This window comes from Lissotriton helveticus, chromosome 8, assembly GCF_964261635.1.
Source record: "Lissotriton helveticus chromosome 8, aLisHel1.1, whole genome shotgun sequence".
In the NCBI taxonomy this organism is placed as follows: Eukaryota; Metazoa; Chordata; class Amphibia; order Caudata; family Salamandridae; genus Lissotriton; species Lissotriton helveticus.
Window position 1 is genome coordinate 60694730 of NC_136069.1, and position 144179 is coordinate 60838908.

At 46.6% G+C, this 144179-nt stretch overlaps 1 protein-coding gene and 2 pseudogenes across 1 annotated transcript; 1 reads left to right on the forward strand and 2 right to left on the reverse strand.

Moving 5' to 3' along the window:
* Positions 1–26971: 26971 nt before the first annotated feature.
* Positions 26972–102755, reverse strand: LOC144771457 (uncharacterized). The gene is made up of 7 exons (XM_078655889.1): positions 102635–102755; positions 69831–69953; positions 48189–48455; positions 42254–42394; positions 31213–31332; positions 29394–29498; positions 26972–27376 (listed from the first exon to the last, which is right to left on the reverse strand). Exons 1-7 carry the CDS (start codon positions 102690–102692, stop codon positions 27294–27296), a joined length of 897 nt encoding a protein of 298 aa, XP_078512015.1. The 5' UTR covers positions 102693–102755; the 3' UTR covers positions 26972–27293.
* Positions 58582–58816, forward strand: LOC144774218 (18S ribosomal RNA; annotated as a pseudogene).
* Positions 58816–61801, reverse strand: LOC144774341 (28S ribosomal RNA; annotated as a pseudogene).
* Positions 102756–144179: the final 41424 nt, after the last annotated feature.

Sequence of the window (144179 nt, forward strand, 5' to 3'; positions counted from 1 at the left end):
AGAGGGAGGTGGCGTGTATGCTGACTGGGTATCTGTGTACAGGAGAGGGAGGTGGAGTGGATGGTGACTGGGTATCTGTGCACAGGAGAGGGAGGTGGATTGGATGCTGATTGGATCACTGTGTACAGGTGAGGGAGGTGAAGCGGGTGCTGACTGGGTATCTGCTCGTCTGTGGGGAGGTGGAGCTGATGCTGACTGGGTATCTGTGTACAGGAGAGGGAGGTGGAGCGGATGCTGACTGGGTATCTGCTCGTCTGTGGGGGAGGCGGAGCGGGTGCTGACTGGGTATCTGTGTACAGGAGAGGGAGGTGGAGTGGATGCTGACTAGGTCTCTGTGTACAGGTGAGGGAGGTGGAGCGGGTGCTGACTGGGTATCGGTTCGTCGTTGGGGAGGTGGAGCTGATACTGTCTGGGCATCTGCGTACAGGAGAGGGAGGTGGAGCGGATGCTGACGAGTATCTGTGTACAGGTGGGGGAGGTGGAGCGGATGCTGACTTGGCATCTGCGTACAGGAGAGATAGGTGGAGCGGATGTAGACTGGGTATCTGTGTACAGGAGAGGGAGGTGGAGTGGATGCTGACTGGGTCTCTGTGTACAGGTGAAGGAGGTGGAGCGGGTGCTGACTGGGTATCTGTGTACAGGAGAGGGAGGTGGAGCGGATGCTGACTGGGTATCTGTGTACAGGAGAAGGAGGTGGAGCGGATGCTGACTGGGTATCTGTGTACAGGAGAGGGAGGTGGAGTGGATGATGACTGGGTATCTGTGTACAGGAGAGGGAGGTGGAGTGGATGCTGACTGGGTCTCTGTGTACAGGTGAGGGAGGTGGAGCGGGTGCTGACTGGGTATCTGCACGTCTGTTGGGAGGTGGAGCGGATGCAGACTGGGTATCTGTGTACAGGAGAGGGAGATGGAGCGGATGCTGACTGGGTATCTGCTCGTCTGTGGGGGAGGCGGAGCGGGTGCTGACTAGGTATCTGTGTACAGGAGAGGGAGGTGGAGTGGATGCTGACTGGGTCTCTGTGTACAGGTGGAGGAGGTGGAGTGGATGCTGACTGGGTCTCTGTGTACAGGTGAGGGTGGTGGAGCGGGTGCTGACTGGGTATCTGTTCGTCTGTGGGGAGGTGGAGCTGATGCTGTTTGGGCATCTGCGTACAAGAGAGGGAGGCGGAGCGGATGCTGACGGGTAATTGTGTACAGGTGGGGGAGGTGGAGTGGATGCTGACTGGGTATCTGTGTACAGGTGAGGGAGGTGGAGTGGATGCTGACTGGGTATCTGTGTACAGGAGAGGGAGGTGGAGTGGATGCTGACTGGGTATCTGTGTACAGATGAGGGAGGTGGAGTGGATGCTGACTGGGTATCTGTGTACAGGAGAGGGAGGTGGAGCGGATGCTGACTGGGTATCTGTGTACAGGAGAGGGAGGTGGAACGGATGCTGACCTGGTATCTGTGTCCAGGAGAGGGAAGTGGAGTGGATGCTGACAGGGTATCTGTGTACAGGTGAGGGAGGTGGAGCTGATGCTGACTGGGTCTCTGTGTACAGGTGAGGGAGGTGGAGCGGGTGCTGACTGGGTATCTGTGTACAGGTGAGGGAGGTGGAGTGGATGCTGACTGGGTCTCTGTGTACAGGTGAGGGAGGTGGAGCTGGTGCTGACTGGGTATCTGCTTGTCTGTGGGGAGGTGGAGTGGATGCAGACTGGGTATCTGTTTACAGGAGAGGGAGGTGGAGCGGATGCTGACTGGGTATCTGCTTGTCTGTGGGGGTGGCGGAGCGGGTGCTGACTGGGTATCTGTGTACAGGAGAGGGAGGTGGAGCGGATGCTGACTGGGTATCTGTGTACAGGAGAGGGAGGTGGAGCGGGTGCTGACTGGGTATCTGTGTACAGGAGAGGGAGGTGGAGCGGGTGCTGACTGGGTATCTGTGTACAGGACAGGGAGGTGGAGGGGATGCTGACTGGGTATCTGTTCGTCTGTGGGGAGGTGGAGCGGGTGCTGCTGTGAAACTTCTGAAAGTCATACAGGCCTGTGACCTTTATTCTTTGGGTTTCTTTCGAGAATAGTAATGACTTTACCATAGTTAGCAAGTGCTTGCATTAGTGTTTAGAAGAAGGTGCCCTTGCATTTTTTATTAAGAATAAAAATGGAGCATTTTATTTTGCACAAAGAGCTTATGGGAGGAACAGCTGTGACTTACACCCCAAACGTCAGCACGCGGGCACAAACTGAACTCTGGGCTTTAGTTAAACTAAGGCGGCACGTGTAGTCAGATGACATTCAAAATGTAGCTACTCAAAACGTAGCTGCAAGAGAGGAACGGAAGAGGGACTGTCTGAAGAGGATGTGGGCGGGAGTGAGGTTGGGGAGGGGGCGTTCAAGGCACGTACAAAACAGCACAACACAATCAAGCTGCAGCCCAACAGCTACGTGGGTTAATGTGCCTGCTGCAGTGAGAAGTGTGTGTGTGAGCGTGCGTGTGGGTGTGTGTGTGTGTTTGTAACTCAGGTGAAGAGTCTAATCCTTGTAATACTGCTCGGTAAACTATGGCACCAGGCAGCAAAAGACGTCCCAGTTCTCCCCACGTTAGGTTTGTTTTTTGTTTTTTGGTAGTTGTGCTTTTTTAATTCCTTTTATACGTGAACTGCAAATGAAAAAGCAGAACCTAATGAGCAATTCACAGTTGCAATGAGACAAAGTGAGAGTCCTTGTGGGACAGTTTAGCCGGTTAAGGCAAAACTTGCAGCGACCTGTGAGTGCCATGCCTGGTCCAATACCTGTAGGATAGCTTAGCGTGTGAAGGCCCCACCTGCAGAGATCGTACACACCCTGCAGGACAGATGTGTCAATGTCAGTAGGATACCTATGGGGTTGATTTAGAGTTAGGCAGACAAAATACTCTGCCACAAATGTGACAAAGTGCCCTGCCCGCCAAACTGACAGTCCGCCGGCCACATTGAGTGACCATCCGCTTGCTGTTGATGGAGCCCCCTGTGGAAAGCTTCCATTGATGGTCAAATTAAGTTGGGGCCTTTAGAGGAAGCAGTTCAGTTCATATAATCTTTATTCGGCAAATTAATCACCATAAAAGAAATACATATACATATACATTTACCAATTCTCCATAAAATTATTAAAACGAATAAAAGAAGATACACAGCAGTCACTAGTTTGCTACCAACGAAAGCAGCATTAGACCATTGAGACCCCCGGACGCAGTTTCAATAATCTGGAGCGCGTCAACCACGCACTACCCAAGAATTTTGCCACCCCGCAAATCATGATGGAAGATGAAGTGTCCGTAGAGAGTACACGAAGTGCCTGGTTATGACACCTCAACCCCAGTTCCCTGCAGACTGGTTTCAACCAAAGATTCCGTGCTCCTTTGTAAGCTGGGCAGGCAAAAAACAAATGGGCCACAGACTCCTTTGGTGCCACACAGCCAGGGCATGAACGCAGGGGGGCACCAGAGTTTGACCACCTCACCGTGAAATCATGCACCGGAAGCGTCCCATATCGCAATTTTAGGTATAACGCTCGATCTAGAGGTTTAGTTATCAGGTCGAGGAAGGGCTCCAATTTCCTCACACACTTAAATAACAAAAATTGATCCGTGAGTGAGCCCCCATCCGCAGCCCTCAGCGCATTATTCTGAACCCAGTCCCAATATAGCTTTTTGATCACTTCCTTGGGTGGTGGCGATTGTGACTCCCATGCATCCCTTAGCCCCAGGTTAAGAGCCAGGTCTTTCAATCTATTCAGCCATACTATTTTTTTACCCGTGTCCAGTAGCAGAAGATCATCAAGCCCTTCAGCATATTTTGCAAGCTCGGCAGTTCTTCTCAAACGAGTCCAAAAGAGCAACGGGCAAAGCCTTACCAAGTCCTTTAGTGCTCTTCTACCCAGATCTAGTCTCAGGGGGATCAATGGGGTGGAAGTAGGAAGAGCCACCACCTTCCTTAGAAAGTTATTTTCCGCTGTCGATAGTTCAGACACATTTTCAAACCCCCAGAGTTCAGAGCCATATAATGCCGCAGGGAGAATCTGGCCCTCATAAATGGCCATGGCAGGGGAGACAGGTTTACTGCGTGATTCGCGGAGCTCCCTCAGAGTCACCCTGGATACTCTTTGGTGACTGAGTAGCATTTTGGCCAAATGATTCTTCCAAGACATGCGACTGTTTATCCGGACACCAAGATAATCAAAAGACTCAACCAACTCCAAAGGAACGCCATTGAGCAGGAAATTATTTTTGAATCTTTTGGAGGGGGAGAGTGCCATCAATTTAGTTTTTGAGGTGTTAATGGTTAAGCCTCGGGTGGTACAGAAGGAGCTAAACCGGTTCAAGAGTTTTTGCAGACCCACTGGGGATTTGGAGATTAATAAGGTATCATCGGCGAAGAGTAAAGTGGGGATTCTTTCCCCCGCCAGGGATGGGGCATCCGCCTCCTCCCCCTTCAGATGGTCCACCACTCCATTCACGAATAGGGAGAAAAGGGTCGGAGCCATAACGCAGCCCTGGCGTACTCCTCTCCTCACAGGGACCCTATCTGTTAACTGTCCCTGGGATCCCCATCTAACCCTCGCATAATTCCCCTCGTGGAGCTTTACGATTAGATTAAGGAGACCACTGGGAAATCCCATCTCCCCTAGGATTTTCCATAATTTTGCGCGAGGGACCAGGTCGAAAGCTGTTTTGAGATCTATGAAGGCCATATATAAACTGCCTTTCTTGATGGTCACTGCCTTCCAATAGATAACAAAAAAGCGAAAGACCTGGTCCATCGTGCCTACCTTTCTTCTAAAACCCGCTTGTAAGTGGGAAAGAATACTGGCCTCCTCCATCCAATCTCCTACTCTAGAGATGATGACCCTGCCAACCACTTTCTGAATTATGTCTATCAAACTGATAGGTCTGTAGTTTGCAGGGTCCTCTCTAGCCCCCTTCTTGAACACGGTTACTACCTCTGCTCCTTTCCAAGAATCTGGCACCTGGTGGCCCTAGTAATCAGATTCATTATTATGGCTATTAATTTGGCCCAGGCCTGTGGCTCCACTATCAACAGATCTCCAGGAATCCCGTCCTGTCCGGCTGCTTTCTTGGGGGTTAGATGTCTAATCGCCGCCACTACCTCTGTGGTCGTAAATGGAAGGTCGTCCACCCCTAAGGGATCCCCCTCACCCAGACTATCTGCCCCAGGGCTGGTTGTTTCCTCAATGCCTCCATACAGGGATGAGAAATGATCAAACCATTGCTGACTAGTTATGTGTGCAGCCAATGGTTGCGATTTCCTCTGTCTAGATCTATTAATCAAATCCCAAAAAAGGTTCGGGTTCCTGCTGCTCACGGCATTGGATAGGTCCTGCCAATGCTGTTCCTCCCACTCGCGTTTGGCCAGTGATAATGCTTTCAGGTAATCCTTCCTGGCCGCTCTAACCAGCAAGGGGTCCCCTGAAATCAGGGCTTTTGTCAGTTTTTTTCTTTTACCCTTGCACTGGTCAGTATACCAAGGTTTAGTAAGAGTGGGGGGTACAATAGTGGCCCTATTGCTTTTCCCTTTCGAGGTAAAGAATTGACCAACGTGGTCTAGTGTGGCTTTATAAGCAGAATCAAGGGAGGGATAAGGAAGCCTGCTAGGCGGGTCTTCACCAATCCAGACCTCCAGATCTGAAGTCAAGCGCTCCACCAAGGATTTAATGGCCCCTAGATCGTCCTCCTTGAGTTTAGCCTTATCCCATTTCAGTCTGCGATTGTTATTATATGGGATAACCTCCTTAGATGTTTTTGAGGTGACTTTCGCCCTCCTGTCTTTTAGGGTAACCCAGTTAAACTTGCAACACAGGGGATTATGGTCGCTATCCTGACTTGGGTAGACCTCCATATCAATAAGGTCTGCCCAAAAACTAACATCCATTAGGATGTAGTCAATTCGGGACGGCCCAGTAAGTCTATTGAAGGTCAGTGCCCCTACCTGATCAGATATAGTCCTACCGTTAAGGGCTCTTAGCTTGTGGTCCCTGGTCAGTGCATTGATTTGAATTGCCCTAGCTGACCATTTCCTAATCGGGGGCAGGGATAATGTTGGAATGGACCATTTTGAATCCTCCTCTTCGATGCCCAAGGGATCATCTCCGAGGAGGGGTTCAAACGTACAATTAAAATCACCCCCCACGATGATCTTTGCTGATGACGGACAATTGGCTAAGGCGGAGTCCAGAGCTGTTAAAGTTAGAGAGGCAGAGTCCCCAGGGGCCCCTCTAGCGTAAACATTAAAAAGATCAAGCCTACTACCCTCCACCTTTCCTCTACAGGAAAGGTGGAGAATATCGTTACACTCCAGGGTGTGGCGTGTAACCACCCAATCCAGTTCTATTTTGATCCAGACCGTAAGGCCCCCCGCTGGTCTACCCTTTCCCTTACTTACTGCTGGAAGAAAGTGGGTGGTATACCCCGCCTTGTGTAGCGGAGATAGGCTCCAAGTTTCCTGAAACAGGCAAACATCGAACCTCTCAATGAACATGTGCCACTCTGGTATTTCTAACTTCCTTTTTAACCCCGCAATGTTCCAGGAAAGGAGGCTTATTACCCGCCTTCCTTTTGGCACTAAGGTGTATCCCTCTCTGGTCCCGCCCTCATTGTCCACCATGGTCATACAGCACCCCCCTCCTGTGCCAGGGGGATAGTGGTCACAGGACAGCCATCCATGCTAGTCAAAGGACTAGCTGACATAGAAGCCTCAGTAATGTTGTTAGTAATAACAGTTTGGACTGAGGGTGGCCCAACTTCCTCCATATCTACACTGCCACAGGGACGTCGTGAGGTCTCCCCCTCACGGAGTTCACTTGACTCCCCCCCGGGCGCTGAACTTCAATCGCAATCTTCCAGCCCCGAGAGCTGAGAAAACAGATTGTATGTGTCCAGCGGGGTAAAAGGTCTCAAACGACTCATCCTGGTGTCGTGGTTACTCATATGTCTATAAGGGACCCTAGACCACGGAAGGTGCTGATCAGGCACCAAGGCAAAATGTTGTCCATGCTGGGGATAGTTGTTATTAAGAGGCAAGGTAAAAAAAGGCCTATAAGATTGAAATTTATTTGGATGTTTAAAAGGGGTAGCCTCTGTCCTGGGGTAGAAATATGTTAAGGCTCGAGGGGTGATGCAGGTTTCCCCGTTTCCTGGTGGCCAGTTTTAAAATATAATCAACAGCCCGAGGATCTCTAAAATTAACCACCACTATGTCCCCCTCTATATTTTTAGTTCTACTCCCCAGCCAATTAATCCGTCTAACATGGACTATGTCCCCATCTATATTGGGCGCTATCGGCCTGTACGTTCTCAGCCAATGAATAATTTTATTCTTGAGGTCAACGTATCCCTCCTTCTTATTTTCCGCTAACTGAGGGACCCCTGTCAAGACCACCACAAAGGGCGCTGCTTCTGGGGGAATTTCCACTTGTGGGACCTTTTTATGTGGTATCTTGTTATACCGACCTACCCCTTGGATGTTCTGATTGCTGCTTGTCGTGGCCTTTAAAATTGATTTATTAGGGGCATCACCTAAATCGGTTCCTGGTGGCTTTGGTTGATTTGGGGGCGGTGCGTTTTGGGAGGAGAGATCAACTCTACCCTGGGGCTGTGGAGTTTCCTTGGCCGGATGAGCTGGGGCGGGAGGGTTTTTTTGAACTAAATTAGAAGGGGGCAATGTCGAGGGTGTAAGATGCGCCACCCCGCTCCCCTTGGTTTTAGTCAGAGTGGCCATGCTAGTTATGGTGGCTTCCAGTATGGTCAGTCTGATTTCCACCTTTTTAATGGACTCATTGATAGGTAAAAGGAGAGATCTCAACAAGAACTCCAAGTTTCCTATCAATGGGGGGGGAGATGAAGTAACAGCTACTGCAGCTCTAGTATTATCATCAGGAACCACTGTCTGTATAACTACTTCAGACGGGCTGTGACCCAATGGTAGTACTACTGCTGGTATAAAATCCTGTTCTACTACTGGGGTGATATCAGATAAAATGGGGGGTTTTAACCCTTTGCCAAACTCAGTATGCGGGGTTTTGACTTTACCAGGTGCCACCCTAAGTTTCTTTCTTTTTTTACTAGGTGGTGGGCGGTGGATCTGGGCCGCAATTAAAAGCTTTGGTTTTTGTTTCCTGGGATTAGATGTGGCAAAGGCACAATTAGGACTAGGGGTGGGAGAAACAGTTATAATGTTATCCAGAGGAAAATCGGGTGTCGATACAAAGTCACGGAACAATAAGGGGACGCCTTCTTGGCTAGCGTTATCCACACTCAAATCTACAGAACCTCCCTCCCGGGTCAAATCCAACAAGGAACTGTCAATGAGGGGTCTATGTTTCAAGCTCTCAACTGAGCGACGCCGCTCTGCCCTACGCTCCGCTAGAATAGAATCCTTTTCTCCCTCGCTCTTCTTGGGGAAGTAATTCTCCAATGAACCGTTGCGTAATCTACCTTTTTTCCCTTGGGTTTCCTCTTCTGTCGCCATATCCAGCGTATGGCCAGGCACGGGTCACTAAACTGCAGATGTTAAGGGGCTGGCCCAGCCCGGCCTCCGTCGGCCCCGGACGGCCACAGACGGTCCCGCCCTTGTCCCGGGCTTAACCCGGGCGCTCCCGCGTGCTCCCGCGCAGCGTATGAGTCTCGTACTTATAGAAGTATTGTAAGGCCGGTGGGGCTGGGCGGGGCGGTCAGGGAGAGCGGGCCAGCTGGAACGGCCTGAGCAACCCGGGACTCCTGGGAAACTGAGTCTGGGTTGCAGCTCGCAGCCCTGTCGCACACTCACCGCCCAGCAAGGTACAAGCTCCGTTCACCCCCTCCTGCGACGCGGGACCCGCGGAGCGGGTTCCGCTAGCTGTGGGTTTTACGGTCCAAAGTCCGAGGTCAGCAGCTGTAGTGCAGGCGTCCGTGAGAGTCCCAGGGAGGAATACAATCAGGGCAGATTATGAGGCCGGTGGGGCTGGGCGGGGCGGTCAGGGAGAGCGGGCCAGCTGGAACGGCCTGAGCAACCCGGGACTCCTGGGAAACTGAGTCCGGGTTGCAGCTCGCAGCCCTGTCGCACACTCACCGCCCAGCAAGGTACAAGCTCCGTTCACCCCCTCCTGCGACGCGGGACCCGCGGAGCGGGTTCCGCTAGCTGTGGGTTTTACGGTCCAAAGTCCGAGGTCAGCAGCTGAAGTGCAGGCGTCCGTGAGAGTCCCAGGGAGGAATACAATCAGGGCAGATTATGAGGCCGGTGGGGCTGGGCGGGGCGGTCAGGGAGAGCGGGCCAGCTGGAACGGCCTGAGCAACCCGGGACTCCTGGGAAACTGAGTCCGGGTTGCAGCTCGCAGCCCTGTCGCACACTCACCGCCCAGCAAGGTACAAGCTCCGTTCACCCCCTCCTGCGACGCGGGACCCGCGGATCGGGTTCCGCTAGCTGTGGGTTTTACGGTCCAAAGTCCGAGGTCAGCAGCTGTAGTGCAGGCGTCCGTGAGAGTCCCCTCTCAGTTCGAATGGTAGATCTCTGACCATGCAGCCTGGATGCACTGAGACTGTCAAGTGCTGCCCCGGTCCCCTCTGGAGGAAGCACATTACACCTCCCGCTCTATCTAGGGTGGACAATAGGAGATCTTTTATTCCTGTTGCTAACCACCAGGTAAAGCATTGCATTGCATTGCAGTAAGGAACAGAAGAAACCAAATGACCTCCACACCCAGAGAAGAAATCCTTGGGTGTGGAGGTACATAATAGTTCGTTTTTCAATAACAAATACCTATTTTGGGAGATTGCTTTTCACGAACAAAAATTTGGTAAAAATTTGGAGTAATGCTGTTTAACCGATGGTGGCTGTCCACCAAATATTTTGTACTTTGACAGGAACTGCTATCATGGTGTTTCTTGTCATGGTCCAGAACTCACCCGGAGCCACGGTGATCTCCAAATTTGGCTGACGGTAGTCTGTCATTGAAGTGGACATAATGTACGCCTCCACCCAGATGTCTGGAGCACCGTCTATGGCGTTCTCACCAGCTCTGGAGCACACAATGGCCATGCCACACACGGAGCTCTGTAACACACATCTTTATTCTTGGGCATGCAATTTCTAACTGAACACACTATGTCATAAACTTTATTGACCACACCCAGACACACCCTGATACCTCCCAACTGATTGCGTAGCTTTGTAAAGAGTCTGCCGAGAACTACAAGGGTCTTACTGCGCATGATCACAACACTACATCTCTCCCTTTGTTAAATTAAAAGTACGGACAACATATGGTCCACTGAGGTGCTTGTACCAATCACCCAGATCGAGTTGTACGAGGTGAAGGAGTTGCACTGTCATCTGGCATTATAGATCTAGACTCAATTGCCTGACTTGGGCACTCAGGTGGAGCAGTCTCACTCATGATGTCTGGACCCGACGAACATCGAGGCAGATGATTGAAATGTGATGAGTTTCTCATAATGGTCTCTACAGGACTTTTGCGCCATTTATCATATGTCCTTAACTTGTCACAACTCTCAAGGATTCAGTATCAAACAGAGTGTCCATCTTGTGTTTCTGTTGTTGTTTGACTAGGACCTGGTCTCCTTCTTTGAAAACCATTTCCGGAGCGCATCTGTGCTCATCTGCATAGGCCTTCCTCTTGCTTTTGCGAGAAGTGTCTGTGACACAATTCTCATCAGTGTCTATTGCTCAGGCGTGGTCCATTGTGGTAAGTTTATCCCAAACAGCAAGGTTGCAGTGCTTTCACCTGTTGTAGAATGGGAAGTTGACAGATAGTCACCAGCGGGCTGGACATAAGACTGACCTGATCTTGATTCCTTGGAGGGCAGTCCTTAAACTCTTTGTTTTTGAAGGGTGGACCGATGTCAGATTTGAGAATGGAGGGAACACCGGACGCTGTGAAAATATCACCCAGCCTCTGTCATAGCTGGTTGATGATAAATATTCCATTAATGGAAAACGGATGTATGTCACTACAACACATACTTTTACAACGCCTACCTTTACAACGCATTTTTTACAACGCAACATCCATTACAACGCATTCCATTACAACGCATGCCATTACAACGCATCTTTAAAAACTACTTTTACAACGCATTCCACTACAACGCATACTACCTTTACAACGCATACCATTACAACGCATACCATTACATTGCATGTATGGTAAGTATTGGATAGTGTAGGGTTAACATTTACTATTCTAACTCCAGGGGGGTGCAACAGTAGGGTAAGTGTTGGATAGTGTAGGGGTAAAAATTACTATTCTAACTCCAGGGGGTGCAACAGTAGGGTAAGTGTTGGATAGTGTAGGGGTAAAAATTACTATTCTAACTCCAAGGGGTGCAACAGTAGGGTAAGTGTTGGATAGTGTAAGGGTACTATGTATATGCGTTGTAATGGTATGCGTTGTAATGACTGCGTTGTAATGACATTTGTTGTAGTGGTATGCGTTGTAGTGACATGCGTTGTAATGGTTGCGTTGTAATGGCATGCGCTGTAATAGATGTTGCGTTGTAAAAGTTTTGTTGTAAAGGTAGTGCGTTGTAAAAGTCACGTTGTAAGTGTTGTTCCCCATGGAAAACATGAGATAGTGTTCATTGTTTATGGGTCCAAAGAAATCAAGTGCAATTTTCTCCCAAGTTTGTTCAGGAAGGTCAGACATATTTAGAGGATGTTGTGTTGTCTTGGGAGTTAAGCAGTTACAAAGATGACAAGCTTTCAGCTCCTTCTTCTCTCGTTCATCATGGCGTGGAAACCACACTCGGTCTCTGTTGGTGGCTACAATGCCACAATGTCCTTTGTGTGCCCGTTCAATGACTTGTTGCCTTAACCTCTCAAGTATGACAGTTCTTGAACCTCGTAGTATGACACCTTCCTGAGTAACAGAAAGTTCTTCCTGCACATTTCTGAATTTATGATAATCAATGTAATCTGTGAGAGGTCGAGTATGCTTTCGCCATGATTGCGTTGCAATGATATCCTTCAGTGTGAGCATGTCTCTGTCTGTGTTGGTAGCAGCAATGATCTTCTCAATGGACAGAGCTGCAGGGGTGCTGGACTTTACTCTGAGATTTATATATTGACTACAGCAATATGGTCTACCTGGGTGCTCCAGAGGCCACCCTGACTAGACTACAGCGGACACAGAACGCTGCGGCCCGTCTGCTCACGAACCTTCCTTCGAGAGTGTCAGCAAAACCAGCCCTCAAGGCCTTGCACTGGCTCCCTGTTCGCCAAAGGGTGGAATTCAAAGCCATGTGTACAACACACAAACTTATCAACGGATCTGGCCCTACTATCCTCAGCAGCCTGGTCACCCCCTACAAAGCATCCAGATCCCTCCGTTCAGACAGTGAGCACCTGGCCAACGTCCCCAAATTCAAAAGGACCCGCACCGGAGGCCGACGATTCTCGGTGCAAGCGGCCGTGAGATGGAATTCCCTCCCACGCACCCTCAGACTGGAAGCCAGCTACCTGACCTTTCGCAAAAAACTGAAAACGCACCTATTCCCGAAATAATTGTTCCTCCTCCCTCCCTCTCCTTACAGGATAAACAATCTCCTTACAGCGCGGGGATGCCCTTGGGTCACCAGGCGCTATACAAATCGCTAAAATAAATAAAAATAAATAAATATACTCTCCAGCTGCTTTTGACGTTGCACTGTGACGCTGTAAAGGCACTCGTGAAAAGTAATCTGCGTGGTTCCGATCCTTCCCCGTCTTACGCACAATAGTGTAATCATACTCTTGCAATCGCAACCACCACCTCTCGAGGGGGCATCTTGGCTTTTGGATTTTCGATGATGGTGAGGAACGCTGGTGGTCAGTGATAAGGGTGAAATGGTTTCCGTACAGAAACACATGAAAATGTTCACAAGCCCGCACTACAGCCAGACTCTCTTTTTCTGGCTGAGAATAGGCATGTTCAGCCTGACACAAATTGAGGCTAGCATAGGCCACAATGTGTCTCTGAGCCTTCGAGTGTCTATTGTGTTGAGCAAGGATCGCGTCCAAACCCACCGGGCTTGCATCTACTACGATCTCAGTATGTAACATAAGATCAAAATAAGCCACTTCAGTTGCATTTACAATGGGGTGGTGGACAACTCTAGCTGTAGTTCATAGAGGCCTCTGGGGTTGGCGGGGGCAATGCCCTCGTCTGTCACAATGGGGTACCCTCTGTCCACCATACTTAAATCTGCCCCTTAATCATTGCCACTTACCAAAAATAATGACACTTACGTTGCTTTGGAAAGGACACTTGACAAATAAAGCCATTGCAAATCCAGCTGCGCGTTTATTGGCTGATGATTGCGCAATGGATTTCACCTCGAAAGCATTACCGGAATGAGAGTCGCGCAGGACGAGACTTGTGCAGAGCTTACCGGATCCTGTGGCCTCCCACGCACCAGCCACGGGGCCCAGGCCTTCCTTCTTTGCACTCCCACGTCCTGTATCATCAAGCACACACGCGGACAGGCGTTCTGAGCACTGCATGGACTTCCGGCCACCCGTCCGCCCTGAGCTGCAGGCTGCCCACACACTTTGTTTTATGCATTTCTGTCCTTTTCTCGCTGTGGGTGCGAGAAAGAGCAATCTTTTTCTGACAGGCCCACATGGGGGTTATGCACTCTTTCTTGAATTCTTGAGAAGGCTGGTCACATAAACTTATTGGTTAAACGTTAGGGTTGAAGACACAGCCTTTCCTTGGCCAGAAGCCCAGAACAGTCTCTTTCATGGGTTGGAACCAAATACTCTATTCTTACAAAATTCAAACTCTCCTGTCCTGGCGTCCATAGTATAATAAGACATTAATGTCATTAGAATCATTTTTCACTTTGACTGGCGTCTGATTGTGTTTTTGTGAACTGGGTTTACACAATTCCATGCACTTCTACTAATTTCTGTGTTTTCAATTCTCACTCCTATAGGCGGTGGTGATTTTCCTGCAGTGCAAGTTCAATTAGTGGGGACATTCATGTTCTGTACAGCAGCTGTATTTAGAGCAGAGAATGGGGCGTCATCTAACCCAAAATCAGAGGGGAACTGAAGGGACATCACTTGCACTTTGATCCCCAAACAAATCACAGGAAGTGACATCACAAGCCCTGTGATCCCCTTTGGCAGAGCACTGGCGTCATCTCACCAAAATCAGAGGGGAACTGAAGGTAAATCACTTGCACTTTGATCCCCAAACAAATCACAGGAAGTGACATCACACGGTCTGTGATCCCTATTGGCAGAGCACTGGCATCTTGAAGGGACATCACAACACTTTGATCCCCAAACAAATCACAGGAAGTGACATCACAAGACCTGTGATTCCTATTGGCTTATTTTGTGTCCATGGGCTAGTGTGAGGATGGGAATGGTCAGACAGTGTTGTTCAAGGCTCCATGTGTCCTGTAGTCCCTGGACACAGTAGTAGGCAATTGACCACACCTGGGGCCCGATTCACAGAACTAACTTAAGACAAAATCCTAAACTTACTACCGTTTTGGTATTCACAGAAGGCACTTACTCATTTTGGTATTCACAGAAGGCACTTACTCATTTCGGTATTCACAGAAGTTAGGAGTCCTAACTTTAGGACTCCTAAATGCCTTCTGTGAATACCGAAAGTCTTAAAATTAGGATTTTTCTCAATTTAGTAGTAGTAAAGTTAGGACTCCGAACATTAGGACTCCTAAATGCCTTTTGTGAATATCGAAGGTCATAAAATTGGAATTTATCTCAGTTTAGTAGTAGTAAACTTGAGAAAAATCCTAATTTTAAGACTTTCGGTATTCACAGAAGGCATTTAGGAGTCCTAAAGTTAGGACTCCTAATTTCTGTGAATACCGAAATGAGTAAGTGTCTTCTGTGAATACCAAAACGGTAGTAAGTTTAGGATTTTGTCTTAAGTTAGTTCTGTGAATCGGGCCCCTGGTGCCCAACTGCCCGAGAATCTTCACACCGTAGCAGTTTGTGGGCCTGTTTTATGACCAGTTGGACATGTTTTCACTTTTGATTTCCCTGATATTACCACAAACATTGCATGTCTACCAATAAACATATCATTACACGTTCAAAGTTTGCCTCTCTTGCAAATGTGGCTCCCTTTTTTAACTATCAGGTTCGCTAATGGAGCCACTTATATTTTGCTGCCCAGGCCGGGCACTGCTGCTGCTTTTGTTACAGTGGGCCTATATTGCAGCACTTCTAGAAAACCAGCCCCCAGAAACAAAAGCGGCACCGCCATTCGAAAACCGTCCCCCACCCTTCCCGCCCACCGGGAAAATGCCCGGTGCCTGCTATGGCCAATCCGGCCCTGAGTCCGACCCAGCACTCCACAAACATCCCACTCCAGCCTCCTCCCCACTCACATTTAAAGCACAATTCACCCAGAAAAACAGGTCAAGCATGTTACTGAGGGTGGATCGGAATACCAGTTTAGAGGTGTTTCACACACAATGGTTTGCCAGAGCAAACCAGGGAATGTTACCCTGTCCCTGTTGCCAGCCAGATTCCATGTGCTTCTGAGTCCCAAGTCTCCATTCAGACAGTGTTTGTCTTGTCAAGCTGTGAAGTGTATTCACCTTAGATTGGAAGCCCACATCCAAGGCTGGATAAGTAATTAAGCAAAATAAACAGGTGCTTAGGGCATCAAGGGAAGGGGGCACCACAGAAATGTTCTATTGCTGGATTTACCATGGACCATATAGTGCAAAACTGCATATGGTGCAGCTGAACCTATAAATAAAGTGGAACTATACAAATATATACATTATTTTCCATCTTACTCTAAGTTTTGTTTTATTTAGAAAAATACAATTTTATTTTATGGTTTATTGTTTATATTTTGAGATATATATATATATATATATATATATATATATATATATATATATATATTGGGGCACCAAAATCTTTTGAGTGCTTACGGTCTCTAAAGGTCTTAATCTGGCCCTGCTCACGCCTGTTGCTCAAAGACCTGGCAACAACACAGACAAAAGTGAAATGTTGAGTTTCATCCAGGCGGAGGAATCCCACATGGAGTCAGATAGAATGGGCGGGGTCTGTCAGCACCCAACAAGTGTCCGGCTACAGTCGGGTGGACAGCGACAGTGTAGGTACCACAATGTCCAATGGGCATCACTAGCTTATCACAAGAAGGACCCAAATCTTATCCGGACACAAATTCTCTAGTCCAGCTGTGAGCCATGCATCCCTCATGAGGCTAAAAAATTGCACTAATGTGACAGTTATGGGGTTGGGTTGCATCTCTTACCAGGGTTGCTGGTAGGTGGTCTCCACACAGAGGTGCGAGTAAACATGGCCTGCGCCTCTGGGTGAGACCCTCGCTGCACCAGCGCCAGTCAACGCATAGACAAGACTAAGGGGGCATCAGCCATTCTCACTGGAAAAGGGATTCCTTGAAATGCAAGCCTCACTTCACAGTACTGCAAAGATGCAAACAAACCAAAGACACAGATAAACTCCCAGGGGCTTCCATCACTGCCCAGTTCACTGGAGAAAAATCACAGGCTGCCTAGAAAAATCTGCAATCCCCAAACTTCTCAAACCAATGCAGAGGGCGTTCATCTGCCCCTCTGCTCCAGACTCAATGGGCATCCCAGCTTGCTGAAAAGCAGACTCCCTCACTCTTTGTCTCTTACTGTGTGCTCAAGACTGAGGGGCAGATTTACAAGCCCCTTGCGACACTTTTAAGCTGCAGTTGCGACACTTTTGCGCCGCAGTTGCGACACTTTTATGCCGCAGTTGCATCACCTTTGTGACGCAGGGGGGGCGTAAACCACGCGCCACGTTGCAATTTATTTACAACGTGACGCATCTAGGCAGATGCGTCCCGTTATAAAGCCCTGCGCCACATGAAACCTGCGACAGGTTTCATGTGGGTGTTCTGTCGCAGGGTGGGTGTTCCCTCGCAGGAAAGCCCCGTAAAACTGACGCAGTGAAATCTACAAGATTTCACTGACTCAGTTTTACGCTGCTGCTGCTTCAAAACCTTCGCCTGCTTTAAGCAGGCGAAAGGAGTGACTCACCACATTGAGTATGGGCGGCCCCTGTGCATTGCAAGAGTTGCATTGTGCTTGTGACGCGACTCCAGCAATGCGCCGCCCGTACACCACGAGATGCGTCACGCATCTGCCCCTCCTTGCACCATGGTGCGCCGCATTGTAAATGTGATGCATCCGTAGTGGCGCAAGGGGGGATTACGTGGTTTGAGTTTTGGGGTAAAGGGGTATTTTAGGGTTCAGGGATAGGTTTGGGTTTTGGGGTACAGGGGTATTTTTAGGGTTCAGGGCTAGGTTTGGGTTTTGGGGTACAGGGGTATTTTTAGGGTTCAGGGGTAGGTTTGGGTTTTGAGGTACAGGGGTATTTATAGGGTTCAGGGCTAGGTTTGGGTTTTGGGGTACAGGGGTATTTTTAGGGTTTAGGGATAGGTTTGGGTTTTGGGGTACAGGGTATATTTATAGGGTTAAGATGGGTTAGTGTTTAAGGGTGTTGGGGTATTTTAAGGAGTAAGGGTGGGTTATGATTATGGCGTGTAGGGGTATTTAAAGGGAGCACGGTGGAAACCCGGAGCTGGAATGTACAGAACCTGGGAAGAAAAAACAATGAAATATTGGGCACAAATCTCTCTTTTTTTTTTCTTAATCCCGCGCCCCGCACACGCCCCAGCACACGCCCACAGCACACGATATGAGACATGGCATGAAGGGCGGAACATACCACACGCCCCCAGTGCTTGTCACGCCCCCAGCACATGCCCACAGCACAACACAGACACGCCCACAAGGGACTACTTTGCTGGCACGCTTCTTTTACCTTTTAACTGCCCTTTCCAACGCTGTATTGGGTGTTGTGATTGGTGCTGTGGTTCCTGAGATTACCCGCCTCAAAGGTTTGGGCTCTCTCTTTATTATATTAGTATAGATATACCCTGGGAACCTTTTTTAGGTTTCGGGATAATTATGAAGGTCTGTGATTAGCTTCCTCTCTATGCAACAAGATTAAATAGCTTTTAGATCTTGGCTTTTATTAATATGTTGTTATTAGCATGCTTTTAAATTGGTTTTACCGATTTTATGGTTTTACCGAATTTTTGCGTGCTGAGGATGTTATTGCTATGATTGGAAGGGGTTGTTAAAATCAGAAATTAATTGAAATAGATTTTATAAAAAAGTTTAAAACTATTCTGCAATAGGAACCTTTGAGAAACTTTGTTGAAGTATTTAAATTATCTGTACTGAATTGCTTGCTAGGGTCTGTTATCTTATATCACAGTTTGCACCTTATCCGATAAACTTTACTGCTGCTACTATTTTAAAACTGATGATATAGCCGTGTTTATATCATATTGCACTTTATTGCACTTGGCACTTTGCACATTATGACACATATGCTGCTAATACCGGTTATTTTCTTGGCATTTTTGCTCATTATATACTTTTTATGAGTATGCACAACTAATTAATTTTTTGCACTCTTTAGATGTTGTATGGTTTTTAAGATATTGTGTGTGACATCTTTAAATCACCTCTTTTTAATCCTCTTTGATTACATATTATACCTTATTTTCTTCTTAGGGCACTTGCCCTCAACTGTTGGAACTGCTAGGAAAAGTTCAGCTCTTTGATGTTCTTTTGGGGCTGTATACAAAAAATGATTATTCCAGGATGTATATAAATGCGGATTTTTTCTCTGGATTAGCAGCAAGGGTCACTGTCAGAGTTACAATTTCATTAATAATATGATGAGACTATTGCATGGTCTGGCATACAGATAAGAAGAATTATTGTTGTTAACAAATAAGTATGTTTTTCATTTCTATGAGGGGTAGGAGGTGGAGTCACGAAAGGTGTGCACGGTATTTAAACCACATATGTCTCTGGGTATGTTATGCTGCTACCCATCTTGGAATAAAGCGCACTTTTTGCATCATTCATCGCTGTGGTCTGTACCTGTTTGTGCTGGTGTTCGGTTTGGATCCATGTGCTTCAGGACTGTGGAGTTATATATATATATATATATATATATATATATATATATATATTTTTTTTTTTTTTTTTTTTTTTTTGCTGACACTGACGAAGCCTAAAAGGTGAAACGCGTTTGTCAAGGGGGCAGGGGGGTCTGCCAAATAAATCATCTCTGGTAGAAAACGCTGACTTGGAGTGCCGTATATTTTGTACATCCGAGCATTTTGGAAGTGTGTGGCGTAATATATATATACCGGTAGACTGTGACTTCACGGGGGAGACGGCTCACTGCAGCTTTTTCCACGGCCCGGTTTGTTTTGTATTTGTAGCTATGGACGTTGGGGACTCAAGGGAATGCCTAACACTATAATTAATGGACTGCACCTGCCACCACATGGTCCTTCCTGTACCAGGCATTAACGGCGCTCACTTAGAGTTTTATTTATTCCTGCACATGGACTTACCAACATATTGCATACTGGGGGCTGTAGTTTGACATCGGATTACAGCTGCCAGGAGTTAAGCAGGAACAGCTGATCTCCCACGACTGGGAGTGCCGCATAAAGAGCGCAGGAAGGCGAAGGTGCAGACTAGTGGCTAAGGGGCATCTGAGGAAGGCTGAAGCAGCCGAAATGCATTATGCCAAACCACATTTCGTGAATAAAGGGTTCCCATCTGAAATCCCCGCTGTGTCCTTGGATTGCTTTTAGCAGAGTGGTCTTTCTCGTTATATATATATATATATATATATATATATATATATATATATATATATATATATATATATATATATATATATATATATATATATATATATAGAGAGAGAGAGAGAGAGAGAGAGAGAGAGAGAGTGAGAACATTTAATTTATAAACAGACCTTGAGATGGGCCCCAGCAGACCCTGTTTAACTAATACTGAATATTCAGTCTAAAAGCATTTCAATCATAAGAATGACAGAAAAGGACCTTCAGTTCAAAGGCTTTACTAAGGAAATATTCAAAGTACAAAAATGCTGGGAATACAATAAACCAATTAGTATTGTCAATCAATGCACTGAGTCCAATACAGCAAAGAGGGAGAGTTCTGTCTATACCTACATAATATAAATCTGGCAGAGATTCGCCTTCTAAGAATTGGAGACGGGTCTCCTCTTCACATCATAAAATCACACTCTTTTATAGGAGTCTAAACAAAACTTGCATAGATTCACTACATTAGTACATAGTTCACAGGATCATAACCAATAGAAAACAAGCAAAAGGAAGCAACTGCAACTTTATACATTCAATGATTTTCTCAGTATTCTAGTACATAGGTTTCTCATGGTCACAAGATCCGTGCACGATACATAGTATACTGTTCATTCTGAATCAGCCAATCTTGGCCTTGAAAAACTACATTTTTTCCAGAACCATTGGCAGAAGTCTCCATCACAAGTCATGAACCCTGGAGGTACTTTATTATAGTAAGCCTCCCCTCCGAAGACCTTTGTGACAACCTCGCCACCTTCTTTCACTGCAAGATCATAGATATCTACGACAGCTTTACAAACCTAGACCCACCCACCCCACCTGCAACCACCGCACCCAAATGCCTCAGATCCGAGCCGACCCAGCTCAACTGGACCACCCTCACCACGGACAACACCCTAAGGATCATGAAAACCATCCACTCTGGAGCTCCCACAGACTCCTGTCCCCACCACATTGTCAACCGAGACAGTACCACCATCGTCCTTGAACTCTGCCACACCATTTACCGCAAGTTGTGCCCGTTTGACAGATATCGGACAAGTGGCCATTTCAGTTCATGGACCGGCATGGACTAGGATGCATCAACCACTGCCTGAACTTCCACCAACCCTCCAGAACCCTGGGTTCCGCCTCCTCCTCCCTTGCATCTGCCGGAGCAGCAGTTTAGGGCGCTCCTATTCCTACCTCTTGGCAGCTTGCTCTCAGTGTCTGGATACCTTTGCAGGTGATTAGCCATGCTCTATAAATCTGATTTGATTTGGTTTCATTCCTGTATGGTGGCAGAAAGAATGGTCAGAGAGGAAACAGGAACTTCTGTATCTACTGTCTGTCTTGAAAGATGATCTGTGTTGCTATGTCTGGTATCAGATTGAGAGGCGATTGAGTAGTTGACCCATGAGAAGATTAATGTCCCTCCAGTATGTCTCGCATTGGCACATTTCATGGAGGTGAGGTACATCAGGACTGTCCATACAGTGATTCTGTAATGTGGACCCTCCAAATGATGTCTTCAATGGGCAAATGCCTCTTCAATAACCAGTAGTTTTCTATCACATATTTTACAATCCTTCCTGTTTCCAGAAGATTCCTAAAAAAATTGACTACAGAATGTAAGACTTGGTTTTTAACATCTTATTGAGAAAATACTGCTCAAATGCCAAAAGAGGATGTATTTGACTCCACTATAAATGGCCACATTATGTTAGTGTGCCTCAATATTGGTGCTGTGGTACATTTAGTCTTTCAGTTTTGGAAAGCCTCTTCCTGTTATTCTACGGAGGGCTGACATACCTCCTTTTTGGTCAGTTTTTGATGGGTTGGATAATTGTTGAGGATTCCCGTATAGAAAATATCTGTAGAAGATGGCAATTCCCACACACCTTTGCACCTCATTTACTGAGCGCGGAAGGTCCTTTCAAGACTGTTGTTAGATTAGAAGCATCCATACCAATGGCTTCTTTGGAGATCTCAAACCCTAAAAAGGATACGTGAGGTACTTTGAACATACATTTTAATGCCTTTGCATACAAAGTATGTTTACAAAGATGACAGAGCACCTCTCGAAAATTATTTTGATGTTGCTCCAAGGTACCACAGCAAATGAGTGTATCTTCCAGGTACACTTTCATGTGGACAACTAGTACATCACAGAAATAAAATGTCTGTACACGGTATTGCAAAAAGAACAATTGATGGACGGAATGCTGAACAATGTCAAACATTCCCCCCCCCCCAGAGATCTGGGTCTAAATCCATCTTTTTTTGCTCAAGATGCCATTCCAGTGTTAGATTCAGCCATATGCAAATCAGTCTTGACCCTGCCCCCATGGGAAAAGTCCAGCCCAAACTGCCAGACCAGTTCCTTCCTGGACCGGAAACAAGCATCCTGGGACTGGTTTCGGGGTATGACCACTCATCAGGCAGGCTAGCTTGCCATGGTGGCATGATCAAGTATCAGTACGTTTTCTATCTTATTCACTTTAGCTATTTCCAGACATTGATCTTGGAAGCAAGTAAGTAGTGAAAGCTTGCTTGATACATTGTAACTGCCCATCATAGATTATTCCAAAGGTTTGACAGTATCTGAATACTTATGGAATGGACAGTGGACAAAAAACACATGTACAGTATCCGTACCGTTGATCACCCCAAAAATGTTCTTTATCGGAAAACATCCTTGTGTGCACTTCTCCGAATGACACCCCCTGTCCAAGGGTGCTTCCATTCACATGGGAATATAGAACAACAAAGCAGAGTCAGAGCTGCACCACAGACATGCAAACATATATATAAAATAGGAAATGAGCATCAAGATATCACAATCAAATATGGTACTTCTATATGAGAATAACAGTATCAACGTAGTCCATATGTTAATGTCGTCTTTTATTGAGGTATATTCCATTCATAAAAACTATCAGCCAACGTGTTTCGTCCATTAAACCTTGGACTTCTCCATGGTAGCATGATTATAATGCGTCTGTGCCAATTACGAGAGTGCACCTAGGTTAAGGTCACTTTACAATACATATACCAAGTGATGGCATCTATATGGAGCTGGAAAAACAGTCCAAGCAAGCAGCAAATCAGAACCGAATATCTGGTAGATGATAGCTTATTATTTATCGAACAAATTGTATTGTACCCAGATAAAAGAGATAGATATGCGAGTCCAATTATGACTGGCACTCCATGGTGGAGATTATCCACCAGGTTGTATGAAATGAAGTAGAAGTGCGTCCCAACGAGAATGAATTACTTGAAAATAGGGGGTTTGACATTTGCTATTTAACACACCACAGAAGCGTTGTACATGATCACCCCTTTCAAGATCAGCAGACAAATCAGAAAAACACCAGTGGCCAAATGGTACACTGATGATTTGAGAGACAGTAAAGATCAGTGTAAACTTTTGGAACATCTTTGGTACCACACTAAATGATAAGTGGTTAACAACTCCTTGAAGGATCGAGTAGGACCAATAATACGCCGTGGGGATATGCCACCTCTATTGGGGTGGGAAGGGAAAAGAAACCCTTTTATTTATATAACCCTCACCCACTCTAGTAGTGTCATGCTTCATCATCGGGTCCACCTTGACTCCTAAAGGTCAGGGTGGGCTCAACCTTGTTTCAGGGAGCTCTTATGAAGACGTTTTGTAAGGGGGCATAACTCTGAAGATAAAACTCCTCACCCACACCAAAGGAATCCTTTATTAGTGGGGTGGGTGGTAAGGTAAAATTAAAAGACTATGAGGGTGTAAGGATGTGATGGTCCTATGACCATAAGAAACCAACATGTTTCAGCCCTGTTCTACTAGCCTATATGAGGTCATTGGCTTTCGTCAGGGTGGGTGAGGAAAGAGGTAACTCCCCCATTGACGTGCCTAACATGTGGTTTTTAGTGGTAGTAGTGGGCATGCAATTAGCATGCACAAGTTTTTCAAATAATAATACTTGCTGCTGTTGAGGATTACCTGTAATGGAAGACCTGGTATATCAAGCGTGCATACATTTAGAACATATGGGAAGTGCTCCCAATACGGCATCTCTATCAAATGGTCCCATGTATGCATGCAAACTTGCCTGCCACAGCGGGTACACTTATTCACAAAATATACATAAATATATCCATGTATCCAATCATACATACATATTCATATCTCCACTATCTTTTGATCACATTCTTTGATGTAGAATCTGCAAAAAAATACACCGGGTTGTATTGGTTACGATGCGTTGACCAACTGGAATATATTTGCACTCCGCTTGGCTCAAATTTACATGCCACACACGTTATGATGTGCGGACACCCATCAACATGCATAACAGTCTACCAAGCTACCTTGGCAGGATACAAAGGTGGTCGAAACAGGCGGACAAGCATGCCCCTGTAGGCATGTTTCGCATTCACATTAAAATAAATGACAGGTTGTCACTCACCCACAGCGGGTGGTACACATGTTCCCATGGGGACTTGAGTGGGCGGCCCTTTAGTCGTTCTCTGAAAGACAGAGCAGGGAAAAAAATTGGTTGTTAGGGATGGACGCAGGGCTGGGACTTGGAACCGAAACTGCTCAGCAGCCCTCCCTTGTGGGGCGGGGGTGCGGCTGAGCTGTTTGCTAGGGCTGGTTTCGACCAATTTCGTTACAGGGGGCCGATATTGCCGACCCGGATAACAAAAACAGCCACCAGGGGCCAAAAACTGGCCCCCAGCTTGGCTGCCCACCGGGGAAGCGTGTGGTGTCCACTACGGCCAGTCCTGCCCTGGATGGACAGGACCCCCGTAGTCAAGGTCTAGAGAACAGGAGGTCAGGTCCGGGTAGCAGGGTACCGTGTTAAAGTATAAGAGACTTACTTCGTCAAGGGTCCTGACCCATCTAAACACCTGTCATCAGCTCAGCTCCCCTGCTTTTGGTGAGATCTGGACGCCGGGTGCTGCGCTAAATATCCAGTCAGGGGTCAGCAGAGTCTGGCATTAGGCATGTTTACTTTGTGTTGTTGTCTGTACACATTGTTAGCATCACTCTGCCTATACATACTGGTACCTTATTGTATATGTTGTCAATGAACATTTAACACACATCTCATGGAAAAATATGTTTATTTCAGAATGTCTAAAATCTTAATCATTTAAGCTATTACATTTCATGTCTGGCTTTCATTAGATTTACCATAATATGATAAACCTCACATCAACAAACAGCATCTGGGTGCTCTAAATAGCTACAAGGTGGTCATAGAAACACATCTCAGGGTTTCCCCCACCTAGAACATCACCAACTTTAAGAAATTATATGTTGAATCTATGGAAAGGCCTGGCCGTTGGGGAGAGGGATGACCAGCTCCAGTCGTTCCGCGCCAAACTATCAGCAGGTTCTCAGGAAGGCCTTTGGCATGCAATGATTTAGTCATCATTTACAAAGTGGTGGTTGTCCTGAAAATCTGGCACGGCGGACGTCCGCAGGGAATGGACTTGGACATCTAAGAGCCATATTAGTACAAATATAGAGTAGAGTGCTTTTGATATGTCTGCCTCCAAATTCAAATACCTGCTATTGCTGCTGTTCTGTCCCATTGCAAAGGTACTGTGAAAGTACACCTACATGCACTGAAGACCAGTGGGGAAGAGCCAGACAACCATAAGACTTGTAAAGGTTGTAAGACCTTAATGGGTTTTCACGGTGCTTACTTGTTGCTAAATGTATGTTTCAAATGTTTTCCTAAGCAGCTTCAAGCACTCCAGAATAGTTTACAAAAACATTGCAACAGTACAGAATTGTAGCTATTGCACCCTGTGTGCAGCCAGGGATAGCTAAACAGAAGGATGACTGCACTACCTCTAAGGGAACTTGCAGCCTTATTTTGAGTTTGGCGGTCTTGGAACGGCCTGCCACACCAGAGCCACGCTGCCACACCACCAAAGCCATAAAGAGACCGTCTGCTGTATTCTGATTGGAAACCAGGTCGGGCAGTCCTGCAGCAGAGGGCCCACTGTGGTACAGTGCTAAGGCTCATACGCGAGCCTTACCAAGGCACCGCAATTGGAACGCCATTCCACGTTCCTGCAGGTCATGGACTACTAAGTCCATGCCCTGTAGGAACTGGGGTGCATGCAGACAGGAGGGGCACACTATGTACCCCCTTGCACACATCCCCTGGTGCACAGGCAACAGAAGGCCCAGCAGGGCCTCCTTTGTTTCCTCACCTCCACACTTTTAATGGCGGCCGCACCACGATGAAAACTGTGGTGGTGCGGAAAGTAGTAATATGCTTGGTGGTGACACAACAGCACCACCAGCATATGACCAGCCTCACACCGCTGCAAGACCACCAGGGATCGCAGATCCTGACAGTAGCAGTGGTTTTCGGGCGGTCCGACCGCCATAGTTAAAATATGGCGGCTAGAACAACAGTCTTGCTGTCCAAGGACCGCCACCACAAACCCTTAGTATAATCCATGGGATCTTCGTACATTTTGAGATCTGTCTTAAACGCTCTTATAAAATATGAATGTTTTTCTAGAAATACAAAAATATTATGCACCACTTCTGCATGTAACCATCTCTGCTAATGTTACTACAATTTAAATTTTACATTTTTATTTCTTTACTGCCCCGTTACTGCCAAGGTTTGCCTGGCGGCGATGGGCAGTAAAAGACGGCTATATGTCCGCCCCTTTAAATTGGATGGGTGGACATATAGCCACTTCTCTGACAGCCCTTACTCCATCGGAGAAGGTAGCTATAAATATATTTATTGCAGGCCTCCTGGTTTTATTTTTTGCATTCTAACTCCAAGGGATCTTAGCATCCAAAATGAAAAATAAACTTTACAGGTGTAAAGCAAGTTGGGTTACTGGAATAATCTATAAAAAGGGCAAGTGATCAAAGTAGGGCATAAATGTAGAATGTGTCAGAGATAAAGAGTTGAGCTGGCTGTTATTGGAAGTCAGATCAGGGTGAGTGTTTGATGTCTATCTGAGATTTTCATGGGGGGGGGGGTGTATTGTTAGTTGAAATCCATAAGGGGAGTTTTGTTGCTGCTATTGGGCACCTTTGTCCACAGTACTTCATCGCCACACTCTTTGGATGCTATGGTGGTCATTTGTCCCCTTAAGAGGTTATCCATTTCAGGATTATGTGGGTTTCTCACTATTAGTATCATGACATTAATGCAACATCATGATTCTTAAAAAAATAAAAAATATTCATTTATTTCCTTTTTATTTTCATTCACTTTGCATGCATCTCCTTTCTATTTTCCCTTATTAAAGCTATTAAAATTAATTATTGTCTACTTGGGGATTCATTATTGCTCCTAATATGAACTCTATCAGATCATTTTTAGCGGGTGTTAAAAAAGAGACCTTTTGCAGGTGAAGATCTCAAGAGGGAGGAAAGAAACAAGGCAGAGAAAGAGACTTCAGAAAATAAGGAGAGAGGCAACCAATGAGGGGGTATCCTGCACCATCCAGGTGCATGGGGGGAGGGTACGCGTGCCCTGAACCAGCTTGTCACACTGACAAGTGAGGGAGGGAGGTTTCAGTTCTCCAGACAACCAGTGCTCTCCTCCTCTGTCATCTTCTCAACTGGGTCTTCATCTTTGCTACCATCTGAACCAGAACCTGGGGAGAGAAACATAAGGAGGAACAATTAGCACAGTCGGTTCTAGTCCTCTTCTGACCTTGTTTGGACTCTTTCACGGTCACACCCCTTCTGCCGTGGTGCAATAGTTTCTTCCAAGTTTTAGTTAGGGACAGTGTTCTTAAATGCTGTACAGAGTCAGTGTAGAATAGAGGATCATCAACCATCCTGGTGTTATTAGGATACTTCTTCCTGTCCAGCCCTTTGCATGCTGGGAGGCATATGATCCTCATGAGCGACTTGTGTCCGGGAAACGAAGTGGGTGGGCAGATGCTCAGGGGGGTAGATGTGGGCAACGGAGAAGATTTAAAAAAAGGAAAAAGAAACAAGAACTTACCTGCCGCCCTCCATTGTCGTGTCTTCTGGGCCCATTGAAGGCCGGCGCAGGCCCCCAGGCTGCCCTGCGGCCAATCCTGAAGCTGCTCTCATGCATGAGAGCAGCTTCAGGATTGGCTTGAGTGCTGTGAATTTGCGCTCCCAGACAGTTCGGGTTGGAGAGAGCTTCTGTGCGCATGACAGTTTGGTTGCCTTAGATGGGTAGCCAAACCTCCATTTCCACCACTCCCCCTCCACTACTGTGACCCTGCTGGCCCTGCCCACAAGACTCAGCACACAGAAGAAAAATAAAACTATAATAAAATGAGTTTTAAAGCCATTTTATTTTTTGTGTGTTTGAAGCTGCTGTCAGTGGGCGGGGGGAGGGGGCACGATCGTCCGCTGTAGCGGAGGAGTGACCGCTACTGATCCTACTGACAATGCAAATGCTGTGAAACTAGAAGACCCAGCAAGCAAAGTGCATTTGCCTAAAAAAAATATTGCATCATAGGGTTTCACCTACAAATTGCATTGAGCTCTGACTTTTAGGGTTTTTACAACATCATAACACATTAAAAGTAATAGTTATATAAACTTGTGTAAACATAGGTTTTCCTATCTAAGAGCCTGATTTATATATTGGCATTAGGCATACTCCATCACTAAGGCAATGGAGTATTCTTACCGCCAATATAATGCCCCACCCACCAAATTTAGAAGTGGGCGGACCATAGTTTGGCCACAGCGGAAACTACTCCACCTCTACAGTAGCCAAACGTCTCCCGCAGAGTAAGGGCCATCAGAGCAGTATCTATATGTCCACTCGCCCAATTTAGATGGAGGCGCATACAGCCGTTTGTTAACCGCGCATCACCTCCAGGCAAACCCTAGCGGTAAGCGGCAGTAAAGAATTTAAAATAAAAATGGAACTACATTTTTTGGTTTTTAAAACAAAAACCCACTTTTGGGTTTTGTTTTAGAACATTAAAAAAGTTTTTGAAATTATACTGTACAGCTCCGTCATGTTTAATGGAGTTGTATGGCAAAATTCCAATACATTCACGAGGAGTCGCTTGATAGAAGTTCCCGTGGTAGAAATGTTTCAGGCTGACCAACATTTCCAGGGCTCGAGTCGGGGGTACACGCGGGTGGACGGCGTCTCCCAACTCTTTTCACAGGGTGGACGCCGTCCCCCCTGCCAAGAAGCTTGGCCCCACAGAAATAAGGTGAAGGTCTCCCGGTGTAATTTTCAGACACTGGGACATGTTCCGCAAGTGACGTCACGAGGTCATTAGCATATTGTCAGTCCCCCCTCTTATTTTTATAGGACTTGTGCCCTGGACATTTCCAAATTTGGCAGGCAGTTATTCCATCAGGGCGATGAAGTAGTTTACTCAACCACCCTTATGGAGTACAATGCATCTCCCAAATTATAAATTAGCCCCCAAATCCTACCAATGAGTGATAAAGCACTGAGGATAGAGATGGTGCAGTAGGAGTTGCCCTTTCTAACCACTCCAAGACCTTCACCATCAAGGCAGATATGTGTATTCTTTCATATTTGATAGAGAAATTTTGAGTGTAACATAAATAAACAAATATCCTGCAACTGTCTCATGAGGGAATCTGCTTGCTGTTCGGTGGACATCTTCATTTACAGGCTGTGGATTTTGAGTTTTTTACCTGCCGCACAGCTGCCCGGTCTTTTCTCGGTTGCATCGTTTCCATCACCTTCGGACAGCAGGTGGTTCTGACCTGGAGGATTCGGGAACTTAAAGCCATCTTCCTCTAAGGAGAGACAAAAAGTCACAGAGATGAAATATACATGGAAAATGTGACCTTTATTGTTGCTCTTCACAGATGTTCATTGATCTGGGGCATGGCTATTTAAAAATAGACTCCAGGAAGTCACTCTGCTACAGAGCATGTTCTGTGTCCTCAAAAGAGTTAGGGCTAGATGTAGGTAATTGAAATTTACAGATTCGAAAATACCGAGTTTTACCGATTCGGTATTTTTGAATCGGTAAATACTATGTGGGTAAAAAATCGGTAAAAAATACCGAATCGTTAAGATTCGGTATTTACCGAATCTGTATTTACCGATTCGGTAATTGCCATTCATTCCTATGGGCCTGGAGGCCCATAGGAATGAATGTCAATTATCGAATGGGTGAATACCGATTCGGTAAAATAGGGAAAGAGTCAAGGCTGGTAGGGTGTCATGTTGACACCCTGTTGCACCCCTGAATAGTGCTGGTGTGCACATGTGGCATACATACATGCCCTAAGGGCATGTGTGTCTGCCACATGGCACCGGTGTAAATGCACACATTTGCATTTACAGAGGTATTCCTTATTTACCACCAACTAATAGTTGGTGGTAAATAACGAATCCTTAAGGCACAGAAGCACTCTTCAAAGTGCTTCCTACATGTCATTTACCGATTCGGTAAATACCTAATTGGTAAATACCGATTTGGTATTTACCGAATCAGTAAATTTGCCACCTACATCAGAAAAGCCTACTACCAGTCGGTAACGGCCGATTTCGGCCGATACCGACCAGTAATAGCCTTCCTACATCTGGCTCTTATATGTCCTCCTGGAACAAGATGGCTGTCTTTACTCTTGAACTCTGATGTGGAGAGGGCAGGACTGTTGCGCATGTGATTATGTAGTGTGATCACACTCAGAGGTCAGTTAGCTCAGTGTCATATAGGTGTCACCATGAACATGCCTCCAGGGCACACATGCCCTGGACATGTTTTCCCCCCACAAAACTTGCCTTTTCGCCACCCTTTTTATGGCATTATTCTACCATGAAAAGGTCGGTGGAAAGGCAGGTCGGTAAAGGAACAGTGATGGCGGGATCCAGGATCCTGGCAGAGATGGCAGTCTTGTGTCGGGCTTGGGGAGGTTCGACTGCGAACGATGTAATCGGGTGGTCAGACCCACCAGGAGGCAGCGGTTGGACCGCCACTGCGGGTATGGCGGACTTGGGACCACCGTTCTCATAATCAGGCCCTAAGTTATCCAGAAAGAAGTTTATCACATCAATTCTCTAACTATAGATGGGAGAGTGAACCCACTGAATACGGAATATCTACAATGTTTATAGTGAATTTCTAATAATATTATCCTAATATTGTTGGTCATTGGCAAACACTGGCTTTATTTTGGCAGCTTCATGAAACTGACATTTTCTAGAGTATTATAATCTATGTTGGAAGGATCTGTATGTAAAATGAATAGAAAAAGTATGTAAAACTAAAATATTTCCTTACTCTGATCTACCAGATATCAGAAATTAAAATGTTCTACATATCTCCCTGGTGGCAGGTCCCCTTTGGCATCATTTCACTGTGGAGAGGTTGATCCAGTGGCCTAATGTCTTGCATCACTGCCTAGTGTGTGGAATTTAGAAAGAAAGATAGGAGGCACATCAAGCCAACATAACTGTATCCTATACTATGCAACTACTTTAAAGGAGACCCTGTCTTACCGGGGGCCGGTTTGGGAGACGCCTTGTTGGTGACTGAAGTGGTCTCCTCCACTGCGTTGACTTCTTCGGCATTGAGCTTCTTTTCTAGGTCCACAAAAACAGACCCCATTTCAATATCCTCTGCATCAAGAGCTAAAAAGTCAAGAGATGAGACATCAGGTAGCAGAATAGGAAAACAAAGTAAAAAGTGGGCACTAAAAAGCAAGAAGAAGGATTTTCTGAGGTTAGAGTGTCAATGGCGGCACTCCCATGACTGCAAAAGAATACATTGGCTTTCCGAAATTGGAGTCGACCTTCTGGACAAAAAGGAATCTCCTCGGGGTCATTCTCGTGCACCATCTATTCATTTCAACACTGTTAGGTCAAAGCCTCATTTATGATCTACAAAGTTCTTATCTGAAAAGTCCTATTTTTCATGTCTGAGTCCTAAGTATCCCCATAGTGAAGTGAGGGATTTTCTCATAATTTTGACCCAGTCTTGTTCATGTATTTGGCAGTGGTGAATAAATATTATATTCTAATCTGGATACAACACAAGTAAGGGAACGTTTGATCCATTCCAGATGTTCAGGATATCCAAATAAGATAAATATAAACAACTATTCTAAATGGAGCTCCATAGTCAGTTCTTATTCTGAACATATAGGCTCATATTTCCGTGGGCGGAGCGTGGGTGTTCCATGCACCCACCCATGGATTTTGGCATATTCTCAGATTTATCATGAGCGGTTGACCTGGGAGTGCGTCAAAAAGCTACACCTTTCCAGGGGAGCCGTAACGAAGAGAAATATCTTTATTTCTCCCTGTTTTTTCCTCTTTCTATGTGTGGTGCAGCCTCTCTTGATTGTTTTTGTGCTACAATGCAGGCACCTTTGCACCAGAGTGCAAGGGTGCCGGCACTGGCGCTAGGCAGCCACGGTATACAGCCTTTACAACGAAACTTTTACAACGAACTACCATTACAATGCAACTTTTACAACGCAAACCATTACAACGCATAGCGCTGGGGGGCGCTCTAGGATAGGGAATAGGTTTAATGTACTATCCAACACCTTCCCTACTATCCACGGGGACTGGAGTTGGAAAAGTAAATTAAACTATTCACTATCCAGCGCCCAAAAGCATTATGCGTTGTAATGGTATGCGTTGTAAAACTTGCGATGTAAAGGTAGGCTCCCTCAAACTACCGACCGATCATGCGGTGCAAAAAATAATAGCCCGCCTCGTATTAGGTAGGATTCAGGAATGGATTCAGGATTTTGATATTCTCACACCTCTGCAGGCAGGCTTCCGGTCCCATGTGAGCACTCTCGACCAAGCATTCCGCTTTGTGCTCCTATATTGGAAGACAGTTGTTTTTGGGAAGGGCAAGCTGTACGCAGCCTTTGTGGACCTAAGGTCCGCATTCGACCTCGTTCCTAGGTCCAAGCTGTGGGAATGCCTATTGAAGCTGAGTATGCCCGCTGTTCTGGTGCGACTTTTAGTGAATTTACATGCCCACACTTTTGCACAAGTACGTTGGGGTAAGCCTGGGGAGGTTACGGATAGATTCCCATTTTCTAAAGGTGTTAGACGAGGGTGTGTTTTGGCCCCTACTTTGTTTTCCCTATTTATTAATGGGGTCACCAATTATTTTGTGAACCACCCCACGGATGCTCCCACACTGGCGGGGATGAAAGTACCTCTGCTCATGTTCGCGGACGACACCCTGTTAATATCTAAGACGAGGCAGGGTCTCCAGCAGGCCCTGTCAAGATTTGAGTTGTTTTGCCGCGAGCATGAGCTGGAGGTTAACATTTCCAAAACAAAGTTTATGGTGCTGAGAGGGACATCTCCAACTGCTGCCAGGGTTTCAATGGGTGGCACCACCCTTGAGCAGACTACGCTATTCACATACTTAGGTGTCACTTTTAGTGAAAACCTTAGTTGGAAACCGCAAGTCGAGCTCTTGGCACTCAAACATGCGCAAATTGGAGGAGCTCTACTCAAAGAACATAAAAGCTCCTATATTCGGCCAATTTCCCCGCTCATGAAAATTTACGTCACAAAAATTTTGCCCTCTGTTCTGTAACCTGGATCCCCTAAAGGTGGCTCAAAATAAATTTCTTAGGGCGGCGATTGGACTACCGAAATCATCTCCGCGCATCCCGCTTTTGTATGACCTAGGGTGCCAACCAGTGGAAGACCTAGCGAGATTCAGACCTCTAGCATTTTGGCGGCGCTTGTGACTACACCTGAGCTGCTGCTCTACGCCAAAGCATGCCTAGAGGTAAGGAATTTTCTGGGCTCTGATAAATTAGGATGGTTCAAAGGGGTAAGATCCACTCTGTGCGCCATGGGACTTGGTGAATTATGGCACAACCCTGACTCGGCCACCTTTCCACACAAAAAGGAGCTGAGAAATTTATACTGGGAATGGGTTGTGGGCAAAAGACACTCGGAAATGACAGGAAGTTCTTTAACAACGACATTTGTTCTTTTGAAGGATGTCTCTTCCTTTGAAAAGTACTGGGATGTCATCACCAAGCCCCAGGATCGCAAACTTTTCCATCAACTGAGAGTTGGCTCGTTACCACTGAGGTGCCTAACTACATCATGGGGTAAGGGAGGGCCAGAGCACTGTCCACTGTGTATAAGGCAGGGCGAAAGTGTGTGTCATTTTCTTTTTGTTTGCCCCCTGTATGCTGCCCCTAGGAAGAAGTGGCTTCGTCCACTATGTAGAAGCCTGGGCACTCGTTCAGCATCCATAGCCTGTAGAATCCTAAAATCTGATCTATCGCCCTTGATAGTAATAGGGGTTGCAAAATACCTAGGTTGGGCTTGGACTCTACGCTTGAGGTTGATTAACTCGCATTAAGTTCCCAGTTAATTAAGCAATAAGGTCCCAACTAGACTGCGTCATTTTGTATTAACTGTCTTTTTTCTATCATGTTTAATTTTTAATTCTGCAAAAGAAGTCGTGTATAAATGATTTAATTCTGTCTTAGTTCATGTTTTTAACTTCACATTAAGTTATTTTTTTAAACAAATTGCCGTGCACTTTAGAAATGAAGATATAATGTTGGATGTGTAGCATGTCTTTTAAGATGAATAATCGAATAAAGACTTCTTTTGACTTGACTTGACTTGGTAGGCGTTGTAAAAGTATGCGTTGTAACGTTATACATCCGGCAGCCACACGTGCTTCAACGCAAGGAAAGGACAGGAATGCACCATATGATGTCAAATACAGCACATTTCCCTTTCACGCAGCACAGCAAAGGGGCTTGCTGTGTTGCGCTGTATGAAAGTTTGATAAATATGTCCCCTAGTATGGATAAAGCCATCCTGGGCACACATTGGACTCCCTTTTGTCAATGTATCTAACTGCAGATATCGCTTGCAAATACAGATTTTCACAAAATGGCATCAGGAAATAATAAATCACAAATACAGATTTCAAATCCCAAAAATATAAAACCCTCATACAAATCAATTATTCCATACGCCCTTTGTCTAACGGAGGCTGTTGTGAATTGTAGTTTATTATTGTCCTAGTAGATTCATTCCCAAGACAATGGTGGATGCCAAAATGGACAAACCAAATGGCATACATAATAATAATAATAATAATAATAATAATAATAATAATAATAATACAGTCATTTGTAAAGCGCGAACAGCTACCTCCCGAAGGAGGTGTCCCGGCGCTACGCATACACTTGGAGTAACGAGTATGTATTGCTTACACCGGCAAAGGCTGGTGCAAAAGTGCAGCAATATTTAGAAAAAACCTTGCTTGACCACAAGTACTTGGAACCTCCCAAAGATTGCATTCTCCTATGTTGAGACCCTCGCAAAGCCGTGGATCTGAGGTAGGTTGTAAAGTGCCCGGTCCCCTGCAGCGGCTGATGTGATGGAGGGCTCTATGGGGGTCAGTGAAGCACCATAAAGACAGGTGACCTGGATGGCACAGGAGTCTCAGGTGGCAGGCCAGGCAGATATAACACCTGTAAAATGTACATTTAAGATTTCAGTGCATGGGAGCTCTTCGGAAGAAGTCGAATTAGTCTGCAGCGGTGCCAGATCTCTTAGCAGTCCTCATCTATTATGTCCTGTGAGACACGTTCTAGTGTTTCGACAGGCATAGAGTTTAGAGCCACTCCCCTATGGGAGTGGGCACCCTTGCACCCCCACACTCATCCCTCACAGGCGTCACAAGTGACGTTAGCCTGCTAATAAAAGGGCCCGAGTGCACATGCTCGTGGCCAGTTAACAGTACCCCAATCCAGTGTCCGCGTGGTCATTCATTCATTATGTGGGCCTAGGGCCCAGGACATAACACACACCTACAAAGCAATTTTACAGTCGCAAAGATCAAATCAGAGCTTTTGCGACCGTAAACTGGCATTTTTAAATGTACAAAACCCAAAATGGTGTTCCGGTGACACTACTGAATCAAAGTTTGGGTTTGAGAGTAAATACCAAATTGGTATTTGGAAGAGGTGTGTAATAGATGTCCCACCCAAATACTGATTCCTTAAATTATGCATTAACATTTTGCAATCCTTTCCCCTTTGTGAATATGGGCAAAACATTTTTGAAGCAGGCAGCGGTCACTGTGACCACTGGCTGCTCTTAAAACTTGGTTGTAAAATGTAGCATTATTGTTTTTTAAACACATCCTGTTTTCCCCTTAGGTAAAATGGTTGCATTTGAAAAACAAAAGATAGCTTTATTTAAAAGCAATCATTAACATGATGGTCTGCTGACCCAAGCAGGATACCGTGCTTGTGACTCTAACCAATTGTAGGGGGTGGCAATCTGCGACATACCTCATGCATATTAATGAGGAGGTCGAATTGTGACGTACTACGATTCTGTATTTTGTGAAAAAAAACGATTAGTACATAGATTATTTCCCAAAACACCAATGCATTTGGTAGACGTCAGGGCACAATTTGCGACCACATCTACTGAATACTTTTTAGTACATTCAAATAAGAAATCGCAAATGACGAATTGTTGCTATTCGCAGTCAATGATTTCTTGTTTGGAATATTAATTCATCAGGCCCCTAGTATTCTCATTAGAAGTGGTCCCAAGTGACAGCTTTTGATTTAGAAATTCACCCACAATGCCTCTCACGTTGGTACATGAGAGACGTCCTCGGTGCCTGGAGTTTTTTTCTGAAATTTGGTAGGAATAATATTAAAATGATGCTGCAAGATGAGAGGTGGACCCTGTGACCGCAGAGTGTATAAGAGAATGGTCAGTGGGGCCTCTGTGTTCTCAGGCTGGGATGTATGTCATTACCACGCATGCTTTTACAACGCATGCCTTTACCACGCAACTTTTACAACGCAAGTCGTTACAACGACTTGCGTTGGGGGGTGCTGATTAGTGAATAGTTTAATTTACTATTCCAACTCCAGTCCCCGTGGATAGTAGGGAAGGTTTTGGATAGTAAATTAACTATTCCCTATCCTAGAGCGCCCCCCAGCGCAAGTCGTTGTAACGGCTTTTGTTGTAAAAGTTGCGTGGTAAAGGTACTGCGTTGTAAAAGTTGCGTTGTAAATGCTGTTTACCTCAGGCTGAGTGAGACATTTAGGGGCATATTTAAGAGGACCTTGCGTCAGGCTTGCAACACACAATTTGGAACACGCACAACGCACACCTATCAGTCATATTTATGAAGCCACGCAGAGCCGCATTGCGTGGCTTTGAATGGCTTTGCATGGCTTCACAAATAGGGAGCAATGAAACGCAGCGCAAATCGCTGTGTTGCATTACTCTGTGCAAGGGAGGCGCTCCGTAGGCATTGCGTGGGTGTTCCCATGTAACACCAATGGATTTTGACGCATTTCCAGATTTGCCAAATCTGGTAAACCTGCCAATGTGTCAAAAAAGTGTTACTCCTCCCCAGGTGAGGCGTACCGAGGAGAAATATCTTTATTTATCTTCTCCTTCTTTTTTCCTCTTTCTAAGTGTGCTGCAGCCTCAGAGGATTGCTTTTGTGCAGGCAGCTGTCCCGCTTGATAAAAAAAAATCCTGCCTACAACACAGGCACCCTTGCACTATGACACCAGCGCCACGGAGGACAGGAATGTACCGTATTTGATAAATACAGTGCATTCCCGCCCTTTCACTGGTGACTTGCTGCACTGCCCTGTGCCACAGTTTTCATAAAGGTGCCCCTAAATGTAAAACTGAGGAAAAAGTTGGAGAAGTTCCACAGAATGTTTACGTCCGAAGGAGAGTTCTTCTGTGTCCTTAGAGGTGTTAGCAGCGGAGAGTAAACCCTCAGGTAGTGGGACTGAAAGGAAAGGGTTTCAAGGTCCCATTGAGTTGTTTGGTGGATATGTCCAGGGAGGGGTAATGACCCGAGGGTATTGTTATCTTCTCTTTTTTTCCTAAATAAGCTAACCATGGCGCGGCATTAGATGACAATCAAGGAGCATTGGTACGTGCTACTGAATATGTATGCAGTGTTGTCTAACAAAGAGTCATGACAACTTGGTGTTATGTTTTGGGTATACAACCTTTACAACGAAACTTTTACAACGAACTACCATTACAACGCAACTTTTACAACGCAAACCATTACAACGCATAGCGTAGCGCTGGGGGCGCTCTAGGATAGGGAATAGGTTTAATGTACTATCCAACACCTTCCCTACTATCCACGGGGACTGGAGTTGGAATAGTAAATTAAACTATTCACTATCCAGCGCCCAAAAGCATTATGCGTTGTAATGGTATGCGTTGTAAAACTTGCGATGTAAAGGTAGGCGTTGTAAAAGTATGCGTTGTAACGTCATACATCCTATGTTTTGTGATGCGTAAAGTAGTTGCACTAAAGCTACTATAACCACCTTAGAAAGTTAATTACAGGGACTCTTGGCTTTTATGTCTGATGACGTAGTAATCAAGTGGAGCCAGGGCTTTAAGTGGGCGGGTCTGTGGGGGTCTGAGCACCCCCAGTTTTTTTGAGGGGTCTCTAGGGGACTCTATTTTCGGGCCTCAAAGGTCAAAGGTAGGGTGACCAGACGTCTCGGTTTTTGTTGGTGTTTCGGGTGATCATGCACGCGCACTGCTTAAGCAAATCAAGCTAATGCGCTCCCAGTGCCCCTGGCATCCCCACACCAGCGCGATCAGAGGCGCAACTAGAGTGCCCACAACTCCATGGTAGTGTGCTTTCATCGCACCATTGTGTCGATCAATGGTGACTCAAGTGGGATCATTTATCATCTTAAACCACTTGGTGTGAGAAACTGCCTACATTTGTATCTCTCTTCTTTGCTTCTGATCATGGGAAACTTGCCTGTAAAAGTCCAGTCAAACAAAAGTTAGACGTGAAATAATACAAACGTGTTTGCACAGAAGGAAATATCATGTGACCGCATCATAGCGAGGATGTGACAGCCCTATTTTGCAAGTGTGAGAACAGCGGCTGATTTCATGCACCGCGACGCTGGCCTGCAGCATCGCCCAGTTGTTTGGAACACCACAAGCCTCTCGGCGTGTTTACTGCCAGGGCTAAAACCACAGAGGGGTCTATTTAGTGTCCTGGCAACAAGCACCCACTGGCAGACCCACGGGGCGACGAAGGGGAGGAGGGAGCATTTGCACAGTTGGACAAAACGCCCGTGGGCACAGTAGTAGGAAGTGTGGAGATGCAGGGGCTCTAAGAAGGGGTGAAAAAATGACAAAGAATCATTAACATGCAAATGGTCTTTTAAAGACCTGTGAAGTACTCGGGTGCGGCTGTGTGTGTGCCTGGGAAGCTGTCTCAGCCTGGGCTGCCACACAGAGGGGGCGGGGCTCTGAGGAGTCCTAGAGCTGACTGCTTGTCAGAGCAGGGGGTACTGCTACACTAGTTATCTTTATTTAGACCACGCCCCTACTTAGATAGGCCACGCCCCTTCGAGGTTTGCCCGCCCCTTTTCCCTTTTAGAGCACCCCCAGTTTTTTTCCCACTTAAAGCCCTGAGTGGAGCCTCTGCGTAGAAGACTTTTAATGGTTATTGTAATCTACAAAAAGACAAATATTAGTGTTCCTGTCCCTATCTGGAGGTTTCCATCTCCACGTAATTAGTGATTTCCAGAGTTGAATGGGAAATCCCAGCAGTGTTCTTCACACACACACTGACAAAAAGAACTACTTGCTCCCCGACGGTAATACACTCGTTGTACATAGTTGAGTGGAAAATAAATATACTGCTTTATAACCAATGTTAAAGGTGTGGCCAGCGGTTCTCAAAACCCACTATTGGTGTACAGTTGCAGATTGTGTGCTCACTCTTCCCTCTGGTGCCTGCTCTGTGTAACTGCAGTGTGCTGCGAAAAGAACTTCATAGGGTTGTTCCATGAATAATAATATGTTCGTTCTCCTGCTGTTCATGTGCACAGATAGGCCTTCTCATGGCTTTAAATAAAATGGACTCCAGTAGAGTTACTCCCTGGAAACAGAGAGCGCCACATCCTCTCCTGGTTTTGTTTATAAAAGTTTCGCATTTTCATGGTGTTGGGCTAGGGACCTAGTGAGGGGGTATGAAAACAGGTTCTTGTTAGGTGGAAGAAAGAGGGACCCTTCTAAAGGGACCCTTGCAGACCTGTAACAAAACCAGTTTGCGTGAGAGTTGAGGTCTGCTTAGAACAAGCAGGCGGCCCCTGGGTGCCACAGTGTCAGACCGTAGGACAGGCAAACACATTGGAAACTCTCTGAGGGAGAGCAGGCTATCACTGACCCGCCACATTTAGAGAGACAGGGCCGGCTTTAGGCAGTGCGACCGGTGCAGCTGCACTGGGTGCTGACCTGGAAGGGGGGCACTGGGTTTATCAATAGCGCAAGATTTAAAAGCACCTGCTGCAGAGTTCCTTGTGCATCCAGCTTTCAGGCAGCAATAATAATATCAAGATAACACTTGTACTTCCTACTAGAGAGAGAGATCAGAGTTTTGTCTAGTGGCAGTATTGACTAGCCATAAAGTATCACAGAGGGTTAATATGCCTGCTGCAAAGAAAAGATCTTTATTTTATGTGGATAGCTGAGTGGATTAATAAAACCAGCCTTTACCAGCACTTTAAAACATATGAGAGAGGAACTGTGGAGAAATAAGGGGCAATTTTGCCGGGTGGTATTGAGGGAATCCAAGGAGGAGGTCATGGGCGGGGGCACCAAAAAATATTGTCACACCGGGCACCACTAGTGCTAAAGCCAGCCCTAAAGGCAATGACGACAGTCCATGTGTTTTTGTAGCCCATGTCCCAGCTCCCAATCAAGACTGTGATAGGTTTAATTTTCCGATGCCCCGCCCACTTACACTTACGTTTATGAGTTAGCATAATGTGTCTAACCAATGATATATTCATTTGTGCATTTACGTTTATATTCTCAATTTCAATATTCATTTATACGTGTGACATTATTCAGTTTTCTTAGCTTAGCCTGTGTGCCACCGTTTTGGAGTGCTTCTCTCCGTTTGCGAGTCGCACTCGCTCACCCCTCCCGTAGGAATAGAAAAACCCTGAACGCAGCAGTTTTCATTTCTTGGCTAACTGTGATCGAAACTACAGCAAATTCCTAATCTGTGATGTTCCCATGTGCTGGAGACGCTGAGGCCTGGCTCCGCGGCCTTGGGCCGAGATAAGCAATGTTGCCATCGCAGGTGCAGATACTTCCTGTGTGAGGCCATTGTTCGCTCTTTCAGGGATCCAGTACTTTTCCAGTATGGGCGTGTTTTATCCTACTGTATCCTGTTATAATGTATTGCTGTGATGAGATGAGGCAGTCCTCTCGGCGCACTCTTAGGGGTGAGGTCGGACAGGGCCCTCTCATATAGGAGTTTGTGGCCTAATAAAATATCCTGTTTATTCTTCTCCACTGTCCGGCTGACTTATTACTTGGTAATTATAGGTGAGTGCGGTGAGTCACTCGGGTGGATTTGAACCACGCTTATCAACTGACTGGTGAAATGAACCTTATCACCATAGCGGATCAGTGTAAGTTAATGTGGAGCTTTGGTACCAGAACATCGAGGCCTGAATATATATTACAAAGATATTGCCCAACTGGAGTAAATAATAGAAAATCTACACCCAATCAAAAGAACTGATTTTGAGTGGATAATATTTATGACAAATAAACAATGTGGAACTAGTGTTGAGTAACTAAGTAATGAAAATGATTTTGCCTTGTGTGTGCACTGCCGGTGAGCATTGTCATGGTGAAGAATGAAAAGGACAGATGTGCGTAACCTGGGGGACGTACCTTCTGAGTGTTGAGTTTGTAAGAATAGTGCTATGTCCAAGTTGGTGATTTTAGGTATGGAGACATCCCTTTGTGTTTGCAGACAATAAATGGGTGAGGTCCGTGCCTTTAGACTTTAATAGATAACCGATAATGTTGACTTGGCTCAGAACTAAAACCTACCCATGAGGGCTATACATAATCTTGGGTACTTAAGCTGAGCACATGCTTGGTCACATCAGAATCGCAGGCAGTGCTTAATTTGAACTGGTGGTTTCCGGTGCTCGGCACCGGTACTTGATTTGTCAACACCGGCACTCATGATAGTCTGCCACATGGTTGTGCTGTATATCTAATTTGAAGATAAGCAAAACATCAGCTGTTTATTAATTCAATATACTTAAAAAATGACTGATATCTGCTGGCTTAACCATTCCTTTAGCTTTCAGGGCCTGGAATAGTCTGAATTGTCGCTAATAATCACTAGCAGCACTGGCAGGGGCAATAGGTGGTACAAGCTGCCAAGCTGCAATGACCTCCTGACGAAGACCCAACACTTGTGTTTTTACAAATCAAGAACTGATCGCAGGATTGGGGTTAACCTGGGGTGGATTTATCCTGAGTGAACGCATCACAGCCAAGGTGGAAAGAATAAACTACAGTTTTATTCGCCTCTCCCTCAGGAGCAAGCCAGAATGATCTACAGTTCCAGAGGAAATTCATCTCTATGTAAAGCTCTCTGCTTCTCTCTAACATATTACTGACAGAGGACTTGAAGGAATGTTCATCGCTGAAACAGTAGGGTCCTTACCTTGGTCCAGAGAGAAATGCCGCGACCTTCTCCTGCAGCAGCAGCATGTGATGGACAACACCACCATGGACAGCAGAAAGGCACCTCCACCGCTTGCAGCCAAGATGATGCTGTAGAACAACCATGAGCTTGACGTGTCTTCTGCGTGGAATGGTACAGAGTGATTACGACCAGACACCCCTCCTAGATCGCTCTTTCGTCCGCATACACATATTGGTACACACCCTCTTTTGCTAAAGCAGCAATATCTGATGACTGTAACTGGAGTTTGGTGATGGTGGATCCCTACCCATCCATCCTGCATCACCTTAGATTTGACCGGCAGGTTTGTAGCTTCAGGGGTGGTGGGGGTGGGGTGTTACACACTCCTTAATAAATGTATTTTCTGATAAATAGTTGGTTACAGGTGCTTTCACTTGGGTATAGTGAGGTTTCTATTGGATTTCACCAGGAATGTTTCCATACAAACAGACAAAAAACTTAACGCACACACTCTCTCTCCTTCTCTGTTTTGAAAGTCTTCAAAAAGGTTGATTACTTTACAAAATATTGTATTTTAACATTATATGCCTGCGTGATTGTTGGAAAATCTGATGCTCACACCTCCCCAATCTTAGTGAGCAAGCTACACTCCTGGCGGCCAGGTTCTGTGTGAAGAAGATCTGAGATGTATGACTTTGTAATATGTCAGTCTTTAGGGATATGGCTGATGCTGGTGGTCTCTTCCAGCGCGTTGTGTTGAAGAGCAAGAATGGGGCATACAAGCCTTCCAAGTCCTGAGGACTTTGCTCAGTGTAACCATGTTAGGCGTTTCCGATTGCCACCGCCTCTCAAATGTGCCATGCCAAGGATCATGGACAGCCTGAGGATGTTGAACAGCACAACCAGTGAGAAGCCATCAGCCACAATTCAGACCCAAGGGAGGAATTCTGGCCATGAAGGGCAACACCGGTAAAGAGTAACTCAACTTATCAGAAGAAAATATCAGCACTTCTGATGCAGATCAATCCAGCTGACGCCCCTGACAAGTAGATATCCGCATATGGCTACATCAGTTGTAAACGGGGATGGAAATCGTAGAGTCAGCCGTGGTCTGGATCCAAGAAATTTGTGGCATTAGGTCAGGGTTGGTGCCAGAGAAATTGTCACCTAAAGAGTACCGTAGGGGAACCCTTGAGGTAGCCTTCCTTTCAAAATGTGCTCCAAAGCACTGGCTGTAGACGATCACGGTACGCATGCGTGGATACATGCAGACAAGATCCCACTCCACCTCCAAGAGAACGGTGCAACGCCCTGGACCAACATCACAGACTACCCCACGACATCTTACACGGAGGATGGGAAATAATCTTATCTCATTAGCTCCAAACCCAAGGTTCAGGCGCTGAGATATATGTTGACTGGTCTGTTTGGAAGGCATCCAGGTGGTGTTCAAGAAACATAAAACACGGATAGTGTGTGTCACAGATGGTTGCAATCATCCCCTGTAAAACACTATTGTGAAGAGTGCAAGCTTCCAATCAGAATGTAACTTCTCCACCCTCTTACATGTCAACAACAAGGTGGAGCTCACCATGGTGCCATCCTTGACCAATAGTTTTGAAATTCCTGCTGGCATTTTACAGTGGCTCAACTTTCTGGTGGACCATAAAGACTACAGATGGGCTTCCATTGTTGTCTGAAGTCTTCCTGAGAGCTTCACCACTTTCTTCAGCCTAGCTCTCCTCTGGCACCCTCCTCTGCAGCCCTGACTCACCGCTGTACATGCGTCTCATATCATTGTGCTACCGTGCTACCCACCCCGAGTGCAACATACTACTCCCAACCCACGCCACCCGAACTTCATTAAATAACAAGGCCCTTTTCTGGTCCAAGAGTTGGTTCAATTTTTTAACAACTGTCTAGTAACAGGGTACTTCCTTCTGCAATAGTGAAATCAGAACTGAAAGCATTCTTCTCCAGCAGACAGTCACATGAATATCTTTTGTCCTATTTGACTATCACATCTAAGCAAACTACTTAGGTTAGTTTCCATGCTGTTATAAACTTTCATCAGTGCCTAGGAGCACTTAAATTCCATTCAAGCATATTTGTGAACAAAATATTTTTTTGTTCCTAAATCCACAAAGATGGTCAGTCTGTTCAGTAGAGGTCGACGTTTTGACCTCAAAATTGGACGATGTCTTCATCAGGGCAACATAAACAGTTGCCACCATTCATGATATTGCCAAAGTAATCACAAATTCCCATAACCTCCCGGCTTGGTATAAGGGGCTGCATTTTGCTTCATAATCCCAATATGGAAAAAATCAATTGTGTGTTAATGGGTTGCATGGGTGCTTATCCAGCTGCAAACGACTGTCACGTTTGGATGCTCCTGTTGGAGGCTGACGTCGTTTTGATTCTCATTTTCCGCTGTACCATCTACTGATACTGTAAAGACGCTCCGGCCAGTAGATCTCATTTGGAACACTTATTTTGCAATGAACTTTACTACCCGAGTTCCCAATGGGTTATTAGGTTGCCCAGTTTTTTTTAACACATTTTTGTCCAGGAGTTAGCAAGGAGCTAGTTGACAGTACTCCCCTGGAGCGTTGATTCTTTGGGAGCCAGATGTACGAAGCATTTTACCCCTCCCAAACGGCCTGACTAGTAGAAGGCTTTCTGGCATGTAGTATCCCTATTTTGAAAGTTAGTATCCTATTACCAACTCTCAAAATAGGGTTTGCAAGTTGCTATTAGGAAGGGGTGTGTTACGGGCATCCCTTACTAATAGCAAGTCGCAGTGGTATGTAGGAATGTTTCGCGATGGGGAATGCAGTCGCAAAATATTTGCAGTTACCACCAACTTCAAGTTGGTGGTAACCCATTCACAAATGGGAGGGGGTCTCTAAGGAACCCCTTTGTGAAAGTGGGCAGCAACATTTTTTAGAGCAGGCACTGGTCACATGGACCGTAAAAAATAAAAAGATAGCATTTTGTTTTTATTTTTGAAATGCATCCCATTTTCCTTAACGAAAACGGGCTGCAGTACTAAAAAAATGTATTTATTTAAAAAGCAATCACAGATATGGTGCTCTGCTGACTCCAGTAGGCCACCATCCCTGTGATTATGGCCATTCACAATGGGTCGCAAGTTGCGACCTGCCTCATGAATATTAATGAGGCAGGTTAATTTACGACCCTCTGAGAATCGCTAATAGTGTCAAACACACTGTTGTACATCGCAGTTTGCTATTTCCCAATAGCAAACCGCTAAAATTTGCTATTAGGTAATCGCAAACACGTGATTTTATACATCTGGCCCTTAGATCTTTACTTATCTTTTAGCACTGTTGACCACGCCATTATTCGAATTAAACCCAACAATATATCGGAATTACAGATGTCGCTCTGCATTAAATAGAATCTTTTATTATCATAGTCGAACAGCTTCACTTCTTTCCTTTGACCAAAGCCCACAACCTACAGGGCCTCATCCTCTCTCTTCTGCTGTTCAACATCTACATGTCTATACAGGCATCCTTGGGCACCGCTATGCCAGCAGTCAGGGGTGCTCTATGACATCTATGCAGATAACACTCAGATGATTTTAATCTTGGTGAAGGAATCAGCAGAGTCTCTCTAACTTGATCCATCATCTTTGACAAACTCTCTGACATTGGTATGGTATTGGATGTCAGCTACCTCTTTAAAATTCAACCCTACAAAAACGATGGGGCATATCATCAAAGAGGCGATAAAAAATTATCGCCGCTTTTGCATCCGTTTTTGGACAAAAAGCAATAATAATTTTATTGCCTAATCAGCAAGGTTACGCTATCACGTGAAACCTTGCATTAGCGCCTGCTTTCTGAATGCCCAGCTTTGCATCTCTAATGAGATGCAAAGTGGGCGTTCCAGCCCTGATATAACTGGAGAAATGTCGCTAAGCGACATTTCTCCAATTATCAATGGGCACGCTAACCTGCAGAGCGACAAGCAAAGTAGCGATAACCTCTGTTATCGCTACTTTCCTTACGCCTGCTTCAAGACTGACTTAGCCATGATATCCTATGTAAGGTGGATTATCATGGCTAACTATGCCTTGCCCTATCATCAAGCTATCGCCAAACTTTGTGAGATTATCGCTGGATTTCCAGCGATAATCTCAAATCTGGCAGTTAGCGCTTGGAATTGTATTGCTTTTGAGATAAGTGTTGCTAATAGCATGCTATCTCAGCGATAAATTTCCACGTTACCCGTCGATAATCATCCTAGCGCTACGTGCGCTTAGCGATAATTATCGCCGGTCCTTGATGTTATGCCCCCATGTTATGTTTGTTTTCCTTTGGAGGTGAAACTTTGCCTTGCAGATCGAGCTTGCCCACCTCTAGTGGGAGGGGCCAACACTGATTAGCATATAGTTTGGCCCTGTCAATAAGTAGCATAGAGAGAAAAAGAAACAATCTACTGAAATGCAAGCCTACATAATTACATGGGGCTTATAGTAATTAAAGCATTCAGTCCATCACTTTTTTTTAATTTTCTCAGTGTGTTGACTGGTTATCAAAGCCTGACACCTTCTATTGAATGGTGGTCTCACTCTGGTATCGTGAATTAAATGAACTATGGGTCACAGTCTGAGCCTGTGCATTGATTATTGAAACCAGTGTGGTGTTAATCACAGTTGGCTTTGCTGATGGACAGGCACAGTCAGATGTTGTGTGTTCACTGGTGCTCAAAATGTGATGTTCTAAATTGACTGCTTGCCTCAGTTTGAGGCAGTGTGCTGTCTGAAGGGGTGGTGAGAACACTGCCTGGTGTAATGCACTGACTATGTTCTATCTCTGAGAAACTGTATTGATTATTGGCCACAGTCTGGTGGTTGCTGAGTACTGACTGATGTTCATAGTCATACCATGTATCACCTTTTGACTACAGACATCTGGGCCCTTTCCTTCTCAATGTATTTATTTCAGTTCTGCATTGAGTATTACTTAAGGAGAATGGTACATCTCCCAAGAGTGGAACTACACACCCCAGTTCCCCTTTACGCAGATGACATGGTGCTGTTCATCCCTAACCATGTCGCGTTGCAGCATCTGTTAAATAACCTGGAACTACAGTACGAATCGCCGTATTATTCATTATGTCAAAACAATATCAGATCTAATGAAAGTTTCATTAGAACCATAAAGGTGTTGAAGCGAAGATATGACTTTTGAAATGTCGCCAAGATTTTACTCATGGTATTTTCTTTAATGTAGTCTGTTTACAAAAATTATGTGATTTTATCTTTTTATCCAATGTGTTTTATGGTTTGTATAAACCTACATATTCACTAATTGTAAAAATGTGAATTTACTGGTGGATACAATCTGATACACTGCATCACATTTTTGTCAGTCCATGCCTACAGTTTTGTAACTGGTCCCACTTTTGTGGAAGTCTAAATGCTGTTCTGTGCTGGTTGTCTCAGCCTGAACACTGGTCTTGACTAATGGTGGAACACTGATCCTGTGTATTTACTGGTGTTGTGGCTGTGCTGCCCTTTGTTGACTGCTGCCTTACTCTAGTGTCCAGGATGTAGCAGGGTTCTTAGCCTGCTGATCTGTGTTGCCCAGTACTCTCAGTTTACTGTTTTGCCTTCTCAGTTGATCATGCTGTTGTTGGTGAGATGATTCTGTTTCTCTTTATCAATGGACAATTGATATCAACTTTCTGCCCTGCATTGATCAGTGGTCTTGATTCATGCACTCAGCTCAGATTGTCTCAGCTCCCTTAACCCCTTCCGCGCTCATTACGAGCTCAGCTCGTCATGAGTTACGACGCTCGTACGCTGATGACGAGCTGAGCTGGTCATGTAATGCGGCTTTTGAAAAAACGCAGCGCGCAGCGGGAAAACCGCTAACGCGCATGCGGTTAAGAGAAGCTGAAGTAAAGTAGCACCTACCTTTACAAGCCAGTTTGATAGGCGAGCTGACAAAATCCTTACTGTGACCTCTGACCTTGCACATCATGTTTCCATGGACACCTCTTTCAAAGATGATTGTGTTGTTGTTGTAGGTGATGGTTGCAAGTGTCTCTTGCAGGTAGTTTTCATCTAGAGTCCAACGGAAGGCGATTGCACCCTGGTGGCCGGACTCGCAAATAAGCAGCATGCGCCCATCCTCCAGGCAGTGAAGGCTCAGAATGGGCTCCACTTCCGGGCCTGAGTCACCTGAAACAGATTGAGTGGAAAGTGAACCCTCTATATAAACAAACTGCAAATGGTTACTTTGTCTTGATCAGTTACTTGTAACAAATCAAGAAACAGTGTGATAATCTGATGCCTTTGTAACTATAATTACATGTCTACTATTTCCTTTAAATATAGGAGCAGGAGCTTCCCCAGAATGTACTTCCATAATCATTTAATGTAACCACATGCACAACAAATTTGCCTACCACCTGGCAGTAGTAGGAAGTAGGGCGGAATCTGCAGTGTCTTGTAAATGATAGAACACTGGAACTCTTTTGGTTACTACTGTACACCGTAGGTCTGTGATATTAGAGTTGAAGACAGGTTCAGAATGTTAAGTTCTGACTTACAAGCAGCAGAATAAAGACATGAAAACCAACTCTCTGTGTGTGGTGTGGTTATTGGTGAGTACCTGGGCTGTCAGGATGCTACAACTGACGACGAAATAGGGGTCATGAAGCCTGTACACTAAAAGCGCTTTTCCAGAGTAGAAGTCAAACTGAAATTCATGTGCTATGAAGCAGAGATTATAGCAAACACAAGGAGATAATGGATGGAGCGCTGCAACTTTTCAGACACTCAACCCCAGTCACAGATCTGGGTTGAATTCATCATGTTCTTTAGCTCACTTCGCAACCCCAGTTCAGAACCAGCCATATGCAAATCAATCTTGACCCTGTGCCTCATCTGAACAGTCCAGCCCTAACCGCCAAGCCAGGTCTTCCCTGGACCGGAAAACAATGGATTTAACCCAGATCTGTGACTGGGGGTGAATGTTTGATTAATTCTGCATTTGGTCCATCATCTTTTCTGTTTGCATTTGTCACCCTAAGTGGGAAGGGTATGCCCAGATGTGGGTCCAGTGCTCGCTTCACCACCAAATTCAAGCTATCCTGGCTGATGGGGGGTGTTCCCCTGAAACTGGTTCCAGGATGCTTGTTTCTGGTCCAAAAATACCTGGCCTGGCAGTTCAGGCTGGACTGTTCCCATGGGGAACAGTGTCAAGACTGATTTGCATATGGCTGGGTCTACCTTGGAGTGGCGTGGCATGGCGTGCTGAAAAACAATGGTTTTAACCCAAATCTGTGACTGGAGGTGAATGTTTGATTAATTCTTCATTCCGTCCATCATCTGTTTTTTTGCATTTGTCACCCTAAGTGGGAAGGGTATACCAAGACACGGGCCCAGTGCTCGCTACGCCACCAGATTCATGCTAGCTTGGCTGATGAGGGGTGTTACCCTGAAACCAGTCCCCGGATCATTGTTTCTGGTCAAGGGATAGGCTTGGCCTGGCAGTTCAGGCAGGACTGTTCCCTTGGGGAACAGTGTCAAGACTGATTTGCATATGGCTGGGTCTACATTGGAGTGGCGTGGCGTGCAAAAAAAATGGATTTAACCCAGATCTGTGACAGGGGGTGAATGTTTGATTCATTCTGCATTCCGTCCATCATCTGTTCTTTTTGCATTAAGCAGAGATTAACTAGGTGTTTGTGAAGAAACATTTAAGCACAAAGACAACCAAAAATTATAACGGTATCTGCTGTCATGGATTAGAAGTGTACAAGGGTTGTCTACTCACTGAAGCAATTAAAGAAAGTAGTCATAACACAGCATGCTGCAGAGTGACCCCAGAAAGAGGGTCGGGTTGTGCTAGCGGAGTTGTCCACAAACAAACAAAGAGGCCCACCACCAAACCTGCTGGGTAGGGGCTCAGAATAACTCTGTAGACCACCATCAAATGGAGAGCTCCATTGGAGAGCCATTGCGAGATCCTAGCTCCAAAAGTCATTAAGGCTGACATCACAAGGCGCTAGAGAGATCCACACGAAGCGCCTGAGAGACCACTACTGCCCACAAATGGCTATACGGCTGCACCATTCCTAAAATTACCATCAGCAATAAGCATTTGATACTGCCAAAAAACACAATTATGGCAGTAGATGAACTACATGGATAGAGACTTTTGAAGATTATATAGATGAAAAAGATGATAAGAAGATTATAAAGTATCTGAGGAACATGGCTGGTGAAGGAGTGAAAGAAGCCATGAAAAAGATACCACAAGAAGGTGAAGTGACGTACGACCAAATCAATAATCAGCTTTGAACGTCAAGTCTAATCCAGTGCCCAGTGTGGATTATGAAAGATACATATTCAGTCAAGAGCACCAGAGACGAGGTGAAACCATCGATGAGTTTGTTGAGAGTCTGGATATTCTAGTGAAGCACTGTAAAGTCAATGACTGTAATGATGAGAAAGCTACCCACTTCAGAGTAATTGATGGATGTCTGTCAAATTCCTTTCAATGACGAATGCTGAAGGAAACTCTGAGCTTCAAACAAGTCCTCAAGCCTGCTCGCACTAAAAAGCATGCTAATCATCAAGTGATGGACAAAGAGGTCAGAGGCACCCAGTGCGTCAGTCGTGAGAATGAAAAGTTAGCCAAAGTACAAGGGAGGGACACCACGAGATGTCTCCAAAGAAAAACACAATGTGTTACAGATGTGGACAATTTCCATTCCACACAAAGGTTAATGTTCCACCATTGGGCATCAGCTGTGCTAAAGGGAACCACTTCATGACGACTTGCAATGCGAAGAGAAAAGAAAGTGCCTCACAGCGTGAAGATAAACTGGCCAACTGAATACTACCTGAGTGACTTTCAGCATGCTCCCACAAGACCAAATCGTCACATCAATTGAGGCGAATCGGAACGAAACAAAGTTGACAAAGAGTTCCTCAGTATCAGTTTCAAGTGAAAGTGACAATGACAATTTTGCAATAACGATGTTTACTTTAAAATAGGCATGCACATGTGGGACTGGTCAAATGTGAGGAAAATCTCAAAGTGAAGAAAAATCGACTTGAAAAAGTAACAAAAACATTCACATATTGTACGAAGTTCACTCTAAAGATAAATAAATAGGAGAAGACACAAACGTGCTGTGTTTCACTTGCAAGAAACTGTTGAAATGGAACTTAATTATTTGCTTAAACATGACATTATTGAACGCTCCACTAGTCTATCCCCATGGGTTTCTCCCATTGTAGTGGTGCCTAAAAGAGACAGTGACGGAACAGCACTGATATATGCGTTGACATGCATAAAGTCAACAAGGCAATTGAGCAAGAGAGATATCCGAGTCTGAACTTTGCTGATATGATAACTCAGTTGAATGGTGTGAAGTTCTTCTCTTGCCTCAACTTAAATAAAAGATATCACCAATTGGAACTTGAAGAGAAATCCAGGTACATTAAAACTTTTTCTACGCATATTGGTCTGTTTGAGTTTTGGTGTATCCTCAGTTGCAAAACTTTTCCAAGGCGTCATTCAACATGTCATACAGGCTGTACTAAATGTATATAATTATATTGATGATATATTGGTTTTTGGAGCCATACAGAAAGAGCATAACAAAGCTTTTATGCAAGTATGTCATTTGATGAACGATGCAGGCTTAACTCTGAATGCTGACAAATGTGAATTCCACAAGAAAAGATTGAATTTCTTTGGTCAGGTCTTTTCTGATAGGGGCCTGATCCACCGAAAGTGCAAATGTTGGCTACTACAAATTCCCATAAGACATTTCTACATTACGATAATTTCTTGGAACGACCACAAGCTGTTCTAGATACATAAAATTCTTTGCTACTGTCTGGAAGTGCCCCTTTTTGCATGGTTACCCCCATGTTTTTCCTGATTTCTGATGCACTTTGACTGAGTGTGCACTGAGTCCCTGTTAATAATGGTTCGCAGAGCCTGTGTACTTTTGGTTTCACAATTGGCACACCTCTAGCCCATATGTAAGCCCCTTGTAAAAGGTACCAGTGGTGCCAAGGGCCTTGTGACAAGAAAAGGTCTCTAAGGGCTGCATCATGTAGTGTGCCACTCTCAGAGACCCCTCACCTAACACATTTACACTTCCATTAAAGACTGTTTTGGTGCAGACTTAATAGTCAACATGGCACACATCCCTGCCTACCCAAACACTGCCTGTGGCATAGGTAAGTGACTCCTCTAGCAGCCCTCACAATCCTATGGCAGGGCGCACTGTACCAAGGGTGAGGGCATAGGTGGATGAGCGCTCTGCCCCTACAGTGTTTGAGTCCATTCTCAGACATTGTAAGTCCAGTGAAGCCTTATGAGTTTGCCATTACAAATTCCACAGCTCCATGATGGCTTTTTTTTTTTTTTTTTTTTTGGTATCAAACGTCTCAGCATAATAAACTCACACTGTTGCCAATGTTGGATTTATTACAAAATGCCCTCAGATGGCCTCATAGAGATGCCTCCTTAAAAATGACAATTTCTCTAGTGTACAGCACCAGCTTGCCACACTCAGACATGCTTCTGACCCCCTGAGGTGGGAGCTCTTGTGCTCTCGTGGGTCAGGAACAAAGCCTGCCTGGGGTGGAGGTATTTCTCACCCACCTCCAAGCAGGACCAGCATTTAAGGTGGTGAGCCTCAAAGGCTTCCTGCTATTTGTTATGCTAGCCCGGTCCTCTCCAACTAGTGGAGACGCCTAGTACAATGACCAAGCCCCACTTTTGGCAGTAAGGTTGTGGGAAACTTAGGTGAGGTGTTCTGGGCTGAGATGACACCCTCCTTAGAAAATACTCCATCTTGTATAGAAGGATTCTATCCAATCAGGTTAGGGGATGCCCCTCCTCAAAGAGAGGGGACAAACAAAGGGTGCTGCCACACTAAAGCTAAGTAGCCATTGGCCACTATCTGTCAGTACTAGAAACGTTCCTAAATAAAATATTATGGGGCACCCCTGAGCCTTGATCTTGAGATTCCTGCAACCTATGAAGAAGGATGAAAGAATATGCATGCAGCAAAGCCTAAAGATGACTACTGATTTGACCCCAGCCTTACCGGCCTGTCTCTTGCTTTAAAGACTCTACAAAGAAGACAACGCCTGTACTGCGGCCAGCGATTTCAAGAACCCAAGAAAGACTGCCTGCTCTTCTACAATGTCCAGATCTCCCGAGGATAAAGTAAAAGTAAAGTCCACATTTGTAAAGCGCACAATCACCCGTAATGGTCTCTGGCGCTGGGGGCCGTCGGGAAGATTAAGCGAGCTATTGCCCAGAGTCACATGGTGCTGGGCTAACCTGCCGCCGGAGCCGGGGATCGAACCGTGGTCCCCAGATTCCAGCGTCAGTCGCCCTGGCCGCGGCGCCACACCTCTCCCACAGGATAGCAGCCCTGTCCACAAGAAACCAACTTGAAGGACTCCGGATACACTGGAACCCTGACTCAAGGCCACTCTGACACCCACAGCCCAAACCTGAGTGGCTAACCTACCTAGCAGTGGCTAAGTCTCCCAAGCGCCCCAGACCCCAACTCCATTGGTGGCTGACCTCTCCTGGACTCCATGAAGAAGCCTGAGGCCTCATCTTGAAGGGTCCCCACGACCGAGAGCGGCTCTGGTAAAGAAAGACCGACACCTAAAGGCACCTCTGCATTCTAAGCCCCCCTAACTTTGGGGAGCCCTGCTGATGGTGCCAAGGCATCCACCGACATCTCTTCTTACCTGCCCAGCTATTGGTCGCCTTCGTCCAGTCTACTGGTCCAAGCCTGCAGCCTCTTTGTGTGACCGAGATTCCCCATTTGCCTGCATTGGGCGCCCTATGCTGATTTTAAACCTGCACTAGGCCGCCCCTTTGCCACTGGTGGTGTATGTGTGGTGCTAACTTGTGGCCTATCATGCTTGCCTTAACCCCCGGAGCCTGTGCCCTAAAACTGCGGGTACCTACCTGCAACCAGCACCTCTCGAGGGTCTCCACTAACTAACATTATGCGCAGTTGGTCTAGACTTCCAAAGACTGGATATGTAAGTCAGCTACTTACCTGTAAATGTGCATAACTGTTTCCTTCCATAGGATTGCATTGCATTTCTACCTATTGCACTAAATGTCTAACTCTTACATTTGGTGAGTTTGCTACTGTTTGATTGATATTACAAAAGAGCTTTATTATACTTCTGTAAAGTATTTATATGCCTTTAAAACACAATACCTACTGTATTTGAAAAGTATTGCTATTCTTAAAACTATTACTCGCCAGCAACTGAGCTCCTCTTGGTTCTAAAATAAAACAATAACATAACAAAACAATTGGTCTTGGATTCAGTCTTTTGGATGTGTGGTATCAACAAATGCTTAACACAGCCCTCTGATAAGCCGAGCTGCTCGAACACAGTACCACCAATAGAGCTTTTAGTATTATTTACTTAAGCCTCTGGAGATCAACTGGACATTGTGCTGACTTACCTTACTTTGGTATAGTATATACAGAGCCAGTTTCCTACAGCTACTGTCAGTGCACCTATACAAGAACTGATTTTAAAGAAATTGTCTTTTTATTGGTGACGTGAATGTGAAAAGAGCTTCCAAAGAATCAAGCAAGCTATTAAGAGTGCCACTGAAATTGCCAACTTTGATCCTAAACTTTATACAGAGGTTGTAGTTGACACTAGCCCTGTCAGGGTAGGGTGCGATCCTTGCACAGCAGAACAGACAGCCAAATGCCCAGAGACATATCGTGGCATATGCCAGTAAGAGCCTGTCACAAACAGAACGTTCATGCTGGCAACTAGATAAAGAAAGTTTGGCAGTGGTCTGGGCTCGTGAATATTTCCATGCATTCTTGTACAAAAAGCATTTTGCAGTAGTGACTGATCATCAAGCACTGTTGAGGGTATTTGGCAATCACAAAGTCAAAATGCCTCCTCGAATTGAACGTTGGGGTTTGAGCTTACAAGAATATGACTATACAATTCTTCATTGTTCAGAAAAAGATCAGAATCTGTTGATTATTTTTCAAGAGTGCCATTGCAATCACCTAGTACCCCATCTAAGATAGCGAAGGCCTCCATCAATTTCATTGTGAAATCAAGCACACCATCTGCCATGTTTTAGAACAAATTGTTACTGCCACAAGCCAAGATAGTGACATGTTAGGAAAAAAAGACCTTATTGCTCATCAGACTTGGAACCAGCACTCTAAACCACTCACTAATGACAGTGAGGACTTGAAGTTTAAAAATGTAAGAGAGAAACTTTCAGTGACTCAAGAAGGCCTCATTCTGCAAGGTACACCAATTGCTATTCCCAAGAGTCTGCAACAACAAGTGATCGACGTCGCCCATGAGCAACATTGAGTAATAGTTGCCACTAAGAGAGCTCTCGTGACCGAGTCTGGTTTCCTTATCTCGACGAAAGGGACGTGTCAATTATGCTTGGGAGAGAATTGCTGTTGACTTCTTTGGTCCTCTTGAAAATGGACATCATCTTCTAGTCATTACTCCAGCTTTTCATTCCATTCCATTCCACTTTCATTCACTACACATGAAAATGTTATTTAAAGATTAGATGGCATCTTTGCAACAATGGGGTGTACCTGCAATCGTGAATTCTAAAACTTTTTTAAATCACCTCAATATAAACCATCAAAAAAGCACTCCTCTTTGGCCCCATAACAATGGTCCGGTAGAACAGTTCATGGGTACTCTAAAGAAAGCTGTTCAGCTTGCTGCATCTGAGAAGCTCAACTTAAAAGTTGGTTCAAACACTACTCTTTGAGCTTACCGATCAACCCCTCATTTAACAACAGGGGAAAGCCATGCGACCCTCATTTTTGGAAGAGCCATAACGGCCAAGCTGCCCCGATGGACCAATCTCAGATCTGAGAATGAGGAACACATTCATATTACGGACTTTGGTCGTAAAATGAAAATATATACTGACAGATCACGACATGTGAAAGACACCACCTTTACTAGAGGAGATCGAGTGCTTGTCAGAAAACTGAGAATAAGAATGTCTAATGCTCCTTTTGAGGCTGAACCCTTTACCATCACTACCCAAAGGACATGTGGTGACTGCCAAGCGTCCTGGGAAGTCCCTTACGAGAGATTCCTCTAATTTTTGACATTCTGCTCATCCTTCACTAAACATCAATGCTAATCAAGAGAGTGGGTCCCGACAGGCTGTTGATGACTCTTTGTCTGCTGATGATTCCACCTCACCTGTGCAAATAACGGACACTTCGACTGCTAGTGCCCAATTTCCAGTGACCCATTAGGAATTTTGACTCAGGTGCCAATGCAAGTAATTAAAGAATGATACTTGCCTGTATATCTGTGATCATATATATGTTTATTCATGTATTTATTAGTTTATTTACTTATTGATGTATGTATTTGAAAAGTTGCAACTTTTTAATTAGCAAAGTGGGAGATGTAGTGTCTTGTAGATAACAGAAAGCTGGAACTCTTTTGGTTCCCATTGCACACCGTAGGCCTGTGAAGTAAGTGTTGGAGAGATGAGTTGAAGACAGGCTTAGAATGTTGAGTTCTGCTTACACGCAGCAGAATAAAAAGGTGTAAAACTACTCTCAGTGTGTTTGCGTGGTTATTGGCGAGTACCTGGGCTGGTAGGACACTTCCGTAGCCATTCACATCCGACCGAAGATGCCGAAGCAGATTGGAGGAGAAATGGGTGTGCCTAAAACTGTGTCTGTACCATTGTCAAGCAAGTCTGGGATGTGACTGACCACTTAAATACCTGTCTCTCCAGTTTAAGTAATAGGAAAGGAAAACGCATTACAACCAAGTTTCAATCGCCAATCTATATCTTTCTGTAGAGAAGACATAACATCCATGGGTCTTTTTAAAGTCTGAATGCTCTCATGCTATGCGTAAATGACTTCCAAAATCAAAGTAAATCGTTAATTGACATGTCCAAAGAATCTTTCTTTAGTTTTATGTTTTTCAATTCTAAGTGATTAGGACAAGAACAATAGGATATGCAGGAGTCCCAGACTAGGCACAGAGAGCAGAGAGATCGATTCAGGAGACACTGAAGAAAATGAACTAGACACCTGCCAGTTCAAGAATACTTTCGAGTACTACACAGGATGTTATAATTAGGGGTAGGCAGAGTTGCATAGTGCCACTACGCAGAGTTCCACGGAGTTATGGAAAAAATCTGTGGAACAGGATCCCATGTCCTGGGCCAGCCGAGGGTCCTTGTGCCCGGGACGGGGTACCACGTGCCCGGGCAGGCTCCCAGATCTCCCCGGCCTGGCTGGGTTGAGAAGCAGTGACCGGGCCTGGGTTTCAGGCAGGGCCTGGGGTGTGGGAGCCCCCGTCCTGCGACCTGCCAAAGGTCCGTCTGCCCGGGACAGGGGTCCATGGTGCAGAGCCCCAGAGCCCTCCAAACGGCAAGCGTGAGCCCTCTGGTGAAGGCTCGGGGCAAGCAGATTGCCGTCCTCTGGGTCCGGCCATCTGGTCGCACCTTTACCCTCGGCCATCTGGTCATGTGCAATGCTTTCCAATGGGGTGACCAGATGGCTGAGCTACCCTGGAAGTCCTGATGAGGGCTCATTTGCCTCCCTCATCCCAGCCAGGGCTCCAGGTGGTCGAGCGCCCTCGTGCCCTGGGTCCCCTCCGTCATTCGGTGCGCACAGCTTACCAGAAAGAAGTTGAGCTTTCCTCTGGATTACTAGGGGCAGGGTATGCCTGAACCTCCCCCTCGGGCTGGCGCTTCTCAATCGGGGACCAGATGGGCCCGGCCCGGACCACACCTCCCTATGGCCCGGGGCTCCCACTTCCAGTATGCCGCGCGCCAAAGTGCCCGGGACAGGCTCCACCGGTCTGGGCCCGAGAGCTCTGGCTGGGTGCTCCCACCCCAGGTGCCTTCCCAGGCTCTGGCCCCGGGCTGGCCTTCCCCAGCTTGGCTGGGTTCAGGAGCATAGGCCGGGGCCTTTGGTGGCCTGTTGCAGGCCGGTGGAGGCCTCCCGCGCGGCCTGTTCCGGGACCGTCGCGCAGTCCCAGGGATGGGTTAAGCTCCGCCATAGGCCCCGGGTCGGAGGTCCGCTGGGGACCCCATTCTCAGCCCTGGGTGTGAGGCCCAGGTGGGGTCTCCGAGCCCACCCAGCTCAGAGCCCCTGAGCCCTGCATAGCCAGGTGGGAGCCCTCCGGTGAAGGCAGATTGGCATCCTTCGGTCCCGGCCTGGTCGCACCTTTCCCCTCAGCCATCTGGTTGCGCGCAATGCTTTCCAATGGGGCGACCAGATGGCCGGTCCAGTGACTCTAGATAACCTCGGGCTCATCGCAGGTCCCTGTGACGGTGGTCCCTGTGACGGTGACGATACATTCGGATGACTGCCCTATCAACTTTCAATGGCACTTTCTGTGCCTACCATGGTGACCACGGGTAACGGGGAATCAGGGTTCGATTCCGGAGATGAAGCCTGAGAAACGGCTACCACATCCAAGGAAGGCAGCAGGTGCGCAAATTACCCACTCCCGACTCAGGAAGGTAGTGACAAAAAATAACAATACAGGACTCTTTTAAGGCCCTGTAATTGGAATGAGAACACTTTAAATCCTTTCATGAGGATCCATTGGATCTTCAAGGACCAGCGAGAGCTCACCTGACGCTGGCAGAACCGTGCCGCTTTCCAAGGCTCGGGCCCCTTTCTCGGGGTGAACCCATTCAAGGGCGCCCTGCCCTTCACAAAAAAAAAGAACTTTCCCAGGGCTCCCGCCGGCTTCCCTGGATTGTTTGCCTTACCTCAGTGGATGCTGCGAGGGCACCCATCTCCGCTACTCCGTGTTTGGGGATCTGAACCTGACTTCCTTTCCATCGGCCGAGGGCAACGGAGGTCATCGCCAATCACCATCAAACACGGAGGAATCGATGTGTGCTGACCGCTGGAGTCTCGCGCCACATAAGAAGGATGTGGGGTGCATAGTGAAGCCCTCTATATGAAGAATTTACGATACCCTTCGCTACACTAAAGACGCCGAATCACAAAACAAACAGGAGCACGCCCAAGCCCAAGACGTGACACAAGATTCGCCGTCCGTCATTCTCCATGCTCTCTCCTTTGTCCTGATGAAGACCCCAACATGAGGGAAGACTAACCCTTTTACACACTCGGGGTCGAAACGTAGACTACGCCGAATCCTACACGCCATAGGAACAAAAGAATGATCCACTCTTACCTATGTGTGATGTGTTTTGGGAACACTGTCATTACCTTAATTGTAAAGGCGTTACGATTTGAATGTGATGCAATACTGTCACACCACCTTTACCCCGTCCCTCACATACTCCTCACTCCCTTTCCCTTCCTCACTGAGAGCACCATTTGTGTAATGATTTTACAAATTACATTGATGATATGCAGATGACTTATAAGTAATTGTATGCAGTAACAAGTACAATGATTGCACCTGTACATGGAATAAATACAATTCGTCTTTGAATACTGCATACTCCACCCTCATTGCGCCAAGCATATACATTGTGAAATATAATTGTGGTGTGTATAAATATGTACTAGAACAAAATAATTGTAAAGTATATCTACTCAACTCGGACCACCCGTTCTTTGTACTTGCATACTGACCCAGGTCCATGAGTTTCGAGGGCCCACCCCTTTACAACTCACACATCACTTTTCAAACGGCGCTCGCCCATCTCTTAGGACCGACTGACCCATGTTCAACTGCCGTTCACATGGAACCCTTCTCCAAATCAGCCTTCAATGTTCTTGTTTGAATATTTACAACTACCACCAAGATCTGCACCTGTGGCGGCTCCACCCGGGCCTGTAGCCTGTAGCGGCCCTCCTATGCGTCGCGGCTTAGCCTCTGCCGTTCTCAGCACCGGCGACGGCCGGGTATGGGCCTGATGCTCCAACGTCATCCATTTTCAGGGCTAGTTGATTCGGCAGGTGAGTTGTTACACACTCCTTAGCGGATTTCCAATTCAATGGCCACCGTCCTGCTGTCTATATGAACCAACACCTTTTCTGGAGTCTGATGAGCGTCGGCATCGGGCGCCTTAACCCGGCGTTCGGTTCATCCCGCAGTGCCAGTTCTGCTTACCAAAAGCGGCCCACTAGGCACTCGCATTCCATGCCCGGCTCCACACCAGCGAGCCACGCTTCTTACCCATTTAAAGTTTGAGAATAGGTTGAGATTGTTTAGGCCCCAAGATCTCTAATCATTTGCTTTACCAAATAAAACTGGGGGCTCAGAGCGCCAGCTATCCTGAGGTAAACTTCAGAGGGAACCAGCTTGTAGATGGTTCGATTAGTCTTTTGCCCCTATACCCAGGTCTGACGACCGATTTGCATGTCAGGACGGCTACGGACCTCCACCAGAGTTTCCTCCGGTTTCGCCCTGCCCAGGCATAGTTCACCATCTTTCGGGTCCTATCACGCACCCTCATGCTCCATCTCTCCGACGGAGCAGGTGAGACGAGTCTGTGGTGCGCCCGTCGCTGGAAGTGCAGCGGGATCCCACCTCAGCCGGTGCGCACCGACCCTCACCTTCATTGCACCACAGAGTTTCACTCGGCCCTCCAACTCGCGCAGGTGTTAGACTCCTTGGTCCATGTTTCAAGACGGGTCGGGTGGGTAACCGACATTGCTGCAGACCCCTGGCGCCCAGCATGGGTCTCCCCGCCCGACGGCACGATGTAGTCAAGGCGCACTGGGCACAGGCCGCCCCAGTCGACAGTCGCACTGGAAGCAGGGGGCCCGTCCCCCCTTCCCCACCCCGGCAAGCCCTGAGGGGCGGCTGGTAGCGGGTGCCGGGGGGAGGGTGTGGAGGCAGTCGAATCTTCCTCAGCCCTGCGGACAGGGCGAAGCTGTTGCCAGGGGGGCTCCAACACCCTCTGCCAGTGTGTAGGACCACCTGCCACCCCAAAGCCTTCCCAGCCGACCCAGAGCCGGTCACAACGCACCACCATAGAGGAAATGCGCCCTGCGGGGACCAGGTAGGGCCCGGGCGCCAGTTCCCGTGGAGGGGATCCGGAACTCCCGGGCCACCAACCTTTCTGTCCTGTTGAATCCTCCGGCAGGACTGCACGGACCCCACCCGTTTACCTCTCAATGGTTTCGCACCCTCTCGAACTCTCTCTTCCAAGTTATTTTTCAACTTTCCCTTTCGGTACTTGTTGTCTCGGTCTCGCACCCGTATGTAGCCTTAGATAGAGTTTACCACCCGCTTTGGCTGCATTCCCAAGCAACCTGACTCTGAGAAGACCCGATCACGGTGCGCCCGGGGACGCCACCGTCCATGGGGTGAGCCTCGATCAGAAGGACTTGGCCCCCCTGAGCTACGCCGGGAGCCGGTCTTCTGTACGCCACATTTCCTGCATCCGCCGCCGGGCGGGGATTTGGCGCTGGGCTCTTCCCTCTTCACTCGGCGATGCTGGGGGAATCCTGGTTAGTTTCTTTTCCTTCGCTTAGTAATATGCTTAAACACAGCGGGTCGCCACATCTGATCTGAGGTCGTAGTCTGAAAAAAACACCTTGGGACTTCCAGGCCAGCCGAGGGTCCGGGCACTGGGGACGTGGGTCCACTGAGGCGCACGGGAGGCTCTCCCCAGCCTGGCTAGGATTTGGAAGCTGGGCCTGGGGCTTGAGCTCCGTCTGGCGGATCCCGGGATGTGTGAGCCCCCGTACTGCAAGCCAGCCGAGGGTCCGGGTGCTGGGGACCGGGGTCCACCGGGGTCCACCGGGGCCCGGGGAGGGTCTCCCCAGCCTGGCTAGGGTTCAGCAGCTGGGCCGGGGCTTGAGCTCCATCTGGTGAACCCCGGGGTACAGGAGCCCCCCGTCCTGCAACCCAGACGAGGGTCTGGGCGCTGGGGACGGGGATCCACCGGGGCCCGGGGAGGCTCTCCCCGGCCTGGCTAGGGTTCGGAAGCTGGGACCGGACCCGGGGCTTGAACTCCGTCCGGCGGGCCCCGGGTTGTGGGAGCCATCTGTCCTGCAAACCATCCGAGGGTCCAGGCACTGGGGACGGGGGTCCATGAGGGCACATGGAGGCTCTCCCCAGCCTGGCTGCGTTCAGAAGCAGGGACCGGGCCAGGCAGCGGGGGTTCTCTGCCCACCCCTAGTTATAATGCACAATTATAGCCCATGGTCAAGGGCTATACACCTCATAAAACTTCCTCTCCCTGAATCACAGGATGAGTTGCGGGTGAGGCCCTACAATGAGGGAAAGTGTTTTTTCCAACAGCTATAGTAAGAGGCAGAAGGGTTATAATTAAATTAGAGCATTGATCTCAACGAGGATATAGTTTGCTAGTTTGGAAATGAAAGGCAAACATTGGACTACTAGAACTGGTGTTTTACACAAGCCTCTATAGGCCCTCTGCTGCTCCAGTGTCTTCAACGGAGCTCCCAAAATCCCGATCTTCTAATGTAAACACAGTACAATCTAGGGATGTATTTCACTTTCTGTGGGGTACTTTTAGTATGTATTTGGATGTTTGTGGACTTGGAACATCAGCCCAGCCTTTGAATAGACATGTCAATGGGGACCCTTTGCACACAAGCAGCATGAGGTGCCCTGAATAAAGTTCAAGTTTGAAATTTGTATAGCGCACTACTCACTCAGAGGGTCTCAAGGCGCTTGAGGGAGGGGGGTACTTTACTTATCGAATATCCACGTTTTTTGTTGTTTTCTGAAGGAGAGGTGGTTCTGTGTAAGGCGGAGGTGGGGGGGGGAGGGAATTCCAGGTCTTGGCCGCTAAGTAGGAGAAGGATCTTCCCCCATGGTGGATCTTTGGATGCGTGGAATTGCGGCGAGGGCTTGATTGGACGATCGAAGTTGGCGGGTGGGGGTGTAGAAGGACAGGCGTGTGTTGAGGTATTCAGGTCCTAGGTTGTAGAGGGCTTTGTGTGCGTGGGTGAGGTGACGGAACGTTATTCTCTTGTTGACGGGGAGCCAGTGGAGGTCTTTCAGGTGACCGGAAATGTGAGCTTGGCGGGGGACGTCTTGGATGAGTCTGGCTGAGGCGTTTTGGATGCGTTGGAGTTTTTTCTGTAGTTTGGCTGTGGTTTCGGCGTAAAGGGTGTTTCCGTAGTCCAGTCGGCTTGTGACCAGTGCATGGGTGACCGTCTTTCTTGTTCCGGTGGGGATCCAACGGAAGATTTTTTTGAGCATACGTAGGATGTTGAAGCATGATGATGATACGGCGTTGACTTGTCTGGTCATCGAGAGGGAGGAGTCCAGGATGAAGCCCAGGTTACGTGCGTGATCCGTTGGTATGGGTGCGGTTCCCAGGGCCGGTGGCCACCATGAGTCGTCCCAGGCGGAGGGGGATGATCCTAAAATGAGGACTTCCGTTTTGTCCGAGTTCAGTTTTAAACGGCTGTTCTTCATCCACTCGGCTATTTCTTTCATCCCTTCGTGTAGGTTGGTTTTGGCGGTGTTTGGGTCTTTGGTGAGGGAGAGGATCAGCTGGGTGTCGTCTGCATAGGAGATGATGTTGAGGTTGTGTTGGCGCGCGATGGATGCGAGGGGACTCATGTATACATTGAAGAGGGTGGGACTGAGAGATGATCCTTGTGGTACGCCGCAGATGACTTCGGTGGCCTCTGATCTAAAAGGGGGAAGGCGGACTCTCTGGGTTCTTCCGGCGAGGAACGAGATGATCCAGTCCAGTGCTTTTCCTTGTATTCCGATGTTGCTGAGGCGTTGTATAAGGGTGCTATGACAGACTGTGTCGAAGGCTGCGGAGAGGTCAAGTAGGATGAGGGCAGCTGTTTCTCCGTTGTCCAGTAGGGTTCGAATGTCGTCTGTTGCTGCGATGAGGGCGGTCTCGGTGCTGTGTTTGGCTCGGAAGCCAGACTGTGAAGGGTCGAGGGATTTGTTGGATTCGAGGAAGGCGGCGAGCTGACTGTTGACGGCTTTCTCAATGACTTTGGCAGGGAATGGGAGGAGCGAAATGGGGCGGTAGTTCTTAAGTTCAGTGGGGTCTGCTGTGGGTTTCTTCAGGAGGGCGCTGAGTTCGGCATGTTTCCAACTTTCCGGGAAGGTAGCGGAGTTGAGGGAGCAGTTGATGACTTCTCGGAGATGGGGTGCGATAATGGAGTCTGCTTTGTTGAAAATGTGGTGGGGACATGGGTCGGTTGGCGATCCTGAGTGGATGGTGTTCATCAGGCAGATGGTGTCTTCAGTGGTGATTGGGTTCCAGGCGTAAAGGTTGTTGGAGGGGGGTTTTAGTTCGGAGGTGGGTGGGGTGGACTGGTCTCCAAAGCTGTTATGTATGTCATCGATTTTGTTGTGGAAGAACGAGGCTAGAGAGTCACAGAGGTCTTGGGAGGGAGTGATGTCGTTGGTGCCGGCGGTGGGGTTGGTAAACTCTTTGACGATGTTGAATAGTTCCTTGCTGTTGTGGGCGTTGTTGTCGAGTCGATCCTTGAATGCTGATTTCTTGGTGGATCAGATCAGTTGGTGGTGTTTGCGGGTGGCGTTCTTGAAGGTGGCCAGGTTGTCAGTGGTAGGGTTTTTACGCCAGGCCTTTTCGAGGGTGCGACAGATCTTCTTGGATTTCTTAAGGTCATCATTGAACCAGGGGTCTTTTTTGCTGCCTTGCTTCATTTGGTGGTTTTTCAAGGGTGCTAATTCGTCCGCGCTGTGGGTGATCCATTGTGTGAGGTTGGTGGCTGCTTGGTTTGGGTCCGATGATTTGGCAGGAGGATTTTGGTGGAGCGATGTGAAGAGCTGGTCGGTGGTAATTTTGTTCCAGTTTCTGCGGGGAATTGGTTTTGGGTGGTTGTGGGTCGTAGTCTTTTTGTAGTTGAAGTGAACGCAGCTGTGGTCCGTCCAATGGAGAGCTGTGGTGTGATTGAAGGAGATGTGCTTGCTGGAGGTGAAGATTGGGTCAAGCGTGTGGCCGGCATAGTGGGTGGGGGTGTCAACAAGTTGTTTGAGTCCGAGATTGGCGAGGTTGTCCAGAAGGGTGGTGGTGTTGCTGTCGTTGTTCTTTTCCAGGTGGAAGTTGAGGTCTCCCAGTAGAATGTAGTCCTCGGAGGGGAGGGCGTGTGGGCTGATGAATTCAGTGATGTCTTCGCTGAATTGTGTGCGGGGTCCTGGTGGCCTGTAGATGAGAGTGCCTCTGAGTGTGGTCTTGGGGTCGGTGTGGATCTGGAAGTGAAGGTGTTCGGTGGCTGCGAGGTTATCGTCGGAGCTGGTTGTGATGCGGATGGTGTTCTTATGGACGATGGCGATGCCTCCTCCTGTTTGGTTGATGCGGTCCTTTCGGATGATCTTGTAGCCGTCCGGGATGGCTATGGCGATGTCGGGTGCTGATGAGGCGTTCATCCAGGTTTCTGTAAGAAAGGCGACGTCCGGCGAAGTGGTGTCGAGTGGGTTCCAAAGTTCAGTGGCGTGTCTGTGGACCGAGCGGGTGTTGAGCAGGATGCACTTCAGGTGGTTAGTGTCAGAGCTCTGTTTGGAGTTTGAGGATTTGGTGCGGGTCCTGACGCAGTCGAACTTGCAGGAGTGGCAGGTGAAGGGTCCATGGGTGAGTCCTGGGGCGGCTTGGTAGCAATTTGGGAGTCGGCCGGGGTTAAGTGCTGAGAGGGTTGCGGCGTCGTACTTTATGCGGGAGGAGTGGATTTTGCGTGGTCCAGGGGGTCTGGCGCAGAGCGGGGTCAAGGCGCGGACGGGCGTAGACGGGCTTACCTTTGGCGCACCTTCGGCGCGCATGGGGCGCTTCTGCTGCGCGTGAACGCTGCGCGCAAGAGCATCCGTCATAAATGGATCGTGGAGGGGGCGGAGGGAGGGAGGAGCAGCTGGGAGGCGGGAGCGGGGTTGCGAGGTCTGGGGATGCCGGAGGGCTGCGGTGGAGGGGCCGTGGGTCAGCAGGCACAACAAATGGCACGATAACAGTGCAGGACGGGGTCGGGGGGCACTATCTGGCAAAAGCGGCGATACCAGGCAAAGCGGAGCAGAATTATTAAATCAAATGGGCAGATCGAAACAAGTTAAAAGCAATTGGCAGGCGTGGCAATGAGCACAATATTACAATATTAGATTACGAAATAGGCAAATCAAGGCAGCTTAATATCAATGGCAGGCGCAGCAGTGAGCACAGCAATACCGGCAGCCCAGGAGGGAGCAATGTGGACACCAGGCAGCCACGAACACCAGGCGGCTCAGGAGCGAGGTGGAGCGACCGGTTCTGATGAGGTCAGGACGGTCACCTGAATGGGTTCAGAGAATTTGATTCATGCAGAAATTGAAATTATATCGAGAGGACAGCCAAGAGTAGAGCTTCCGGAATCAAGTTAACTTACTGCTGGAAGTTATGTTTTGAAAAACTTGAAGATTCAGGAGATGCTTTCCTTACTCAAGACAAGATTTCTGATAAAGGGAAATAATGGCGGGTTCAGAGCAATAAAATTACTTTATTTGATAAAAGTTATACTGTGTTGGTTGGCTCCATATTTAATGGATACAGAGTCTAAGCACAACTTCTCAATGAGACTGAGTGGCCAATTTACCGTAAGACCCTTACATTGTATATTAATACTGGATATGGTGTAAACTGTTTTGCAGTGCAGTCTCCGTTTTACAATATATGTGGTAATTTCAAACTGCCAAGAAATTTTCCAAAGGACATCTGGAGAAATGTGCACAGGACAAGGGTTGAAAGTAATAAAATATGCAAAATTCAGATGCAGTAACTCCGATTCATAATACTAGCCCTCCTTCTGACCACACAGAACAGTATCAGATGGTAATATTGCCTGAGGAAAAGCACACAGTTATAATATTGATATTTCCTTATGCAGTAATACTGACTCTAGAAAAAACAGTAATAATAGTGATGTATCCGTATGCAGTAATACTGCCTCTAGAAAAACACAGTGATAATATTGATACTTCCGTATGCAGTAAAACAGCTTCTAGAAAAACACCGTTGTAATATTAATACTTCCGTATGCAGTAATACTGCCTCTAGAAATACTCAGTTATAATGTTGATATTTCTGCATGCAGTAATACTGCCTCTAGAAACCCACAGTTATAATACTGATACTTCTGTATGCAGTGGTACTGTCTCTAGAAAAACAGTTATAATATTGATATTTCTGCATTCAGTAATATTGCCTCTAGAAAAACAGTTTTAATGTTGGTATTTCCGTATGCAGTAATACTGCCTCTAGAAATACTCAGTTATAATGTTGATATTTCTATATACAGTGGTACTCCCTCGAGAGAAACACACAGTTATAACATTGATATTTCCGTATGCAGTAATACTGCCTCTAGAGAAACACACAGTTATAATATTGATATGTCCATATGCAAGAAATGCTGCCTCTAGAAAAACACAGTTATAATATTGACACAGTGGTACTGCCTCTAGAGAAACACACAGTTATAATATTGACACAGTGGTACTGCCTCTAGAGAAACACACAGTTATAATATTGATATTTTTGCATTCAGTAATACTGCCTCTAGAAAAACACAGTAATAATGTTGATATTTCCGTATGCAGCAATACTTCAAGGTAATTTCATACAAGTTAGAATGAGAGCTTCAGTGCTAATGTATCTGTGGTAAAGTACACAATGAGAGGGTGTGACGGCAATACAAACCATTTGTTTAAAGTGCACCTGCTGATGTGGTCAGCATGGCAACCACAGGTCACAAGTCTGACCTTCAGCGTGCCCTTCTAACCTTTCACGTGTCTCCACTAAATGAATGAAAGTGTCGCTTTAAAGCAGCCGTATTAGACACAATGCGCTTTATCAAGATGTTTTCCTAGATCGGTCCCTAGCGAAGGGACATGAGACGCAGAAGAGCTGACGACACTACTCCCTGGATGGGAGTGTGACCCCAGACGGATGTATGACGGTACAACGCGTACCGTTACAACGCGTACCTTTACGACGCAGGTTTAACAACGCAAGTCGTTACAACGACTTGCGTTGGGGGGCGCTGGATAGTGAATAGTTTAATTTACTATTCCAACTCCAGTCCCCGTGGATAGTAGGGAAGGTGTTGGATAGTAAATTAAACTATCCCCTATCCTAGAGCACCCTCCAGCGAAAGTCGCTGTAATGACTTTCGTTGTAAATCCTGCGTTGCAGCGGTTCCGTTGTAAAGGATGTTTCCCCCCCAGACTATGGTCACTCAGCTACGGCACTACTAGTACTCATTGACAATGATTACTTAACCCACTGAAACTCAACGTGCATGCCCGATATTGTCTCGAGATTTTTGACACTTGTACGGATACCTTCATTGTACTTACTGTGAATGTTTGTTTGGTCTATGCAATTCGACGGTTGTAAAGCGCTCTGATACCCCTGGGTCTGGCTAGTACTATATAAAATTTCATAATAAATTATTATTATAAAGGACTGGCCAGATCTCGCCACTGGTGGTTTAGTGTTATTCAGTCTTAAACTCCAGAGGTAAGGACTGCCTTACAAAATTAACGTGATTGGATCTCTTAGGATTCTGATCTAGTGCTTGATTTATATTTTGACAGACAACCCATCATTCCCCCATGGAGACAGGGACACGGGGCCGGAGTAAACTATTTTGTCCCCTTAGCAGAGGAGCCTCCTGCCACATACATAAATGACCGCCAAGGTGGTGCTTATTTATAAAGCATTGGCAGGAACGGCCGTCATTGCTGTTCCTGGCAAAGTATTTTGCTGTTTTGTGCAGAGCCTCATCAGCATGAGACAGCCCTGAACCAAACAGTTTTCTTTTTAAATTTTGAAAAAACAAACAAATTATGCTTCCCTTGCCTAGAGAGTCATCTCCCATGGTGCGGAGAGCATTATTTGCTATTCACTGTCTCTCTGGCGGTGACAGACAGTAAAAAAATGTGTATTTATCCGCATTCGCTGGGGGGACATGTAGCCATTTCTCCAATGGCCTGGGGGGACATGTAGCCATTTCTCCAATGGTCTGGGGGGACATGTAGCCATTTCTCTAATGGTCTGGGGGGACATGTAGCCATTTCTCCAATGGCCTGGGGGGACATGTAGCCATTTCTCCAATGGTCTGGGGGGACATGTAGCCATTTCTCCAATGGCCTGGGGGGACATGTAGCCATTTCTCCAATGGTCTGGGGGGACATGTAGCCATTTCTCCAATGGCCTGGGGGGACATGTAGCCATTTCTCCAATGGTCTGGGGGGACATGTAGCCATTTCTCCAATGGCTTTTACTCCACTTGGTTGCTGTAGAGGTTTGCTATAGCGGTAACATAGTAGTCTCCGCCATAGCCAAACATAGGGACCGCCGGCAAATAAATTGGACGGGCAGACCATTATGTGGGCGGTGTGGAAACTCTCTCACTGTTGCGATGAAGTATACATACCGCCAACATAAATCAGACTTTTAGGGTACACTGATGCAAACACAAGTATGTTGATAGGTCAGCTTCTTCCCCGGATTTGTTGGTAAGGAATTTCATGCCATTTTAGCAAGCCAGACTGCATTTTGAGATATCTGAAAGAGAAGCCCATGGCTGAGGCCTCTCAGCAGTGGTGGCTCCTTACCTTCTGGAGTGGCTGAAGCATCTGTCCTCATCTGCAGTGTGTCAGTGGATCCTGGGTTGGTGCTGCCGATGGTCGTCACCAAGGCCACGGTTGGATAAGGGCTGGTGCCACCAAGCACCACAACTGAAACAATAAGTACAGAACATGACCACCCACCTGACTTTATACACCTTCGAGACATTACTGGGGCAGGGAAAGTGTGTGGTATCTGTCAACCAAGCAAACTTGTGTATTTCTGGAAAATCCCACTGAATATTAATAAACATGGACATAGACACAAAAATAAGTAACAAGATAAAATGTGTTACCTAACACCATATACTAAAATTTACAGATAATATTTATACATTAGGAAAGCACATCTTTCAATTCTTAACCCCCTGTTAATGAGGGGGGTGAGGGGTAAAAGGCAAGATAAGGGTCATTTAGGTAAACAGTGATGTCCCCAGCTGACATGAATCCTGCCTCTACACTGTGTAGTTCCTGTGTATAGCTCAGCTCTTTCTAAATGTAAGTGAATGGGAAGAAGTGCCAGGATGTGAAAAGCCTGGAACAGACAAGGGTAGCTGCAGTCAGAGTGGGAGCTGCTTCACTTCCCAGCTTCAGCTGTGAGGTGTGTCTGGCTCTCTTCGAGAGAGAGGTGCCTTCTTTCTGGGACCCTGCACTCAATGCAGCTTCAGCCGGATACAGAAGTGTGATTGCTAGGGGGAGTAGGCAGGGCTGGTGCCCTGCCTGAAACTGTCCTATCTTCCTCCCCACCCCTCCTTCTTTATACCACATCACCCAGTGCTTAGTTTGAGCTGGTAGTTTACAATGCTCCACACCAGCACTTAATAGCCAGCACCGGCTCTAATATCAGTCCAACACATGGTGGCGCTCTTTGTCTAATTTTGAGATGAGCACAACAACAGTTTTTAATAAGTCAATATATATTAAAAATGAATAATACTTGCTGCTCACGCTATTAATATAGCTTTGAGTGGCCTGCAATAGTCTGAATTGTCACACTTTTAGGAGTGCACTAGTCAGTAGTTGTGTTGGTTCTGTCATTGGCAGTGCTGACAGAAGAAACGGGTGGTGTAGGCTGCAGTGGCCCTTGAGAATGGACCTAGTACCTATTGTTTTGCAAATTAAACACTGCACGCCACAGACACAAATGCACCACACATGCCAGCCAGCCGCACGTGCACAAGCTAAATGCTGCTGGGCGTGCATTTCGTCCTTGCAAGCATGGAACTCTGAGCAGTGGTTTCCCGGAATTCTCATCTGCAGCGGGGACAGCTTTGGCTTGTGTGCACCTCTGCCCCAGCCTGACTGCCCAGAAACAATGCTTTCCCAAAATTGTCGACTTCATTATATGCAGCCACTGCAGCTGCTAAGATAAGGGCAAAGCCGCAAGGAGCAGAGAGCTACCACAGGCAGCAGGTGGGTTGCGACGTTTCATAAAAGAAACCATCAAGCCTTAATTTCTAATGGTTCTTGTAGAGGTCGAGAAACATTATTTTGACCAATTCCACATCAAGCCTATGACTAACTGTAAATATTAGACAATTCGGAGACCTCCAGCCCCAAATCATTGTAAAAAATTGCCTAATTTCTAAGATCCACAGAAGTCCACCCAACGCTATCCAAGCTGAAGAAGGATCAGGGATCCTAGAAAAGAAATCTATGCTTCTTTTTTGAAGGAGGTAGTCAAGGGGTTTGTTCTGATTTCTGGTGGTAAAGAGTTCGAAATTCTTGGGGCAAGGCCGGAGTAGGAGCGGTTGTAGGTTTTCTCTCTTTATTTATCATTTCTGGGATTTCAAGAGTAGGGAGTCAGTGATTCTTAAGGAACGTCTACCCCCAGATAGCTTGAGTATTTTGACCAAGTAGACAGGGGTATTGGGGTGGAGGACATTGCGTGTCCAGCATGCAATCTTCCACTGGATTCTAGCTTCATACGTGAGTCATTTTAGATGTCGGCAGTGATATGGTTGATTCTCTTGGAACCTGTTATCATTCTGCCAGCTGAATTCAGTGTGGCCTTTAATGGTGCCAACTTTACTTTGGGTATGCCAGCAAGAGTGGCACTCCCATAATATATTTGGGTGATGACTAGAGATTGTACTGCTAACTGAAAGTCCAACGAGGGCAAGAAGAGTTTGATTTTCCATAGCATGTTAATTTGGTGATTGCCTCCCCTGATGGTTGCATTAATATGACCTTGCATATTAAGATGTTTGTCCAAAGTTATGCCTAGCGAGTGAGTAGAGTCAATAATGTGGGGAGGTAGTGTTGAGAGCTGTGAGGTGTTGGATCCAATCTTCTATATAGGACAAGAGTTTGTGAGGATTGATCAAAAGGAATTCAGTTTTGAGGGTGTAAAGCATGAGGTGGCTGAGGGTCAGCCATTGTTGGGTTTTCGACAGTTGGGTTTGAGACAGAGTGCAATTGAGCGTTGTGATATCTTCAGGTGAGGAGATTTTCAAATACAATTGTGTATCATCAGCGTACATGAGGTAATAAATGTTTGAGTTCTTTCAAATGTCTGTAAGAGGTTGAATAGCGTGGGTGGAAGTGTGGAGCCTAGAGGTACTCCAGTTGTTACCGGTGTAATGTCTGATAGTGATTGGTTAATTTTGATCTACTAAGTTCTATTGTAAAGGAATGAAGCAAACAAGTTTAAACCAGGACCCAATACCCCCATCCTATTTTCGAGGAGGTCAATCAAGCTGTCAAGTTTGACTGTATCAAACGCAGAGGAAAAAACAAGAAGAATAAGTAGACAGGAGTCATTCTGATCAATCAATCTCAGGGCATTATCAACTACGTGTGTGAGAGCCATTTCAGTGCTATGACCAGCTCTGAAGCCAGACTGGTACTGATCTAAAAAGTGGAATTGTTCAATGTGGTTGCAGAGTTGCAGGTGTACACGTTTCTCCAGAGTCGGGATTTTGGAGATTGGGAGAAAATTGGTGGGGTCTGACTGGTCAGCATTTGTTTTTTAAAAATAAGAGTAACCAGTCCTATCTTTGAGCTATCAGGGACCATGCCCTGAGAGAGAGATTCTTTGATAGTCTTAGTCCATAAAGGGAGTAAGGAAGATCTAAGCTCTTTGACAAGCTTAGCAGGCAGAGGATCATTAAAATGGTCAGAGGGTTGTATAGATGTCATTACTGTGAGTATGTCGTTTTTGTCGGGGATTTTGAAGGAAGGCTGAGTAGCCTTATTTACCAAGTTGTCTTATTGTTTTTGGTACATCCAGTATGAGGAGAGCTGTCCAGGAGCTGCACCAGGGGGAGACTGGGCTGGTCCAAGCTGAGCAAACGCTGAGAGGTGAGTTGAAATTATAATTTGATCTTCCTTGTTTTATTGAGGAAATGTGCAGAGAACTCATCACCATTAGGTAGTGTCTCCTTGTCAACCGAGTGGTGCTTAGAATGGCAAGTTGCTTTTTGTTTGATGATTTCAAAATGATTTTGGGGTCTGTTTTTGGCATTATCGATTTGTGATCTGAAGTATTCTGCTTTTGATCTTGTGATGTTTTTATTGTAGAAGCTTCTCAGTGCCCTCAATGGAGGTGAGAGCCAGAGTGAGATAATCTCCAGGATCTCTCAGCAAGCCTTAGAATGCGCCTTTCCTCATTTAAACTACCATTGCACCAGAGCTTGGACTGTCTGCTATGTATTCTTTTAAGCTGCTTCAGACCAATCCTGTCTAATAGGTCTGTCATGGATTGGGTGCAATTATCGCTGAGCTCATTCAAACTCATCATGTTTACGGGAGGAGGTAGGATGCTGTTGCTAATAGCAGTTAGCTCAGTAGGATGAATATTTCTTAGGTCTCTAGACTATTGGCTGGGTTTAAGTAGTTGACCCTTTCTCAATAAAAACGTTTCCATGATAGGGAAGGAGATTGAGTAGTGCTCAGACCAGTCACAAGGTGTAATGGATTCAAGTTGTATTAAGTTATCCTTGTTGATGATTAGGTCGAGAGTGGAGCTTATATTGGGTGTTGGGCCGTTGCAAGATTGGGCGAGGCTGAGGTCAATAAGAAAGACCTTAAAGATGTTAAGAATTGGGTCCTATAAGCCATTTCAGGAACCCTCATTTTTTCTCATTGACCCATTAGTTTTCTCAACATCTTTTCTACTTCCTCGCTTTCTTTTTTTTTTCCTTGCCTTGAGGTCCCAGCTCACCGCCTATGGTTCTCAATGTATTTGGAGCGTCACAGGTTGTGTCTTCTGTCACAGTTTGTATTCCTTTCAGTCTCCAGCTTACCTGTGTGTTCTCTTCCAATCTGTCCCTGTCCAGCTTCCTCCTGCTTACCCCACTTACAGCACTCTTGAGAGCCATAGATGATTGATGTGTATTTAATGACATTGTTGTGAATTTATTTTGATATCCTTTGTTAAGCACCATGGAGTATTACAAATCTACACATAACAGCAGTGGCTACTCCCACTCACACCACCATTAGGGTGTCCACCTTTCTCAGCGGAAACAGTTCCAGACATTTGTGCATGTTTTGGAGTTGAGCAAGGGACAATAGCTGTTATTACAATAGCACCTCGTCAACAAAACTCTCTATTCTTTTTCAACAAATCAATTCTGTATCAGTTCACTTTACGACAATGTATGCACTGTCTAGACAGCATTCCCATTATTTTGACATCTTTTCATTTTGTATTTGTTGCTGTTAAGTCTATAATTCAAAGAGGAAAAATGCCAGATTTGAATTACTTCCCTGAATGCAGAGTGCATTGTCTTCAGAGGGAGAAGTGATCTTTTCAAGATGGCGTCTGCATTACCAAACAGTTCAAATTATTCCTGCCAAATGCTGGAAACATTAATTTAACGAGTGCAAAACAAAATGTTTGGATCAATCCAACAGAAAACGTTTAACGACAGGTTTATGGTTTATGCTTTTGTAGTAAGGTGACAATGTACCAATACTGGTAACATTTTATGACATTCATTTCTAAATAAGCAATTTCAGAACAGCTATCCTTGCCACCTTGATGCAAGTGTGCCTACATTGTAAGCAGGATTGTTATTGTGCACAAAGGAAAACCTTCCTGCACAAAAACAATCCCTAAGGCATTTTGCTTTTAGTGCTGCAGAATTTAGCACACATAGAAAGAGGAAATAATGAGAAATAAAGATATTTCTCCTCGTTACACCTCGCCTGGGGTGGCGCAGCATTTTGACATATTCACAGGTCTAGTAGCAATGGTAAATCTGTGAATGCGCCAAAATCCATAGGTGGATGCATGGGAACACCCACGGCCTACCCATGGAACACCTCCCTGGGGCAGAGTATTACAAAGATGTGCGCTGCCTTGCATTGCTCTACATTTATCAGGCCATCCAGGGCCATGCTAGGTGGTCTTGCGTAGCTTGATAAATCTAAGTTAAGAGTTGCGTTGCTCTTGCGCTCCGTTGTGTGGCCAAGGGTGACACAACTCTTTGATAAATTTGGCCGAGTGTCTTACCCAAAGGATCCAGATCATAAGCCAGTATCAGGCTGGACAAAAAGGACTGCCACTTCCTTTTCTAAAACCTGATTTGAGTCCATCAAATGAGATTTTCAATTCTCTGCCCAGGACAGATAGCTTTATTTTCCGGCTTTATATAGTGCGAACTAGAACCAAAAGACCATTTTACATAAGAACTGTTAAAATTCTTTTAAGAACTATTAGTTTGTTCCATTACAATTTGTGGAGGTTTTCAAATTGCAAGTTATAATCAGGCAAAATCCATGTGTTTTGCTGCAGTTTGTGTGTGGGTTGCCAAGTCCAGACACTGTTTGAAAGTTGGGATCCAGACAGGTATTCCACCCCTTCGACAGGCAGCAAAGTCCACCACTATGTGGCCCCTGCCAGTCTTCATGAGATATACTTATCGCCTTTAATACCATCGACGAGGCAAAGTAAAAGTCCAGTTGAGTTTTGTCTCACATCGCTATAGTTCTCCAACTCTGACACCTGCCAATCACGCCCCTTTGAACAGATCTAAATGCCCAATGGTCGAAGAGGGCGTGGAATCAGAATACAGAGTACTAAGTACTGTTTTACGAAAATATCATAGTAAAAATATCAATGAGCAAATTCTCAACAATGTAAATACATATATCTAAGTAAAGGTTTACTCTACTCAACTCCACATATTTGTACATTGATGTGAAATATAGAGGTAAGCGGAATGTTCCATTCTGCCTACGGAATTGGAGGAATTTGGTGACCCATCGTTACTCTTCTAATGCGGAGATCCAACCAAATTCTGCCAATCACTGCGTGGCAGAGTTTCTTCACACAAGGCCCCAGAAATGCAAGTGCATGCCAGATTGGTATCCCCTAGCGCCATTTTTTATTGTGGGTGATTGGGGCAGTCGCTAGAGGTCTCGGTCAGGTGTCTGCTTCTCGAGTAGATTTGCTGCCGCTCATGTAGATTTCTGCTTGAGCTGCAGCAGCTCGAATAGCTGTGTGCTCTTATGCACTGCATGGTGCTGTTTGCGCTGATTTTTTAGTGCTGCCCATGGTACTGGCGCTAAAATATAGGGCGAGCAGCACAACTTGCATATTTCTGCCCTTTAGTGGAACTACTTGAAATCTGACAGAAAGGGACATCATATGACCTGTGACTTTGACTCTTCACAGAAAATGATGTTTCATGAACTTAATCCAGATGATACCACGATAATTGACATAGCTGAAGTTCCATAATATTACAAGATTACTATAACAACACAACATAGACAAATGTATATCTTAGATGCTACCTATATTAGGGGGCGAGAGTTATTTTTGAAAGTAGTGGAGAGGAGTACCTGCCCTGATCTGTAGTGAAGCGAGTCAGCCAGACCTCATGGAGGGCTCAAGAGGATTTTGTCCCAAAGAACATTTATGTGCGGTGCATTTAAAGCACAATTTTCACATATATTTGCTAGAAGCATAGGCTTTGAAAGAATTCTCATTAGATATTCAAGGCCTTTTGGTCAGAGGCAAGATGGCGGCTGAGTAGTCGCTGCTGATGCGGCTCTATCACTCCGGTCCCGAAATGAACCAGAATTGACCCTGTATCCATATGCTACATGCAAAAAAAACCTTTTTGTTAAACCTGAACTTATCTGAGGCGCGATGACCGCGATCCTGATCTGACGCTCGCTGGCTAGAAAATACAAACGAGCTGGGTTAGAAACAACGCGGATGCTTCTCTCCTGGCTCTTCTCGATGCTCGCAACATGCTCTGCTCCTGCATCATTGGCATCATTGGCCATCACTGCCCTGAGACAGGACTTTACCGCAGAGTGCTCCCTGCTGGCATTTCTTGAGATCTGCAGAAAACTGCCAAAGGCGGGGGGAGAGATGCAGGAGGCGCGGGACCTTCCAGACGTAGAAGATACACTGTATCCTGTCAACTGCAACAAACCAAGTAAGGATGGCAGGGCGGGTAGCTAAAGTTAACAAAACCAAAAATGAACAATTGACAGAACCACTGGGAAGACAACTCTCACAGCTTAACCTTGCTGTAGCTGAGAATCGACAAAAACGCCCAGATACACGCGGAGCCAAGAACAGAGAGCAGAGCGAAAAACCCAACTCTACAGAAAAGAGCGAGTGGACTGTTAAACAGAGTAAAAAAACACAAGCGAAGATCATTAAAGGTGCAGTTAATGGCCAATCTACCCAAAGTGTGTATGGTAGACAACCACTTATTTCAAACATATTCGCTCCAGTAGATGGGAAAATACACAGCGTAATAGAGGGGAAATGGCTGGCTCAAATGGTTCAATGGATGAGTTAGGTCCCACAGAGAGTGCAATGGAGATCAAAGCACCTATCTTCCAGTCTAGCACAGCTGCCATCCTAGGGATAGCTCAAGAGGATGAGGGGGATAAATCGCCACTAACCTGTCCCGACGCTGATGCACAGAGCTCACAAGCCCCCAATAACACGGCAGCAAGAAGGGCAACCTGATTAATGATGATGTTGTGACTCTCAGTGAGCATGTCAAGGAAAATAATCTTGCTCTTCCACCTCACACGCCAGATAACATAGATAAATTCTATTCGCTCATGGATAAATCTGAGATGTCGGATGGAAGCATATCCCGCGCTACGGAAGTCGGAAGCCAAATTTGGGATAGCAGTACAGCCCTAGAGCTACCTTTGAGATCTTCTGCTCAAAGAAAAATGCTGAGAAAGAAACTTAATTGACATAGGAAATGTGAGACTCCGGATCAGGGCAGCACGATGAATCTCAGATGGGACTATTCTGCATCGCAATTGTCAGCATTGACAGAACCAACGATGTGTTCAAGAGAGAGCCATACACCCAGAGGACGCACCGTTGATGGGGGGGGCTGAGTCTAAAGGTGAGCCTACTCCATCAGAAGTATTGCAATCCATAAAGAACTTTCAAGAGGAAGTCAAGATAGACAACCGAAGGTCACGCCTGGCCACGCAAAAGCTACAGGGCACCATCAGGAAAGTGGGCAAGACTTGTGTTGAGATCGAAGATAGGATGGCCTCAGTCGAGGTACGTACTGAAAACCTTGAGAAAGACATTGTAACCCTTTAAACACAAGGCGAGGAACATGAATGGATAGTCAAGGACCTTATGCTTAAAATCGAGGAGCAGGAAAACAGACTACGCCGCAACAATTTATGTGTTCTAGGTATTCCGCAGAGGGCAGAGGGGAGTGACCCCAATACTTTTATGATTACACGCTTTAAAGAAGCTTTCCGGACTTACATTCTTGGGACTGGGATAAGGAAATACAGCGGGTTCATCGTTTCCCACTTACACCATCTAAAAGATGTACCACCCCCTCGGAATACCCTAGAGCCATAGAGCCATGCTAATCTATTTTGGCAATTTTCTCTTGCGACAATTGCTGTACGATCTTGCAAGGCCCAAAAACAAAATGGAATGTAATGGTATCACTTTTTTTACCTGGCCTGATTTTGCTCATGCAACGTCGGAGCGTAGATGGAGGCTGAGACAACTCTTTGCCCCTTTCAACAACTGGGCGCAACATTCTACCTACAGAACCCTGCTCGCCTAAAGGTTATATTCAATGGAACCACACGCAGCTTTGCATCAGAAATCTAGGCCCAAGCGTACCTGCAAGAGATTTCTGCTCACAAATAGGATAAAGCTGGTGACTTTAAGATATCTGAATGAATCTCTGAACATAACTTTGTGTAGCTGATACCGACTACATTTCTAGACTGACTTCTTCTTTTCTTTCTTTTTTGCCTTCCTCTTGAATTAAGATTTGCAACAGTAATAGTAATTTTTCGTAATCGTTTTTCTCTCTTCTAACTAAGAAATTGAGCGAATGCCTCTAAATCTGTAGACACAAAATAAGGCGTATTATTGTGATTTGTACAAGGTGGCACAATAGAATTGTAGTGAAAGTAGAGGGATTGGACCAGAGAGGGGCACGGGTTCACGAGTGTTTAGATGCCATCATCCTGGATCTTTTGGCACCAGGTAACCTCAGTGGTAGGTGGAGGCAGGGGGGTGGGGACTGAGGGTGGGCGGTCTAGGGGAGGAGGGGGTTGAGGGTGAAGGGGTTGGTACTCTGGCGGCTGACATTAAGTTGCATGCTTTTGCTAGTATGCTTTTTAAGACCTCGCGCACGGAGGTTCGGCTCCTCTGCCACTGAGCAAGACGCACGAGACCAAGCTCCACACGCGACCCTATCACGGTAAGCTTTTCTCTACCCCCCCCCCTTTCTCCCATCTGAATGCGATACCACTTCAGTTCCTGTATTGAATTCCTGACCTCTTCACTCCCACAGGTCCAATACAAGGCGGACTGCCTCACTCGGCAGCCGACCCCATTTTCCTCCGAGGTAATCAAGCCTCAGGGCCTGAACAATAATCTATACAGGTAATTCGTTGCTTACGCATGTTTCAGGCACGATCTCTTAATTCCTTGCAATTCTTGCCTCACGGGTCTCCTTCCACTATAGGCTCCCACAACGAGGACGCCCACCAGCCCCCAGAAGCCGCCCCTGGCTCTGGCTGCCAACAACCACAGCTACTCATCCGCTGTGCGTTGCAACGCGTACACGCATACGCGTGGTTGGCTCGGCGTGAGGACTTTCAAGGTAACCCCTCGCCCGGCCACCCGACTACCGTTTGTCTCCACCTTGGCATAATTCTCACGTCTCCATAAGTATTCCCTATATAGACACCACTCAGGACCTAGCCCGTCCAACAAGAGTGGTCACATCAACCACCCTGTCCCACAGCTGTTGCATGTTCAGCACTTGCTTCACGACCCTGCTTGCCTCAAGACGAGCACTATGTAACTTCCAAATCTGCCGTGCCTGACACAACTGCTCCACCCCAGTCCGCAATGACATTAGATTATCACTACCCACCGAACACGTGCGCCTCACCTGCATGAATTCGAAGAATAACCCGTACACGGTCTACACGTCTATCACGAAAGTCTCACCTCTGCACTTACTGTAACCATGGATAAGTGATTGACATGCTTTTTGATTTCAATTGCAATGCTTGCCGTTTAAAATGTTTCCCCTTCTTTCCCCTGTTTATTTCCACAGGCTGCTAACAATTCAGGCATTAGCTTTTACAATAGTCCTGAAGATGATCCCATTTTAATATTAGGAGCTAGGGATCGAAACGTCACGTCGACTGTTTTAACAGTAGTGCATGGTTTACTTGTATATATTTATTGCAGCTACTGTTGGTTTGTGCTTGCACAAGATTGCATTGTATTGCAAGCCGCCACTTGCTCCAACTTTTGCCTGTTTAAACTTTCCTTATTCTTTCCCCTTATTGTTTACTTTCCTTGACTTGGTACAGGCTTGTACCCAGTGTGTTTAAATTTTTATTTTACGTATTAGTTACTCCTCATACAACCTTGAAAAATAAATAATCCCTTGTCCGGCTGGACATTGGAGAAAAACCACGCCATAGCACTTATTTAAGTCTATGTTTGCTATTAACAATTTTACATTTTTCTAAGCAAAGGACCGCTGTTCCTGATAAAATGGTTTTGCTAGTATGGCAGAAAAGCATTTGTAATAATGTGTAATTTGCGTATTGCCACGATTAATATCTGTGGTCTTAATGATGTCAAGAAACGCCAGAACACTGCGGTAGGGCTACGATTGCTAAAAGCCCATATAATATGTATGCAGGAAACCCAATACATTAGTTAGAGACACTTAGATATAGATTGGGGGGGCCACAACCCAAAACTCTAAGACACGGGGAGTAGCAATATTGACAGCTAATCAGTCTATTCAATTTGTCCAAACAATAGCTGATCAAAACGGGCGGTGAGTAATCACACAGTGCTGTAGGGACAATGGGGACCCAATCACAATATGCACTATTTATGGAAGTACCATGGATGATCCAACTGTTTTTGATTATATAAATAATGAGATGGCTGAATGGCCACTTTCTATTATTATTTGTGGGGATGTTGATATAAATTTGCTCGCTAGTCAAAATGTGTCCCTCGACAAGGGATGGGACTACAGTGGGCGGAAACTCAAGGTCTTCAGAGCTCTAAGGACATTGTGCCTCGAACAGGCTCTCTCTGATATCTGGAACTGGCAAAATCCCACTGACCCGGGTTTTACATTTCTTTTTTTTCCACATCAAAAACATGCTAGATTAGATTATATTTTAGCATCACATACTATTCTTAATGAGTGCTTAATTGATAAAGCTCCTCGTATACTAGCAGATCACAACCCTTTAATAGTGGAACTTAAGGGGTTTGGCACTAGAACTAAGGACAAATCTAATTGGAGTTTTGAGCTAGCGCTATTTTAGAACAAGGAATATTGCATGCATATGAGGAAATGGATACCCCAATTTTTTAAAGAGAACATAGGGAGTGCCGGAGTGGACATAGTTGTAAAATATAAAACGACAAATATAAACATTGCCGGCGCCATCTTGCTTGGCGAAGGCCTCTGCGGGTGCGTGAGCAGCGGCCATTTTGGATGTCGCAGCCATTTCATTCACTGCTAGTCTCTATGCTTCACCCTGACCTCGCAATCATCCCCAGCACCCTTACTAAGCATGACCAAACATACTGGGGTTATAAAACCTTGTCCTCGTGACAAAGCCCCTGAGCCACTTCCCGCCCTAAACCCATTTGTCCTTTCATCCTCTGCACATGAGCAGGGCCTCCTGATAACCTCCCTGACCACACCTGGCTGCTCAATCCGGTCTCAGGCACTAACCGACCCCTGCAGACATAGTTTATTGCCCCCACACAGCAGGACTTGTAGCACTAACAAAGAAGTCTGATTTAATCAATAGCACGAACCCTCAGATCTGACCGATTCCACCCACTTTTAGATCCTGTCGGAATGTCCAGCTGCAAGATAGCAATCATCTGTTAGATTTGGGAGGGGGACGACGACAGCTGCTGGGTCCGTGTGGGAACCTGCTGGAGGCAGGAATTCCAAAGATGTTTGACCACCAATAAACTAACTGAAATGTGAATAAAAGACTGAGCAGCGGAGAAGTTGTTAGAGCACCTCTTGACGATAGCCCCGATGTACGAAGCGATGTGTTCTCCTCTAGAGAAATAAACCTGTTCTTCGCCTTCCAATGTCCAGCGCCTGCCTCGTTATTTGATCGCTAAATCTTAAGGTGAATTAGAGGTGGTTTGCACCAAGCGGCATCGAAAGTTTTGGGAGTCTCGCTGCTTTTCATCATAGTTTGGGACTCTTTGAAAGCGGGGATATGGGGGGAAACACTTAGCTTTTCATTTATTAGGAATAAGGAGAAACAACGCTTGCTCAATGACATGCAGCATAGTCTGGCTGTGGCAGAAGAAGATCTGGTTGCAGAACTTAAGAAAGTTAGAGAAGCCATGGAAGCACATATGAAAGTGACACTAGCAAAATCAGCAAGTCTCGATGTTATAACAAAGAGAGCGGCAGATAGATTAGCGGTATGGTGAGAAAAGGCGTACGAATGTAGCGAGCAAGTAGGGCACCATCTTGCAACAAGAGCAAGGAAAAGAACAACGTGAAATATAATAGACGAGATCAATGGCCCTGTAAAAGGGAGAACCAGAGACCCAAAGGGTATTAGCAAAGTATTTTACTCATATTACCAAAATCTATATCACGAGGATATCATTGATAGCCCGGGAGATGTCTCTTAATATTTTAATCAAGGTTTTGGGGAACAATTCTCAGAGGAAGATCAAAAACAACTTGAGGAACTTCCCCAGTGGGTTGGTATTTTGCTTTGCATTAATAATCTTCTGAGCGGTAAAACTACTGGGTTGGATGATATACCTTTAGGGTTTTATAAAAAGTGTTCCCCACAGTTGAAAGAGACAATACCAAAAAACAATGTGGACAAGTCCTTTAAAGGGTTTGGGTCATGGTTCTCTGGCCAAACTCTCGTAAAAAGGAGCGCAAACAACAAAAAGTTGTTTTAGGAAACCCCTCACCCACCTCATGGGGCCCAGCTGGATCACCTAGTGCAATCCAGCTGTGCTTCAACGCCTGAATTACAGTGGAGCTGGCTGTTAGTGCTATTTGAAGTGCAGTTATATGATAAAAATGTCTCTAGGGATAACCCTTATAAAAGTTTTAATGGAAGGGTCCTAGGACATGGACATCATCGGGATTAACGTGAGGTTTAAAATGTACCTCTGTATCTCTTATGGTTTTAGGTTAGAAGACATAATGCTACATTTGATTACACATATATTTAAAGGAGGGAAACCACCACAATTCTGGTCACAGGCCAAAATCATTATCTTTTAAAAAAAAAGCACAAATCACCACTGGAACCAGGCTCTTATCGTCCTATCACTTTAATAAATGGTGATAGTAAGATTTACAAAAAAATTATTGCAATTCGCTTAGCTGCTGTTATCCACAAGGTCGTCTCCCCACATCAACATGGTTTTATACCAGGACGTGGAACAACTGATCACATCAGGAGAGTGATTTCATTGTTTGATGCTGCCAATATTACCAGAGCACCAACAGCATTTATACTCCTGGATGCCGAGAAGGCCTTCGACAGGGTCTCCTGGTCCTTTTTTATGGGCAGCCCTGTTGAGGGTTAGTGTGGGGATTAATACAGGCATTTAAAATGTTATACTTTAATCCTAGAGCAAGACTCTCTGTAAATGGGGTTCTCACTGACTTTTTTTAAATAACCAGAGGTACCCGACGGGGCTGTCCAAGCTCCCCGCTGCTATTTGCACTGTACATAGACCCCTTTGTACGACAACTTAAATGTAATAGGAGGATTAGGCCTATAGAATCTCATGGTGGGAACGCTAAAACTTTGGCCTATGCCGACAACATTGCGATAGTCACCCCTGATCCTGAAATAGCTATGGCTGAGATAGAGATAGAAGCGGTGTGATTTGGGTGACTGTCCTGGTTCTCCCTTAATAACAGCAAAATTCTAATTTTTTTGTAGCAATATAATCCTGGCTAATGATGCTAGACAGGTAGAAAAGGCCACATATCTGGGGGTTGATGTTTTGGCTAATGTCGACAAAATTGTTGGGGGCAATATTGATCCTTTGATCGCCAAAACTAAAACTGACTTATTGAGAATACGTAAGCTACACTTGTTGATTATTGGCAGATGCAATATAATTAAAATGTTTTTATTTCCCACATTTCTGTACCTTTAAGGGCAATCCCTTTAGAATGTTCTACTTTATGTCTAAAATTGATTGAAGACTTAGTTTCTCATTTTTTTTGGGCATATGATAAGCCGAGGAGAGCATATACATTTTTATCTTTACCAAGAGATAGGGGAGGCCTGGCATTGCCAAATATTAGATTATATACCCCATTATCCAATCTAACCCTCATAGCTTAAAAACCACCAAATAGTTTTATGGAGGAAATACTTATTATGGGCAAAGATAAATGGGGGTGGCTTTGGAGATTCCTTTATGATAGTCACTACAAGAAGGTCTGCTTCAAAACATTAATAGGCGGGTATAGAATTATGAGATTAGTTCAGAAATTGCTAGGGTTGGGTCGACTGAACTACTTCACACCGAAAGATAATAACCCTAACCTGCCGGAATTTTTAAAGATCCTATTATTAAAAAATGGTGTGAGGCCAGCCTGTCCAAACTTAGTGATTTCTATTTTTTACCCAACATAGTTAGCTTTGACAATCTCAAGGAGACCCATATTTAGACTGGAGAGACTTTTATACATACCTCCAGGTCCGAGATTTTCAGGAAAAAAAGGTGGAGGCTCAATTGGATTTGCCAACAATGACATGATAGACAGATATGGAGGCTCGAGCAATAAAAGGGAAAGCAGAGATAGGCATCCAGGAAAGTCTATTTTACCATTCAGTCGAACTAGCACAGAAAATCCTAATTCCAGTGCGGCTTCAGGCTCAATACTACAAATCCTGTTTTTCAATCCACTATACCCCCAAGAAAATCTCCAAATGGGGGTCTGTAAAAGGAACTCAATGTTCCAGTTGTGTATTGCACCAAGCAGATCTAGATCACATGTTTAGCTCATGTCACTCTTTAAGTGGCTTGAAACAGGAAATCTCTAACTTTTTAAAGAAAGTGCTAGGGGTGGACTATGTCCTCACTTCTTCTTTGGTAGGACTTGGGGTAGACTCGCAACTACAAGAGAAGCCAGGAGAACAACTGGTGTTTATTGGTATGGCGATACTGCGCCTATGCTTGGCCTCGGCGTGGTTGGATCCACCCCCCCCCCCCAAGTGTTCATCAAGGGCTTTCCCGCTTATTAGCAAATTATGCCTTTGGGAAAGCTATCTACGCAAAAAGGGGAACATGGGTCCGCTCTAAAGGCTTCAAAATTTGGGCACCATTGACTAGATGGATTGATAACTATTAGTGAAATTTTTCATGCATTAATAATTACTCAGCATAAGTCCAGCCTCTCATGGGTCGGGAGGGTGGGGTCTAGGACGGGGGGAGGGCAAACTAATAAAATGTGTATAATTTGTACACTTTTTCTACTAATTAACTTCTGGGTTGTTTTTGTGTTTCTTCTTTCCTTCTTTTATTCTGTTTTCTGTTTTTCTAAAAGGAACAGTAATTCCTGTAAATTGTATAATTATGCACAAATAAAGAAATTTAAAAAAAAGTCCTCTCATGTGCCGAGTTAGTGAAACCTGGTGCTCCCCAGAAGTTGACCCGATTTTTTTAAAATGTGCTCCTGGTGCCTCTATATGCCAAAAATTACCTCCATTGTGCCAGGATCATTGTTTAGTCATGGCTGCCCCTTATACCAAATATTACATTCAATATGTTTGAGCCAGAATTCTGCTAATATTGCTGTCTATATGCCATGGGGATCCCTTATGTCAAACATGACCTGTAGTATGCCACGGACAGCATGATGCCATGGTTACCCCCTCATATGCCACGGTTTATTTTATTTATTTATTTATTTATTTATTTCAATTTATATAGCGCATTATCACCCCAGGGTCTCTAAGCGGTTGTCCTACCAAATAACACAAATTACCTCCAATTTGCCATCACTAGCTTTTTTCCATGGATGCCCTATGTGCCAAGAATTACCTCTAATATGTCAGTAAGTAAGCACCTAGACACCTAAGGGTAGTAGTGCGCTATAGAAATTGTGATAACATAACATAACATAATAGTACAAGCATTTTGCCATGGGTGCCAATTAAGACAGGATTTACCCCCGGTATGCTAGTCCCAATATTTTTTGTCAGGTGCTTGTCAGTGCCAGTATTTTGCCACAAGTGCCTCTAAAAGCCAACAATGATCTTCAGTATGGCCATTGGTAGACTTGCATGCAAAATACCTCATTCTTGGTTACATTAATTCATTCATTCTCCTTCACTCTCATTTATTTGCACTCAGTAGCATTCATTGATTCTCAGCCACTTTCGCGCAGTAATGCATACTCTCTCTGTCACTCATTCTCACTCATTCATACTTTCGCTCATTCCTACTCTGACTCTCTCATACTTTCTAACTCCCTTACACTCACTGGCATCCACTCATACTCTCACTCCTTCATTCTCACCCACTCTTACTTATTTTTACTAGTAATTAAGCTCACTGATTGCTCCTCATTCCCATTCTCTAATACTCCCTCACACTCAGCCTTCTTCATTTGTATTTATCCACTCTCACTCACTTGCAGTCACTCTCACTCATTCTCTCTCACTTTGACTCACTCACACTCACTGAGGTTCAAACTCCCTCACTGTCATTTACCACCTGTCACTAACTCTCACCCACTCACTTTCACTCACATAGACACAGGTGGCCACACATACAGGAGTGAATTCTCACACATACACACAGATTCTGACCTGCAAATATGCCCACAACATACATTTTAAAGGATTTGTCTAGCTGCCTGCAAGAGTCTTCTTCCAACTCATTGTGCTCTATTTCTTTTATTGCACTAATAGTGAATAACAAACTATAATTAACTATTTGTGTAATTTTAAAAAGGCAGTAAACAAGGAGAGAAGAGCACCGTGGGTCAAAGTAACAAGCTGCTCCTGTGATCTCTGCACTGACTGTGCCACCTTTGTGGCCATGGGTCACAAAGGCAGTGCAGGGGTCACACAGGGCGAGCAAGGGATCACAGCTTCGACCCCTAATGCCATCCGTGTCATTTCAGTGGTGTTCAAATTGCTCACTGTGGAAGTTTCCAAGGCAGTCAGTTTTAGCATAATTCGAACTTGTGACCTGCAGATCACCATATCCGTCACCAACCAGCACGAGCCCCCACTATTACATTGACATTTGATAAAGGACCCATCCAAAGCACCACTGACAATTCTCAATATGCAAATCAAACGAATGAACTGTTCGTGCATGCAACTCCTTTGTGTTTGCTGGTCTTTGTGCAGAGGTGACTGGCTGTTTGTTCATGTACTTGTGCATGTTTGCCTGTTTCAGTTTGTGAATGGGTGGCTGGAGGTGTGATGGTTTCTGATCATGCGTGTCCCATTGCTTCACATAGCACACATACCTATTAATGTGTACTTTGTGTTTCGACATGGTGTTTGCATGCACTATGAAAAAAATGTCTAACCTGTGAGAGAGCACAAGTTTGGAAAAAATGTATAAGTACGCCATATTTACAAGCACGTAGTTAGTTAACATGTACTTTGCACCAGAGTGTTTATATTTAGAAGTGAAATACACCGAGTGTCTTATATTCAGTGGTGAAATGCATAGAATGTTTAAAGTAGAGTAACGATAATCATAACTGTGTGAGACTAATGTAGAAATGTTTGGGATGAATATGAAAACCTCATGTTCTCATGTTAAAGGAATAATGTAAGAGTTGAATGTAACAAAAACCCAGTATTTTGTGTAGGCCTCATGGCAATTCACAAGCAAATCTAAACGTGCTGCTAAAATAATGTGAGACAAGGTTGACATGGTTCTTTCAAAATGTACTATTGAACTTAGGGTTAAAAGTATATGCTTTATAGATGTGTTATTTTAGAAACGTATGCTAGTTAAGAATGTTTGCTGTTTAAATCAAGTTAACGTTTTAAGAGTGCAGGAACCTGCTGCATGTAAATCAAGTAGGCCAGAGCCGATAATGTCATGTAGTTCCAATCGTCATGTGCTCGTTAGAGGAGAGGTCGTGAGGTGTCCAGTATGAAGCTCTGAGAGTGTTTTATGGCCTAAGATATGGTGAAGTCTGGAATTTGAGGCCCACTGCAGGAAGAGCTGTATGCAGGTGCGAGGGTCCTAATCAGCTCGAATGAAAGGGACTTTGTTCAGTGGCGCCTTGCGCAGGCCTGTAGGAGTTTCCAGGAATTTCAGGGGGTATCAGCGCACTGAAGAAGAAGCCCGGGAACCAAGGTCAACTTTAACGAGGGTCTTCAAGAGTACCATCATGGAGTTTGCCGCGGAAAGATGTACCACGTGAGGGGCGTCCCAAGGGGCGTTTCTATTGGAAATGTGATTTGGTATTAGGGAAAGTGACCCGGGAGGAGAGCAGAGCAGATGATTTTGGGAGCCTAAGGAAGCGGATGGGTAGGCAGATAGGCTGATCAGGAGAGACCCATTATCAGAGAAGAGACAAAGAGAAGTGCGTGATCTTCTTAGGAAGTCACCACGGCTGACACCTAGAGGGTTAAGATCTTGTTAAGTAGGGATGTCATTTAGTATAGTGTAGGGACAGACTAACTTTAATTTTCTTTTCTGTAATGACTTTGAGGTTGCAACTTGTATCCATTTTAGCAACCCTGATGGTATTCGAACTTGTACTTATTATTTTGTTCTTCAGACTCAGACTATTCAAGAAGTTCATGTTCATAGTGATTCCGATATACCTTTTGAATCTCATTTTGAGAAGTTTGTATCTTCAGTTATCTTTGACTTTATATTAAATCTTTAAAACTTAATTTTGGTCGGTGGTCATTTAGAGTGGTGTAAGTTCTTAAATTGATTGTTTACCTCGAGATTACCTTTTACTCAAGACAGGTACCAACGATTCAGTCGACAGGAAAAGAGGGATTTGGCAAGATAATTAGTAACCAGTAATCCCGCGTTAGCAGTTGGTAGCAGAGTGAGGATGGTTATCTTCTTGAGGAAGGTAATCTAGAGAGGTTAGTTTACCCCAAGGCCCGAGACGTCGAGAGACGAGCAGCGGAAGAATCGTGTGCCGAAAGGTGCAGACGGTGCGAGAAAAGCAGCAGTATCGGAGAGTGAGTATAAAAAGGGTCATGCGTGAACAGATTGCGGTGTTTTGTGTTGTATTTGTATTGTAATGTCTTGCGGAGTTGAATGCCTGTAGTGTGAATGAGAGAAGGTTGTGAGCGCGCGCAACCTGGTAAACTGGTAACCTGGTAAACGGGTGTACTGGTGAAATCTTAAGTTCAGGCCAGAGCTTAAGTGGTTTTGGGTGTATCGAACATCCAGGGTAGTTGTCGACCATAGTACGGAGGTCACGAGGTACCATTGACCGCCGTGGATCCAAGATAGGGGGAGTGTAAGAGTGAGTGTATGAGTAACGGACGCTGGTCGAAAGTTACTGCGTGTGAGTAACCTATCGGAGAAGGCGATTGTCTGGAAGTAAACGGAAAGACATCTCGCCAAGTTAGGGTGACAACTACAGAAAGACTGTGGGCGTACAGTCAAAGAAAGGTGATCGCTTGGACGGAAGTAATCATTTTTCAGTGTATGAATGGGATGCGTGCATGACCGAGGAGACGAGCTGAGAAAGGAGGGGAACTGCTGCGAAGGGGGACGGGTGACGTCGGCTAGAGCCGCGCTGTGATTGAGCGGTTGGTGTGACGTTAGCTAGAGCCGCGCTCTGGTTGGGCGGCTAGCGTGACGTCGGAGGAAAGTCGCGTACGGATAGGCCAGTTAGTGAGAACGGCGCCGAGATTGGTGGAATATCATCAGGAAGTAAACAAACGCGGAGAAAAGAGAAATCATGAAGTGTTTTAAGTGTTTGAAAGGGATTTTTAAACGTAAACGAAGTGAACATTATTACGGGGAAGAGGCTCCCCCAGAGGGTACGCCAGCTCATTATATGGCAACGAATGTGGGGCTGCATACGATATTATGGATTGGGGCTTGGAATAAGCTTACGGAAGGAAATGAGGAAATGCAGTTCCCAAAGTACGGAACGTTTAAGTTAGAGGTGTTACATCGGCTAAAAGCAACCATGTCCTCATTGAAACCTTCACCTAGACCAACACAGTTTGAGGCTCTTAATGCATGGATTAAGGCTGCACACGACCGAAATTTGAACAGGCGTCAACAAAGGCTGACGCGATCGGTAAGGGCAGTGCGAGATTCCAAATGGGATGAGGAGGAAAAGCGTTGGAGGGTACAGGCTATTGAGGTGGAGAAAATGTATCCGATGAGGGAGGTGTCAGGAGGAGGAAACCTCATGGAAGAAGACGAGGAAAGCGAGTCGGAGGACAATCTGATAAACAGATTGTTAATGGATAGACCACCTCCGAGAGTGGGATTGATAGAAGATAGAGGGCTCGCAAGGGAAGATGGGAATGAGATAGAGGGGTATACACCACTCCCTATATCGGAATGGACACCTAGCAAAGGCGGAGAAACACCTCCAAACAACACTGTACAGAGTGTAGTGGGAAGGTTTGTGGTGCAGAAAACGCCAACCACAGAAAGGGTTGAGTCTGTGGGATTGCCAGATGCTCTTCAAGTGCCTGTTACCATAGGACCCATAGTTTCGATCTATAATTCTGAGAGAGATAGAGGGGAACAACAAAGGCAATTGGATAGGGAAAGGATTGAGATGGAAAGGAGGAATAATGTGACGAATGCATGGAAACAATTACCAGGTTCGGTAACGTGGAACACCCCATTAGACACAACTGTCGGTCCCAATTCAGAACAGGGAGGTCCGAGAGGACCAATGGATCTAAGGGGACCGCGGCCAAGATCTTTTTCAGAGTTAAGAGCTGATTTGAGGGAATGGGACGGGTCCATAGTATCTCCGAGTAACAGGACAAGAACGGAACCAGAGTGGGAAAGCAGGGGTAACGGGACTGTATCTCATTGTGGGGCCAGCGAAAGCAGTCAGGGCCGGGAAGGCCAAAGTCAAGAGAATAGAGGGGATGCAGGTCCTACAAATCAGAGAGAACAGTCGGAACAAAATACTAGGATTGTAGAATGTGAGGAAATGTCCCGTCTTTGGGGGAACGGAGAAGATGAGGCGGTACGGAATTTTCAGAATAGGTTTAGGTGCCTTCATCATACGCTTGGGGAAGACGTTCAACATTGGAGAAAGGAGAACAGCGATAGGTCCCGCCACGCCTCGAATACTCAGGAAGCACAGGGAAGTAGGGAAGAAAGAGGGAGTAAGAGAACCTCTTATCCTCAATCCCGTGAAACTAGCCAGGATGGAGAGAGAGAGGCTGGGAGGCATGAAGGAGTGTTTCACCACCCACCCCGAGAAGACGGAAAGGCATGGGACTTAGAGAGATGGGAACAGGGGAGGACTCCCTATAATTCACCAATACCTAAACGTAGATCTCGGAGCTGGGATGGGAGAGATGCGGATGGAGGAGCTAAATTGAGTGTCTTGAAAGCTGAAATAAAGGCAAAAAGGCTTGATGTTACCAGTTTAAAGTCAGATGTAGATGAGATAATAGATGGAACATTGCCTTTGGAGAGGATAGAATTGTATGAACAGGATGAGTTATTGTTCATGGCAAAGGATATTACTAGGAAAGCTAGAGCGGTTCATGAAAAACTGACCGATTTGGCAGACAAGTATGCCGTGGATTTGTCTAGGACAAGGGCATTACAGAGTAACCACAGATTACAGTACGCAGACCAAGATCTAGATGAGAAGAGAACTGCTGGATTAAAAACACACATAAGAGAGCTGGTAACAGGGATAAGAGTGTGGAGAGAACTGGATAAATGGGAAGAAAGGTGGTCGAAAAAGGGCACAGTTAGGCGAAGTACAAATGTGATGACCCCTGAGGGAAGGGTAATGCAGATGGAGGCATTCCCTTTGCGAGAAATATCAAATGGAAATTATGTACATGTGCCCTGGAGTAGAGGAGACTTAGCCGCATTTACCAACTCATTCCCGAAGTTGCGGGACAACCCAGTCGAGTGGTATAAGCAGGTAGAGAGGTTTGTTAAAATTTCGAAAGTATTGTGGATAGATTTGAACACGTTGTTTGACATCGTGGTCCCATCTGATCTGTGGACCCCTTGTAAGACTAGTGTCGAATGGCCAAATGCTGAACCATTGAGAGATGTTCGAACTAATGGACCAGCTGAGATAGTCATGCGAAAGTATGAAAGGGTAATAGCATGGCTGAAAGATAAGGTACCACCACAGGATATAGATTGGGTAAAAATAGACCGAACAAGGCAGGAACCCAAGGAGACAGTTCACGAGTTTTATGAAAGATTATTGAAAACATTCAAGCAATACAGTGGACTAGATGTAATGGATCCCAAAGACATAGGGCAGTTCGTGTCAAAGTTTGTATTGGGGTTGAGACCTGATATTTGTTTGATGATACAGCAACATTTAATCTGTTGGCAGAACAAACCACTAGATGAGATTTTACGATATGCGAGGTACTGCAGTGACGAGATAGATTCTAAAGCCAAGAATCTAAAGGAGAAATTGATGGTGGTGCAAATGCAGTCCGCTGGGAAGGGTGGCCAGCAGAAGCAGGGGATGGGACGAAAACCAAATGGTCAGAACAAAGATAATGAAGAAGGGCAGAGACCTAGGATAGACTTTGCCACTTTAAAGAAAACGACCAAGTGTCATCTGTGTCACCAGGTGGGGCATTGGCGACGCGAGTGTCCCTTTAACCCTGAAAACGGAGAGCAAGAAGTAGAAGAGCAGGTCCAAGAAGACACAGTGCAAAAAGTGACAGTCCCAAGCAGTAAGGTGGCCAAAGGGGGGACTTCGGCTCCACGGGCCCAATTCCCACAGCCACCGAAGATAGCAGCTGGAGGAAAGGTCTTTAAACAAATGCCTCTGTTTATCGAGGAAGAAAAATGTTATTACATTGATCCATTGACAGGACAACGAGTGAGCAGTGAAGAAGACTGTACCCTCGGGGCAGTTCTAGAAGTGGATCAGAGAGGGCCATTTGTTGAGGCAGAAGTGGCAGGGTGTCCCACTACGTTCTTAGTGGACACTGGGGCTACTCGTTCGACTCTGAGATCAGCGGTGGTTCCAGACTTGCCGATGTCAGGGGAAACAATTCAGGTGGTAGGAGTCGCAAATAAAAGAATGACTAGTCCCTTGACAGAACCAGTGTCTGTGAAAATTGGAAACCACATGAACGAACATCAGTTTGTGGTTTGTGACTCGAGTCCGGTATGTCTGTTAGGTAGGGATTTGTTATGCAAATTGAATTGCACCATATACTGCACCCCACAAGGAGTGGAGGTACAGACTACCGACGATGATGCTACCTTTAAGGTGGCCAATTCAAAATTCTGTGTAGAACTATATCCTACTCTGACTGTAGAAGATCTTCCACAAGACTTAAGAGATGTAGTGGCGTCAGAGGTGTGGGATTTCACAGGAGAAGATATAGGATTGATTAAAGGGGTAGAACCGGTAAAAATTCTGGTAAAACCAAATGTTGAGTTTCCAAGAACGCCTCAATACAAATTGTCCCAGGAAACGATTGCAGGAATAAAGCCTGTGATCGAGTCAATGATACAGCAGGGAATACTGAAGGAAATCGTGGGCAGTCCTTGTAACTCCCCGATTATGGGTTTGCAGAAACCTAGTGGGAAGTTTAGGATAGTTCAGGATTTACGAAAGATTAACAACATAGTCGTTTCATGTTGTCCCGTGGTACCGAATCCATCAGTGATATTGTTTCAAATACCATGTCAAGCAGAATGGTTCACAGTGATAGATCTTTGCCAGGCTTTCTTTTCAATCCCATTGGATGAAGAGAGCAGGTACCTTTTTGCGTTTAAAATGGAAGATCGCGTTTTAACATGGTGTCGAATTCCACAAGGATTCACAGACAGTCCATCCATCTTTAATCAGTTGTTGAAAAAGAATCTTGAGAATCTAGTACTGCCACAGAACTCGGTTCTGGTACAGTACATAGATGACCTACTTGTTGCGTCAGAAACAGAGGAAGCTTGTAAAGTAGATTCAATTGCCTTACTGAATCATTTAGCTGAAAATGGACATAAGGTATCTCCGAGCAAGTTACAGTATTGTCTGACAGAAGTACAGTATCTAGGGCACAGGTTAGAAAAAGGGAAACGTAAGGTGTCCCCAGAGAGGATTGAGGCGATAATGAAAATGAATGCGCCTACAACTCAGAGAGAGGTTAGAATGTTCCTAGGAATGGTGGGTTACTGCCGACAGTGGATAGTTAACTTTTCACTGAAAGCAAAGCCCTTACAGAAACTGACGCACAAGGAGGTGAGTGATCCGGTACCATGGGATGAAGAATGTCTGGTGGCGTTTTTACAGCTGAGGGACGATTTATGTCGTGCTCCGGCTCTGGGAATGCCAGATTATGAAAAGTCGTTTTCACTCTATTGCTGTGAGAGAGAGGGATGTGCTTTGTCAGTCTTGGCACAGACCCACGGTAATGCCCGTAGACCAGTTGCATATTTTTCGGCTACATTAGATCCAGTAGCCGCAGCGTTGCCCGGATGTCTCAAATCCGTTGCTGCAACGGGTGTCAGCATTGAAAGGAGCGAAAGTATTGTAATGGGACATCCAGTAGTAGTGTATGTACCGCATTCAGTTGAATTGTTAATGACCAGGACGAAGACGCAGCATCTGACCAATAGTAGGCTCACGCGTTATGAGCAAGTTATACTTGCCGCAGAAAACGTGACTCTCAGGAGATGCTCTGTCTTGAATCCTGCTACTTTGATGCCATTACCTACTGTAATAGAAGGCGAAGGATGTGAAGACCACGATTGCCTTGATGTGACTGAACTATGCACGAAACCCAGACCAGATATAGTGGATGAGCCATTGTCTGACCCTGATGAGATTTACTTTGTCGATGGCTCATGTTTAAGAGACGATACTGGTCGGTTAAGAGCAGCTTATGCTGTTTGTACCATTACTGGAGTTGTGGAAGCCGCTTGCCTGGAAGGAGTACATTCCGCACAGGTAGCAGAGATTATTGCCCTAACTCGTGCCTGCATAGCAGGAAATGGAAAGAGAGTCACCATCTACACGGACAGCCAATATGGTTTCGGTGTGGTTCATGATTTCGGGCAGTTGTGGTCTCAGAGGGGTTACATGACCTCCTCTGGTTCGCCCATTCGAAATGGAGAATTTGTGAGATTGCTGATAGAAGCATTACAAGGTCCTGTTGATATTGCAGTGGTGAAGTGTGTAGCTCATACTAAGAATACAGATTTTGTGTCACAAGGTAATAGATATGCTGATGAAGTCGCACGCTATTGTGCGGAACAAAGTTATTCTTTCTCAAAGGTGGAAATAGAAGGTGCAGAAGAAAAGACTGAATTAAGTATGATGTTAGAAACTGTAGACACTTGGGAGGATTTAAGAATAATGCAGGAGAACGCACCTGAAAAAGAGAAAAAGGCATGGGAAATAGCAGGCTGTGTGCGAAGTGAAATGGATTTTTGGGTTTCAGCAGATGGGAGAGCTGTGTTACCTGAAGAATTAGCTAATCCCATGGCGAGAGAAATACATGGTCCAGTACATCTAGGAAGGGATGCTATGATGAGAGTTTTTAGGCAGACTTGGTATTGCCCGAAATTCAGAATAGCAGCAGAATCAGTATGTAAGCGATGTGTTACCTGCCAACAACTGAACGTAGGCAAACGAACACCAGTCACACTGAGTCACATTGGGAGGTCAGGGGGGCCTTTCAATAGAATGCAACTAGACTTCATCGAAATGCCAAGAGTCAATCGCCTTCGGTATGTGTTGGTGATTGTATGCGTATTTTCCAGATGGGTTGAGGCATACCCTACACGTAGGTGCGATACACTCACAGTGGCTAAATTGTTGCTCAGGGAGTTGATACCGCGCTTCGGGGTGCCTGCCTCTTTGGAATCGGACAGAGGAAAACATTTTAACAGCGAAATAGTGAAGATGTTGTGCTCCACGCTGAATATCGATCAAAAGCTGCATTGTAGTTATCGACCAGAGGCTTCAGGAATTGTGGAACAAGTGAATGGCACTTTGAAGAATAGATTGGCTAAAGTAGTGGCATCCACATCTTTGAGTTGGCCAGATGCTCTTCCATTGGTGCTCATGAGCATGCGCAGCACGCCTGATAGGAGGACAGGTCTTTCTCCCCACGAGATCCTGATGGGGAGGGCCATGAGACTTCCTACAGTTCCAACTACTGCTCTATTGAATATTACAGATGATCTGATCTTGGATTATTGTAAAGGACTGTCTGACGCCATCCATTCTGTGTCCCTTCAGGTGCATGCGGCTGAAGTTCCAACAGCGAGGAACCTGTGTCATGACCTGAACCCAGGGGACTGGGTCCTGGTTAAAAAACACGTCCGGAAGAACTGCCTAGATGTTCGCTGGCGTGGGCCCTTTCAGGTAATCCTGATCACGAACACCGCGGTGAAGTGCGGGGGGCTGCCAAATTGGATCCATGCATCCCATACTAGAAGAGTTCCAGCACCTCTAGAAGGAACAGCTCCCATCCCAGACGAAAGCCCGGAAGTGGAAGAAGAGTCGCAAGAAGGGATTGAGGCAGCTGAGGAGGTGTCGGAAGAAGTTGGGAACGCATCGGATTCAGAAGAAGAGCGAAGGCAGGACGGCAGTGAGACAGAAGACGCAACTGAAGGAGAGAGCAGAAGTGAATACGACTCAGACTCAGATCCGTATCGGAGCGATCAAGAACCAAGTGGGAGGACAAGGAATAGGAGAATAAGGCTTGGAGCTGCCACTTGGCCAACAAGAAGAAGAAGGCTAAGTTTGAGGTCGGCCCAAGAAGAAACGCTTACTCCTATATCCGAAGACTCAGATCCAGAAGAAGATATCCAGGATCAAGCCGAGGAGGGTCTTAGAAGATCAAGTAGAGTGCGAGTGCCTAGCAGAAGATACTCTACTCCCGACTGGACCTACCTTGTTGCAGATGTCTGGGAGACACAGAACAGGGAGGATCAGGGAAGTGGAACTGATCAGAACTGACCCGATCATCACAGTGCAAATAAAGTTTCTACTGCCAGGAGCGGAGACCGAAAGGTTGCTGACACTCAACATCGTTCATCCTGCTCTCCTGAGTGGAATAAGAAAATTGCTTTTAGAGACAGTTGAGTTTCCAGTTTGCTGTTCACGATATCCAATATTGGAGGGAACTCTTCTTCGTTTGGAAATGCTTGAACGAGTAGTAGAATTGCTAGGAGTGCTTATTGTTGTGGACTAAAACCATACTACGAATGTTTTCAAGGGGGTGCAGATCTGGAAAAGTGAAGAAAGTGATCTTGATTAGAACGGACCCCTTTGTAATTGTGGATATAGAACTGATAGTACCAGGATTAGAAATTGAAAAAACGCTAACTCTCAATTTCGTCCGTCCACTTGTCTTGAGCGAAATAAGGAGAATAATCCTAGAAAAGGTTGACTTTCCATGGTGTGGTACGAATTGTCCAGAACCTGAGGGAATGATACTTCGGATGGACATTTATGAAGAAGTAGTGTTACTCCTTGAGTCATACATAACTTCAGACGAAAATAAGACTTTTGAAAAGAAATTGTAAACTTGTTGCAAGATAACCTAGCGCCGAGTGGAAGAAGAAAAGTGATAGGGGTTTCATTTTAGTGGATGGAGAAGGGCTAGGGTTGTCTATTTTCTACTGGACTTTGAACTGTTTTGCGGAAACCAATTGTCAAGCTTCCAAGCGTTCCAAGAAAGACATTGCAAGAGAGAAAGACTTTGTTTGAAAAGAAGAGGAAGTGAATGCTGGAAGATAGTCGAAAACTACACTGTTTGAGAACATGGAGGCTGGCAACCCGAACCGCAGGGCAAAATGTATAGCTGCTACATTTTTAGGAGTAGTGGTTTCTCTTATAATTTTAGTGGTAACTGTTTCATTCCTAGCGGGACACGAAGGGGATGGAACCACAGTTAAGGAGGATAGGGGAGTGTCAACACCGAGAACTACCACAGTTAAGGAGAAGGGAAACATCAATGAGAAAGACAAAGCGTTGTTAGATGCAGAAGTAAAAAGGTTACACATGGATGAATCACAGGGGAATTATAAGTCAAATGCTTATGCTAAGTTGCTTTATGAATATGTTGATGCCATGGAGGTAAAGGACTGCTATGTATGTATGCAGTTACCAATTTCGGTGGAGGAGGGTATCAAATACCATCATCTCCCGTTGACATATGGAATAACGTGCAGTTTATTGTTAAGTATGTTTTATGGACGAGACGGATTTGAGTATTACTTCTCGAATTTCGACTCGACATTGCCAGAGGTTCCGAATTTCAAGCATTTGAACAAATGGGACTACTACAAAAGCGAAGACAGGTTACACAAATGGTTTATTCCATGGAGAACGTTAGATACTTCACATGCTCGAAACAACAATCTGACTTGTCAAATATCAGAAGTTGAGAAAAAGTTTATAGCTCAGGTAGATACTAGATACAGAAAGCAGAAGGCATTGAAGGCATCAGGACAAGGAGAAACAGATTGGACCAAGGAAGAAAGGGCACAACAACGAAAAGGTAGTATTGGTCCAATTGCTTTGGATAAGGAGAAACGGGGGAAACTGTGCATTCACAGGAGTTACTCCTACTATGAAAACGTTTATGTAGGACAAGTCAATTGCGAACATGCTTTTCAATTGGAGTACTACTCTAAGAACTTCATGAAAGGGATGCAAGCAATACCAAATGTATATTTTGTATGTGGAAGATATGCCTATGTGAAGTTACCAGATAATTGGTACGGATCATGCTATCTGGCTGTTGTCTTCCCTAAAATATATCATGTTGAGAATTTAGACACGCCTAAGAAAGAAATATCAACTAGATGGAAGCGAGGGCTGGGTGCAGCAGAAGTAGTTGGAGATGTAATAGGTGCTGCATTCCCTTTCTTAGGATTGATAATGAATGACATTAAGATCAGGAGGTTAGCTACAGTCGTAGATAGACTGTCTGCCAGTACTGCAAGATCCTTGATGCTGATAGAGGGAGAGATGCAATCGATTAGGGCAATGGTTCTTCAGAACCGACTTGCTTTAGATGTTCTGTTAGCAAAAGAGGGAGGAGTCTGTAGGGCCTTGAAGGTCCAGGAATGTTGTACTTACATTCCAGACAATTCAAAGCCTCTAGAGAAGTATATACAAAACATCACTGCCATACACTACGAAATTGAGGACCTGGCAAAGGTAAATGTGTGGGAAAAAGTAGGCCATGGAATGGGTAAAGTTGGAAGTTGGTTTGCCAACTTAGGAAAGGGTATCGTTTGGTACATATTGAAGCCCATCATCATAGTAGTGATTTGTGTAATCACTTTGTGGGGATTGGTGCGTTTGTATCAATGGTATAGAGCAAATAGGTTACAGAGAGCTATGAAGAAACAGGAAGAAGAGTTGACAGCGATGCAGGACACTCAATATAAGAGTCTGAAAGCATTAGAGAGTATGAAAAGAAGTGGTACTGTCCTGACTTCACTTTAAAGGTTCTACATTTTTAGTGTCATGGTGATGATGACCCCTGAAGGTCATCAAAGGGGGGACTGAGAGAGCACAAGTTTGGAAAAAATGTATAAGTACGCCATATTTACAAGCACGTAGTTAGTTAACATGTACTTTGCACCAGAGTGTTTATATTTAGAAGTGAAATACACCGAGTGTCTTATATTCAGTGGTGAAATGCATAGAATGTTTAAAGTAGAGTAACGATAATCATAACTGTGTGAGACTAATGTAGAAATGTTTGGGATGAATATGAAAACCTCATGTTCTCATGTTAAAGGAATAATGTAAGAGTTGAATGTAACAAAAACCCAGTATTTTGTGTAGGCCTCATGGCAATTCACAAGCAAATCTAAACGTGCTGCTAAAATAATGTGAGACAAGGTTGACATGGTTCTTTCAAAATGTACTATTGAACTTAGGGTTAAAAGTATATGCTTTATAGATGTGTTATTTTAGAAACGTATGCTAGTTAAGAATGTTTGCTGTTTAAATCAAGTTAACGTTTTAAGAGTGCAGGAACCTGCTGCATGTAAATCAAGTAGGCCAGAGCCGATAATGTCATGTAGTTCCAATCGTCATGTGCTCGTTAGAGGAGAGGTCGTGAGGTGTCCAGTATGAAGCTCTGAGAGTGTTTTATGGCCTAAGATATGGTGAAGTCTGGAATTTGAGGCCCACTGCAGGAAGAGCTGTATGCAGGTGCGAGGGTCCTAATCAGCTCGAATGAAAGGGACTTTGTTCAGTGGCGCCTTGCGCAGGCCTGTAGGAGTTTCCAGGAATTTCAGGGGGTATCAGCGCACTGAAGAAGAAGCCCGGGAACCAAGGTCAACTTTAACGAGGGTCTTCAAGAGTACCATCATGGAGTTTGCCGCGGAAAGATGTACCACGTGAGGGGCGTCCCAAGGGGCGTTTCTATTGGAAATGTGATTTGGTATTAGGGAAAGTGACCCGGGAGGAGAGCAGAGCAGATGATTTTGGGAGCCTAAGGAAGCGGATGGGTAGGCAGATAGGCTGATCAGGAGAGACCCATTATCAGAGAAGAGACAAAGAGAAGTGCGTGATCTTCTTAGGAAGTCACCACGGCTGACACCTAGAGGGTTAAGATCTTGTTAAGTAGGGATGTCATTTAGTATAGTGTAGGGACAGACTAACTTTAATTTTCTTTTCTGTAATGACTTTGAGGTTGCAACTTGTATCCATTTTAGCAACCCTGATGGTATTCGAACTTGTACTTATTATTTTGTTCTTCAGACTCAGACTATTCAAGAAGTTCATGTTCATAGTGATTCCGATATACCTTTTGAATCTCATTTTGAGAAGTTTGTATCTTCAGTTATCTTTGACTTTATATTAAATCTTTAAAACTTAATTTTGGTCGGTGGTCATTTAGAGTGGTGTAAGTTCTTAAATTGATTGTTTACCTCGAGATTACCTTTTACTCAAGACAGGTACCAACGATTCAGTCGACAGGAAAAGAGGGATTTGGCAAGATAATTAGTAACCAGTAATCCCGCGTTAGCACCTGCCTGTCAATGTTCATATCTCATTCCTCCTTTTAGATTCGTCCTTCCCTGCACCTTTATCGATACATCAGTTCTCAGTTCACCCCAAAGGCTGCTTTGTCAGCCCCTTTTACACTCCACCCCTTTCCTACCTCATTCCCGGCCTCTGTCTAACACCTCTATGTTCATTCTCCTCATTTCATTCGGTCTGTGCCTCCTCCTGCCTCAGTTCCTCCTGCTCACTTCCTCCATCCAAAGGCAGTAACTAGCTCAGTGGTTCTTAACCTGTGGTCCACTGAGCCCTGGGGCTCTGCGAAGGGTATATGCGACTGTTTCATTAATTACATAGTATAAGTAGATTAATAAAGTATATGTATATAAAAAGCTAAATTTAAAATATGAAAAAAATCTGGAAAGTTGGAGGAATACGAAATTGGCAGCTACAAATTAAGCTGGTGTACTTACCTTGATTTCTGGAAGCCGGGGGAAATATTACAATTCTAATCTTGTATGGACAATTGGTGGACTCAGTTGTAGCAGCACTGGTGTGCGCCGACAAAGACACAGCATGTATTAGGAGCAAAAAAGTCAACGTGAAATGCTACAGTCTCCACCTTCTAGAAATAAAACTACATTTTGAAAAGCTCCATTCGTCCCATTAAATCACATTTTTGTTTTTCACATATTCTTTGTTTGCATATTACATTCAATATTTATTATTTCCTAATTTGTGACTTTGCTCGACATATACTTGCTTATGTCTTTTTGTGTATTGTTTTAAGGCTCAAATTGTAGAAATTGCTTGGGCGGGGTTCGCCGGCTTCCAGAAGGGATTCATTGGCAAAAGTTTACAAAACCCTGCACTAGCGGGTGAGTGAGTGTAGGAGAGGTTTCTATTCTCCCTCACCCACTCACTCCAATCCCTATCTCCTCCCTCATCTAAAGTGAACAGTAAACATGTATTCATTCTAAATGCTGTATTTGCTGCTATGGTCTTTGATGTGCCTACTATACTCGTTCCCCAAATTCAGAAATTTAAAGTGTCTTAAAGAGCTCTAATCCATCGTGATTACTGAAGCAATCAGTCAACGTGCATGATTGTTTCATCAGAGTTATGAAGCGCTATATAGATGCAATACAGTCTTACCAGCAGTAGCATGCAGTAGCCCCAGCAGACATGGCAGGGTGGAGCGCAGAAAAGACATCTTTCATAGCTGTCCTCCGAGGTGTGCAGTGAGAAGATGCTCTGAGCAGAATGAGGCTCAAAGAGGAAGTGATGACTTACTCATCTAGAGAAGCTACACAGACCAGGTGCAGACACACATTAAAAATAGGATCTGGTGCAGCGGCAAGATGGCATCCGTCGGTTGGTGCACGGCGGACACGTGCACGGCGGACACGCTCCAGTTGTCTTTCCACCCCAGCAATGTCGAGGACACACTTGATGTCTTACACCACCCTGGGTGTTCTGTATGAGGAAATTTGAAGGTGTTTTTCAACCCTTCATGGTCCAAATCTGATACACTATGCAGCTGATTTAGACTTTGGTGTCAAGGGTACTCCGTCGCAATGAGGATGGAATACCCTCGTCGCAAACTCAAGGTCCGCCTGCCCAATTTCGAGGAGGGCAGGCCTTGTATGTCAATGATGGCTCCTACACCATCGCCAACATACTCCTCTGACAGCCGGATGAAGTATGGGCTGCAAGAGGCACATAACAAAGTCCACCCTACTTAGAGTGGATGGCATTATGAGTTTTTTTTTTTGCTGCCCGTCACCACCAGGCAGTAAAAATGTTAAGAGATGGCCACAGGGTGGGAGGCGTGGCCAGGCAGCCGAATGTAATGGCGGCGCAGCACTAAAGCTCCGCCAGGCCAACCCAAAATCCTGCCTCATCCGATTACCCACTCGCTCAAAAGTTGCGGTCCAACATTCTCCCGCCATGCATGAAGACGGCGGCGGTATGTGGAACAGCCTGGCAGCCTTCCAACGCTAGGTTTAACAGAGTGAGCGATAAAGACGATGTCGCGCTCTGCCGCCATGATGCCAGCGCGGCCTGTTCGGGATCCGTAGCCCTGAGGGTCTGCCCTAACACGACCATGACTGCTCCACCAGCTACAAGACGGCCATCGGGCTCGGCGGTTCCCGAGGTGAGTGGGATCCATGCCCCCCGCCTCAGTGCGCTTTACCTCTGCGCCTCAATGCTGCTTCCTCGGCCTGCTTAGCCTCCGGATGCCCCGCTGCGACTGGGGCCGTGGGCGAGTGTGGGAGCCAGCCTTCTCGCTGGGCAAGCCGTCTCCAGTAGGGGCCCGCCGGGGACCTGTACTCACATGCCGCTGCTGCAACAACTGAGTCGGCAGCCTCCTGCGGGGTATGGGACGACCTGTTCTCCGAGACGGCGAGGCCTACATAATACATTGAGCCCCCAACTGCTGCCAATCCCTCACGAGCAGCGGAGTACCAGTAACTAGTGTTCCCGCTGGTCCCGCTCCCTTGCTTGCACAGCGTATTACTCAGTTGGCAGTGGGACAGGAGTATGGTATTGATAGAGCGCGCGGGTCACCCGACCAATAATTTCGCCACTTCCGGCTTCGGGCCCATATATTTCAAATCACCATATACATTGATCGGATGACCTCACGGTCTGCTATCAGATATTTGTGAGTTCCTTTCGTTATTCTTCAGCGTACCTGACTTACCATCCACCGACGCGGGTACCTATGACCACAATGGATCAGGGAGCTAGCTGTAAAAGGAAAGGCAGCAAAATACAAACCCAACAAATAACATTCAATAATCTTTGTAAAATGACCACGGACAACTGGAAGTTTTAAAGTCTTTATCTAATTTAGTAAAATTCTGAAATCATCAAATTCACAGTAATTAAGCAATCGATAATTAGAATAACAGAAAGTACATAGCTAAATAGCAAATAAGTCAGTGCAACCATTTATAAGCTAATGGAACCAGGACACACTTAAAAATGAAGGATCAGGAATTAGAACGTTTAAGATGAACCACTAAAGATGGGATAGGCTTCGATTAGGACTAGTATTCTAGAATTATCTCAGAGAAAAATGAGACAGGAGTTCGGGACATTTATATCTATAGGAGAGTCTATGAAGAGAGACACGCTATGCTTTAAGGCAAAAGTTCTTTAGACAGTTTAAGTAAGGAGGTTCTAGACCATATCAGGAAATGACAAACTGCAATGCAAAATATAATTTCTAACAGGTAGGGTAACATAGGAACACGTTACGAAACAAATGCAAATGACTTTATGATTCAATGGTTGCGGAAAAAAGCATGGAAAATTAACATATGCAAAGGTATGTCTTTATTGAAGCGAAAGACAGAAATTCAGAAAGGTGCAAGATTCAGAGTGATATTTACCTAGACTGGTGTGGAAACCAAACCCTGGCCACGGGTCAGTTAAGGACAGGAACCCCTCAAGGAAAGATACCCCTCAATGGACAGCAGGTGCAGAATGGACACCCAGAACAGGACAGAAAGACCAGATTAGGATCAGGACAGGACCCTCAGGACAGGACCGGCACCCGCAGTTCGGAAGCAACGCCTGCGCTCCACCCTCTCTGCAGCTATCGATCAAGACCCCGATTGGGTCAGCGAACTCCCAGCAAAGTGCTCCGCCAGCACTTTAAGGTTTAGTAAAACCTTAGTCTATGGTCAATTTCGGACAGAGTGCTCCGCAGTACTCTGTATCTTCAGTCACCTATTGAGTGCGTTGGGTCAGTGACAGGTCAGCTAAACCAGACAAGTCGGACGTTTTCCCTAGGTGAACCCAGGGTAGATATACTGTTTTGGGACGGTGTACCACCCCCCAATGTTGCAAAGTGTCAGAATCCCTCAATTTGGATTGGTCCTAAGGTAGGCTTTGGGTAACACACCAATCAGAGTAGACTATTTGGAGGCCTAATTTACATCTCTGGGCACCGCCTAGCAAGATTGGGGTTCCCATGAGAAAGCCGCACAGAATACAATGAAAAGAATACATTTCGATACAATAGAACATAATCATGATGCTTCTGCTGGGTGAAGGTGCTCTTTCCCAGGGTGGCTCTGGCATCAACCTTCTTTGGCCTGAGTTCAATGCCATGGCGGCTTCTAGTGATTCTGCGCAGAAATACCCTCCAAGATGGACTCCCCAGCCCAGCACCCCTCCGAGTCGAGGATACATGAAAAGTAAGCGAAAACAAATTAAAACATAGAAGTGACGGTATGGAAAACACATCATGGGTTGTGTACTTTAAACTTATCATTATAAAAATATACTATGCAGTTTAAATGTTAGCAACATATACACTGTCACAAGAGCATCACCACGTTATTCACGAAAGCTGTGTATTACGCATGCGCACCCTTTCCCACCAAACTTATAACTACGTCAGGTCACGTGAGTGTGACTGACGCATGCGCAGAAGCCATTTTCCAAGCGGCGGCCATGTTTTAGAGACACGGATTAGTTGTATTAGAAATCACATAAGCAAGCTTCGTCTACTTCGTTCGAATATAAAAATAAAAGATTAGTAAGACGTACAAATTTATTAATTGATTACACACGGGCGAGGTTCATGACTTGAGCAAGTCGCGATGCGAAGCTTGCTCTATCAATCCCCTCTTTGATGATATTTACTATCATCACAAAAATAATGGAACCAGATGCCAACTTCTCACACCTTATACAACTCTATCTCTTCCAACAAGCGATTCAGCTTCTCTTTCTCATTTTTGGTAGGGTGAGAATTTTTCACCTTTTTGTATATCTGATTATTCATTTCCTCTAATTCAAGCTCATCCACACTTCGTTTCACTCCTCTGGCATTCACTTGATGCTTTCTGGTGTGCTTACGGCATTTGCAACAGACAAATATGAAAAATAGGATAAGACCTATAATTCCAATTGGCATCAGTACCTTGAACAATAAGCTTTTACCTAAGCTAGCAAGCCAATGACCTACATTTGAGAGACCATCTACCAGTCTCTTCCAGGCACTGTCAACCTCGAGTGGTTTGAGTTCCTTTTCCAAATTAGTAATGTTTTTCACATATCTTTTGAGCTGTACACTTTTGTCCGGAATATAAGTGCAACAATGTTGCGCCTTCAACATCCGGCAGACTCCGCCCTCTTTTGCTAATAAGGTGTCAAGAGCAAGTCTGTTCTGCAAAACCATTGATCTGATCGCAACCATTTCGGTATTGACCAGCAGAAATCCATGAGCTGTGTCCGTAGACAACACATCCACTATAGTGGACAATTTGCAAATTCTGTGAGTGTTCAGAACCACTCCCACTCCAGGTATCAGTGCACTGAAAATACTACCCATTATTTCGCCTACGCTTTCTCTTTTACTACGCACTAAGCCATTAGTATTTTCACTGCTTCCAGCAACTTCATTCACGTGGTACATTTTCGGGAAGACAATGCCAAAGTAGCAGCTTCCATACCAGTGATCCGGCAATTTGAAATAAGCCTTGTCTCCACATATATAATAGATTCCAGGAAACACAGGCTCTGACCCATTTTTGAAACCCCATCCTCCAATTACCTTGTAATTATGTGAGAAAAGAAACCTGTGCACACACAAAAAATACACAATTATAATAAATTCTTTGGTCTTAATTTCACAACAAAACTGAAGGAAAGTTGGTGAATGCAGCAATGTTGTTTATTGCGCCAGCCGACACGTGTTTCATTGGAGTGGGATGCACCCCAAATCTTCAGGGCCAAATCCAAATGGCACGAAAGAATAATCCCCCACGACTGGTGATAATTCCAACCCAGTCTGGGTGCAAGGATCTTGGGTCAGACCCGAAAGCAGCAACAACATATTTACGTGCAAAACCGGCTCGACCTTCAAGGACGGGCCGGCCATTTTTCGCCCATTGAGGCATTCCGGAGGACAGCTCCGTTTCGGCCGCCCCTCGCTATACTGCCCTTGCAGTCCCTGACACCAAGAGTACGAAATTATTCCCAGGATCCAATAAAAAAGTTGTTTGACACTCTACTGGAGCACCTGATTTGAAGATCCTTGCACCCAGACTGGGTTGGAATTATCACCAGTCGTGGGGGATTATTCTTTCGTGCCATTTGGATTTGGCCCTGAAGATTTGGGGTGCATCCCACTCCAATGAAACACGTGTCGGCTGGCGCAATAAACAATATTGCTGCATTCACCAACTTTCCTTCAGTTTTGTTGTGAAATTAAGACCAAAGAATTTATTATAATTGTGTATTTTTTGTGTGTGCACAGGTTTCTTTTCTCACTAAATTACATGTAGGTGCGTTGCACATTACATTGTTTAAGGGGTTGTACAGGTCACCCCTGTTCCTAGTAGCACCACTCCAATATAATTATCGTTTAGACCACACCAATAATCCGGTGGTGCGCAAAAATCTCCCTTCAGCTAAGTACCTGGACCACTGTTCGGAACGTACCTTGTAATTATGTTCACATTCACTGGAACCAATGAAAATGTTATTATAATAGCTAGTCTTCTCGCGGTGAAGACATAGCTTTCCCTTCCTTTCAAAATCCAGCAACAGAGCAGGTCCCGCCCCACCATTTGAGGTGCCTTCCATGTTCTCAGCCCATTTTGGCGTTTTCTGTCTTTCGTCATCTACCTTTCTTTGTATTTTTATTCTCCTCTTCTCTGCCATGTTCAGGAACATCTTTTCCTGTTCACGCAAAGAGCAGGTCAAGTTATCTCTGTGTGCGTCACCTATGTCGATATTACCTATAGTCAGAAAATATTCGCCCATGTAGCGAGTAACGTCACTTTTAGTATGTACAGGATTCAGGTTCCCACGTATAGGAAGTTCAGAAAAGATCACGTCACTGTTAGAGTAATAGTACTGTAACGGTCCTCTTTTGTAAAATAAGCTTGCTAAAATGCTACACGATATTCCGTATGTCAGGGGCAGGTGATGGTATGTCACGCCTTCAGCTACAGAGGTAGGTAGCTTCATGCAGACATAGCAATCCTCAATTTCCATAGTCTCTACGTAGTGTATTAACAAGTTTGCGAAAACATTTAAATGTGTCTTATTCTTAACTCCATGATAATGTAGTCCTCCCTCATCTGATGCTTCTAAGTCTTGTTTTGTTTGTTTGAGTGCTCTCTCATGTCTTGCTACACTCTGTGTTGTCAGCTCCTCATTGTCAGTATTTACAATCTCAGTAGGGTCAACATTAGTATTTTTGCTCACCACAAAAGGAATGAACACTGTTAGTCCTATCCAAACTAATATCACTATAATTATACTACATACACATACCTTGCAGCATGTTTTGCAACAACTGCGACTAGGTCTACCATTCACGTTTGAATCAGACATTTTGGCTCAGAAGAAGTTTCTCGACCCCTCTTTGTGTCTTTACACGAGTAGCTTACTTTGTGCAATTTCACGGTGGCTCGTCTTCTTCTTCGGCAGAGTACTCAGCGACTGGTTCTCCGTCGCTTTCGTCAGTTATATCAAGATCTTCAAATTCTTCCAACACGAGCGTCCATTCAGGAGACTTGTACTTTTTGTTTTGTGTTTTTATTCGATCGCTCCTTCTTTTGGAAGTGTCTTCTGGTTGCTCTGCTATGCGAGAACTTCTCCTTTCTTCTGCATGTTTTTCTTCTACCGTTTTTATCCTCAGTCTCAATTTCTTTATGAATCCAGGCTCAATGTGCTTTCTTTTCTTAAGTCTTTTAGTTGGCACTGGGATTTCGTTTTCTTTTATTGCCATTTTATTTTCATTTGCTTTGGCAATTCTGCTTCCTTTACTTCCCTTCCTATCTGACTAGTTCCAGGGCTCGTATCTATTTCTTCTGCCTGGTTACTAAACTGGCCTTGTTCAGGAGAGTTTTGTTTTTGGCTTTCAAATGTCTCTGCTTCTGTGTCCTGAACACGTTCTTCTAATCCTATCTGATCCTGTTCGAGCACTTCGATCCCTTGACTTTCTTCCGCTCGAATCTCTTTACTAGGTCTAATCTGTTTGTTTTCGACTTCTGGAGTTTGGGGAGGTGTATCAATTATTTGCACAGTCCCTGTCTGACCTTCTCCTTCCTCAGTTTTGACGTGAATCTCAATAGTCTGAGGTTCTTCGCCTGTGCCTTGCTTTTCCTCTCTATTCCACTCTCTACCTTCCCAAATTCGCTCTCTTGTTCTGATGGGGTCTTCGGTGAGGTCAATCAAGGGTATCCACTCATCTGGCCATATGCTTGGCAGCTCGTCATCAGCTACTTCTGGACCAACTTCTGGGAACCCTTCAGCAGGCTGGACTCTTGGTAGCTCGTCATCAACTACTCCTGGACCAACGTCTGCGGACCCCTCAGCTCGACTGGTACTGGGCTGTACGTCGTCAGTTACTTCTGGTCTTGCTTCTGCAGGCCCCTCTGCTGGACGGCCTTTTTCTCCAGGCTCCTTGTCGGGTAGTACCTTCTGGGTGTGGCTGGCGTGGATCCAATGGGGAACACCTGCACACTTCACTGCTGTGGTCGTCACCAGGATTACTTGGCGCTTCTGTCCCCACCTTGGTTCCAGGCAGCTCGACCGAGTATGCTTCTTTATTTTGACCCAGTCCCCGGGAACCAGTTTGTGGAGAGGAGTCGTTGGATTGGCGACGGCGTCTTCTCCGATCTGGCGAGAGATATAACGCACTTGGTCACCTAATCTCTTGCAGTATTCAAGCACCAAATCATCAGTAATACTCAACAGTTTGCTTCCTGGTACCCACGCTTGTCTCATTACTCTTCCCATCAGGATTTCATGGGGGCTCAGGCCTGTCTTCCGGTCTGGAATACTTCGGAGTCCCATCAGGACCAGAGGCAGGGCCTTTACCCAGGTCATGCCAGATGCATCACACAATTTCGCTAGTCTTGTTTTGATAGTCCCGTTTATTTGTTCCACCACTCCAGAAGCCTCTGGATGATATGCACAGTGGAGTTTTTGCGAGATCCCAAATGCCTTACAGAGTTGGTCGATCACATCATTCTGAAGATGTCGGCCTCTATCTGATTCAATAGTGACTGGAACCCCGAATCTAGGTATCAGTTCTTTCAGTAAACACTTTGCTACTGTCAGTGCGTCACTTTGGGGAGTAGGGTAAGCTTCCACCCACTTTGAAAATAGGCAGACAATGACAAGGACATAACGTTTCCCCTCACAACGTGGCATGGTGATGAAATCAACCTGTATTCTCACAAAGGGACCCCCTGACCTCCCAATTTTCCCTAGTTCCACCATTGTTCTCTTGCCTGGATTCGTCTGTTGACATGACAGGCACCTCTGGCAGAGGGACTCTGCTACTTTCCTGAACTTTTTGCTGTACCAAGTCTGTTGGAATACCAGAATCATGGCGTCCCTACCAATGTGTGATCCCTCATGTATCAATCTCGCCATTGTGCCAAGCAAGTGTCTGGGTAACACAGGCATACCATTTGGGCCCAAGATGACACCATCCTCACGTCTTGGTCTACACCCTTCTTCCTTCCACTTCTCTCTCTCTTGCCAGGGTGCCGCCTGCTGCCATTCTCTCACTTCATCCCATGTAGGCACTTCTTCAAACACTCAAAGTTGGCAGCTGTTTCCGGGCCCCCTCCGTTTTGGATTTATGATCAATCGATCCCTGGCGCATAATTGTGCCACTCGATCAGCAAAATCATTTCCCATGGATACAGGGTCAAAGTCCTTCTTATGGGCAACACATTTGACCACTGCCAATTCCTTTGGTAATTGGATTGCCTCTAAAAGGTCTTGAACAACTTTTCCATTTCGAATAGGGGTACCTGATGAAGTCAGGAACTCCCTCTGTAGCCATAATTGGCCAAAGTCATGCACAACTCCAAAACAGTACTGACTGTCAGTATACACTGTTAGGCGTACGTTTTCCCCCAATTTGCAAGCTTTTATCATAGCGATCAATTCGGCTACTTGTGCAGACTTTACTTCAAATAAATAACCTGCTTCTTCAATTTTGGTTAAGGAGACTACCGCATAGGCAGCGCTCAGGCCTCCTTAATCATGTCTTAGGCATGAACCATCCACAAACAATTCCTTGTCATGTTTAGGCAAAGGTGTTTCTTTAATGTCTGGGCGTGGCTTTGTGCAAAATTCGGTTAAATCAATGCAGTTATGCTCATCTTCCTCCCCATCTTCCATATCCATTGAGTTGGGAAGCAGAGTGGCGGGGTTCAGAATGTTGCACCTGACAATTGTTATATTTGCAGCACCCACGAGAATCCTCTCGTATTTAGTCAGCCGACTAGGGGTGAGATACTGAGTTTTTGTTCTGGTTAGCAAAATTACTACTCCATGTGGAACATACACAGTTACAGGATGTCCCATGACAATGGATTCACTCTGCTCTAAACTTGTGCAAGTAGCAGCTACTGCTTTCAGACATCCTGGTAACCCAGCAGCCACTGGATCATGGGTGGCAGAGAAATATGCCACTGGCCTTCTGGTTGTGCCATGTTCTTGGGTTAGGACTGACAACGCGCAATTATCGCGAGTGTCACAGAACAGGGCAAATTCCTTGGAATAGTCTGGCATTCCCAATGCAGGGGCTGTACACAGACAATCTCGCAATTTTGTGAAGGCTGTTAAGCTTTCATCATCCCATTCTACAATATCCGGTGTTCCTCTCTTGGTCATTTTTATCAAGGGCCTAGCTAGGACTGCAAATCCCACAATCCATTGCCTGCAGTATCCTATCACTCCAAGGAACATTCTGATTTCTTTCTGAGTACGGGGTAACTGCATCTTTTGAATTATTCTCACTCTTTCTGATGTTACTTTCCTGATGCCTTTCTCTATCTGGTGCCCCAGATATTTCACTGATTTTGCACAGAACTGTAATTTTTCAGGGGCCACTTTATGTCCCTTCTCACTCAGGTGATTCAGTAGGGCAATGGTGTCAATCACACAATCTTTATGACTTTTGGACGCCACCAAGAGGTCGTCAATGTATTGCACCAAGACAGAATTTCCAGGTAAGACCAAAGTTTCCAAGCATTTTTTCAAGATCTGATTAAAGATAGAGGGGCTCTCTGTGTACCCCTGGGGGACCCTGTTCCAGACATACACGTGACTGTTGAAGGCAAATGAGAAAAGAAATTTGCTGTCTGGATGCAAGGGAATGGAAAAGAATGCATGACATAGGTCTATCACAGTGAACCACTCAGCATCCCAGGGAATCTGGTACAGAATCACTGCTGGGTTCGGCACAATAGGACAGCAAGGAACCACTATTTTGTTTACCTTTCTTAGGTCTTGCACTACTCTGTACTTGCCACTAGGCTTTTTGATGCCCATAATCGGTGAGTTGCATGGGCTACTCATTACTTCCTGTATGATGTTTCCTTCTAGCAATTTCTGTATTTCCAGGGCAACACCTGCTCTCACTTCTGCATTCATTCTGTAGGGTTTAGTATTAGGGTATACTGCATTGTCCTTTATTGCTATCTGTATGGGGTCTACGTTTTTCATTAATCCTACATCTTTTCCGGTAAAGTCCCATACCTCTGGCTTCACTGTTTCTTGGAGTTCTTTGGGCAAATCCTGCATAGTCATTCGTTTAATTTCTGAGTCAGGTCTGATCAACATTAATTTATAAATGCCATCTTCATCTGGGGTCTGAATTTCAACACCCTTTGGTGTGCAAAAGATGGTACAGTTCATTTTGCACAGCAAATCACGTCCCAGTAAGTTCACTGGACTGGTGTCACAAACGACAAATCTATGCATTTCTTTAAAGTTTCCAATTGAGATCTCCATGGGCTCGGTAACAGGAGTACTAATCAATTGATTAGATACACCCACTACTTGGATGGCTTCTCCCGAGAGGGGTAGGTTTGGAACGTCCACTGTTCTCACAGTAGAACGGGTAGCGCCAGTGTCCAACAGAAAAGTGACATCATTTCCGTCAACCTTTCCTTCAATGTATGGTCCGGACTGGTCTACCGGCAAGGAGGCGCCAAGTACGCACTCCTCGTCCTCCCCTCTCAGGCCCCGTCAGTACTGGTCATCACAAAGGAAGGTATCATTTAGTAAATACTGCGAAATTGCTGTATTTCTGTTCTCATCGCTTCCCCAGACTTCTACGTCATCACCCTGCGTGGATTTTCCCTTAAATATTTGCTTTGGTGCTCGGGGCAACTGAATCGTTTTTACCTGTGGTTGGGTCTTTCTTGGTCTTTCATTCTGCGTCTGTGGAGTTAAATCAGGTGTTTTGGAGTTATCATCCGGCAAATAGGGACACTCGTCTCGCCAGTGTCCAATTTCTCCGCACTGGTGGCAGGGAAATTTCTTCTTAGCCTCCTCCCTGCTCATTTTGGGCCGGGGCTTTCCTCCTCCCCCACCCCCAGGACCTTGGTTCTGAGTAGTTTTGGCCATTTTATTCAATTGTTTTTCCTGCTGTTCTGCGAGCTTCACTTGAGCCCACATAACCTTCTCCTTGAGAGCCTTTTTCTTTTCTGCCATCTCGTCCTCACAGTACTTTGCGTACCGTAGGACCTCATCCATCTTTTTAGTATGCCAACAGATTTTGTTATCTTTTATCCACTGACAAATTTCGGGTCTTAAACCATTTACAAACCTGTAAATAAAATGTGTCATATCCTTCATCTCGATGTTATCTATTCCACTGTATGTTTTGAACACCTGCAACAGCCTTTCATAAAAGGAGTGCACTGTCTCGTCTCTTTCCTGCGCGGTTCTATCTATCTTGGTCCAATCAGTTTCCTTTGCTGGCACTTTTAGTTTCAGATGCTGAATTACTTGTTCATATTTTCTCATCACTTCTTTCGATGGTTCCCCTGTTTTGCCATCTCTCGGGTATTCCTCACTAGGACAAGCTATGGCTATTTTACACTCGGTCCACAGATCTACCGGGACCACAATGTCGAAAAACCCATCCAGGTCTTTCCACAGGCATTTTTGCACCTTTACGAACCTTTCCACCTGCCTGTACCAGTCAACTGGCTTCTCGCGCAATTTCGGGAAATCGTTAGTAAAGGACACAATATCCTGTCTGGACCATGGAACGTGCACATACTTTCCACCTGGTACTTCGCGCATAGGGCATAACTGTTCCGGTTTGTCAGCTTCCTTTAGCAAAAATTCGGGAGTTGCCTGCCTAGACCTGGCCTCATCCTTTTTCTTGACCCATCTGGCTTTCCACCTTTCCACATCTCCCCATTTTTGCAATACGGTCAATAGTTCCTTGACCTGTGCTTTCTTCCCTGAAACATTCAAGTTTTCCAAATCCTTGTCTGAGAAATCTGCCCTATATGGTTTCTGCAGTGGTTTTGATTTTGAAATATCTATTCCCATGCTAGCAGCAGTGTCTGTCAGTTTTTCATGAAGCACTCGGGTATTTCGAGTGAGACTCTTGCAGATAAACAGCATTTCGTCTTCAGAGTAGGTATTTAATCTATCTAATCCTACGTTTCCTGCCATCAATTCCTCTATTTCTATTCTCAGCTTGTAGAGATCTAAAGGTTTCGTTGGGGACGCTTGTTTTTCAAATTCTTGACTCCATCTTTCGATTTCTTCAGGAGTCACCAATGTGACACTCTTAGTACCTGAGGTCGATTCCATTTGAATTTCCCTCGCGTTAAAAGGATTATGTCTTTTCTGTATCCTTTTTCCTGTATTTCTAACGGGCAGATCTAGCAGCGAGACCTCCGACTCGCACTCACTTGTCTGGTCATCTACAATTAATGGTTCTGATCTGGTCGGTGCAATGACAGGAGTAATTACGGGAGGTTTCGGACTTCCTTGACGGTCCCCATACAACGGAACCACCGGTCCGATTGTTACTGGGATCGTCAAGGCTTCAGGACTTGCATTTAGCTGTGACATCTTCTGTATTATCTCAGCTCTCTGATTTCTTAATGCTTCTCGTTCCTTTTCTTCTAATAACCTGTCCAAAGTGTTTCCATGTAACACCTGCGGGGTTAGAATGGGAGCATAACTCGGGGCAGTGGGATGTGTCTCACTTGGTCCTCCGCCATAATTTGGTTTCTGAAACAAACTTCCTGTGCCTAGAATTCTCTGATCTTCCTCATCCCGGGCTGCAGTAGTGGCATTCCTGAACTCAAGGACCTCACCTCACCTCCGTAGGGAGGACGAGAGCAAAGATCTCCTTCACGTGAATATCCCGTCTCCCCGCCCACGGGTCTCCTGGGGTAAATACTTCTGGTTTCTACGGGTCCTAGATTCTCAGTATAAGGAGGAATTAGATAATCCCCTCCTACGCTTGCGGACCTGACCTCTTCCCTTTGTAGGGGTCTCTGGGGAATATCTCCTGCACTCGAAGGTCGGTGCCCCTCATTATAAGGAGGCGGACTTCTCATGCATATGTCATCTAACAATTCGTCATCTGATTCTCCCAGGGGCCCCCAGTGTTTGGATTTCTCTGTCCTTTTTCTCCCCCCAGGAGGATCTTCTGCTGGCATCATGGGAAACAGTCCCTCAACAATCATGCTCTGTCTCCATTGTTTCATCTTTTTATCTCGGGTTTCTTGTTTCAGTTTTGGGTAATACTTTGTCAGCCCTTTGTCCATTCGGGGCTTTTCTCTTTGGAAAGCCTCAATCTCCCATTCCTCTAATGCCTCATACTGCGTTAGTCTCGGTCTGGGATGTAATTCATTCATTCGGGTTCTTAAATTGAATAGGATCCTACCATTAAAGGTACCTTCTAACGGAAAGGCCATTATTCTGTCGTCTTTTGTGTATTTCACCCAATTTTCTAACCACACACATGTATTGTACCCTCTGTCAAACATCATGAAAGAGGCGAGAGTATTTGGTGGTGGAATAACAATGCCCTCTCTAGTTTTAATCGGCTTGTCCTTTTTTAAGTAATTCTTCACCTTATTTACAAGGGACATTTTTCTCTTAGTTCCGTACATAATATCGTATCTATTAGCCTTCCACTGATCCCTTTCAAACCCTAAGTTTCTTGGATCGGGTCTAGTCTCTGGAGTATACGAGTGCCACATACGATTTCTACGCTTAACTTTGTTTACAAAATTACCTCCAATCAGAATGCGTCTTGCAATTCCGTGCGACCAATGGGGTGCACGAGTTCAAATATTTTCGGCCAATGGGTGCGCAGCCTTTTCGCGAGACAGTTCTCACGCTTCGGCGCTCACCCCTCCTTCACAATTCCAGCCCCGCTACCCGCCCGCTGTTTCTACCAATCCCAGCGCGGCACAGAGTGACGTCAGAGACACTTCGCGACTGACTCCCTCCCTTCACAAGGTAACGGAAACTTTTTTTCTTTCTAAAGTGCTAGTGCTTGGTTATTTTACAACGAATACACATTCGCCACAGTGCTCAAGTGTCTGGACAGAAAAGAGTTGTTTTACTGCAAGTAAACTACTTCCATTTACTTTTCACACGCTGCGGGTAGATCTCTTCCGCCTACCCTTCACTCTAGCATCAGTGAACCTGTTACTTCCCTAGACCCATCCACTCTTTCCGGGATATATCCGAGTCTAAGGTTTCCCAGCGGACCCCTTTGCTTTCACCCAAGCTCCGATGAACCTGCTACTCTTCCGATGTGACCCTTACTAGGTTACGCCACTATTGGAATTTTGCCAATGAACCTCGTTACTAACATTTATTCACACATGTATTCAGGAAAAGCCCTAGTTAGTGCTTCTGGTTCTACCTAACCTGCACCTAACATTCCTTGAGCCTGGGACCTCAAGGCAAATGGATTCTATTCACCACTTTGCCATTCAATTCCCCGGGGAGTTCCGACAACACTTAACAAAACGTTTTACATACGCATGGATTAATACATATAACAATATAAGAACAAGAATAACAATTTTCAAACAATTCATAAATTTCAAAAAGCAACACATTTCAAGAGAGTGATCAATTCCTCGAAACGGCCGCTCTTGTAGCAGCATCAATATACTAGCAGCTACCGACTTGACTTAGCCTAACTAGTCCTACCTAACCTTTAACTATTCCCTAACCATAACTCTACTACCAGAAAAATACTGATAGAGCGCGCGGGTCACCCGACCAATAATTTCGCCACTTCCGGCTTCGGGCCCATATATTTCAAATCACCATATACATTGATCGGATGACCTCACGGTCTGCTATCAGATATTTGTGAGTTCCTTTCGTTATTCTTCAGCGTACCCGACTTACCATCCACCGACGCGGGTACCTATGACCACAATGGAGCTAGCTATAAAAGGAAAGGCAGCAAAATACAAACCCAACAAATAACATTCAATAATCTTTGTTAAATGACCACGGACAACTGGAAGTTTTAAAGTCTTTATCTAATTTAGTAAAATTCAGAAATCATCAAATTCACAGTAATTAAGCAATCGATAATCAGAATAACAGAAAGTACATAGCTAAATAGCAAATAAGTCAGTGCAACCATTTATAAGCTAATGGAACCAGGACACACTTAAAAATGAAGGATCAGGAATTAGAACGTTTAAGATGAACCACTAAAGATGGGATAGGCTTCGATTAGGACTAGTATTCTAGAATTATCTCAGAGAAAAATGAGACAGGAGTTCGGGACATTTATATCTATAGGAGAGTCTATGAAGAGAGACACGCTATGCTTTAAGGCAAAAGTTCTTTAGACAGTTTAAGTAAGGAGGTTCTAGACCATATCAGGAAATGACAAACTGCAATGCAAAATATAATTTCTAACAGGTAGGGTAACATAGGAACACGTTACGAAACAAATGCAAATGACTTTATGATTCAATGGTTGCGGAAAAAAGCATGGAAAATTAACATATGCAAAGGTATGTCTTTATTGAAGCAAAAGACAGAAATTCAGAAAGGTGCAAGATTCAGAGTGATATTTACCTAGACTGGTGTGGAAACCAAACCCTGGCCACGGGTCAGTTAAGGACAGGAACCCCTCAAGGAAGGATACCCCTCAATGGACAGCAGGTGCAGAATGGACACCCAGAACAGGACAGAAAGACCAGATTAGGATCAGGACAGGACCCTCAGGACAGGACCGGCACCCGCAGTTCGGAAGCAACGCCTGCGCTCCACCCTCTCTGCAGCTATCGATCAAGACCCCGATTGGGACAGCGAACTCCCAGCAAAGTGCTCCGCCAGCACTTTAAGGTTTAGTAAAACCTTAGTCTATGGTCAATTTCGGACAGAGTGCTCCGCAGTACTCTGTATCTTCAGTCACCTATTGAGTGCGTTGGGTCAGTGACAGGTCAGCTAAACCAGACAAGTCGGACGTTTTCCCTAGGTGAACCCAGGGTAGATATACTGTTTTGGGACGGTGTACCACCCCCCAATGTTGCAAAGTGTCAGAATCCCTCAATTTGGATTGGTCCTAAGGTAGGCTTTGGGTAACACACCAATCAGAGTAGACTATTTGGAGGCCTAATTTACATCTCTGGGCACCGCCTAGCAAGATTGGGGTTCCCATGAGAAAGCCGCACAGAATACAATGAAAAGAATACATTTCGATACAATAGAACATAATCATGATGCTTCTGCTGGGTGAAGGTGCTCTTTCCCAGGGTGGCTCTGGCATCAACCTTCTTTGGCCTGAGTTCAATGCCATGGCGGCTTCTAGTGATTCTGCGCAGAAATACCCTCCAAGATGGACTCCCCAGCCCAGCACCCCTCCGAGTCGAGGATACATGAAAAGTAAGCGAAAACAAATTAAAACATAGAAGTGACGGTATGGAAAACACATCATGGGTTGTGTACTTTAAACTTATCATTATAAAAATATACTATGCAGTTTAAATGTTAGCAACATATACACTGTCACAAGAGCATCACCACGTTATTCACGAAAGCTGTGTATTACGCATGCGCACCCTTTCCCACCAAACTTATAACTACGTCAGGTCACGTGAGTGTGACTGACGCATGCGCAGAAGCCATTTTCCAAGTGGCGGCCATGTTTTAGAGACACGGATTAGTTGTATTAGAAATCACATAAGCAAGCTTCGTCTACTTCGTTCGAATATAAAAATAAAAATGTAAGACGTACAAATTTATTAATTGATTACACACGGGCGAGGTTCATGACTTGAGCAAGTCGTGATGCGAAGCTTGCTCTATCAGTATCCTGGCGCAATTCCAGGGCGACAAACCAGGCAGGTATTGGCTAGACACGGTGTCCATGATTACATAGTGGGCCGGTGGTCACTGACTCGACTACTCCCATGGGGCACACACACACACACACACAGGAGGTGACCCAACGTTTATCCACGCCGATACCTAAGGGATGGGTCGAAAACACCCGAAACAAAGGTTGCTGCAAATTCCTAAACGTCCGGAACAGCCCATGAATCCTGACAGTGGCATGGCGGAGGGTGGAGTGGAGACAGCAGGCCCTAGTGATGCTCCTGCTGGATCTGGTACGCTTTTGCAGGAACTGCGTGCCGGCTGCAGGGAGCTGGACAGCTGCTTCGACGCCTTTGATAAAAGGTTAGACACCATGGGAGCCAAATTACATATCCATGATAAGCGCCTAGATAACGCTGAGGGGAGAGTTTCTGACTTGGAGGACGGGGCGGCCCAGTCCACTAAGCGCCTAGACAAAATGGAAAGGATCCTGAAAGACATAGCCATAAAAAATGAGGATTTGGAGGTGTGCAGTAGGCATAACAACATACGAATTCTTGGGGTTCCGGAATCCACTAACACCGATCGCATGGACTTGTTTGTTGAGACTCTACGCTTGGACCTTTAAAGCAAAGAGGCCTTCACCACTACCTTTCTGGTAGAACGTGCCCACCACTCCCTGGACCCAAGACCCAATCCAGGCTGCCCACCGAGACCCATCATAGCCCGCCTATTAAATTTCCGAGACAGGGATACTGCTTTGAGGCTGGCGAGAGCTTGGCTGTCTCTATTGCCTGATTTTACTGCTTTGGTGCAGGACGCTAGATGCAAATATTCTGGGGTCAAAGCAGGACTTTGGAAATTGGGGCTTAGATATCGCATGATCTATCCAGCACGACTTCGAGTGGATATAGAGGGTCGGTCTCGTATTTTTGATACTCCACAGGGGGGTACAGGAAGTTTCAAAAGCTGCAAGAGAAGCGACGGGCACAGAATCAACGACAAACCAAGGGGCTCCCCGCCACACAGTGGATCAGCGGCCAGTGTGGAACTTTTTTCCAATGAGTAGTGTTGGGCCATTTATGTTGGAATTATGTGGATGAGGCACAATAATTACATCAAGCAGAGGTGCAAGAGTCACCTTGATGGATATTGCACCTTTTGGGTTCTGGCGTGGCATTGCCACACCCCCAGTGTATAACACGTTTGATTGTCATTGAGATGAGGATGTCTCTTATCGTGTGTTTTTTTGCCCTGTCGTGTAGTTTACATGATGCAGGTTACAGAGTTATCAATAAGGGGTCTCCCTGCAAAGGGTTAAGCAGGGATTGGAGGGGGTTAGGGGAGGGGGCCATTTTCGCAGGTTGATTTCGATTGTTTCTGACACAGTTAATTTGCTGCTGCTCATCGTGTACTAATATAGTTCCATGCTTGCAGTCTATATGTTGTGTTGCAAGGGATAATGGCGGGTAGGCTGTCTACTATCTCAGATGTTAATTTAGTTACCTGGAATGTTAGGGGTTTGAATAATGCCAGAAAGGGAAAGCATGTTTTAAAATATTTACAGCGACTTAAAGCTGACATTGTATTTTTGCAAGAAACCCATTTGTCTCCTACCTCTCCTACCAATTTTGCCTCTAGCTGAGGTATGCACTGTTACTTTGCTAATTACAGTACATATTCTAGGGGAATCGCTATAGTAATACCTAGGCGCTTGCCCTTTCAACTATATAAAATGCACAGTGATAGAGAGGGTCATTATACTCTAGTAACTGGGAGATTAGTGGGATACTTCATTGCTCTACTGTGCATATATGCACCTAATACTGATGATCCTGAATTCTTCCATAGTATACATGCACAACTCCTCCCACTGGTGCATATTATATCTGCGTGGGCGGAGACTTCAATATCCTCCTTATTCTGGAGAAGGGCAGCACAGCAGACCCCCCATACCAAGCCTCGAGCTCGCCGCGCACTGAGGGTTCTTTGTGACTCGTTGGGCTTGGTAGATATATGGCGCATGCGTGGCACGAATGGTCTAGTATACATGCATTACTCTGCACATCATGATACCTGGACACGGCTAGATTTCTGGCTTGTCTCTCATATAATGGCACCCTAGTTCAGGTCGACTCTCCATCTGCCTAGAACATACTGAGACCACTTCCTGGTTGCTTTGCAGGTACGGGTCCCCAGGCCTGAAGGTAGTAAGAGGCAATGGAGATTTTTGGGACAAGCTTTAAATGACACAGTATTTGCAGCAGAACTGCGAGAAGCATTAGAGGCGTATTTCAAGCTCAATGTGGGCTCGGTCAGTACATGGGTGAACTTGTAGGAGGCCTTTAAGGCCTACACAAGAGGGGTGTGTATCTCCAAACACTCCAGGATATTGAAAGCTTTAAGAGACACTATTTCTTGCATAGAGCAACAACTGAGTGCACTTGATGCTGAGCAACTTGTGAGCCCTAACCCATCCAGACTAGGCCGCCGATTGCTATTGTTTACTGAGTGCAGGGAGGCAGCCGGGAGTGAAACTTACTTTCTTGGGAAAAATGCCACTGCCAGGCATTATGGTGAAGGCGACAGACCGGGGCGCGCGCTAGCACAACTTCTGAAACCTTGCGCAGGGAAAGATTACATCACATCCATCCGTTCTGAGACTGGCCAAATACACACCGACACCCCCGAGATCAGAGACAAGTTCCTAAAGTACTACTTTAACTTATATTCCGAATTATGATGTTACAACGCATACATTTACAACGCATGCCTTTACAACGCAGTTTTTACATCGCAACATCCTTTACAACACATTCCAATACATTGCATGCCACTACATCGCATTTTTTAGAAACTACCTTTACAATGCATTCCATTACATCGCATAATACCTTTACAACGCATACCATTACAACGCATACCATTACATTGCATTTAAGTATTTAAGTATTGGATAGTATAGGGGTAAAAATTACTATTCTAACTCCAGAGTGTGCAACAGTAGGGCAAGTGTTGGATAGTGAAGGGGTAAAAATTACTATTCTAACTCCAGGGGGCGCATCAGTAGGGTGAGTGTTGGATAGTGTGGGGGTACTATGCACTGTAATGGTATGCATTGTAATGACATGCGATGTAATGACTGCATTGTAGTGACATGCGTTGTAATGACATGCGTTGTAGTGACATGCAATTTAATGACTGCATTGTAGTGACATGCGTTGTAAAGGATGTTGCGATGTAATGACTGTGTTATAAATGTAGTGTGATGTAATGACTGTGTTGTAAAGGTTGTTTCCCTTATATTCCACATGCAAAACACACAGCGACGATGACCGCAGGGCATACCTTGACGAGATAGTAATGGTATGACTAGAAAAATTAATGCAGCAATTTTTAGCCGAGCCATTCTCCCAGGAAGAAATAATTAGCGTCTTAGAGGCCTTGAATGGTTCTACTGCCCCTGGCCTCGATGGCTTTACCGGCATATTTTCTAAAACTTATAAAGACATACTGGCCCCTCGAGGTGTACAATGAAGCCCTAGAAAAAAAAGATTGCCTCCATTTCTACGCAAAGCGGTAATTGTCCTCCTTCCTAAACCCTGAAAGGACCCAATAAGCTGTGGATCTTATCGGCCACTATCGTTCTTAAATTTGGACTATAAAATCCTTGCCAAAATGATTGCGATGAGACTGGCGTTGCTACTCGTTCGTATCATATCCCTGGCCCAATCGGGATTTATTCCTCATAGATCTATGGTGCTGAATCTGCGAACACACGGAAGTGCCAGCCGCAGTGATCCTGTTGGACACGTATAAGGCTTTCGACTCCTTGGAGTGGCCTTTTATATTGGCAGTGATGGGAAAACTGGGTATCCCCAAGGGTTTCATCGACCTAACCACTTTACTTTACATCGCTCCCTCCGCAAGATTCCTTTTAAATGGCATGTTGTCCCCTTCCTTCGCTCTCACGCATGGAACTAGACAGGGGTGTCCACTATCCCCGCTGCTTTTCATATTGGCCCTTGACCCTCTGGTTAGACATTCCCAGGAAAAGCATCTTCATAGAGGCATCCAGTTCAACACAGGCCCGCTCCTAATCTCACTTTACGCGGATGATATTGTATTATATCTCCCCTCCCCCCAGGTAAATTTGGATCATCTCATCAGAGAGATAATGCGGTTCAGGAGCTATTCAGGACTGGGTATAAATTGGAGAAAGTCCGAAATTATCCCTCTGACGACTGGTACTGCAAGATGGGATTGTGAATTCCCACTGACATGGTGTGAAGAATCAGTCAGATATCTAGGGATCCAGATTCATCAGAGACTGAATTGATTATCCTGCGAAATTACGGGCCTGCTTTACATAACCTTGAAATGCAGATTGAGAGTTGGTTGAAACTCCCACTATCGCTGGCAGGCAGATTAGCATTAAGAAAGATGATTGTGCTCCCAAAATTCTTGTACCTATTCATAATATCCCCATGCCACTTCCAAATAGATTCTTTGACACCCTCAGGACACATCTCATCAGGCTTGCATGGGGTGGTAAGAGACCGAGAATACGCTGGGATACCATGACCCTACCATATGAGAGGGAAGGGTTTGACACACCTGACTTTAGGCTTTATTAACTAGATGCACAATGCAGCTTTGTTCACTTCTGGTATCACCCAGAATCTCGGATACCATATAGTACACCAGAAGCTGATCTTGTACTTCTGACCCCCCTACATGCTCTCCTGCCTCAGGGGTTCAGACGGGACCCCTGTGACATTCAGACAGTGTCAACAGCGAGTTGGGCATGGCGTAAACTGTCGTGAGTCACCGGGGGGCACTGCCCTCTCCTCGTCGGAAATACCCATTGCGAATAATCCATGGCTCCCCATCACAGAGGAGAAATTAGTCCGGCGTACATTGACATCCCACCCCATGACTAAGTTCGGTGACTTGTTCTCGGATGGACATGTACTCTCCAGCACTGAGGGGGGGCAGTTTAGTGAGGCGTCTTTAATGGACCACTTCGTGTTTAATAGAGTCCGAAATGCACTCTGCGCTAAAGTCCTGGAATATCCACTCGAGCCTGAGTCCTTTGCTTCTCTGACCCTTTTAATATCCAGGGCAAGTGGGGGCCAAAGAATTTCAAAGCTGTATAAGGCTGGCGTGGCCCTTGTCCCATGCCACGACGCCAAGATTCGGGAGTCATGGGAGTGTGATCTAGGACATCCAATTTTGGACGACCAGTGGGCAGTCTGTTGCACACAGACTAGATAGGTATCCCTCAACAGCAGGTATACATTGATTCACTTTGAGTATTTATGGAGGGTTTATATAACGCATGCGAAGCTCGTCGCCATAGACCCCAATCGCCCTCACAGTTGCCTAAAATGTGGCAGTCCTCATGCCGACTTTGCCCACCAGATGTGGAGTAAGATAGGGGACTTTTAGAGGGCTATATTTAGGCTAATTTCCCAGATGACACACTTGGAGATAGATCCCACTCCTGAGGTCGCTCTGCTGGGCTACGTATATAACATGCCAAAGAACCTATGCAAATGTATTGCTCTGGTACTCTTACTGGCTAAACGTGAGATAGCTCTCAAGTGGGGCAACAGATTCCCCCTACGATTAACACCTGACTATCTAGCCTTACTTTTGCAACATAAATTGTGAACTTTATGCTACGATGCAGCCTCCTACCTATTGGCCAAAAGACATATGGGGGCCGCTTAAAGAATGTCTACTTAGCTTAGATTCACCTTCTCCCACACTCCAACCAACAGAGATAGTCCTGACCGGGTGGGCTAAATAGGGTGTGGAAAATTAGAACACTGAATAGACTTCAGGCAACACATTGTGGTCGCGTACAAGGTTGTATAAGACAAGGCTGGATGACAGGGAAAATTTATAAAGCAATTAGAAATTTATATATTCAAGTTGGCAGAGACATGGGTCCCTTGCTCACTTTGCCACTGGATTCAAACTATCCTGGCTGATGATGGCTGATTAGCTAGAAACCGGTCCCAGGATGCTTGTTTCTGGTGCAGGGAAGACCTGGCTTGGCAGTTTGGTCTGGACTGTTCCCATGAGGCACAGGGTCAAGACTGATTTGCATATAGCTGTGGCTGAACTGGGGTGGCGGAGTGAGCTAAAGAATGGTGATGGATTCAACCCAGATCTGTGACTGGGGGTGAGTGCTTGCAATGTTCAGCACTCCATCCATCGTCTCCTTGTATTTGCTATATTCAAGAACTACCTGTTTCCAACCCTTCACTGTATATATGCACAATGTCATAATGCAAATATGTTGATTGTGATTGATTCGTCATTGCAGTAAAATATTAAAGCCAGACTGATTATATGTCAGAAATTGATAAATAACGAGTAAAAGGGTAGGTGAGCATCTCCAGATTAGGTGGTCCATCAAGGCAGCGGAGTATTTTATTCCGTCACTTGACTACCATCTGCCAAAGTCTAACTCAGTCCCTTAGTCCCTCATTATAGTTCAGCCTCAGTGATCTCACCAGAGGTGTACCCCCACGTCCCAATCTGAGTGTTCCTGCCCCCAATTCTAACAACGTTCATGGTAAGGGCCGCATAATCTGGAGTTTGCATGCAGTAAATTACCCAGTATTGCCAGCTTCACGTGCTATTCTTCATTCAGGGGACTGTGGCCCTTAAAACCCAGGGTAAAGTTTGAGATACCAGCCTGAGTCCCAATATGACCGTATGAAGGCTTTATTGGGAATGGGGGTCAATAAATTGCAAGGGTGTGTTGAATTATATTGTAGTATTTATATAGTCCGTCTATCCCTGGTGAGGCCTCAAGGCGCTCTGATTCACTCTCGGTTTGTTGCCGCACTTTTGGTCTATGTCATTGATGTGGTTCTACAGGTCACCCTCTAAATCCATGGCAGGTGTTATTCACTTCTCAGGTTTAGAAACACTCACATCTTCTCTTATTAGTCCTTCTCCTCTAAGGGAGCCCTGGCTTGATGGGAGGCAGCATTCATGGGCGCTGATGTAGCACCACATGAGCTGAGGACCAGCCCTGGAGGCTTGGATGAAGTCGTAAATCAAGTAGAATCCATAGAAGGTTATTGGCCAGTCCACTGGTGTGTGCCAAAGTTAAGCTTCAAATTGATATTCATATAAACTTTATCCAAAGTTCAGATATTCTCTTTGTTTGGAAGCATTAATAGCCCTCTGCTAACAGCAGCACTAGTTGTTAAGGGCATATTCCCTTATTATGGGCGTGAGTTACAGGCGAGAACCTAAAATGAAGAAGAGGACCTCTAACACCGCTGTAGCCCAAGGCTGTAGGGTTATAAGGCTATTAGATCATTCCATTCCACTAAAGGTAGAATGCTCTAAAATGAACATGAAGAAACTTTTTTTTTTTTAAACAGAGTTTTATTAAGTTTTAGTCAAACATCATACAATCATGCATCATAAGCGGATCTTCATCAACTCGGCTCTTTTCAGGACAAAAATCAACATTGCTCCGCATCCCCCGTCCCTATTCGAATCACCCTCCCTCCTCCCCCTCTACCCCCCCCCCCTTGTCAGTGTGCCTCCTACTGTCTCTGCTAGAGAATGGTATAAACCCTTGCGCAGCAGCGCCCAACTCCTCCTGGGACATCCACATTCACGGCTCTCAGGTGCATAACGACCTAGAGTAAGTGCAGAACATAGCATGTAATCCTAGCGGTCCTTTGTTCCTTCCAACATAAGTGCGGACACCATCACATGCACAAGGGTGTTTGAACCTAAGTGGTCTCACCTCCCATGTGCACCCCCGCAGTCCCTGCCCTAGTCTCCAGCTCCTGACTCGCCGGTGCATCCATCTCATCACCCCCACTAGCTTCCATCGCTGATTGTAGGTCCGCCACCAGCACCCCCCACGCCCTGTCGTTAGAAGTGCGTCTGGCTAGCTGTAGTCTAAGAGTCCCCTCACTAGTTGCCCACTGTAGGAAACCCCCCGCCACCTCAGAAAGCTGGGGCCCCCCCTGGACTTCCAGTGCATAGTGAGCTCCCTCTTGGCCATAATCAACCCCAGGTCAAAGAATTTACTTGTAACTTTGTGGCCGGTGTGTGCGGGAACCATAGCAAGAGACAAGTCCCCATGCTTACGTCAACCTGACGCCCCGTGACCTCATTCAAACACGCCACAACATCGGTCCAGTATTCACCCAGCCCTGCGCAGGACCAAAACATATGACCAAAGTCAGCGCCCTCCACGTTACATCGGGGGCACACTGAGTGAGCTCCCCGAAAGACCTGCTGAATTTTAACCGTCGTCAAATAAGCCCTGTGGAGCGTAAAATATTGCACCAACTGAAACCGAACATTGCGTGTGCCCTTCCAGGCCCGCCGTACGAGCTGTGTCCAAGTCGCCTCCGGTATCTGTCGGCCGAGGTCTCCCTCCCAACGTTCCCTCAACCGATCTAGGGCGGCAGATCCTCCAATGCCAATCTCCTGTACAGGCAGGTAATAGCTTTGAAAGTGCCAGCAGCCATCGTGATGTACTGGCAGCCCAATGACGTAGGGGGTTCTGCCAATCCCATCTTCCAGTGTTTCTGGATTCCCGACACCAAAGCCGCATGTAACAGAAAGTCGCCCTTCGGCAAATCAAAGGCACTCTGTAGTTCGTGGAATGGTAACAAGGTACCATCTCTATATAAGTCCCCTATCATGTGGACCCCACGCTCCTCCCAATCGGCCAGTGCCGACCAATCCCCGCCATGCGGGAGGGCGGTGCACATGCCCAGAGGGATCTCCGGGGCATACGGGGTGGTAAATCCCGCCCGTTTCTGGCTGCGTAGCCAACAGTGACGAAGGGTGCGTTCCTCGAGAGTGAGCTGATCCAGCCAAAGCCTCTGTTGGAGCACTATAAAGGACAAGACATGGCGCTGAATAATCCTGTCCTGTGGACCATCCGGGCCTCTAAACTCCCGCGCCACCGCCTGCGTGAGCCATTGCAGCTGCGCCGCCAGGTAGTACCACTCAAAATCTGGCACCACCAGACCTCCTTCCTCCCGCGACCTGAGCAAGGTGTTCAATGCTACATGTCTCCTGCCGGAGCCCCAGATGAACCCTATCACCATCGACCGCAGCATCTTGAAGAAGGAGATCGGAATCCACACTGGTAGCGTGCGAAAAAAATAAAGCAGCCGCGGGAGGGCCACCATCTTCAACAACGCTATTCGTCCGGCTACTGACAGCGGAAGGGTACGCCAAAACCCCATACTGCCTCTAATGCCCCTCAACGCTCTGCCCACATTCCCCTCATAGAGGAGCGAGTGGGTGTGATAAATATAGACACCGAGGTACGGTAAGCACTCCGGCTCCCAACGCAGTCCCTCCAGCACTGTGGGCTGGGCGCAACTTTACATCAGTGGGAATAAACAAGTCTTGGACCAGTTAACATGCAGCCCCGACAATTCACCAAACACCCGAAGGAGGGTCCGCGCTCCCCGCACCGAGGTCTCCACGTCGGCCAGATACAGTAAGAGGTTGTCGGCATACAAGGAGATGTAATGCGGCTCGCCGCGCAGTAACACCCCCCCATAATATCGACGCTGCCAGATGCTCGATTGCCAGCGGGGACAAGGAGCAACCCTGTCGGGTGCCTCTTTCCACCGAGCATGCCGCAGATATGGAACGGCCCGTACGAACCCTGGCGGTAGCGGAGTTATACAGCAGCTGCGTCCAGCGGACGAAATCATCCCCTAACCCGAACCGACGGAGCACGCAAAACAAATACGACCACTCCACGCTGTCGAATGCCTTTTCGATATCCACCGACAGCACTGCCGCGCCTGGTGGACCCTCCCCCTCAACGTCCATGGCCCGTATCAGTCGCCGTATGCACGTTGAAGTGTTCCGCATGGGGATAAAGCCCGACTGATTCGAGTGCACCAGCGTACGCATGTGCACGGACAGCCGCGTGGCCAAGATACTACTCAGCACCTTATAGTCCACAGTGAGCATCGAGAGCGGGCGATAAGCCGTCCTCGCGGTAGGCAATCCGCCCTTCTTCAACAACGGCACTATGATCGCCTCTCTGGCCGATGGCGGTAACCTGCCCAGTTCCCAGGCCTCGCCATACACCTGATGTAATTGAGGCGCCAGGAGGTCAATGTACGAGGCGTAAAATTCCACCGGCAAACCGCCAGCCCTGTGCGTCTTCTTCCTGGCCATGTGTTTAACCGCTGCTCTAATCTCTCCCAAGGAAATAGCAGCACCCAGCGCGGTACCCTGTTCTGAGTCTAACCGCGGTAACTGCGCCTCCTCCAAGAAGGTATCCAGCTCAGCCGGAGGTGATGTCAGCCTGCTCCGGTAGAGCTCCGTGTAATAGCCCAGAAACTGGTCGTTAATCTCTTTCTGCGAATGAACCAAGTCCCCTGCGGGCGTAGCCAGTGACAGTATCGGCGTGCCCCTAGTATGCGGGTTGGCCAGCCACGCCAACAACATACCTACCCGATCCCTCTCAGCGTGCGCCCGGACCATGTACTCTCTATAATCAAGGCAGCGAAGCCTCTCAACATGAGTGGCCACCCGCTCCCGAGCCGCTAGCGCTTCCTCCCTACTGCCCCTCGCTGTATGACTGGTCTTCTCCACCTGTCGCAGTGAGGCCTCCTCCCGGTCAATATCGCCTAGCAACGTCCGACGCGCCCCCGCTGTGGATGAGAGGCACACACCTCGTATCACCACTTTGAAGGCGTCCCACTCATGCGCCCTGGTAGACGCGGATCCCGCGTTCTCCTGAAAATAATGCTCTATGCCCTCCCGTATCTCCGCGTTAAACACTGGGTCCTCCAGCGCCAGCGGGTTCAGTCTCCAAGTGGGAACCGACTGCCGCTGTCTCGACCAGAGGACCGTGAGCAAGCAAGGATTATGATCCGAGATAGTCCTCTCTAGGTATTCACTGCTGCGTGTGAGTTCCTGGGCTCCAGGTGTACAAAGAACAGCGTCAAGGCGCACATGGAGGTCATGGGGCGCAGAGTAAAACGAATAATCCCTATCCACGGGGTGGTGTGTCCGCCAGGCATCCAAGAGGTCCCACCGTTCCTGCCAATCCTTCCATGCCTTGGCCACCCTGCGCACTACCGATTGTGCCAGTGGGGGATGGGAACGATCCATCTCCACATCCACCACCGAGTTAAAGCCCCCCCCCCCCAGAAACACTGTGCCCACCAATAGGGACGCAAGCCTCCCCGAAAGCATCGAGAAGAACGCAGCCTGATCAGCATTTGGAACATAGACACTGCAAAGCGTGACGTCCCGACCATCAAGACGCCCTAGCACAGCCACAAACCTCCCATCTGAATCCACCATCGTCGTCATGGGTTGAAAGGGGACACCTGCGCGCACCCAGATCAGAGTCCCCCTAGCATATGCGGAATAGGTGGTATAGAAGAGTTGCCCCCTCCATCGCCGCTGCAGCGCCTGCCCTTCTGCCTGAGTTAAATGCGTCTCATGTAAAAAGGCCACCTGGACCCCCCTACGGACCATATATGCATGCACCTTATATCGCTTCCTCATCGAGTTGAGCCCCCGCACATTCCAAGTAATACATTTCAATTCAAGTCTAGCCGCCATCAGTAGGTCTATATCCGAGTCCAACCCCACACAACCCTACCGGCACACTGACAACCCCCTTTAACGTGTAACAGAACCAACCAACCCCCAGACCACCCTCCCCCAGAACAGGCGCCAAACAGTTGTTACCCATCCAAACCCAACCCCCGTCAACGAGGGGAACTCTGGTAACCACCAGAGACTCACAAACTATGTGAGGTAGAGGGGTGACCCCACACCAGCCAGGCCCGACAACAAGAGACCCACCACACCTGGAGAAGCCGATCTGGTATATGGTAGCCTCCTCACCCCAGCTGCGCCTCGACCCACCTGCGTTCCCAGTTTCCCAGGGTCCTCTCACTCCCCAGCAACACCCCTCAACACAGAAGAAAGCGGTCCTCCCAGCGCCAGGAAATAGTCCCCCAGTGTCCCCTACAATGTCAATACCACCAGCCGAGCATGCCCCCTTACTGTACTTCGCTCAGCATCTGGAAAGATCATTCGTCCAGCAGTCCATCAGCCGTCTGTGGGGTAACATGAGGTAGCTCCCCAGGATCCTTCTCCGAGCCCCCATCAGAGCCTCCAATATCCGCCTCATCGGAGCCCAGCCGGGAACCTGAGTCCACCGACGGAGCCTCCATCACCACTCCAGAGATAACCGACACCGCCTGCAGGGCAGCCTGTCTCTCCAGCTCCGTCTGTGATGCGGAGGGGGACCTCCTGTTCTGTACCCGTTTCCGGTTGCGCCTACTCCTGCGTGGTTTTGGTCGCTCCTCCGTTGCCTCCGCCCAGTTACCAGCGCCGTCTTTGCCCGCTCGGTACCGTTCCAGCCACTGCCAAGCGTCATCTGGCGTATCACAAAATGTTGCCACTCCATCCACCATCACTTTCAAGCGTGCCGGAAACAGCAAGGAGTACTGCACCCCTTCATCGCGAAGGGCCCTCTTGACCGCCAGGAAGGAGAAGCGACTACGTTGGACCTCCTGGGAATAATCGGCGAAGAGAGACACCGACGCGTCGTCCACCTTGTATGGGCCAGCCGACCTAGCTTGCCGTAGGATGATGTCCCGATCTCTGAAATGCAGCAGGCGCGCAACCACCGGCCGGGGGGCCGCCCAGAGCGGGGGCCTGGCCGGGACCTTGTGAGCCCTCTCCAGGGTATAGAAGTGCGTCATGCCTTCAGGGACCACCACATCCCGCAGCCACCGTTCCAGGAAAGAGACCATGTCGCTCCCCTCAATATTCTCCGGCAAACCCACCACTCGGATGTTGTTGCGCCGATTGCGCCCTTCCGCATCCTCCGCTCTCCTTTCCCGGTGGCGCACTCTGCGCAACAAGTCCTCCATCGCGGTGTCCGTCGCTTTCTGGGCCGGCCCTAGTGTCTCCAGCGCTAGCTCCGCAGACTTAACCCGATCGGCGAGCTTGTCGTGGTCCGCCTTCAGGAGGCCCAGGCCCATCGACACCTGCGCAATGTCTTCCCGCAGCGTGTCTCTAGTGTCCCCTATGGCCTTGAGGATCTGGTCCATCTGCTGTTGTCGGAGCCCAGCACTCTGGCCCTCTGTCGAGCTCTGTCCTTGCACCTCCGGTGGGTCCTCAGTCTGGTCGGCCGGCGCCATTCCTGTACCCTTTTGTGGTTACCCCATGGCGCAGCTCCGGGTCACGCCAATCGCGCCAGGCGCCAGAAGCCAACTCCCCGATGCGCTCCTGGCCGCTATAGGAACCGTGCTCCCAACAGCTCCGTCCAGTCAGTTTACCAGGACCATGGCCTGGGTGGTCGTCCGTGCATGAAGGTCCAGGCACCAACCCCCGCTCCAACCGATGCTGCGGGCCCGCTGGTATCTGCCGCCCCAGTGGAGACACCACTCGCCAGCCTCAGCACCCTCCGATCCGAACCACCAAGGGCACACAACAGCCACAGCGCCTCGTCAAGTATGAGGTAAGCCGGCCGGGTATCTCCGCATCCGGGGGGGCTCGGTGCGACCTCAAGTCTCTCACCGCAGTTGGCAGCAAGCCGTGGGGGCAACCTCGGGCCAACCGCGCCACCAAGGGACCTCCAGGAGCCGCCCAGTGGCCAGAGTCATGCGGCGCAGGGGCTAAGGCACCACCATCGTTGTCACCACTGGGTAGAGAACGGGGCACCCTAGTCCAAGTCTCGCCCAGCCTGTGAGCGCACCAGCCGCCCGATCAGCGGCCCGCCGGCAAGGCCCCCCAGCAGGCCGGGCACCACACACCGCCTCGGGCTCCTTAGCTACCCAAGCCGGGCTCCGCGCCTAGTTTCTAGGCCGCACCACGCCTCCAGCAGCACATCTGGCCAGGCCCCCAGGTATCGCCGCTCCTCGCACTGTGCGGCGCACGCCAGGACCGCTCCAGGCGCCGTCCCCTCCGGTGATCGTGCCGCGGCTCGAGCGAGATGGGGCCGTGGTACAGCTCGCCGGGCCCCACCGCTTAGCGCCACCAGCCGCTATTATGCCACCACAGTTGGTCGCAGGTGTCAGTGCAGGGCGCCCGTGTCCACAGCCGCCAGGGAGCCGTTGTCAGGCACGCGCCGGCCTCCGTTCAGCCGCGGCAGTTCCGGCCTCCCAGCCGCACCTCGCTAATTGAGGCCGGGGATCAGGCAACAGCAGTAGGCCACAGGCAAGATGGCCGGTTGTCACCAGCGCCGTCCCTCCGATCTCCGGGCTCGCAGCTTCCGCGAATTTCTCCCCGCTTGCATGCGCCGCCGAGGTGCTCCGCTATCCCCAGGCACCACGCTGGGTCGTCGGCGCTGCCGGGGGAGGTCGGAGTCAGGATAAACACCGAGATCGGCCCCGGAGCTCGGGACTCAAGCGGCCATGCCCGGCGGAGTTCAAGCCACGCCCCCATGAACATGAAGAAACTTAAAGTTAAACGCTATAATTACATTTTCAAAGATCAAAAAAGGCTTGAACAGTAGCAAGTCACTCAAGTTTGTATCACCCATCACACAATATGGCCAAGGAGGTCCAGGCGAAGAGAGGATATTGAACAATATTATGGTGAAGAAGTTTCTTTGAAGGGACTTTGAGCAATTTCTTAAGCCCCAGTTATATTGTCTGCAAGTATTTTAAGGCTTGACCCTGATCCCTCCATAGATATTTCTTTTTTTTGTGTTGAAATTTTTTAGTGAATTATGCAATAAAATACATAGTAAATATCAACATAGCTTTTTCTAAGTGCAGCTGGGACGATTCGCTTAGCATAAAATAAATCAATTGAGTACTTTATAAACTCTATTTCAACTGCAGAAGAAATGAGGCTCCTACAAATAAGGTCAGACATTTTATTGCATTCAAGGAAGATAGAAGTTCAAAGGATAATTTCACAGTCGGCTAAGGTGGGAGATGTAAATGTGAAAGATGAGACTTATACGTTCCTAGATTCCTTTTCACTTTTCAAAGCATGTGATTGATAGGTGCAAATTCTTTTCAGGGAAACCTGTAAAATGTAATATAGACCAACTAAGCATTAAAAAAAGGTTATGGGTTAAGGGAGAGCCCTCACTGCACGCTGCTTTAGCTGTATAATGCAGGCCTAGATTGGGCGAAGTCAGTGAAGACATGAATAAGGAATATTCAGCAGACACTGTTGTACCTGAAGTAAGAAAACAGTGAAGGTAAAAACAGAAGTGAAGAAGAAGAACAAGATTGAGCCCAAAAGGTCATTATGTTTAGATAATTTCAGTAAATTAGAACTGATGCTGTGGCTATAGTCATAAGTCAAACTATAAGAAGAGCCTTGTCATGGAGCATTCTACAGGTTTGAGTAAAATCAAGATTTACAAATGCACCAGAACAATACCCTGTATGATGAGCAAAACAAAACCACTAAAAAACTAATTTTATAAATGAAAATATCCCTAAGGGGGGATCACTTCCAATATGGTGAACAATCTTTACAACGAAACTTTTACAACGCACTACCATTACAATGCGGTCATTACAACGCAAACCATTACAACGCATTGCGCTGGGGGGCGCTCTAGGATAGGGAATATATTTAATTTACTATCCAACACCTTCCCTGCTATCCACGGGGACTGGAGTTGGAATAGTAAATTAAATAAATCACTATCCAGCGCCTAAAAGCACTATGCGTTGTAATGTTATGCGATGAAAAAAAACCACGTTGTAAAGGCAGGCGTTGTAATAGCCTGCGTTGTAACGTCATACATCCTTCCAATATTATCCCACAGCAAAAAGGAGGGTTATTCTAAAATATTTAGAGTGTTCACATCACGCACAAAGCTCATGGAGTAAAGACAACGACTCATTATCGATTAGAGTCCACAAAGGAGATCAGGAGAAATCTTGTTTTTAATCTAAGGGAGTGTGGAAAGGGGACTAATATGTCTGTAAAAGGGCTGGAAACAAAGATCTTTATGCTGGGTCTCTATAGGTGCGAGTGAACTCTTTGAGGCACTTGCAGCCAGAGGACCTATCAGTATAGAAATTCCAAAAACAAGAAGCAAACACCCACGGTGTCCAAGTCAAGGAGGAACAAGTAGAGTCATGTTTCCTTCTACAAACCCCAATGCCGACCAAGGAGAACAATGAGTATCTTCTAATGCTCCCAAGCTTCCATCACCAAAGAAATGATGCCCTTCAAGAGCTTGCATCCTCGAAGGCAGGTACTCAGCGAGTCAAAAAGAAATATAAACACTCCTCGCAGGAGTCATGGTTAGCATTTTGCTGAAGCCATCTTGTATTCGACAGCCATCTTGTCTGCCATGTGTTCACCATGTGCTCTGTCCTTCCTTGCTGTCATTTACTCTTGCACTCTGCTTATAGACAGACTATATTTAGGCTCTGCTACTCTGCACATGCGCAGAGGAGACTGTGACTGTTTATGCACCTGTTCTAGTTTGTAAATGTCAGGTTATTCTTACTGGAGTCAGCTAACTGCTAGGTCCTACCTACTGTTGACTGTGCATTTCTGTATGACCTTTATGTATGTAACCCTTCTCTTCTGTATTTGTACCGCCTTTGTTAGAAGGGGCGATCCCCGAGGGCCAGGATATGCTCTCCCGACCACTCCGTGACCTACCTCTCCCAAGAATACTGCCGAGTCTTTAACGTGAGATCCTCGCCAGGGAGGACTTAGGGTCTAGGATCGTACACACTGAGCTCACACCACACTTATGAACGGACACCACACTTCAATAAGCAAGTTCTTTATCACACAGTAGATATTTTAGGCAAAATGAACACGTATTTACAAGCGATCGAGGGATCATAAAGTCTCAGTAGTAAGGAGTAGGGAAGCGGGACAGTCTCAGTATTAGGCCAGTACGAAGCGTACCCTGCGCACAGCTCTCAATCCTCAAGCCGGGGGATATGGAAGATGGAGGTCGTACTGGCTGTTCCACTCATTTCTTCTCGAGCCAGGTCATGTTGGTAGCGTCGATGGTTCAGCTGGACCAGAGTACTCCTCGAGCCGCGACGAGGTCAGCAGGGCTCGATCCGGAGTGAACAGAGTGTCTGTCAGTTCTTGAGGAGCCGCGACGACGTCAGCAGGGCTCAGGGTCTTCAACGAATGTCCTTAGAGTTCAATGAAGAGCCGCGACGAGGTCAGCAGGGCTCTGAGGTTCCAGTTCCTTCTTCACGAGGATGAGCCGCGACAACGTCAGCAGGGCTCGATAAGTTCCAAAGTTCAGTCTTCTCCCCAAGGGTTGAGCCGCGATCAGATCAGCAGGGCTCTCTTGTCCAGGATACAACTGCCCGCTAGTTCTTGGGCGGGCCATGATATACTGCAGCGGCCCTTTGATGTCCGGACCCTCGCAGGCGGAGATCTCATGCCTCGGGGCTGGTCGTCTGAGTGTCCCATCGGCTGGCCCTTTGATCCTTTAGAAGATGCGTCCGGGAATTCCCAGACGCCCAGCAGGGTCTGGAGCCAGCTCTCGGGGAGGCCGGAGGTGCAATCGAAACTCCTTAGTCTTATCTCACTCAGGAAGCCCTCTACCCCCCAGCCGGGCATGGCGCGTCTGAAGCCTAAGTTTCGCTGGAGCCGGGCTCAGTTAAGGCCTCGGGAGTCAGGGACCTTGTGAAGGGTCATGGTGGCCGGTGGACCTGTGGGGTGATGTAGGTTCTGGGCGCCCGGTACCGGGAAGAGGGATGGGGGAATGCGGGGATGGTCGTCCATTGGTAGGGTCGTGTAGGGAGCAGGGCGGACAGGAAACGGGACGACCAGGGGTTTCTGTGTGCAGGGCTAGGCTAACGGGGTGCTGAGGAACGGGGGAACCACGCCACGAGGCCAGGTACAACAGCCTTCTTTTGAGCCCCTGTGTGGGTATAAAAAGACCATGTTCCTTCTGTTCAGTGTGCTACTTCATACACTACTGAAGGGTGTTGTGTGAATGTAGTTCCACCTCATGAGGTTTATAAATACTTTGTTTTATATTCCAGTTTCTGTTCTAACTTCTATCCTATTGATCTGAGGACTTGTGCAGAGAAGGGCGAACCCCTAGCACTGGTGGGCCTAGCTGAGGCTCACCCCGACACCCTCTTAGTATATTACTGCAGTATACTGTTGGCCACGATTGTCACTCTGATTACAGAACCATTTGTGTCATGTCACAAGCTCATGCTGTGGTGCAACTTGTAGTCATTGCTGCACTCTGACTGTAAACTCCTGTTGCCCAGTCCCAGCTGGGGATCTGATGATTCCCTTGGGTTGCTCTTACAACAAGTCCTGACCTTGAGTGGTCAGTTTCACAATATGAGCCCTCTAAATGTTGGTGCCCCCAGAGAAGGGATGCTAGCCGACCTACGGCTCCAGTGGCCACTCTTCAGTTACACTCAAGGAGAGTTGGTTTGGCCTATGAAACGCCCCCCCCCCCCCGAACTGTGTCCTGCTCTTTTGATACCAACTACCAGACCTTTGGTCACCTTGTGTTAACAGGACACCAAGACTCTCAATGTCATTTAGGTTGTGGGTTGGATTGTTGGCCAACTTTTTGTGAATTCTCAGTCACATAGGCTCCAACCCACTGAGTTGTCCAACGCTGCATGCACGGCTACTGTGGAGGCTAGAGCAGAAAGCATAGGAGTCATAGCAGATCTGATATGCTGTATCCTTCTGCCTGGCAGCCCTGCCTCGCTGGCTCAACAGTGGAAACGTGGCCCCTGAGATTGCATGGAGCGGACAGACAGCATCACAACATTCCCTTAGGATACCACTGACCACAGCAGCACGTTTCAGTAGTAAACAGCGCCTTATGGAGTAGACATGTGGAGGTGTGTGACGCTATATTTTAGGCACCGAAGGTTTCAGGGCCTTTTGATTGCAATGTTCCTTATACTAAGAGCCCAGATCCCGTACATGTAAATAAAAGGATCCGACGCTTTGAAATACACAGCTCTGGGGGGCATTGGGGGCATTATACGAAACACCTGTACCATACAGTACCAAGGTCTAAAATCTCTACCGACTCACTACCCTTGGATACAAAATTAGTTTATACCCGAAGAGGCGAGTGGCGCATGGCTGTAGCCACGCGGATTGTGTAGTAAACCCCGACTGCACCCCCTCCCCCTCTGAATCTAAAGGAAATAGACAGGATGAGTGCACTGCACTCTAGGATAACAGACAGGGTGAGTGCACTGCACTCTAGGATAACAGACAGGGTGAGTGCACTGCACTCTAGGATAACAGACAGGGTGAGTGCACTGCACTCTAGGATAGCAGACAGGGTGCGTGCACTTCACTCTAGGATAACAGACAGGGTGAGTGCACTGCACTCTAGGATAACAGACAGGGTGAGTGCACTGCACTCTAGGATAACAGACAGGGTCAGTGCACTGTACGCTAGGATAACAGACAGGGTGAGCGCACTGCACTCTAGGATAACAGACAGGGTGAGTGCACTGCACTCTAGGATAACAGACAGGGTCAGTGCACTGTACGCTAGGATAACAGACAGGGTGAGCGCACTGCACTCTAGGATAACAGACAGGGTCAGTGCACTGCACTCTAGGATAGCAGACAGGGTGAGTGCACTGCACTCTAGGATAACAGACAGGGTGACTGCACTGCACCCTAGGATAACAGACAGGGTGAGTGCACTGCACTCTAGGATAGCAGACAGGGTGAGTGCACTGCACTCTAGGATAGCAGACAGGGTGAGCGCACTGCACTCTAGGATAACAGACAGGGTGAGTGCACTGCACTCTAGGATAGCAGACAGGGTGAGTGCACTGCACTCTAGGATAACAGACAGGGTCAGTGCACTGTACTCTAGGATAACAGACAGGGTGACTGCACTGCACCCTAGGATAACAGACAGGGTGAGTGCACTGCACTCTAGGATAGAAGACAGGGTGAGTGCACTGCACTCTAGGATAGCAGACAGGGTGAATGCACTGCACTCTAGGATAACAGACAGGGTGACTGCACTGCACCCTAGGATAACAGACAGGGTGAGTGCACTGCACTCTAGGATAGCAGACAGGATGAGTGCACTTCACTCTAGGATAACAGACAGGGTGAGTGCACTGCACTCTAGGATAACAGACAGGGTGAGTGCACTGCACTCTAGGATAACAGACAGGGTCAGTGCTCTGTACGCTAGGATAACAGACAGGGTGAGCGCACTGCACTCTAGGATAACAGACAGGGTGAGTGCACTGCACTCTAGGATAACAGACAGGGTCAGTGCACTGTACGCTAGGATAACAGACAGGGTGAGCGCACTGCACTCTAGGATAACAGACAGGGTCAGTGCACTGCACTCTAGGATAGCAGACAGGGTGAGTGCACTGCACTCTAGGATAACAGACAGGGTGACTGCACTGCACCCTAGGATAACAGACAGGGTGAGTGCACTGCACTCTAGGATAGCAGACAGGGTGAGTGCACTGCACTCTAGGATAGCAGACAGGGTGAGCGCACTGCACTCTAGGATAACAGACAGGGTGAGTGCACTGCACTCTAGGATAGCAGACAGGGTGAGTGCACTGCACTCTAGGATAACAGACAGGGTCAGTGCACTGTACTCTAGGATAACAGACAGGGTGACTGCACTGCACCCTAGGATAACAGACAGGGTGAGTGCACTGCACTCTAGGATAGAAGACAGGGTGAGTGCACTGCACTCTAGGATAGCAGACAGGGTGAATGCACTGCACTCTAGGATAACAGACAGGGTGAGTGCACTGTACTCTAGGATAACAGACAGGGTGAGTGCTCTGCACTCTAGGATAACAGACAGGGTGAGTGCACTGCACTCTAGGATAGCAGACAAGGTGAGTGCACTGCACTCTAGAATAGCAGACAGGGTGAGTGCACTGTACTCTAGGATAATAGACAGGGTGAGTGCACTGCACTCTAGGATAGCAGACAAGGTGAGTGCACTGCACTCTGGGATAGCAGACAGGGTGAGTGCACTGCACTCTAGGATAACAGACAGGGTGAGTGCACTGCACTCTAGGAAAGCAGACAGGGTGAGTGCACTGCACTCTAGGATAGCAGACAGGGTCAGTGCACTGCACTCTAGGATAGCGACAGGGTCAGTGCACTGCACTCTAGGATAGCAGACAGGGTGAGTTCACTGAACTCTAGGATAGCAGACAGGGTGAGTGCACTGCACTCTAGGATAGCAGACACTGGTAGTGCACTGCACTCTAGGATAACAGACAGGGTGAGTGCACTGCACTCTAGTATAGCAGACAAGGTGAGTGCACGGCACTCTAGGATAGCAGACAGGGTGAGTGCACTGCACTCTAGGATAGCAGACAGGGTGAGTGCACTGCACTCTAGGAAAACAGACGGGTCAGTGCACTGCACTCTAGGATAGCAGACAGGGTCAGTGCACTGCACTCTAGGATAGCAGACAGGGTGACTGCACTGCACTCTAGGATAGCAGACAGGGTCAGGGCACTGCACTCTAGGATAACAGACAGGGTCAGTGCACTGCACTCTAGGATAACAGACAGGGTGAGTGCACTGCACTCCAGGATAGCAGACAGGGTGAGTGCACTGCACTCTAGGATAGCAGACAGGGTGAGTGCACTACACTCTAGGATAACAGACAGGGTGAGTGCACTGCACTCTAGGATAGCAGAAAGGGCGAGTGCACTGCACTCTAGGATAGCAGACAGGGTGCGTGCACTGCACTCTAGGATAACAGACAGGGTGAGTGCACTGCACTCTAGGATAGCAGACAGGGTGAGAGCACTGCACTCTAGGATAGCAGACAGGGTGAGTGCACTGCACTCTAGGATAGCAGACAGGGTGAGTGCACTGTACTCTAGGATAATAGACAGGGTGAGTGCACTGCACTCTAGGATAGCAGACAAGGTGAGTGCAATGCACTCTAGGATAGCAGACAGGGTGAGTGCACTGCACTTTAGGAAAGCAGACAGGGCGAGTGCACTGCACTCTAGGATAGCAGACAGGGTCAGTGCACTGCACTCTAGGATAGCGACAGGGTCAGTGCACTGCACTCTAGGATAGCAGACAGGGTGAGTGCACTGCACTCTAGGAAAGCAGACAGGGTGAGTGCACTGCACTCTAGGATACCAGACAGGGTGAGTGCACTGCACTCTAGGAAAACAGACAGGGTCAGTGCACTGCACTCTAGGATAGCAGACAGGGCAAGTGCACTGCACTCTAGGATAGCAGACAGGGTGAGTGCACTGCACTCTAGGATAGCAGACAGGGTCAGTGCGCTGCACTCTAGGATAGCAGACAGGGTCAGTGCACTGCACTCTAGGATAGCAGACAGGGTCAGTGCACTGCACTCTGGGATAACAGACAGGGTGAGTGCACTGCCCTCTAGGATAGCAGAAAGGGTGAGTGCACTGCACTCTAGGATAGCAGACAGGGTGAGTGCACTACACTCTAGGATAACAGACAGGGTCAGTGCACTGTACGCTAGGATAACAGACAGGGTGAGCGCACTGCACTCTAGGATAGCAGACAGGGTGAGTGCACTGCACTCTAGGATAGCAGACAGGGTGAGCGCACTGCACTTTAGGATAACAGACAGGGTGAGTGCACTGCACTCTAGGATAGCAGACAGGGTGAGTGCACTGCACTCTAGGATAACAGACAGGGTCAGTGCACTGTACTCTAGGATAACAGACAGGGTGACTGCACTGCACCCTAGGATAACAGACAGGGTGAGTGCACTGCACTCTAGGATAGCAGACAGGGTGAGTGCACTGCACTCTAGGATAGCAGACAGGGTGAGTGCACTGCACTCTAGGATAACAGACAGGGTGAGTGCACTGTACTCTAGGATAACAGACAGGGTGAGTGCTCTGCACTCTAGGATAACAGACAGGGTGAGTGCACTGCACTCTAGGATAGCAGACAAGGTGAGTGCACTGCACTCTAGAATAGCAGACAGGGTAAGTGCACTGTACTCTAGGATAATAGACAGGGTGAGTGCACTGCACTCTAGGATAGCAGACAAGGTGAGTGCACTGCACTCTGGGATAGCAGACAGGGTGAGTGCACTGCACTCTAGGATAACAGACAGCGTGAGTGCACTGCACTCTAGGAAAGCAGACAGGGTGAGTGCACTGCACTCTAGGATAGCAGACAGGGTCAGTGCACTGCACTCTAGGATAGCGACAGGGTCAGTGCACTGCACTCTAGGATAGCAGACAGGGTGAGTTCACTGCACTCTAGGATAGCAGACAGGGTGAGTGCACTGCACTCTAGGATAGCAGACACTGGCAGTACACTGCACTCTAGGATAACAGACAGGGTGAGTGCACTGCACTCTAGTATAGCAGACAAGGTGAGTGCACTGCACTCTAGGATAGCAGACAGGGTGAGTGCACTGCACTCTAGGATAGCAGACAGGGGGAGTGCACTGCACTCTAGGAAAACAGACGGGTCAGTGCACTGCACTCTAGGATAGCAGACAGGGTCAGTGCGCTGCACTCTAGGATAGCAGACAGGGTGAGTGCACTGCACTCTAGGATAGCAGACAGGGTCAGTGCACTGCACTCTAGGATAGCAGACAGGGTCAGGGCACTGCACTCTAGGATAACAGACAGGGTCAGTGCACTGCACTCTAGGATAACAGACAGGGTGAGTGCACTGCACTCTAGGATAGCAGACAGGGTGAGTGCACTGCACTCTAGAATAGCAGACAGGGTGAGTGCACTACACTCTAGGATAACAGAAAGGGTGAGTGCACTGCACTCTAGGATAGCAGAAAGGGTGAGTGCACTGCACTCTAGGATAGCAGACAGGGTGCGTGCACTGCACTCTAGGATAATAGACAGGGTGAGTGCACTGCACTCTAGGATAGCAGACAGGGTGAGTGCACTGCACTCTAGGATAGCAGACAGGGTGAGTGCACTGCACTCTAGGATAGCAGACAAGGTGAGTGCACTGCACTCTAGGATAGCAGACAGGGTGAGTGCACTGTACTCTAGGATAATAGACAGGGTGAGTGCACTGCACTCTAGGATAGCAGACAAGGTGAGTGCACTGCACTCTAGGATAGCAGGCAGGGTGAGTGCCTGCACTCTAGGAAGGCAGACAGGGCGAGTGCACTGCACTCTAGGATAGCAGACAGGGTCAGTGCACTGCACTCTAGGATAGCGACAGGGTCAGTGCACTGCACTCTAGGATAGCAGACAGGGTGAGTTCACTGCACTCTAGGATAGCAGACAGGGTGAGTGCACTGCACTCTAGGATAGCAGACACTGTCAGTGCACTGCACTCTAGGATAACAGACAGGGTGAGTGCACTGCACTCTAGGATAGCAGACAGGGTGAGTGCACTGCACTCTAGGATAGCAGACAAGGTGAGTGCACTGCACTCTAGGATAGCAGACAGGGTGAGTGCACTGCACTCTAGGATAGCAGACAGGGTGAGTGCACTGCACTCTAGGAAAACAGACAGGGTCAGTGCACTGCACTCTAGGATAGCAGACAGGGTCAGTGCACTGCACTCCAGGATAGCAGACAGGGTGAGTGCACTGCACTCTATGATAGCAGACAGGGTCAGTGCACTG

Excerpts from the sequence above, each read along its gene's own strand:
- LOC144771457 (XM_078655889.1), bottom strand. The coding sequence starts at position 102,692 with ATGTCTTTTCTGCGCTCCACCCTGCCATGTCTGCTGGGGCTACTGCAT. Across the intron at positions 48,456-69,830 it reads TGCTTCAGCCACTCCAGAAG|GTGACTCAGGCCCGGAAGTG; the intron begins GTAAGGAGCCAC and ends AATCTGTTTCAG. Across the intron at positions 31,333-42,253 it reads GCATTTCTCTCTGGACCAAG|AGGATATTGAAATGGGGTCT; the intron begins GTAAGGACCCTA and ends CTCTTGATGCAG.